General features: G+C 41.5%; 7 protein-coding genes and 1 long non-coding RNA gene across 16 annotated transcripts; 6 read left to right on the top strand and 2 right to left on the bottom strand.

Moving 5' to 3' along the window:
- Window positions 1–5,419: 5,419 nt before the first annotated feature.
- On the top strand, window positions 5,420–14,712 carry gata4 (GATA binding protein 4). The gene is made up of 6 exons (XM_047574321.1): window positions 5,420–6,176; window positions 10,030–10,196; window positions 10,302–10,427; window positions 11,327–11,408; window positions 12,214–12,365; window positions 12,578–14,712. Exons 1-6 carry the CDS (start codon window positions 5,654–5,656, stop codon window positions 12,701–12,703), a joined length of 1,176 nt encoding a protein of 391 aa, XP_047430277.1. The 5' UTR covers window positions 5,420–5,653; the 3' UTR covers window positions 12,704–14,712.
- LOC124999458 lies at window positions 13,144–21,986 on the bottom strand. Its single transcript, XM_047574374.1, has 4 exons — window positions 21,944–21,986; window positions 20,293–20,458; window positions 17,465–17,590; window positions 13,144–15,932 (listed from the first exon to the last, which is right to left on the bottom strand). Exons 1-4 carry the CDS (start codon window positions 21,984–21,986, stop codon window positions 14,789–14,791), a joined length of 1,479 nt encoding a protein of 492 aa, XP_047430330.1. The 3' UTR covers window positions 13,144–14,788.
- Window positions 21,987–22,049: 63 nt separating this feature from the next.
- fdft1 (farnesyl-diphosphate farnesyltransferase 1) lies at window positions 22,050–29,043 on the top strand. 2 transcript variants are annotated; one of them, XM_047574318.1, is made up of 8 exons: window positions 22,050–22,254; window positions 23,692–23,789; window positions 24,822–25,005; window positions 25,090–25,218; window positions 25,501–25,692; window positions 26,075–26,251; window positions 27,083–27,235; window positions 27,347–29,043. In XM_047574318.1, exons 1-8 carry the CDS (start codon window positions 22,156–22,158, stop codon window positions 27,566–27,568), a joined length of 1,254 nt encoding a protein of 417 aa, XP_047430274.1. In that variant the 5' UTR covers window positions 22,050–22,155; the 3' UTR covers window positions 27,569–29,043. The 2 variants fall into 2 exon arrangements, with proteins under 2 accessions (XP_047430274.1, XP_047430273.1); XM_047574317.1 differs by lacking the exon at window positions 22,050–22,254 and having other exon boundaries at window positions 23,080–23,789.
- A 135-nt stretch (window positions 29,044–29,178) lies between these two features.
- Window positions 29,179–32,158, top strand: LOC124999414 (cathepsin B-like). Of its 2 annotated transcripts, none has more exons than XM_047574322.1 (10): window positions 29,179–29,312; window positions 29,750–29,873; window positions 29,960–30,045; window positions 30,153–30,267; window positions 30,378–30,493; window positions 30,845–30,930; window positions 31,001–31,144; window positions 31,226–31,342; window positions 31,628–31,756; window positions 31,921–32,158. In XM_047574322.1, the coding sequence occupies exons 2-10, from the start codon at window positions 29,751–29,753 to the stop codon at window positions 31,995–31,997; spliced, it is 993 nt and encodes a 330-aa protein (XP_047430278.1). In that variant the 5' UTR covers window positions 29,179–29,312; window position 29,750; the 3' UTR covers window positions 31,998–32,158. The 2 variants fall into 2 exon arrangements, with proteins under 2 accessions (XP_047430278.1, XP_047430279.1); XM_047574323.1 differs by having other exon boundaries at window positions 29,190–29,318.
- Window positions 32,159–33,127: 969 nt separating this feature from the next.
- Window positions 33,128–40,906, top strand: LOC124999411 (phospholipase ABHD3-like). Of its 2 annotated transcripts, none has more exons than XM_047574320.1 (9): window positions 33,128–33,306; window positions 35,114–35,274; window positions 36,395–36,577; window positions 36,753–36,798; window positions 37,489–37,601; window positions 37,725–37,898; window positions 37,990–38,038; window positions 38,301–38,466; window positions 39,160–40,906. In XM_047574320.1, the coding sequence occupies exons 1-9, from the start codon at window positions 33,289–33,291 to the stop codon at window positions 39,366–39,368; spliced, it is 1,119 nt and encodes a 372-aa protein (XP_047430276.1). In that variant the 5' UTR covers window positions 33,128–33,288; the 3' UTR covers window positions 39,369–40,906. The 2 variants fall into 2 exon arrangements, with proteins under 2 accessions (XP_047430276.1, XP_047430275.1); XM_047574319.1 differs by having other exon boundaries at window positions 33,136–33,533.
- A 149-nt stretch (window positions 40,907–41,055) lies between these two features.
- Window positions 41,056–54,839, top strand: prkg3 (protein kinase cGMP-dependent 3). Its single transcript, XM_047574316.1, has 22 exons — window positions 41,056–42,817; window positions 44,708–44,797; window positions 46,383–46,445; window positions 46,569–46,695; window positions 46,884–47,050; window positions 47,155–47,268; window positions 48,102–48,207; window positions 48,313–48,376; window positions 48,518–48,595; window positions 48,706–48,794; window positions 49,271–49,336; window positions 49,512–49,559; window positions 49,649–49,693; window positions 49,800–49,911; window positions 50,437–50,573; window positions 50,685–50,774; window positions 50,881–51,022; window positions 51,117–51,280; window positions 51,437–51,553; window positions 53,220–53,282; window positions 53,441–53,516; window positions 53,786–54,839. The coding sequence occupies exons 2-22, from the start codon at window positions 44,710–44,712 to the stop codon at window positions 53,870–53,872; spliced, it is 2,043 nt and encodes a 680-aa protein (XP_047430272.1). The 5' UTR covers window positions 41,056–42,817; window positions 44,708–44,709; the 3' UTR covers window positions 53,873–54,839.
- A 10,239-nt stretch (window positions 54,840–65,078) lies between these two features.
- On the bottom strand, window positions 65,079–95,704 carry LOC124999568 (potassium channel subfamily K member 2-like). Of its 5 annotated transcripts, none has more exons than XR_007111191.1 (7): window positions 92,889–93,975; window positions 83,056–83,173; window positions 78,213–78,391; window positions 75,796–75,991; window positions 73,132–73,274; window positions 69,033–69,787; window positions 65,079–68,938 (listed from the first exon to the last, which is right to left on the bottom strand). XR_007111191.1 is itself a non-coding variant. In XM_047574553.1 (7 exons), coding segments are annotated over exons 1-7 (1,308 nt in total). In that variant the 5' UTR covers window positions 95,312–95,704; the 3' UTR covers window positions 65,079–69,430. The 5 variants fall into 5 exon arrangements, 4 of the variants coding, with proteins under 4 accessions (XP_047430509.1, XP_047430510.1, XP_047430507.1 ...); XM_047574553.1 differs by adding an exon at window positions 95,311–95,704 and having other exon boundaries at window positions 65,079–69,787; window positions 92,889–93,202; XM_047574554.1 differs by adding an exon at window positions 95,311–95,704 and having other exon boundaries at window positions 65,079–69,787; window positions 92,889–93,124.
- Window positions 89,476–93,032, top strand: LOC124999570. 2 transcript variants are annotated; one of them, XR_007111192.1, is made up of 3 exons: window positions 89,476–89,741; window positions 91,187–91,596; window positions 92,898–93,032. It is a non-coding gene; the product is annotated as an uncharacterized LOC124999570 (long non-coding RNA). The 2 variants fall into 2 exon arrangements; XR_007111193.1 differs by having other exon boundaries at window positions 89,476–89,789.
- Window positions 95,705–126,676: the final 30,972 nt, after the last annotated feature.

The raw sequence follows: 126,676 nt of genomic DNA, 5'->3' as shown, positions 1-126,676 counted from the left end.
GCGCTATCAGCCTCCGTCTCCGGCCCCCCAGCACCAGCGGGCCCCCTGACGTCAGCCCCGGCCTGATAACGGGGTCCGCCGCTAGCAGTGGAGGATTGGAGGGATGAGGTGGAAGGAGAGCGGCCGGCAGGGAGGGAGGGAGGGAGGGAGGGAAAGGGGTTACACTAACAGAGCCAGAGGTGGATAAGACCCCCAGACAGATAAGACGGAGCAGAGTGTGGAGCCTCTTTTGTTTTCCAGTGCTCCTCCTGTCTCATGGCATCTCCGACATTCCCTCTCTCTTTCTGCGTCTCCTTTCAACTCCCGCGTTTCAGACATAACCAATTTGTTAAGATTTTCTCGCCCGTCGCTCCTCCTCTCAGAGATATCGTCAGACATGTGCGCCGTGACCACCTCTGGACTGAGGCACATTTTCTCCTCTGGCTTCCTCGTCATGTTTTCTCTCATTATTCCGAGAAACTGCCGGCGTTTTCCACGCGTGGCATCTTTTTTCCTTAACGCCTTTCCTTAACGCACGCTGACACCATTTTAAACGGCCTGAACTCTGGATGAACCCTCCGTCCGCACCAGAAACCATTGTTTCGGTGACGTCACCTCACCTTTACCTGACCTGAATCTTACCCCTAACTTGCCCCTCACGTACAAACAAACAGTTTTCCCTTGGCCTGCAACATCACACTGCAGCTAAAGCCCCATGTATGAGCATATTAAACACTGACTCTCCATGTGTGTGTGTGTGTGTGTGTTCCCTATTTGCTCTTTAGGCCTTTGCTAGCCAGTGGACTTTGGCCACTTCTTATCACAGGGAGAGGTCCTGGGATCCCTTAGTCCTCATGGCTAAAAATACACTCACTCATGCTCCACTCACACAGTCACGGAGCACCCCATTATGACTGGTAATAAATGGCTGCCAGTCAAACATCCTGCCAGCGCGATTGGCCGGTGGTGGACTTTCCACGTGTGAAGGAAGTCGAACCCTCGATTAGTCATTCGCAAGAACTCCATTAAGATTTCCCTCCGGCCTCGCAGTGGGCATTTGAGCAAGCGGCGCCCAGGCGGGGAATTTCAAATATTAGCATTCAAGCATCAAAGAAATATCCAAGCGTTTGTGTGAGCGAGCCGGTTAAGTAGCTTTCCAAACACCGGACACCATCAGGAACAAAAGAGGTTTTAATAATTGAATCCTTATCACCCCGTAATTGAGTGTTGTGCGACGTGTTTGCGCTGCTCTTCAAACTGTGTGAATCGAGAGTCCGACTCAGCACTCGAGCCTGTCACATATGAGAACCTGCAACCGAGGAGTTAATAATTTATTCAAAAACACACTCCGAGTTAATGCTGAGTTAGTGTCTGGGTGTGTGTGTGTGTGTTGGTCTGAGAGAGGGATGACTTGTGTCGCTGAAGCCCAGGTGTCTCGCTGAGAAAAAAGCTGCGTCTCCCCGGAGTGACTGTCTGACCTCACCTGGGCAAACAGGCTAAATCCACAAGCATAACATACAAACACCTTAGAATAACACGCAAATCCACAGACGGTCGTTGCACATTTGCACTCGCGTCCAAGCCTGATTCGACAAGAAAGCTGCACCGACACAAATAAAAATGATTTAATGTCAATGTGGAGCGGCTGTTTATTCCCTTTAGCTATTAGAAACCCAGACAGAAGCATGAGTTACCTATTACTGAAGCTTAAAGTGAAATTTGAATTTGCATAGGACACAGTGTGATATGTACACAGATCAGCCATAACATTAAAACCACGGGCCGGTGAAGTAAATAACATTGACCATCTTGTGACAATTTTTGGACCTGGCATTCATGTGGATGTTACTTAGTCATGTAGCACCCACCTAGGCCAGACCAGGCACTCCCACCCACCCCACCCCCACCCCATAGCAGTGACACTCCTTGATGGCAGCTACCATCCCCAGCAGGACGCAGCCTGATACAGACACGAAAGCCGTCCAAATTCACTAGATCTCAAACTGATCAAGTATCTGTGGGATGGTCCACAGAGGACCCTCCCCTCAACACATAGGACCCAATGACCCCCACTAACAACACTGTGTTGCTGTACAGAACAGGACGCCCTCAGAAAACTGTTCTGGAGGCACAAGGGAGGCCTACACAATGTTAGGAAGGTGGTCATAATGTTATGCCTGGTCGGTATAATGTGGAATAAGTTGATGATGATAACTTGATTGTAAGTCGATGAATAGGGAAATGTCCACATCAAATGTGAGCTTTTACTTATATAGTAAAGGGAGCAAATGGATTTTCTATCACCAGTAAAGTTTTCGTGTCAGTTTGGAGTCAAATAAGTAAAACTAGAATTATAAAAATTTAACTAAATTCATTTAATTGTAAATAAAAGTGGAGAAACAAAGATGATTTTTGTCCAAAGCAGCAATCAAGCAGGTGGAGTGTAAAATAATGATAATAATATAACAAATAAGATCACGTGTTAAAAACTGGAAGTATTTAAAAAACCAAAGGACAGTTGTGAAATTACGTTAAACGGACGAATTACGAAGCTGCCGGATGAAACCTGAGGTCTTCGTGGGCCTGTTTGAGCCGACATTGATTTACACTGTTTCACCTTCATCTCTATCTCGCGAGCTGCACATCAATCTGATGAGATACAACGAGACAAACGGGTGACGTCAGCAGAAGCAGATGCAGAGAAGATGAAAGGCCGCACCAGTGAATACTTTCTGCTTACTCTGCAAAGCGAAAAGACCAACGAGGAATACCGAGCGCTACCAGTGACTGACGAGTGTGTGTGTGTGTGTGTGTGTGTGTGTGTGTGTGTGTGTGTGTCGGCCTCATATCATTCCTCCTTCAGGGTTTTCCTGCTGCTCCATTTGAAGTGCTCTTCCTGGAGCCAGGAGTCTCCTCGCTTCTGTGTGTGCGCGTTTGTGCGCCCGTGTGTGTGAGGAAGAAGGGCCAAAGTAAGTCACCGACCCCAAATGATTGAATCTTTGCCCCAGCCGAGACGGGGACAGTTTTCCTGGTGCCTGGCTCCCACACTACGCACAAACACACACACACACACACACACACACACACACACACACAAACACACACCTTCTTCAGCAACCGTCTGCTGTCCAACACATACCAGCATCTCTATCTAGTCCCTCACCCAGCACCTCCTCATTCATACACACTGACAGCAAACACACACACACACACATACGGTTGCACAGCATCATTGTTGTAAACACACACACACACACAGTTTACTTGGGCTCTGGCCTCTGTCACTGTCAGTGCTACAGCCTGGCATGTACAAACACACAAAAACAAAACCCACACTGTACAATAACAGAAAAGAAAAGGGGCGAAGTTACTGCGTATTTTTCTCAGTATTTTTGGAAACGTTTCACCGCAGCAAAGGCTGCAGACGTATAGAAACTTAACGAAGGGTTACATTTTATTACACACGTGAACCTGACCGCAGCCATAAAAGCACAAAGCCTCTCCGACTTTGACGCGATGCTTCGCTCCTCCTCAGGCCTACACACCTTGATATTATTAGCCAGCAATTGGTGGCCACGTTATCAGCCTGAAGTTACACATTGATGACAGTTCCCCATTTCCACCGAGGCAATACTGTTGGTCTCCACTGCTACGAGAGTGGGTTTGGAGAAAGAAAATGAAGACTAAAACGTAATTTAAATATCACTGATGTTTCATAGATGCATATTTTCATGCACATTAGTCCATATTTGCGGTGACCTTCTTGACGGCACTTGCGTCGTACATGATTCAGAGCCTTATCTGTCAATGTAATTCTGTTTTTATTTTATTGCACCCTATATATTCTGTCCATTTGGCTGCGTCAGATCAAGATAAATAAAGCAGAGTCAAGGTCGGTGTATTTTGTCTCTTTTTTCTCTCTTTTTGTTTTATTTTTAATGTCACCTGAAATATCACCTGTGTCAAAGAATAAGGATTAGTTTAAATTATATTCCATTGTATTCAGCTGGGATGGGCTCCTAATTATATAAACAACATTTTTTTTTTCTGTCCATTTTAACATTTTAATCACTAATTTGGGATGTTTCTTGGCTCGTCAGTTGGAAAAAATAAATGCGTTATCATAATGTATATTATTGAACGTCATCCCTCCACACGCATACGCACACACGCACATTGTTTTAGGCTTCATTAGCCTGCTTCAAACTACATCTACATAATTCAACGCTGTCAGTGGGAAGTGGCGCACAATGAAGTGGCCTCGTGTGTTTATGTCCACTGGTGTCGATGACAGGTATAAATCTGTCCTCATGAGCACAACAGCCGCCGGACACTTCCGACTAAGGCAGCGCCATTTTTCATTGTGTCGTTAAAAAAAGAGGAAAAAGGAGGAAAAAGCGCGAACGTCAAAAACAAAAAAAATCTTTTTTTTTTTAATCAATGAACTGTTTGACCTCACCCCCTTGCGTCACAACTTTTGTGAAGAAAATAATTCTTATAACGTGGCTACACATAGCTGTTTATCCAGTGCATTGGCTTTTCAACAACAATAATATATTGTTAATGGCGGCACTAATCTCATGGGCGCTTTCCACAAAAAAATAAAATAAAATAAATGTCCACAATAGCATATTTTCTTTTGCACTAATACTACTATCTGAGGTTTCAGTTTTATTTTAAAACAGCTAAAATGCCACAAATATTTACGAAACTCGTTTTGCACAAATTGACGTAGTGTAACTTAAAATCCGATGGGAAAAGAGTTCAAAATACAAGAAGCATTTTTTCTTTATTTTTTTGTTTAACAGAGAAAGTGAAAGAAACCATTTAGAACAATAGATTATTGTTCACACTATTTCAAATTAACGAAAATAAAAAAGATCAATTTTTTTTCAATTAACTGATGATTTAAAGAGACTTTTACGCACTTAAAGCTTGATAAAATTACTCTACTGTTCACTGTTCGAAAGCATTTTATACAAATATTCCACATTAGACAAAGATTTAGAAAACTATATGATGTTATTTTATAGGTCCAAACTTTATGTGGTAATTAACAGCCTAACTCTTCATAAAAACGTTTTAACATATTGTATCTGGGCTATATTATATGTAATAGTAATTATTTTCAGATGGAAACAATAACTATTAAATAACTACTTATAAAAAAGAAGAAGAAAATAGTATGTATCAAGACTAATAATACTTAAGGACGTAATAAGTAAGAGAAGAAAGACTTGGCTGCAATTTGCAATAATAAAATCCACGCTTTCCATAAAAATTATATATGACAATCTGCGAAATTATTAACCTCCCTTAAAATGTTCACACTTTTTTTCTGACATTTGGAGAGAGAGAGAGAGAGAGAGAGAGAGAGAGAGAAAGAGAGAGAAAGAGAGAGAGAGATGATAACAGCTGGATCTTGATCACACAGAATACTCTCTCACTCCTCCTCCACCTCTCTCATGTGTCCTCTCTCCTCGCTTGTTTTTAATTTTCTGAATGTTGCGGTCGCTTTGTTCGTCTTAGCAGCAGATTTTGAGGAGAGGCTTTTCTGCCTTATTTTAAGCCGCATGTCTTTGCGGTAACACGCAGTAAAAACCTGTGCGTAACTGCATCCACGCTTTCACTTACCTCTTCGGTCAACGCGGATGTCCAGCGTCAAAGTGAGGATATGTACCAGGGCATAATGACTTCCAACCACGGACCCCCTTCCTATGAGGCCGGATTTCTCCACAACGCCTCGGCGGGCACCTCTCCGGTTTACGTGCCCACCACCCGGGTCGTCACCCCCATGATTCCGGCGCTGCCTTACCTCCAGACGCCCGGTGCGTCGCAGCAGAGCAGCCCCGTGTCGAGCCACTCTGCCTGGGCGCAGGCGGGCGCCGACTCGGTGCCCACATACAACCACTCCCCGGTGTCTCCACGCTTCACCTTCTCCACCAGCCCGCCTCTGTCTTCCGGGGTGGCCACGGTGCGGGAGACGGCAGTTTCTTACACCAGCCCGCTGAACATCTCTGCCAACGGGAGGGAGCACTACGGCGCCAGGGGCCTCAGCGGGTCGTACCACAGCCCCTACCCGGCCTACATGAGCCCAAACGTGGGCGGAACGTGGCCTGCGCCCCCCTTCGACAGCCCGGTCCTCCACGGTCTCCAAACAGGAGCTCCACCATGCGCAACACGGCACCCAAACATAGGTGAGCACCACAAAGATAGGTCACAAATATTTTTGAAATATATATCAGCAGGAATCACGTTGAAAATCTTTCCACACAACCAGCTTCACCGTCACCAAAAAGAGAAAACACACAAATGACTTTGATGGAAAAAAAGAGAACTATGTATGATTAATTTACATGCTAGTGGGGTTTGACACTTATTGCAAATTAATTTTAAAGAATTAGCAGCGAGGCTGAAAACCTAACTTTTCTCCGGAGCAGTCTGCTGCGGGAGAAATCTTAAATTATTAGTCTGCAATACAGGATTATTATATGATGTCTCATCCTGTTAATATTGCTGTTATAGAAAAGGCCCAAATTTTTACAGGAAAACCTCTTTTATAGTAACAACAGGATTAAATTGGCGATTCCTAATTCGGACAGTTGTGAGAAATATTCCTATAAAAACGAATCCATTGGACTTTGCGTGTGAGTTGTGTTTTTAAAGGTTTATTTTGAGAGAGAAATAAAAAATCCCGCTGAGGGAAAATTAACGCCAAGGTGAAAATGAAACGAGATCTGTTGCCTTCTGTTTTTTATTTTATTTTATATATATATTACCCACCAGTCAAATTTAGCCTCATATGTAGCTTGATGTGGCCTAAAATTAAAAATGCACCAGCCTAAACTTCAATAAAGGCGAATGGAGTCGTTTTTTAAATGTCTCACTAAGTGATTTGATGAAATTAATAAGAAAAGATATACGTTACTTGGTAGCTGCTCTAAAAGGGACAAAATAGTTCATTTTTTACTTGTATTATATATATATTTTTTAATTAAATCAAACGAAAATGAAAGAGACAGAGTTACTGTGTGTATAAAAATATGCAAGGTGCAACCGACAGTGACTTGAGATGTATTATCAAGCCAGACTTACAGCTGTTTATTATATTAAATAATCAACACACAACAATTTGCATATATTATGAATCCATGAGATGGTTTCTTGGTGAGGCGGGAATTAATATTTAACAGAAATGATAAGGCAGTTTATGGGGGGGATTGTGATTTATGAGCTGTGTTTGACTGTGGCCTCTTGGATCAGATCTGATTTATTTGACATGAAGAGAGTCTCATTCATACAAGTTTATGAATAGTCTTGTTTTTATTTCGCAGCGAGGAGACGGTGTGTTCTTTTCTGATTGATAATGCAATACAAATATAACCTCGGCGGCCTCCGGCTAAAGCTAAAATCAGACCGGTGGGTCTCCTGCGCCTCTGTGCTGGATGTGAATTTGGCCTGTGGCTGCCGGGCTGCGGTGTACTCTGGACCATGAGGATGATAGAGGTTTCACAACACATTGGTTTTGCTTAGGTTGCCAGATTTTCAGTGACTGCCACATCCACATTGTGTAGTCTACATTACTAATCAGCCTTGTGCCTGTATGACCTGTGTTTCTCCTGTTATCTGCTATATCTGCTGCAGGGTGACGAGGGACCCAAAAGCCTTTTCATTCATCTCCTTTATGTACTTGAACGCGTTTCCTCTCAGTATCACACAGCCCAGAACTTAATCAGCTGGCCTGGGTCACAGTTATTTCAAGTTGACTAATAGCTAATTACTTCCTCATTTCTTAAATATCAGCCACTGCCTCTCGGTCAATAAACAGGCGACCTGTGTGGTGGTTATTTAGGTTTCCATCTATGAGACCAAATCCCTGAACGGTTTGATGAAGGAAGAACACACACACACATACACACACACACACACACACACACACACACACACACACACACACACACACACACACACACAAAGGCGTACAGACAGAATGTGAGATGATTGCATTGATCCAATCTGGCCTCTTCAGATCATTACAGCCGCCTCCAAAAGCTTCTTGATCATTTTTGTTTGCAGTTGTTTTCAGAGTCATTGTTTTGCAATCACACCAAATTAAATCACATTTTGCTGTTTGATTAAGTGGCAACGGTGATTCATTCGGTGAAACCCCATTGTTCTGCGGTTGAATAACAGAAGAAGTGAATCGTTGAACTGAAAGGAAAAGAGGACACTCGTCATATCCAGTATGCTCAGTGCTATTAGCCTAATTTTAGCAAAGAAATCAAATGTGTCATAAAAACGAGGTAGAACGTTTTAGTCAGAGCTTAAAGCAACACTTCAACTATTAACAAATGCATTTATTCTGAAAAAACTAGAAAGTTCCAGTTATTAAAACGTTCAGCTATTAGTATAATTTATATATTCACTGATACCTTAATATAATCACTGTGCTCAGATTTAATTAAGATGATTCAAAGGTACAATTTTCACAGTTTTAATTGTAAATTACCAATAGATAAAAGCCTTTATTTTAGTTTTTATCATTCATCTCTTAGCACTGCAATAAAAAATAAAATGGTTAAGACAAAAAAGACTTAGTTTGATGAGCAACAAGCTGGAAAGCAAAGTCAAAATTTTACTAATTAAAAAAAAATCTAAATATAAAGCATTTCCACATTTTTTTTTATTAGTTGAAATAATTTAATAGATTTCATATTTTTTTATTAGTATTAAATTATTATCACTTGCATTCATTTATTAGCAGCTTTGCACTCCTTCAGATGGATCTAGTTAATACAGCATTTACAAAGCACATATTTATTTATTTATACATTTTTGAATAACAGCATTCTTGTCAAGTGGACAAACTTAAAATTTCCATGAATAAATTTTACTTAATTACCTTTGTGCACAAAATTATTCTTGCTGTGCATTACAGGCGTCACAAGTAATGTAACGTTATTTCTTATGCCATCAAGTTGCATGCACCACATTAAGACAATTGTATTATGTGGAGTCTCTAAATGGCAAAAAAAAAACAAAAAACAAAACATGCAGACATAAACGGAATGAAAGTGAAATATTACTATAAATATTATGAGTAAAACAAAGCCCTTCATTAGCTCTTCCCCTGAGGTGACTGAAAAAAAACACCGCGTTGCAGAGACATGTCACATCCGAATGCTTTTTATATCTCTTTTCACCTTTGTCCTCCTAAAGTGTTTGTGTTTTCAAACCCCGATAAAGACACACACTGACATTTGCGAAAGTGAGGAAAAAAATAAACCCGCGTTCAGACAGACGCCGAAAGGGTTTTCCCTTTGTGTATTGTCTTGTGTTGCTGTCTTGTGTTGGCTACAACCGCCGCCGAGCTCAAGGTTAGCGCGCCCTGCCATCCCCGCTTGGCTCCCAGCCTTGAGGAGGCCTGTGCGCACGGGAGACGGAGCGTCTGGCGTGGCGATGGGGGAACGGACGCGGGCCAGATTTGTGCTATCAGAAGAAGAGTAATTAAGTGTGCGATTAAAAACACATTATGATGTCATTTAGGTATTCTCTGCTCAGATAAACGCTGCAAACTGTGCCGGTGGTACGTGAAGACGAGCTGTCTCATCCGCTCCACAGATGGGTGTCCCGTGTCTTGAGCGGCTAAGTGGGTTTTGGGACACGCTCTGTTATGTGCCACATGAGAGAGTGAGGATTAGATTTATCAGATGCTATCTGAGAGGGAGAAAGAGATGTGATAGACACGGAGTCGGTATTTGAATATGATCTATTCCATCTCTATTTCCAGCCGACTTTTATCTGGAGAGGAGCTGTGAGATAAGGAGGGATTCCAGGCTGCTGGTGCGTGGCCGCAGCCTGCGCCTCCTGCTGGTGTGTGAATGCCACAGCACAGAGTGTGACTGTGCAGCAAAATGTTAAATAACAGAGTGGAAAGTAGGCTGATTTCTCTAAGAATCATAGAACTGTTCCAACCAAGAGCTGATGATAAAGTAAGAGGGACACTTCCCTCAGAAAACTCAGTTTTTGTGTTGTCGTTTCTCTTCTCAGATTTGTTCGACGACTTCGCCGAGGGCCGGGAATGTGTGAACTGCGGGGCGATGTCGACCCCCCTCTGGAGGCGGGATGGCACTGGCCACTACCTGTGTAACGCCTGCGGACTGTACCACAAGATGAACGGCATCAACAGACCTCTCATCAAACCCCAGAGGCGGCTGGTGGGTGACGGCACGAAGAAACACTTTTCTTCTTTATCAAATGAAATGCGGTTTCCCCTCTCTTGCCCTTTCACCGATTGACTGATGCCTTTTATCTGCCTGCAGTCGGCCTCCAGGAGGGTGGGCCTGTCCTGCACCAACTGTCACACCACCACCACCACCTTGTGGCGACGAAACGCAGAGGGGGAGCCGGTCTGCAACGCCTGTGGGCTCTACATGAAGCTCCACGGGGTGAGATAAGAGTGTTCTGACAAATCCATCACAGCCCAGTCCTGATATTAACAAACGATATTTGAGAACCTCTGATTTAAGGCAGGGAGGACAAGGACCCCCAAAGTGACCTACTATATACTACTACTATACTACCTACTATATGTGTTCTATATTAAACTTGGGCTAGTGCTATTTATAAATATACATTATTATCATCATTTTGCACTTATTATTAAGCTATTCAAATAATACACAGGTTCAAATATTCAGAAACATACAGATATACAGTGATATAACTGTATATATAAATCCATTCATCCCTTTACTAAAATATGTTTGATTCATGTTCATTTGTGTTTATAGAAATTTAAATTTGTACAGAAAGATTGTCTAATCAACCAAAGAGTTTGCGACACCCCCTGCAGTACCTCCGCGCACCCCCCGTTGAAGGGTTAGGGTTAACCTCATACTGTAGATCACTTTTTCTTTTACTCACTTAGGTCCGATACTTTGGAATTCATATTTTCATTTAGCAAAAATAGACATCGTTAATTAATTTTCAGACTGAAGTCCTTTGTAATACACCAAGACTCATAATAGCCTCCTTTTATATGTATTATTTTATCGACACTTTTACTCCCAATTTTACCCAAATTATTTGAGTTACACTATCAACTTAACTTTGTTGTTAAGTTGATTTTTATTTTTTTTTATTTTATTGTATTTTATTTCTTTTCTTTTTCTTTCTAAGCCCAGTTTGTTTTGTTGCTTTTGTTTAATTTATTTCTTTTATTTTACCTCTCTAGCACTTTATGTACCTTTTTTAAACCTTTATCTATGTTGTACAAAGTGAAGTAAATGTAGATGTGACACATACACTGATGGCCCTTTCTTTGTTTGTCTTGGTGTCTCAACAGGTCCCTCGGCCTCTGGCTATGAAGAAAGAGGGCATCCAGACCCGCAAACGCAAACCCAAGAACCTCAACAAGTCCCAAACCGGTGAGCTTCACACACACACATACATGTGATTATATAGTGTATATCTGCAGGTATGGATATTACAAAAGCATTTCAAGTATGTGGAAAAATGTTGGCGAGACTTGGATGAATACGCTGATCAGGCAAAACATTATGACCAGTGTTGTAGAAGTAAATAACATGAGCATCTTGTGACAATTCAGTGTTCTGCTGGGAAACTTCTGCACCTGGTATTCATGTGGATAGTACTTAGACATGTACCACCCACCTAGACCAGACAAGGCACCCCCACCCCACAGCAATGACACTCCTTGATGGCAGCAGCCATATCCAGCAGGATGCAGGCTGACACACACAAAACAGTGTGGGTGTAATTCAGAAAACATGGAAAACGGCACAAGGTGTTGACCTGGCCTCTAAATTCACTAGATCCCAAACTGATCAAGTTGGGATGATCCACAGAGGACCCTCCACTCAACCCATAGGACCCAAAGACCCCCACTAGCAACATCCTGTGTCCAGAAACCACAGGACACCATCAAAAGGACCATGTCCATTCTCTGAAGAGTCACAACTGTTTTATAGGCACAAGGGAGACCTACACGATATTAGGCAGGTGGTCATAATGTTATGCTTGATCGGTGTGTTTTAGATCAATTATGTGGGAAAAAAACTAAAATTAAAATGAAAGAATGAATGAAAAATGAAAAAGAAACAAGCAAACTGCAATCCGACTTGAAACTAAATGTATGGTTAAAGTTAAAACAAATGGAAAACACACAACCGTCATAACTTTGGTTCACTGTCGGTACATTTAACCCCACAGGGACTCCAGGCAGTGAGGGGACTCCACTTACACCCAGCAGCACTCCCCGCGCCTCCACCAACACCAGCACCACCACCACAGAGGAGCCTCGCCAGATAAAGACAGAGCCAGAAAACCACAGCTTGTACACACACCACAGCGCGCACACGCAGGTGAGAGGCGCTTCGATCGAGGAATTCCACAGCGCATTCACACTCGCTGATTTATGAGAAGCCGTGGTTTGCGTTGACAGAAGAGCTAGACACTCATAAAGCGATCTGAAAGGGGTGATGACGCCTTTGTTTTACTTTGACGAGACGAATGCAGCTTCACCAGACTGAAGCAAAAGATTCCTGTGCTCATCACCCTTCTCCTGCGTCTCCAGATTTCAGCCCTACCTGCTTACATGACCGCTCAGGGAGGGGCCATCCCCATCAAGATGTCCCCCGGGGGCAACAGCGGGTCCTCTGGCTCCAAACCTGAGCCCTGGAACAACCTAATCCTGGCTTAGACGAGACCACGTCGCCCAACATCTCAGAAAAACTACCTACTGCTCTAAAACTCTCCCGAGAGACCAAGTTTCTACAGCGGACTGCTGCTCGGACGGTTCCACCGTTTCTTTCAGAGATCTGGGACGGAAACGTGGGAGCCACGACAGATAAGATGAGATCTGGACTGCGAGTGCACCCACGGCCACCAGGGACTGAATGACGTTCGCGTCCGAAGTAAGTCTGGAAATAAAAGGACGATTCCTGTCATTCTCTGCTACGACGGCGGCGCAGAGGCGTTAACTGTAACACGGTGACAAGTAACAGTTTTTATATCATACATGGTTTCATCATTGTAATCATTTGCATATGATTGTTGACATTTTGCCAAAGAAATGACACGTTTAGAAAATATATATGAAAAGGAGACTTCATATGAAGGGAAGTGTATTTAAAAGGTCAGTTCACATAAAAAATTAAATATACGTTTAATTTAAAGATACAGCAGCATCCACTTAACAACACATAAAAAAATAAAAGTTTTTTTTTGTGCTCTTAAAAACCTAGTTATATCCCTCCATGAGATATTTCTTTAATCCAGAGGAACTGGCACATCGTTGCTATTGAACGCTTCTGGTATAGTTTTTTATTAAAATTATTTCAGTCCCCTGATTGTTGCAAACTATTTGGGATTTAACCAATTTCGATTTATTTATAATTCAACCGTGATCCTATTTTTATTGCCAGCTGGAGTCACCATGGATGGAAAGCGACTCTTTCAGTGTTGTTGTGTTATTAAGGTGAGACATCACAGGTCAGTAAGGGAAAAATATAACAATTCAACACCCCCTGTTGAATAATTATATTATTATTACATTATTATCTCAAGACAAATAAGTTTGAGGTATTTTCTGGTTCAAATATGTGCTAATTTGCAAACATTAACTTAACAGAAATATGAACATTGGATTTTTTAAAATGATTATTTTCATATTTTTTTATCACTCTACCAGTGTCACAAAACTGTCAGGAGCTGAAATACTGAAATAGACATTTATGGTAGGAGTATAAAGTTTTTAGCCAAATTAAGCTTAAATTCAGGCATAAAAAATAGCTACTTGAGACTAATAGAGATCAGCTGATGATTTACATTCCTGTATAATTCTATGTATTGCAACTCTTGACATTTAATGTTTAAATATCTAAACGAGGTATTATCCTATGGACAAACTGCATTAAAATAAACACCGCCTGCATTCTGCATGCTCTCTTTACCATTACTCCGATAGAAGTCATGTCACTGATGTAGAATCGCCCAAAATCTCACAAACTGACCTGGTGTCTCTCCTTAATTTCATCTGCATTTTTCCTGCTGCGACAAAGGGGGAAAAAAAAAAAAAAAGTATTAATTTTACAGCGAATCTTATTCTAAAAATTAACCATAAACATTAATAGTAAACTCTCTGCAACAAGACACACGTGACCCCTCTACACAGAAAGGTGAACACAATCTTCTGGTTGCTGCAGCGACAGCGGCTCCCCGTTGTCTCTGGATCCGTTTAACTGTTTGCATTTAGATTTCATATCATGCATGAAAACATACGTGTCAGTATTTCAATCTCTTACATTGTATAACACATGATAAACTACCTACGCAGCACGAGTGTTGCGCTTGACGAATGTGACGTGGATGGAGTTTGGCGCCCTCTGCTGACACAAGCGCGTGCTGCTGACATACATCCACTAGACTTATTTTAAAGAAAAAAAAAACATTAAAAAAAAATCCTTCTAGTATTTATTATTAAAGCCCCGACTCCCAACAACATTATCATGTAATTTTCATCTATTGTGTGAGGGCTGTTTGTTAAGCTGTACAGTATGGTAGCAATGTAAATGTGGAAAACCGCCACGTGTAATTACAAAAACACCAACAACTATACGAGCTTATATGTAAAAAGTCCACTCCAGTATAATTGTGATGTATTGCAGGTAAAGACTAATAAAGACATTCTGTCGTAATGTGAATAATATATAATGGTGGTGTCTTTCAGTTTCTTTCAAACACAGGACAAAACATCAAAACACGTCTTACACAGACTGTCTTTGTGTCACTGTGTTTTTTCATCTTTTTCTGGGAACTGCACCTTCCCAATTTGCAGATACTCCTCAGTGAACTCGTGAATATCACTGATAAACAGCCGGACGGTGCACTGGTTGAAGTCTTCGTTCAGTTTCTCCCTGACGAACTCTGCATACTTGTCCTGCACCATCTCCGTCCAGCACTGCTGGAACGTGAGCCTGATCTGATCCTGGTCTCCGTCGCACGCTCGCGAGCCGAGGGTGCGTGCGAACGCCCGTCCGCTTTCCAAATGTTCCTCGTAGTTTTCGGGTTTTCCCGAAAGCAGAACCTCCGCGGCCTCGATGGCGGCGCTCACTTCCTGCGTCAGGGCCTCTTTCTCGTCCTCAGGCCTGCTTTCGAAAGCGGTGTGCACACGTTTGAAGTGGCTCTTCCAGTCCTGCTTCTGCACACTGAAAGGGACGTCTCCCTGTCTCAAGAGACGCTTAGCAGCGCAAAACACGGTTTCACACAAAGTATTAAAATCAGTGCTCTCTTCAGCTGCTTTGACATAGCTCTCGTAGTCCAGGCTTTTACTAATACACAGCAACTGTGTGTAGTTCACATCCCTGAAAAGTGTTTCTTTGCTTCCTTTGAAGCCCCAAGATCTCGCATAACCAATGTGAGTCGTAGCTCCAAACACTCTCCACCACTCATGAGCCTTGTGAACCAGGTTGAGCATGCACGGGTGCGTGTTCCTCGCCAAACACGGGCTGTTCATGGTGAAAACGTACACCTTGCAGACCCCACCGGCACCTCCAGCCTCCAGGAGCTCCTGAGTTTGCCTAATGATGACGTCCTCGCTGTGCTCTCCGCTGTTGTAGTTAGGATAATAAGGCCCGTACATGATGACCTCCTCCGGTTTCTCGATGACCGCCCACGAGTGCTGCCTGTCGTCTTCGCCGCACTCGTCGCTGATGTCCCGGTGGAAGCCCAGGAACTTGTCGTTCGCCGAGTCGCTGAGGAGGAAGTCGTCGGGGCCTGCGTTGAGTTTGAGATGCTCTAAGACTTTCTTCACGGCGCGCTGTGTGTCAGCCCAGGACGACGTCTGCACGCAGAGGCTCGTGAAGTCGTTCGGGTGTCTGGTCTCCCCGTTTGGAAATGCTCCACGTGTGCAGGCATGACCGCAGCTTCTCCTGCGATGCAGAAATATCCCATGTGAACAACGTCTGCCTACCAGTGAGAACTTAAGTACAAACACATTAATCTGGATGAGATCAATAAATAATTGGACTCTTGTTGCCACTATGAGGTGGATTTTCTTACTATTTAACATTTAGTATTAAAAACTGTTAAATCTTTAAACTATTTGTGAGAAAGCTAAGCATATTTATCAAAGTGTGATGACAAAAAGTTTTGTCAAGTCATCCATTGCATCGTTACTTTCAGTGTCACATTTCAAAGGGGCTGTCACTTCCTTCATGTGCTCGGTGCTCATTTCAGTTCCAGTCCAGGCCTGCACCTTGTTACTTGTCAGATGGTCTATGATTTTTTTTTTTTATCAGCCTTCAGCTATTCAGCGAGTTAAAAAAAAAATGTCATTCAACTGAACCCTTACAAACAAGTTCAAAATTAATGAAACGTGAGAGAACAGACTGATCAAAAATGCACAAATACCATCTTACACCTAATAAAACGTTTATTGTTTTTTTTAAAAAAGATCTATTTGAAGATGAGCTTGTTTCACTGTTTCATTAATTGCACAAAAGTGTTGAGAATAAATGAGTTTTGTTGTATGCCTTGACGAGGTCGTTGGAAATGGCACTGAAGACTGTTGAAATAAGGTTTACTGATACCAGGAGAAATGGTAACAGTTGCTCATGCATTCGGAGCCAGAACCGTTCTGACGAGCCACTCATAAAAGGAGGTATGTAAGATGTTAAATTGGGTGGGAGGTCAATACCCCTGTTGGCCTGAAACAATCCAGATATATAACTACATCTTTTTTATTTCAGGTACAATTTCACACCATGCCATGTTTCACTATCGTTTGTTTTACAGACTAAATAATAGTCCAATCCATGCAAATATAACTCACATCAGGAGGAATTTTCAATTGGATCTAGAGCTCTAGTGTAACATTTTGTCTCCCTGAAACAACAAAGCATTACCCTGCCACCTCCATGCTCAATCACTGGTATGATGCTCTTTTTGAACCATTATGTGTTTGGTTTACACCAGATGTAACAAGACCCCGTCTCTCAACCCATCCGCAGAATAATCCCTCTTGTTCAGTCTCAGTAGCTGGTTTCCACCTTGCCACTCTCCAATGGAAGCCAAAGCCTCTAGGGTGTACACTTTCACTGTCTCATGAATGCTTCCGATAATAGTTGTGATTTGTTTGGAGGCGTTCCAAGCGAAATGTGAAGCAAAATGTATTGCACGGAGAAGCGGTGAGAGCTGTGTGCGCTCTTGTTTTCCGTGGGCCTTTTGTGATTTCCTGGCTCAGCTTTGCTCTTGGAGGAATCTTGCCAGCTTCACCCTAATATTTAAAATAATAGTACATTGGCAGTAGTCCTCCTGTGATCAGTTTAGCATCCAGTCTGGTAAGTTTTTATGATTTGTTATCTTAAGGAGTTTTCCACAGAATTCTTGCGTCTTTCTAAGTAACCATAACCTGAGATTGCCCATATTGCCTAAAAACACGCAATTAACATTTGAAACTTACTCGAGCCAAGTGTGTTGTGTAGCTGCGTTGTGTGGTCTGCCCAGCACAGTTGCGACGCTGTCCAGACATTTCTTCGTAGGAGGCTGTTGTTCATAACCATCCAGCTGATGCCGTTTATGGCAAAACCTGAAAGAAAAAACCAAGACGATTTACTGAAGTCATGCCGTCGCCCAGAAGACATCTCAGGAATGGACGTGGCTGAAGGTTTAAAAGAATTTATTAGCCTGCGCAAGAAAAAACAGGCACAGTTGGACATATATAAGTAAAACTGACTTTACTCACATGTGAGAATCCATTCAGTCTCCTCTAAGCTACAATACCCCCACTGCTTTGTCGTGGCCTTCGCAAACACAGGCGACAAGACCTCCTGGATTCGCAGGGCGTTTAATGAGATGCTTCCTTGAGAGTTTGAGACTCTCTGCACTGAGCTCCTCCTCTCCACAATGCTAGAGGCCATGCACAGCCCATAACCAAGCGTCAGTGCATGTGCGTGCCATCGATTGTATTATGTGACATGAAAGTCGCAGTGAGCATTTAAGACTTATGTTGAGATTGGCTGCAGTTCAGAACTGTTGCCCTCAAGGAAAATACACTACTGTGTGACCAGGTGTGGTGATAGCAACAGTAAATTAAACTAAATATCAACCTAGGAAGTTTCTGAAAATAGGTTCGTTCTTTTCCACAACCACCCAGTTGGATAAGGTCTCTATACGTGCAAACATCAGTTTGTCATGTGAATGTGAAAGCGATTCTCTGCTTTGTTCTCTGTCCAAAAGAGTAACACGCCAGACGAGATCTTTGGTTTTATAGCTTTATGACACTTTGGAGTTTCGGATTTCTTATTTTGTTTTTTTTGCATGTTTGCCCTAAAGCGACGCTCATAGCAGGCAGACAGGAATAGTAGGAAAGTGAGCTCACCTGACCGCTACTGGTTTTCACCTTTACAACTTTGCTGGAAAAAAATGCCTTTGTAAAAAAAAAAAAAAAAAAAAATGAAAACAAATGTGACAGAGAGCAGGCGCAAGAAAGCCAGGGAAAGAGGGGGAGAGAGGGACAAAGGCTCCTTTTTGTTTTTCTTGAACTGCACTGATAAGACTGGTACGCACAGAGCTGCCAGGCTCAAGCTTTTTCTGCTTCCCTTAAACCAACATTTTTCAGGCCAATGACCCGTAAACTGATGAAGAGACTGAGACCCCCCCCTACCTATTATGCACTCACTTGCCACTTCATTAGGTACACCTGTTCAATTGCTTGTTAACACAAATAACTAATCAGCCAATCACATGACTGCAATTCAATGCATTTAGGCATGTAGAGATGATCAAGACAAGTTGCTTAAGTTCAAACCGAGCAGCAGAATGGCAAAGAAAGGAGATTTAGGTGACTTTGAACGTGGTATGGTTGTTGGTGGTCTGGGTATTTCAGAAACTGCTGATCTACTGGGATTTTCACACACAACCATCTCGTTTACAGAGAATGGTCTGAAAAAGAGAAAATATCCAGTGAGCAGCAGTTGTGTGGACAAAAACATCCTGTTGATATGAGAGGTCAGATGAAAATGGTCAGACTGGTTGGAGATGATAGAAAGTCAACAGTAACCCAAATAACCACTCGTTAAAACCAAGGAATGCAGAATACCATCTCTGAACGTACAACACATTCCAGCCTTGAAGAAGATGAGCTACAGCAGCAGAAGACCACACCATGTACCACTCCTGTCAGCTAAGAACAGGAAACTGAGACTACAGTTCACACAGGTTCACCAACACTGGACAATAGAAGATTGGAAAAACGCTGCCTGGTCTGACGAGTCTCTATTTCAGCTGCGACATTCAGATGGCAGGGTCAGAATTTGGTGTAAACAACATGAAAGCATGGATCCATCCTGCCTTGTATCAACGGTTCAGGCTGGTGGTGCAGGTGTAATGATGTGGGGGATATTTTATTGGCACCTTAACACAAACTGAGCATGGTATAAATGCCACAGCCTACCTGAGTATTGTTGCTGACCATGTCCATCCCTTTATGACCACAGTGGACCATCTTCTGACGGCTACTTCCAGCATGATAATGCTCCATGTCATAAAGCTCATATCATCTCAAACTGGTTTCTTGAACATGACAATGAGTTCACTGTACTCCAATGGCCTCCACAGTCACCAGATCTCAGTCCAATAGAGGAACCTTTGGGATGTGGTGAAACAGGAGATTCACATCATAGATGTGCAGCCAACAAATCTGCAACTTCGTGATGTTATCATGTCAATATGAACCAAAATCTCTGAGGAATGTCATGCCACTAAGAATAAAGGCAGTTCTGAAGACAAAAGGAGGTCCAACCTTTTACTAGCAAGGTGTACCTAATAAGGTGGACGGTGAGTGTATGTGTTCTATGTTAAACTCGGCCTAGTGCTATTTATAAACACCAACAAATGTACATCGCTTTACTAAAATATCTTGGATTCATGCTGATGTGTATTTAAATAAGGTTAAATTTGTGAGAGAATTATTATTATTATTATAATTTCTAATCAACCAAACATATTGCGACCCCCCTGCCTCTGTGGACCCCCTAGGGGTCACGGCCCTCTATTGAAGATCTATTCCAATAAACTTTAGAGCAATTTACCTTAATCTAGGTACATCTTTAAAACCCAAAACATGATATTTGTGACCTTCATGTACAGTCACCTCATGGTTATTACACATCCTGCCCCGTGTTAATGGTTGTGCAGTGGCAGGACGTCCACATATTATAGTTCTGTGACATTGTGAAATCAACATGAGTAAAATAGGAGTTGGAGGATTGTCTGTCAAGTTCGGCGTACCTGTGTCTGGTTGTTTTTCTGTCGTGCCCAGCAGAGTGTAGGACCTGGAACAGGTGAAGTTCAGGGTGTGATGTGCATAAGTCCTGGATGAAGGGCAGGTTGGCACCAAGGATCTTTTTGGCAGTCCCGACAGCCTGTTGCAGTCTGTTCTTGCAGTGTTTGGTGACTGATCCAATTCAGATGGTGATGGAAACACAGAGAACAAACTGGATTATTGTCATTATCTTTGTAACTGATCCATACGGTTTTGTGTCATCACACAAAGTGCTGCTCAAAAAGCTTTTCACCCTTTTACATTTCTTCAAATAAATGATTTTTCAAGTTCTGAAAGTAGACAAAGAGAACCCAGGCAAACAAATATTAATGCACTGGCTTTATACAGCCCCGTATTATAGACACTCGAAGCGCTTTACAGTTGTATGAATTATTCATTCACTCACACAGTCACACCCTGGTGGTGGTAAGCTACCTCATTAGTCACAGCGGCCCTGGGGCAGACTGACGGAGACGTGACTGTGTGGCTAAAGGAGTTCACTCGGAGCAAGATGGGTCAAGTGTCAACAACGGACTTTGGACAGGGTGGAATCCAACCACTGACCTTTCGGTTACTGGACGTCGGCTCTGCCTCCTGAGCTAGAAATACCTGAATACCTAAATTTGTTAAATAAAACAAGGAATGAAGTCCCATTTCAGTGGTAGGAAGCACTACTGAGCATATGGTCTATAATTTCTCCTTGACACACTTATTCCTTACTTACTGCACATACTTTTGTGCCTCACCGATATGTAATACTGGCTAAGTTTCTTGACTAAACAAATACACATAAGTATAATATTTCCGTCTCATTTGTTGGATGTCTCTTCGTCTACTTTCAGGAAATCTGATGATGTGAATGACTGGATTCATTTTTATGTTGAAATACAGAATATTCTGAAGAGTCATGTTGTAGTGAAATACCCCTAGGTTGGAGTATTTCATATATCCATATGGTAGACTGCACATAAAGAGGTGACAGTGGAGAGAAAACCGGGAGCTAAGAATACTCTCTATACTTGGATTGTGGAACTTTATGTCCTCTATTGACCTGTCGATGGGAGACTTGGCAATGAAGCAGCTCAGCAAAGCTCAGACACAACAAGATTTACTCCACATGTAGTTGAGACCTACTGCAACCTTATTTGACTCTCAAATGAAATGCATATTGAACAAGAAATTTTTCATTCCATCTTTCTTGTCCTTAATTCTTGATGATTTTCTTAACTGTCTTATGAACATATGATTTTTGCTGAGGTATATCTACCTTTTTTTTCTTATTGCTATGCCCTGTGTAAGTAAGTTTGTTGATTTAGAAATTGACCAGTACTGACATAAACTATTCATACAATTTGATTAAAATAAACCCAACAACAACGGATATAGTCGTTATTTAACTTCAAAATGTTTTCCACTGACAATAATATAGGTAAGGAGTTTTCATTTCTCTATATTTCAGACTAAAATTTGATATAAATTGCTCTAGAAGACGGCAGGTATCGGTCTTTGCTGGGGTTATGGTAATTATATTGAACAAGTATGTTTTACTTTGGCCTAACTGGCGGACCAATCAGAAGCCGCGGTCAGCTGACAGCCTGTTTGGGCGGGGCATCACACCAGACGCTCTGGCCGCTGATTGGACGCTGCGCTCTAAGCCCATGATGCGCCAACCAATCAGAGACGCCCGGTCGATCTGACGACGTTCTGGGGGAAAACTGTCTCCTCTCCATGGAGCTGCTGCATCTCAGCGGCGGCGTGCGTTGATGGAGAGCACCTCTTCACGTTTACACACCTGTTTGTCAGACTGACAGCCGACCAACGCAAGCAACATGGACATCCTGAAGTCTCTGGGACACCCGGAGGAGATATTCAACCTGTTTAAGTTTAAGATGGGGGGATGTAAAGCCGTCATGCCAAAGTTGGATTATGTGAGTAAAATATATCTCTCAGAATACTGATGATGAAAAAACGCTGATGATTTTCAATGATTGTGTGCGGCTGGATCTTTATTTCACGTATCAAGTGTTCACGCAAGTGTTCACGCACGGCGCTGACCTTTTTTTTTTCTTTTTTGAGCGTCGGATTTGTTTCATTGTTGCAACGCGGAAGATAGACACACGCAGCACTGTATTGCAATGGATTGACTTGTAGGCTTCGCTGTTTTGTTGCTAAATGATCCTGTGGGAACACAGCTGCTTAGACTGTGTCAAATTAGATCGGTGTGCTCTCAACCTGAGTTGGCTCACGTACAACATGACCATTGACTCGGGATTTAGGTTACATAATGAGCTTGGAGGGTTCACCGGTGGGGAGAGAGATGCCGTGCGCATGTCCCTCGGCTAATTCCAATGTTTTAACACCACCGTGACCCGTAAAGAGACAGAGCCTGCACATACTACACCATGTAGTCTCTCCTGGGCCTTTATTTTGACAGGCAGTAGCATTAAATCTGTGATAAAATGTTGTAGATAGATTTGTATGAAAAAGACGCTGCTGTCATTCTCCCTGTCTACCACCAGGGGTCAGAAAAACGCACAACTATCGCGGCACACTTCCTTACACAACTTGATTTACTTCTGCATTTTAACAACTATTATTTGACGTTCTGTGTTAATCCGCAAGGAGATTATACATAGCATTTTTTAAGATGCATGTGCTCTCATGTGTATGAATCACACCCAATGAAGGAGGTTGTGTGAGTGCGCTAATCCCCAAGAGACAACATTAGCGAGCTGCATACGCACATTCGGTATTTTAGTATCGTGCACCCTGCTGTGCAATGACACTTCTAGTGCGTTATAAGTCCTTGGCAGTTTAATGTGTAGACTCGTGGGGCCGTTGTGGGGCTGTGCAGCCAGGAAACGGACTGGGAAAGTGCAGCTGGCGTTGTTTTGGTCGGAGGTGGGAGGAGTGTGAGTGTTCGGTAACAGCAGATCTACAAACACTTTGCACTCACCCGACGCATACAAACACCGAGGTTATGTTGTTTGAAGGTCAGCGGGGCGCTTGATTTAACTCTCCTCGACGTCCTCCATAAAGATTTTTCACCTAGCGTGTCCTCTACATGGACTTCGCGTTTCCAACTTCCCCACCAGCCGTGGCGTCGACATGGACACAGTCGCTTGGTAGTTGCAGGGCCAGGTTTTCGCATGGCCGGAGCTTGCTGCAAGTGTCCAGTCTCTCTCTCCGTGTTCAAGCGCTCTCTGTCAGTGGCCGCCCCGCGGGGCTGCGGCTCCGCTCCTCGGTCCCTCCTGCAGGGCTGGAGGCTCGGGGAGCGGGGCCTGCACGAGGCCGCCCGACCCTCCAGCGCCCTCAGACCCGCAGGCTTCCACCGACAAACCGTCTTCCTCTGTCTCTCTTGCCAGGAGTCCATGAGCGTGAGTCTTAGGACCTGTTACCTATACCTGAACCAGACCAGCCGCAGCTTTGCAGCCGTGATCCAGGCTCTGGACGGAGAGCTGAGGTGAGTAAATCTGTGGTCTGAGTGCATGTGGCTAAGGTGAGGAGGGGTGTGTCTGCAGTCTGCAGGCATGTTTTCTCTGGTGAAGCACAGGAATAAGGGGCGTTGGTTGGCGTGCTCTATTTCCAGCAGTTTGTTAGAAATTTCCAGTGGAATTTGGAACTTTCACACACACACAAACAAAAAACAAACCAACAAAAAAAACTAACAGAAGCTTGGATTCAATCCACAACCTTTTTGTAGCGTTTGCGGCGATTTGCGTCACTCTAAAATGAGCACACACTGTCCTTTATTGTACATAACCTTTGTACAAATAAACAAAAGTTATTTTATTTGGGAAATAAAGAAGAATTAATGTCATCTAAATGACACAAATTACGTTAATTTGCACCATATTAAGAGTTTTAGGATTTGTTTTTCAGTCAGTGCTAAGAATCTGTACAGATAAAGTGTGCCATAAAACATTATCAAGGCTATAATTAAACATTGATGAAATTTTATTATTGATTTGGCACATTTACAAACGGACAAAGTATCTGCTCCAAAAGGAAGATTTCCATGTTTTTCAATTTGTCTCCAGTCAGGATGCCTCAAAACATAAATTCACAGTGACAAAGCAGAGTAGCAGCTGGAAATGTTTTGGCTGTGGCAGTGACTTTTTGCACACTGATGTTATTTTTTTTTTTTTTTATCTCCTCTTAAATAATTAACTAATGGATGGAATTTCATTTACTACGAAGAAGCGGGCATGTAGGAGGGTGTCATATGTGTCAGTGATTTGATGATGTGCAGCAGGAATTAAACCACTAATGTTACCGTGACAACACGCAGCTGCTGCTGTCAAGTTTAGACTCAATATTCAGGTCTGAACTGTCAGTAAAGAAACTCTGTATAAACATCCATCTTTATATATCAGCCGTCAAGAATAACCTGATCTGCTTGCAAAGTGAATAGGTGACAACTTTTCATTCATCTTTCTATACGTGAAAGATTCTTCAGTCGTCTCGTCTCCTTTTTGCTGTCTTTGCGATTCAGACACGCCGTTTGTATTTTCTACCTGGTGCTCCGCGCGCTGGACACAGTGGAGGACGACATGACCATCCCCCTGGACAAGAAGGTGCCCATGCTGAACGACTTCCACACCTACCTTTATCAGGACGACTGGTGCTTCACCGAGAGCCATGAAAAAGATCGCCAGGTCTTGGAGGATTTCCCCACAGTGAGTAGCGCCGCATGACGACACCCGACGAGCCATTGCGTCAACGGATTGATAATAAATTCAGTTGCTACAATTTGAATGCAGATATCACTGGAATTCAGAAACCTCGCTCAGGAATACAGAGACGTCATCTCGGATATCTGCCACCGGATGGGAGTGGGGATGGCTGAGTTCCTGGAGAAGAAAGTGGGATCTATGAAGGAGTGGGACAAGGTAAAGACAACAAAATAGAAGACCTCAGTGCTCTACAGAAAAATAGGTGCTCATTTTGACTTTTGGTGTGGGCAGTTTTAAGGACAGGACAACAAAAAGAGATGAAAAGTCAGCCCATAGTTTAAGCAGGTCACAGAAGGTTGTGTAAATGTTTAATTAAGGAAGTCTATTGACAAATTAACAGCCCCTCAGGATATGCCAGGGGCTGTGTGTGTGTGTGTGTGTGTGTGATGGTGAACCAGTATTTTGTCCCACACGTAACGGCTGCCTTCCTCTGTGCAGTACTGCCACTTTGTCGCTGGTCTAGTCGGCATCGGCCTGTCACAGCTCTTCTCGGCGTCCCAGTTGGAGGATCCTGAAGTGGGCCGAGACACCGAGCTGGCGAACTCCATGGGCCTGTTCCTCCAGAAAACCAACATCATCCGGGATTATCTAGAGGACACGCAGGAGGGACGTCACTTCTGGCCACAAGAGGTAGAGATTTGGTTCGTTTTTTCGTCTGCGTGTTTGTGTGCCCGACCTCAGCTCAGAGTTATGCAGCGCTGTGGGGCTCATTTTGTTTCCAGTGCGTGTTGAGCAATTCACGCTTGTACAAATGGTGTTTTTACTGCAAAATGAACCCACTGAAACTTAAATATTAGTTTATTTGATAAGGTATGAAGACATTTAATCAGAAGAATGCACTGATTTTCTAGATTCTGTTCATATTATGTGCCTCTGGTGTGTAATAATGTAATGCATGCAACAAGTCATTTAATAACGAGTTGTTGCATGTGTTGCTAGAGCTCTGACTAAGAAACCCTGTCCCTCCTGTGATGATGTTTTACTATGTAGCGTTTGATGTGTCCCTGTGCAGGCCTGGAGTAAGTTCGCTGGTCGTCTGGAGGATTTTGCCCAGCCCGAGAAGCTGGAGTGTGCTCTGTCCTGTCTCAACCTGCTGGTCACTGATGCTCTACGACACGTCCCAGATGTGATCACCTACCTGTCTCGGCTGCGCAACCAGAGCGTCTTCAATTTCTGTGCAATTCCACAGGTGGGAAACCTTCCAACAGTTACTCCACAAAGCAATCGCAGCGATATTTGAACTGTGCCACAAGCACCTCCGGTTAAAGTTTAGCCCTGTGGTTCCAGCGTGGTTCTGCGTCAGCGGTGCAGAGAGCTTTGCTACATGTCGTAGCTGTCTGCTGCCACCTAGTGGTACTGACATCAAATACGTGGAACAGCTTGAAAATGTAGATTGCTCTTGTCTTTATTTGTTCTATTGTAGATTTTCTCCGCATGTGGAAAATACTGGACAAAGAAGTTCTTTGTATTAGAGCGAACCCCAGTTAGAGTTAACTCTTTCAAACCAATCGGCACTTACCTACACCTACACATAGTGGATACATAATTAGCAACGTGGATCTGTAGAGTCTTCATCTAATATTATTAAATCTAGATCTGCAACTTGGAATTATATGAAATAGGGATAAATGTGTTGAATATTTTCTATATGAATTATTTGTGTGAAATGGCGAAAAATGCCAATGCGGGATCTCTGAGCTCTGCAGATTCTTTCGTCAAAAGGCCAGAGATATTCCATGCACAAGTATATACGTACACTGATCAGGCATAACATTATGACCGCTGGCAGAAGTTTAGAAGTAAATAACTTTGACTATCTTGTGACAATACACTGTTTAGCTGTGTAGCTAGAAAGGTGGTTATAATGTTATGCCTGACAGGTGTAAGATAACATATCAAATGTTTTGCATTTGTTGCTTTTTAAAAATGATGCAACTGTGAACTTTTCTTAGGCGATTTGGTAGATTGTTTCAGCACACCTCTTTATTTATGGACAAGATGTCGTTCCTCTGTTGACCAGGTGATGGCAATAGCTACACTCTCTGCGTGCTACAACAACCCCATGGTGTTCCAGGGAGTGGTGAAGATCAGAAAGGGGCAGGCCGTCACCCTCATGATGGAAGCCACCAACATGGGGGCAGTGCAGACCATCATCACCCAGTACAGCCAGGAGGTGGGCGTAGTGTTGCATTTAAATGCCTGTGTGCTATGTTCTCAAAATGACAAAAAAGATTCTTGATTCTATGTTCTCCGGCACTGAGCTGTCTTCTCTTTTTCCCTGCAGATTTTACAGAAGGTCACCATCACTGACCCGTCACGGGACAAGACCCTGCACATCCTGACTATAATCCTAGAGAAGTCCGCCCTGTCAAAGTCCAGCCTCGCCACCAGGACACACCACCTGTCTCCCATGTACCTGTCTGCTGCCATGCTGCTCGCCGCTCTCAGCTGGCAGTACCTCAGCACCACAGCGGCACAGACGCAAGGAGCCGGCGAGGGACAGTGAACCCATTCACCTTCACCTTTCCCGGGATATATAAACTAAAGTCGCCCCTGTGTACACTGTGGAGTTCCAGTTCTCCTATGACTTTGGGAATCTGAAGCATTTTTTTCCCCCCACTTTGCTGTTTGATTGTGGCTGTTTTACAGAACCACGGACACACCTAGACTATGGTGGGGGTTCTGGTAGCACACTGTCATTAGCTTAAATTGTGGTAGTCCATCCTGTGTCCGGTTAAACTGTTTACACACAGTTTTGTGTGGTAATATTCACCAGCATAAATGGAAAATCGAAGTAATTCAGGGTGTTTTTTTTTGTGTCATTCAATATTTATGTTTCTTTTTTTTTCTTCTTTTTGTTTGATTAGTTTACAACTATTAGAGTTATTATTTGGATTGATTACATTTCAGTTGTTCAACATTTTTATTTTTCTGGTTTAAGTTGAGTGAAATGTTGAAAGGCCCAAGACATGACAATGCCAATTTTTTTTTGGGATTTTGGGGAACACGGTAACCTAACTTCATTAAGCTTTTTGTTTAATTCAGTCTCAGATGTTAGTTTTCTTATTTCTCGTGTCGTGTTGCTATGTCTGTAAGGGAGAAACACTTGAAGGGGTAGGTCGGTCAGTGTATCATGTACCACAGTGTGGAGATGCAGGGAGGAGCCCAAAGGTTCATTAGATTAAAACAAGGCCCAGCTAAAAATGATAATACTAAGAATAACATATGTTACGTATGATATGTACCGTATCATATCAGAAGATGATCGATGCTTCACTGCCAGATATTCAAGCAGGAAACTGAAGTGTTTATGTCAACATATGCTCTTTTCAGATCTACCAAACTCCATTGGCGCTTGACAATTATCTTACCTTAGAGTACACAGATGTTGCTGCTATAGACAAATAGATAAAAATCTATATATATTATACATATAATATTCCATATAAAAGAATATAGTATGTACATATATATATGATATGAAAATATGGGATATATGAATTTGGTATTTAAAAAAATGTTGTGTGCTAACATAACAAAGTCTGTGTAGCTTGGCGGCTTTGAAGAGAGTGTTATAGCTGTTTATTTGGATTACTTCACACATCCCCACTACAAAAAAAAAAAAAAAAAGAGTTACACCAGTGCAGCGTGTCAGCACAGACGTCGAGAACGACTTCAACTCACCGTAGAGCTTCGTTTCTGCACTTTTAAGTTTGAATTTCGGTCAAAGGATGTGCAATACCAATGTGGACTGTTGAGAAGACAAATATATTGGAAGAACATTCGATACATGTATGTATTCTCCATTCGGAAACAGCACTTCGCGTATTGCTAGCTAAGTGTCCTTATCACAGCTTTGGTGAGTAGAAAGGCTAGCGCAGAGTAACCTTGTACAGAGCCAAAGGAGAGCTACAAACATTGCTATGTAATGTGACATTGATTTGTACATATTTGAACTAATAAAGAGGCGAAAAAATTGAATCGGTGTGAAGACTAGACTTTTTGTGATTAACAGCAGAGGTTCAGTGTTCGCACAACGTGCCGCGGTTTGGCTTTTTGTTTCATGGGAAGTACTAAAATAAAGTAGGGCACCTGTCCACCTTGTTGGTCACATGAGATGATACATTTATTGCTCAGGCATGTGATTCTATGAACGCAGGCTTTAAAAGAAGAAAACAAAAGCCAGTGAAAGATTCAGTGAAAGAAAAGAAGTGAGCCAAAGAAGAGAGTCTACTGAAGCAGCAACACAGGTAAAGGTCAGGACTTCCTGCTATAATGTATTTAACATTTGAAATACTTAATGTCTGTATGTATGCTGATGGAGTACATGTGTTACAGTGATTGGATATCAACAGATATTAGAACTACTGCTAATAATAATACCTTCTTGATTAGTTGAGACTAATTTTCCACTTCTTTATTTATTTATACATGGTAACCATCATACATTATATATGTGATTTCAGATCTGGAATATGAAAAGTTAGTTGCTAATAAAGCAGATCCCTTATGTATAGCTGCGGTATAAACTTGCTCTGTGGGATTGCAGCTTCTTTTAACTTATTAAGTTTTGCCTTGAATCGCACTTTCATTGACGTGTGAAATGAAACAAACTTCTTCTTTTGAGTTTTTACTGCGCGTGTCTGTGCATATGCGTCATGGTCTGTGCTCACTGGCTGTTTTGCAGGATGCGTGCACTGTTCCTCCTCAGTGTGGCGGTGGCGGTCTCCGTCACCTCGGCATACCGCCACTACTCTGTCATCTCCTCAGAGATGGCCGGCTTCGTCAACAAGGCCAACACCACCTGGACTGTGAGACCGTTAACTTCCTTGCTTTTTGGACCACGTCCATATGTGCTGATAGAAAATCCTAAATTTAACTTTTCCCTTTGCTCCAGGCCACGAAGAACTTCCATGACGTCGATGTGAGCTACCTGAAAGGACTGTGTGGGACCATACTGAATGGACCCAAGCTGCCAGAGGTGTAAGTTTGTGTGTGTGTGTGTGCGTTCAGCTCACATGTTCAACCAGGTGACAGTCAGCAGGCTCTTCTTATCTGCATCATTACATTGACTATCCTCTGCGGTTTAGGGCTCATGACGTCGAAGGCATAAATCTTCCAGACAACTTCGACTCACGTCAGCAGTGGCCCAACTGTCCCACAATCAAACAGATCAGAGACCAGGGCTCCTGTGGTTCCTGCTGGGTAAAACAAACTAAAGAAGGACAAATAAATAAATAATAATAAAAAAAGACAGTCAAGACTCTGTAAAGGTGAATCAAAAGATTAACGTGTCCTTTGTGTGATTTGCACAGGCCTTTGGGGCAGCTGAGGCTATATCGGACAGGATATGCATCCACACTGGTGGTAAGGTCTCAGTGGAGATCTCCGCTGAAGATCTACTCACCTGCTGCGATGAGTGTGGGATGGGGTGAGTTCCATTAAATCAGGCCAAGGACCCCAAACTAAAGGAGAGATTAAAGTAGGGACCCCCTACCTTCTACAGTTGCTCCATATTAAACTAGTGCTATTTAAAAATACACATTTGTATTATCATTTTATCCTTGAGACTAAACCTTTGAACAGGAAAGCAGCATTATTTTGTTAAAAGCTGGGGACATGTGGTTTTGAAATGGGTGGATATGAATAAGACAAGAACGTCACTTGTGAACTATACCATACTTTGGAAAACTTTTGGAAACATTCTCCCAATGAAACCTTAAATTACTTCCTTTTAAACGCTACTGAGTTGTTTGTGCATCCACTATGTGTGTTGCTGTAGCTGTTTCGGTGGCTACCCCTCCGCCGCTTGGGATTTCTGGGCACAGAAAGGACTTGTGACGGGCGGCTTGTATGGCTCTAAAGTCGGTAAGTTCATCACACACTCGAGCAGCTTTCAGCTTCGCTCCGGTGGCTCAGCGGTGACCGTTTCTTCCAGGCTGCAGGCCCTACACCATCGCCCCCTGTGAGCATCACGTGAATGGAACTCGTCCTCCTTGTCAGGGAGAACAGGACACCCCCAAGTGCGTGCTGCAGTGCATTGACGGATACTCGCTGTCGTATCCGAAGGACAAACACTTGGGTACGTATGGACGCGCAAAGCGGCTTTTCCGTCTCCGCTCGCCTTGTTTCTATTGCTGATTTTTTTCCCCCTCCTCCTCAGGCAAACACACCTACAACGTGCCGTCCAAGCAGGAGCAGATCATGACCGAGCTGTACAAGAACGGGCCTGTGGAGGCGGCTTTCTCCGTCTATGAGGATTTTCTGCTGTATAAGACCGGTGAGACTTTCACTCAGAGCCCTCCTCTACTTATACAAATGTGCAAACACATACCTGCATTGTTTACATTGTCACGGCACGTACTTTGCATTAGTGCTGACCTATTTCCAAGTATTAGTGTATGTTGAAATAAGTATTCAGTTCATTCAGTCATATAAAGTTTGAAGTTTTTGGCAACTGACCAATCTAATGTCTCAGTTTAGGCTTTAAAACATCTGCTGTAAATGGGTTAAATAAGAGAAAACTGTGCTGTTTAATGTAGCAAGTCCTGTCTCAATGTACCAGGTGTGTATCAGCATGTGACGGGTTCCATGCTGGGCGGTCATGCCATCAAGATCCTGGGCTGGGGGGAGGAGAACGGGACGCCATACTGGCTGGTTGCAAACTCCTGGAACAGTGACTGGGGAGACAAAGGTACGACATAACCAGAGGTCAAGAGTTGAGAATGTGGAGTTTTAAGGTCACATATTCTGTGTCGAATGCACAGAACAGACCAACTTTAAGTGGTGTTTATGCTCATTTGGCTACTTAATATATGGTAACGTTGTCCACCTGCCTCTTTTGTCTTCCAATTTCAGGCTTCTTCAAGATCAAGCGTGGAAGCAATGAGTGTGGCATCGAGTCAGAGGTGGTTGCAGGGATCCCACTCAACTAGATAAAATGAATCCTTGCTGCACGCAATTAATCAACAATTAAATTTTGCAGCCTTCACTCCAAGTCCCCACTTAAAGGAAAATACGCCAAGATTTAATGAAGTGGACAGAAAACATATCATTGTGTTGACCACTGTTCTAAATAAATCATGCTGATCTCCAAGTTTCTTTGTTTCAAGCTAATTATTCATTATATCGACAGCTTCATTAGCTTATTTAACAAGGTAAAGATGTTTTCAAAATCAGGCTGTATTTTTGTATATCGTTAGCCTAATAGCATAATTGCCTAATCCATATTTGAATGTTAACAAGAACAGTCCATTAGCAAGTCCATTATATTTTTATTGATATCGTAACAGTACGTCAGAATGCAATAATGCTATTAGGCTAACGATATATAACGTCAAAATGTTCACATATGACAATAGGGGGTGCTGTTGTATAAATGTTATTTTGCATAAGCATTTGTTACTAATGATTAATTATTAATGAATATATTTACCTTACAATATTGACTCAGCTTTATTCAAGAGTTGTTAAAAACAACACAGTTGGCCAAAGTGCTGTAAACAGACATGAGAACAAATAAATCACATAAAAGAGTCAAAACGCATGAAATATTTTACAAAGAAAAAAAAACTATTTAACAATAAAACAATAACAACCAACATCTCAAATTGAGTTTAACACTATACATTTATGCCCTGCTCTGTAAAAAGAATTGGCAAGTACCTGATAACTGACTATTTATAGCATTATAGCATTATTAGAACTTTTGAGCCTACCTTTCCTGTGTATATACAGCTTTTCACCTTTCTTCCATCAGACAATAACAGTAACAACTGCTTGTACAACGGTGCGTCCTGTTATCGCAGCATAATGTGTGACGCCAATAATACATGCGCAAAAACAAAATAACAACAATGTACAACAATTTCAAACAGTTGTAAGACTCTTCAAGTAACATGTAATGTATGTGAACAGCTTGTGAATTAAGCTGTTCATACATGCAGTTTCAAGCGGGAGCCACTATGCGAAATATGGCGCTAATGCGCACTTTAAGCTGTAAGCAAGTTTATAAGCATAAAGGAAGAGTCGTGCGCATGCGTAGCTGTGAGCCTCCATATTTGTAGTGAACAATAAGCATCCGTCAACCAGGAAGCGGAAAGGTCCTGGACGCGATGCTCCTGGATAAAACACCGGTGACTTAAAGCCGACAGGTGGATACCGGCCTCTGACCACCAGCGTGGAAGTCGATGGGTCGTAAGACGTCTTGAAAGTTAGCTGTTGGTGATGAAGGCGGGTTGTCGGGTAAACTAATTCACGTCTTTCTATCACTTCAGTGTGCCGGTATAAGTCGTCCGCGTACCGTCGGCTACCAGGTTAGCGCTCGGCTGTAAGATAGATAAATTAGCGCGATGTTTTTAACGTATGTGGAGCTGTGGAGAACATACTGGGAGTGTGTGTCCAGACCTTACACGGTGCTCATCTGCTCCCTCTCGGCTGCTCTTTACTATCTGTGGGGCCGCAAGTGTCAGGTCAGTCAAGGTTATGGGTAATGACTCCAACACTCTCTCTGCTTGTAGCACACTCTTTTAATTAACCCTCTCATCTCACTTTATTTAGCCTTTCTGCTCAGCATTCCACCTTTTTTATTTATTTTTTTATTTTTTTTCTCATTTTATTTACATTGTTCTTCTCCGCAATAATGCATGTACACTAACACCTTCAACATTTATTCTTTCATTTTTCATCTCATTTCATTTCATTTTTCTTAGCTCTATTGTAACTGCTTTCAATGTAGATATTTTTTTAATTAATTTCTCAGTTTTACTTTCTATTATGTCCTAGTGTGACTTTTAACTTTTAAAAACGTAATAAAAGAATAACTTGTGTTATTTTACACATTAGTTAATGGTATTCATTCATTTATTTATTTATTTTACACCCACTACAGACAAGGGTAGCATAAGGAATGACAATCAATCAATTTTATTCCCAAATATAATTAAACAAATCATAGACCCACCATGAACATCCTCACAGCCAGCTTCACATTTGTCATTAACCGGGCAAGGGTAAGTACAGAAAGGCAAATAAAAACAAACAAACAAAAGAAAAGGGGAAAAAAAGAAAACTAGTCTGCCCAAAGGGCAGCCGCTACCGGCCCACTCGCCGCGGTGGACTATGTAAAGGAAAAAACCCAAAGTAAACCAAAATAAACCTCCACTGCAGGGGCTGAAAATGACCCCCTCGCCCTCCGATACTCTGCATGGAATCAAATGTTCATCTTAAAATGCTTTATTACAGCAATTAAAATACACACTGATTAGATATTAAAAACTACACCTGTACCTAGTATGTCGGAAGATTATGTCCTACCGACTATCAGCTGCTCTCAGGCCAGCAGGGACATAGGTCTAAAACGCACAAAACAGTAATTGTCACGCACATTTAACAATATAAAACACAAAACGACTTCAGCCAACCGATATTGCTGTTCTCGTTTTGTGTCAAATGTTTCACTCCACCGGCCTGAACCGAGAGTTGACAAAAGACCGTTCCTCCTTCCAGCAGCACCACCTGCCACATTTAATTATAAGATGTATTCATTTATTTATTTAGTATATTTGTTTTTATTAAATTGTATCTCTCTCTCTTTTATTTTCCCTTTTTGAGTGGGTTTAGTGAATGCAGACGTAGTATATAGCCCAGTGTCTTAAGATTCTAAACTTTCTACTTAGTTTTACTTTTATGTTGCATACAAGTAAAAATATGAACTGTAATAAAAATGTATAGAAATAATTTTATTTACATTATTACATCTAATACTTACTTAATCCATGAGACAATTTGGCTAGGATTTCACAAGTATATTAACGACTGGCGTAGTGCTGCATCAGCTGTACAAACAGGTAAGTACTTGATAAAGAATATCTGAATATCTATTATGAGATAGATTTTCTCAGTAAGTATATGTTACCTTAGTCCCACAAAATTACCAACGTGCACCCACACCCACCTCTTGTCGACTCTCTCATCTGCCACAGCTCTGACTTGTCCATCTTGTTTTACATTCCTGTGTCACAGGTGTTCATTTTTGTTCCTCTGTTTTCAGACACCAGCCCTTATTTGCGGCGAGGGCTTCAGTGCATTCCTCCACAAGCACTGTCCTGCTGTAGCGGAGACATTCAGTCCCACTCCCTGGTGCTGGGGGGGCCGGCTTCAGACCCTGGTCTGTGCCCTCCTCAAGTCCAGACCATCCGTTAATTATCGCAAGTAGGAAGAAACTCCTTTTCCTTCTCCAGCTGGTCATCTTATGTATACATGAGTGTTTTCTGGTCCTTTTTGTTCTTAATTTATCTAAACTACACAAGGTGACACTCACATTTAAAGAAAGCTTGTATTACAGGCAGGGCTTCATTTCTATTGTACTGTGTGTCATATTTTAGCACATCTTAGTACCTTTTGAGGTGCTGTGTTTGCCCTGTTGAATGTACGACAAACTCAGCCTGTAACCCTTTCAGATTAAATAGTGTTTCAGTAGGTAGAAAGAATTAATTTCCTAACAGCGCTTTTATTGTGAAACATTTGCTTGCAAACCCTTATCCAGCAACGACAGTTGTTTGCAACAATTTGCAATGAAGCTTTGGTGACAAAGTAAATTCCCTCGTGCATCATTAAAGTCTGTCTAAGTCTAAGTCTATGTCTAAGTCTAAGTCAATTACTCCCACTGGGAATGTAATAAGACAATACTACTTTAGAATAGCTTGGTTATATTGTTGAATTTATTAAATGAGAACAGTGGAAATGTACTTTATGCTTTACTGCATAGGTGTCAAACTCATTTTAGTCCATGGGCCACATTCAGCCTAATTTGATCTCAAGGGGCCCGGATCAGTAACACAACAGCATATTAATATATAAATAACGACAACTCCAAATGTTTTGTTTTAGTGCAAATTAGAACATTATGTAAGTGTTTAAATTTTATCAACTGCACTATTACTAAACATGTAATGAACAACCGGACGTTTCTTAAGACGAAAATTGTACAATGTCTGTGTAGTTCTGAGTCTCAGTGTTGTGTTATGTCCACAGCTCTCACTAAAATGAACCCTTGGAATAGTTATCAATAGTTATCAATTGCAGTTAATGCCTTCAATGTCATTTTTGCACTTTGCACAGACGTCCTGGGCCAGATTAGAGTGGCCCGCCAGAAGGTCTAATCTGACCTGGATGTGTTTCCACTAAAAACCAGGTTTCACATAATGGGACCTGACTTTCAATGGACTACTTGAGGAAATAATTTAAATAAGTCTTTGATCTAAACCTGCAATAAAAGTGTATTTTGTTTTGCTAACATACTAATTTCCTGTTCTTTCCATTCACCTCCTAGTGAGCTGATCCGTACAGTGGATGGTGGTCAGATCTCTCTGGATTGGGTGGACAATCGAGCCAGTGTTACCTACCCAGAGTCGTCCACTCGGCCCACGGTGCTGATCCTCCCAGGCCTGACAGGGAACAGCCAGCAGTCCTATGTTCTTCATGCCATTCACCAGGCCACGCGTCGCGGGTACAGGTCAGTTGTGCTCCGCCTACATTTTTTTTTTTTGGACAAAACAGTTTTCTAATGAGTAATTAGTTCATTATATCATTTATCTTGAAAGAGAAACAGAGAAGTCTGAATTAAAGTCAGCAGAAAGCATGTGTCCAGTTGTCGCTGAAGATGTTTTCATAGATATTTGTTTTCCTAGATGCGTGGTCTTTAACAACAGAGGTCTTGGAGGAGAAGAGCTGTTGGTCAGTGCAATCTATTATTCAAGTTTCATTCTAAAACTTTCCTATCCTCATCATTTCACTAAACTTTGAACACATTTTAGAGCCATTCATTTAAGTTGATTAGCCATTTCTCAAAGTGTAAATGAATGAATGAAGGAGAAGCGTTCTCAAAGTTGATCAGGTGCACTTTTACATATCATTTTTTTTCTGTCTCTTTAAGGACTAGTGTCTTAGGATTTAGTGAGATCAAATAACCAAAACAGTTATAGTGTTCAGAATTTGGTTTTCATTCCTATGTAATCACCTGTAATTGTAACTGTAACCAAATGATTCCTTTGTATCCATGTGGGGAGAGAGTCCCTGGAGTACACCATGTTCTTGACCAACATTGCACGGCGTACCTAGAACACTACGTGTTTTCACCTGCAGCCAAAAATAGTCCCAGACGAATGCAGTATTTAGTTCTGCTTGAGTAACCGACAGTAAGATAAGTAAGATTAACCTCAGTGGAGGGAACACATTGTTTGTTTCTCTTTTAAATGCACCGGAAAAACTTGGCAATTAGAAAACACAATGGGGTCAAAGAAGCCTTTGTTAGGTTTGGGTGTTGTTTCTGACAGCGTGTATTAGTATGTAATTACATCCACTATATTATAGCAGCACTTTAGCACTGCATGTAATGGTCCTCCTTTGTCCCTCTGCTCACCGAAGACGCCGGTCACCTACTGTGCAGCCAGTATCTCAGATCTTGACCGTGTGGTTTGCCATGTCAAAGGGCTCTACCCCCATGCTCCTGTGCTTGGTGCTGGTGTATCTATGGGAGGGTGAGTTGGTGTACAGGGTTTCCCCTCGCATGCCGTTTCCAAGTTTATTGTTCTCTTTCTCTATGTTTCCTTTAAGTATCCTTCTTGTCCGACGTCTTTTTCTGGTTCTTTGCTACTCTGCAGCATGATATTGTTAAACTACCTGGGCCGTAAGCGCACAGAGTCGGGGCTGGTGGCAGGCATCACCATCTCTACCGCCTGGGATGCAATGAAGTCCTCTGACTCATTGGAAGAACCTCTCAACTGGTTGCTCTTCAACAAATACCTAACGAATGGCCTGTGTCGATCTGTGACCAGGTCAGATCACACGTGGTTCCATAAGTTCTTGAATTTACTTGACCAAATTGTGTTTGTTGAACCAGTTCAAAAATCAATGTGTTTCTCACAGGCACAGGAAGATTCTGGAAAAAGTGGTGGATGTTGAACACGTCCTGAAGGTATGACTTGTCGTGATGCTTATTCATCATAACGTAAAACTTACGTCAATATGAAGCTGATTCCTGACACACCTGTCACTATGTGATGGGTGTGACATAATGACTCATCAGCCTCCAACAATGTCGAGAAGCACTTAGCCAGTGTTTCAACTTTGAATCTGTCCATACTTGGGAATCCTATAACATTTGTCACTCCAAGTGTGAACACAGTTTTAATTTCCCTACATCATGCACTGTCATCTAATTCCAACCTCTGCTCTAGGCGCAGACCGTCCGCGAGTTTGACGAACGCTTCACGACTCTGCTGTTTGGTTATAAGTCTTGTGTAGAATATTATCGCGACGCCAGCCCGGCCAAAAAACTCCCCACTACAACAGTACCTATCCTGTGTCTCAACGCCACTGATGATCCCTTCTCTCCGCAAAGAGGTGAATACATTGTTTTGGGCTTTTAGTTGCATGTGTGGCAGACGGTGTGTGCATCAGATCCTCAATGTACGTTAGCTGAGACATAAGTGTGACGTTAAATGTCAGATTTCATGAGGGACGGTACCTTCACTGCCTCTGTGTAATGAGGACTGCTATAGATTCAGCTTAGATTGTCTATAAAAGATGGCCACAATGTTGTGACCCTTTGGTTTGTTGGCTCCCAGTTTGAAGCATCAAGTTTGACTTTTTTTAAATTATTTTTTTATTTTTTAAGTTTCGTAAGTATCACCATTACGCACAAGACACTAAATGAATATGAGTAATTACAATGACTTGGACTTGACTTGAAGATGTTTTGGATATATTATGTGTACATATTTTATGTACAGTTTATGGATGGAAATCCAATTTGAAGACATTAACATCTTTCAGATTACTGAGGTCAGGTATGATGTGACAAAGAAGTGTTTCAATGATTATACAGACGTAGCGACACAGTTGAAATTTTCAGTATGTTTTCGTTCCTTTATAATTTGCTAATCATTGTTGATGAAGTTTGGTATATTGAATATTTGACATATTTCATGGCTACAAAAATTATGTAAATGGTGTAAATGATGTAAATTTTTGTGTAATGAGACATTCGTTCACGTTAAATATGACTATGGTGTAATGTATTCTCTGTTCTCGCAGCCTTCCCTGTGTCCATAGTCCAGGGTCTGCCAAACGTTGCACTGCTGTTGACTGCCCACGGCGGACACATCGCCTTCCTGCAGGGTTTGTTTCCGCGAGGTGAGGGCTACATGGAGCGCCTGTTGGGCCAGTTTGTTGAAGCAGTCTTCGAAAACCCGACAGACATCAAGGAGGCCTGTGGCCTCAACGAAGATGAGCAGAGTGAATAACCGCCAGGTGCGAAGAATATGACGCCACTAGCATTAAAGCAGCTTAGCAACTGTCCACATGAATGCATTGCCTAGATCTGCATGCGGTTACACTATCACAGAAATGTTGTGTCTTCGTCACGCTTGCAGTTGGGTGACCAGCAGTATAGTAAAGCGCAACTTGAGTGCAACTCTGTTAACCTACCTCCTCGTCACCTCAGATTCACAACCACAAGCAGCCAGACTAGCTTTAAAGAGAAAAAGGAACAAAAAAACAAAACAAAAAGAAAATAAAATCAAGCTGTGGAAACCGCTTTTTTAAATATCGACAAAATTTTGGAGCATTTTACAAGTTTAGAATTAGTTTAGAATTAACTTAATTAACTTGAACATTATGAAGGTAAGGGAACTACTTGCAATCAAATGTTTTTTCTTCATCAGTCAGACTCCGTCCAGTCTACACAGAACTGTGCTGGTGTACAGTGTTGGAACCACGATGCAAACATGTGTGGAGTTCCTTTTCAGTGATGCTATTCAATGAAGTAATGGATAGAATGTAAAACTAGAAATGAAGTGTTGTAAATATCCTCTTGATATTTATCTATTTAGTGCTTTAGTTTTGGAAAACTTGTTTACCGTGAGGTGAACGTTTGTACTGCAGTACAGTTTGGTTTTTAACAGTTTGTCAGAAGTAACTGAGCCATAGGTGTAAAAAAAAAAAAAAAGTGAGATATTCTTCTTATTATTATTATTTAATTCACATATGATGTGTCTTTTGTTTGTCATTGGTGCATATTGTTAATTGAATAGACGAAGTTTAATTTTGTCAAGATTTTAGCTGCCTTTGGTCTTTCAGTCATGTGACAATTATTTAATGTGTTTGCAGGAATTTTTTCTTGAAGTTAATAACTCTTTGTTTTACAAAGACGAGGTCAGTGTACTGAATGTCATTTTAAGACCACTTGCGAATATACAGATGTTATGTTTGTAATGCCACACACCTCGCTTGATTGTGCTCACACCAATGTATTTATGAAGTTAATACACACACAAGTTCACTGCTTTACTTGACTCTTAACGGGAACTCAAGATCTTTCAGGAACATGAAGATATTAGGATTATGACCACTAAAGCTGCCAATTATTTATTTTTATTTTTTATTATTATTAGTATTATTATTATTCTTTTTTGTAGAACGCTTAGCCTGTTAGTCAGCCGAACTTCCCCTGACCACAACATTTTTGTGAGGAAAATTGGGCTGATGTATTTACCGGTTAAATGGATCTAATTGGTTGTAGGACTATCCAGTTGCGTTCAGAGGCTTTTTTTTTCTGTATTAGTTGAAAATGCCACACATTAAAATCACATTTTAGAAAGAAATATATCTTTTCATTAATTTAAATTAGTGAATTAATCTGCCGTTTGAATATGTTTACCACGTTCACTCGCCTTTAATCTGTATGTTTAATCTGTGAGTTGTGTTTTTTTGTCTTTAGTTGTTGTATCATCAGTTTGTTTGTATTTTATTTAATCACTTGAATTAAAGGATTCCAAGAATACAGGTCTTAATTTCAGCTGCTGTTTTTATATTCACTTTACTGAAGTGACTGGAAGGTTTGAATATCTTAGTACTTTCTTTATATAATGCATTTATTGAATTGGGATAATCCCCATTAATCAACACTGATGCATTGAGCACAAATGCTAAATTTCAGTCGTAATCTTGAGGCAGCTACTTACACACCACAAACACAGTAGACTTTAGGACATAGGTCTTCAACAGGGGGTCTCAAAATCTTTGTTTGATTAGACATTTTTATATATTTTTTTTTTAAATTTCCCATCTTAATATTAAATGCAAAATGATAGTAATACTGTATATTTATAAAAGGCTCTAGGCCGAGTTTAATATATAACACATATAGTAGGTAGAGGGTCCCTACTCTCCATCAGTTTGGGGCCTTGGCCTGAAAAACGTTTAAGACCCCTGGGTTAGGACCTCACAACTACAAATCATACAACAGACAATTACAAAACCAGACATAGGCAGACAATATTAAAACAAGCAATATCATAACAAAACATTTTGACCCACAAAAACATGAACCGAGAACCCGAGAATGGGCATCAGTTTAATAACAGTATTGACGCTATATGAGTACGTCTGATTTATTTTTAACCGATATTTGTTTTTGTTTTGTTTTTTTTTAAAGTTAGTAGTTGTCACAGTTTCTGTTGTATGGTGTTCCAGGAATGTGTTACTCTTGCGCGACCATTTGAGAGAGGCCTTTTTACGATCTTAGTCAGAACTCAACTGTGACGTGTTGTGTTTGTTTTCATTAACAGATATCACGTCGTATTGGTTTACATGGAAAAGTGTCACAACACAGGCACACTGCCCGTCAGCCACTTCCCTCTGGTCATTAATGTCGTTGATTAACCAGGAAGACATCAATAATTAACTGCGAACAATAAAGGCCCACGCCTTTTGTCGCAATGTTAACCCTCCAACCTAATTTAGATTCATTCGCGGCCTGGAAAAACACATCCAGTGACATTAACTCGTGGAAAAAACAGAAACCTCGACACTTTCCGACTCTGGCAGATGTAATCTGTGACTTTCTCTGAGTTGTGACGATTCCCTACGGACTCCACATGTTAAGTGAATGCAAAACGCGGAGAAGATTTTCATTAGTTTGCAAACAAATCTAAAAGAATATATGAAGTTTATCCTCATGCTGTCGTTACTTCCCCTTCCTATCAAGTTTTACAATGACTTTTTTTATTACTTTACTTTCTCCTGTACGAGTTATCTAGGTCAGTGCGATAATGTATCACCACTTAATGTCACAGAAATGACACGCTGTATGTACGCTTATTAAAACTGTAAATATTATTCCCCTGTAATTTCTGTTTTTTGTATAAATAAAATGCCACTACATGACACCGAGCATGGCTATTAAAGCCTCCACTTCTGCTTTCCCTCATGTTCATCCTCCTCTTCCTCCTCCTTCCTGTACTCCTCTACCTGGTGTGATGGGAGGGGCCTGGGGGTATAGTTAATGATTCTAGTAGAGCTGCTGAGATTGACAGATACAGAAAAAGAAGGAAAGAGGAAAGATAGAGAGAGAGACAGAAGGGGGAGAGAGCTGGAGAGGAGTAAAAATAGTAGAGCTGAAGTGCAGACAGAGCAATGTAAGCTGAGGAAGTGTGCATCTGGGGGGGGAAATAAGACGAAGAAGTAGTAATGCTAGAGAGATCGCGCGTTCTGCGTCCTCTCAGGTGTATCCGGTCTGTAGACCGTCCTCAGGTCAAACAGGTCACAGGAACTGCTCCAAGTGAAAACTTCTCTACAGCTCAGAGTGGATACCGTGAGCGGTCCGGCGTGATTGTTTGGCTCCTATGATCCATGCGGCCTGTGTAGGCTGGACAGGGACTCGTCTTCTCTCCTGATCGCACATCGCCTGCAGGTGAGTGTGACATGCAATCCAGAAAAACCTCACCCCGTCATGACTGTGTTACTCGGTGTGTTTGTGTGTGAGGCTTTTTTTTGTCTACAGGTATTCCATTAACATTACAGATCTGTTGGAGTACCAAAACAGCAATAATAATAATAACAAGGACAGGGTCCATCTTAAACAGACCAGTCTAAACACGTGTTCTCTCCAGGTTTCTATTACAGTGCGCCTTATGAGATTTCAGCTGTAGATACACATGGCCATGAATTAATGATGAAGCAGTACGAAGTGTACAGTGTGCCGGCTGTGTGAGTGTAATGGCAGCTAGAATCATGTTTCACCTTGTGCAGCTGCAAAGCACACCTCTATTATTTCTCCTTCTCCGAGTTATGCCTTTTTTTTTTTTTTTTTACGTCTCTAATATCTTTTGTAGCCGCTGCAAGACATAAATGACAAAATAAATGAATACACAACCAGCACCTGCTTTGTGTCGTACCCCCAGGCAAACACATGGAGTTTCTCCCTTCATTAAATGTTGACCAGCGAGCACCAAAGGTCATCGCGGCAATCTTGACCCAGTCGCCTTTCTTTATAGCTGCGAGTTCCTAGAAAGCTTACCAATTGGGTTTGTCCACAGCATCGTCTGTGTTTGCTTCGGTTACGGGTTAATAAAACGCCCCCGAGGTAAACCTGACTTCCCAGTAAGTTGCAACTCGTAGGGACACATTTTTTTGTTACAATAATGCCCCCTGTAAACTTTTAACGACTGTTAAGCTTTGCCTTTCCCTCGACGCAGGGTTTATAATGGACACTTGGCATAGCAGTTGCATTGTTTTCCGTACTACCTTATCGCATTCACGTCTCCTTGGATGTCGAATCACTGCTGTAATAGAAAGAAAATCTAATTTTGGTGGCTGGGAATGCTATAAAGGGGTTTTCTTATCCAACTCCTTGTCACCTTTCATGCAGACTTACATTAAAAGAACCGTCTTCTCGTAGAACAGGAGCCTCTTTTTTTTTATTCTCCTCTCGGCATGTTGGTATATTGCTTAGTGACTTTATGATTTACTTTAACATGTCGTCTAATCTCGGAGCCGTCCAATGTTCAGGGTGAGGTGGCAGTAACTTGGGGTCACGTGACGCGCACAGTGATCGCGGGCAAACAGCTCATCCATCTTGGGTTATAGTGGAGCGAATGTGTGTGTTTAGTGAATTGGCAGGGTAACCATTGGCCTAGTGTTTGTATTGATTGTAATGTTTAGCCTGTCAACAGAGGCATAAACAGTTGTCCAATGAGAGCGAAACACAAATAGGGAACAAAACCCTCCGTAAACACATCAGTGATATAGGATCAGGCATGCGGTTAAACACAATGAGGATAAAGCCATAGCAGAGTTGATAATGTATTGTAATTGTCTTATTGCAGCAGCACTTGAGCAGAAACAGTAAGATAAAAATAAGACCACCATCTGCAAAACACCACACATATAAATGAAGGTTTCTTTTATGCTACTTTCTCTGAAAGTTATGTTTTCTCCATTATCAGTCATAGGAGCAGTAATGGATCTTTAGCAGAAGCCGGCAGGGTGTGACAGTATTCAGAGGGCCCCCTGTTGACTGTCCATCATTAGTCTGCATTATTCAGCAGCACTCCTGCTGTGTGCAGGCTGTGGAGTCCTCATGAATAAGGCACCAGCACAGCTGAAGTTTAAATATCAGTTTACATATCTAGGCCTTTTCTTTACATGCAAGCGTTCACTCAAATCCACATGTTTGGTATTGTAATTTAATTTATTTTAATTTAAACCTGACACATTATTCTTCTTACTATCTTGTCCCGTAGTAGGCTATATCTGGATTGTGTATTTTTTATTTATTTATTTATTTATTTTGCTCCTGTAGCCATGGAGAAGCAAATAGAGGAGCTGAAGCAGCAGCTGGAAAAGCAATGTTTGATCAACCAGGAGCTGCAGAGGCAAAATAAGGACCTGGGTGAGTACAGCAATGTCACCTCAAAGAGCAACTACACACACAACATGTTGAGTGAGGGAAAGATGCAACAGACCCTTTCATGTCCTACGTCACTGTGACGTCAGGATGTCAACTGGAGGCCAAACAGAAAGAAGCTTGAGGCGAACTGTCACTTTCAACCATGAAAATGTCTCTTGCTGTGAAAAACACTAACATGAAGTTTTATCACATACCAGCCACTATCAGTTTCAGTCTGGAAAACATTATGGGTTAGAATAAAGCAGGACTCAAATTACGTTAAGTAAATGCTTATTTGGTCGATTCTTGTTATACGTTAATGCTAATGCTAACCGCGAGCTAACGCAACGTTACTTGCATGTTCCAGGGTGTCCAAGCAGAATTTGCATTTCCTACCCTCCACAGTGTTTACACTTACTTCTTGTAATATCTTTGTTGGAGAGGCTTTTCTTGAAAAAGACAGACCAGACTCCGTCCCCTCTGTGTCCTCCTTTGGTCAAAACGTCCATCAAAGTGTCGGGGTGGGTGAATGTAGTCCCATCTACAGAAGCCCTAAAGGGTCATACATTTTATTCCAACGTATGTATGCTAAACGTATTTGGCTTATGGGATGGTTATTTGTGTCCACTTTCTCCAGAGTTAGAGGAGCAGACGCAAATGAACTATCTCGTTACAACGAGAAAACAGGGGAAATTATCTCGTTATCACGAGAAAACAGGTGGAATAAAATGTATGTATGTATGTATGTATGTATGACCCTTCAGGGCTTCCGTACCCTCAACTTTTTAAAATCAGGGAGTGAGTGTATTAGTATATTCTGTGTTTAATTCTATGCATAATATATGTTTTCCTCATACATTCTTGCCAAAACTGTCCATTGAAATAGTGAAACGGTGTTTGAGATATTTGGCATTCAGTTAAGTCCCGCCCATCAAAAAAAGTCACATTGTTTACAAACCTTGACGGGGCCTATTATATGAGACCACTGACTTTACTCTATGTGCCGATTACAGCAATAAATTACAGGAATAATTGCACAATATAATACATGCTGATGTACATCTGAAAGTTGTTCTCGATGCATAGAACGATTTTAGAGTCACATTGTGTGTTGGGTTGACAAAGACACACAACAGTAAATAAATAAATGCAACCTAAATGCAATCTAAAAATCTGATTATTAGCAGTTGAAATATTCAAAGTAATGTTAGATAAACAGTGAATGTGATATAAAACAATAGATAAATAAGAAAATTTGAGTTACATCTAACAAAAAGCTAGATCAGTGTTGCACATTAAGTCAGACAGACCCTTACTTCCTGTTGCCATAGAGTTATCAGCATGACACCAAATGAAAAAAAAATGTATTGCTATTTAAAGCACTAATGAAAGCCAGAGGTTGTTTATTATTATTTATTATACTATTTTTAAGTTAATGCATATCTTGGTCACATTTTCAGCAATAGAGGTTCAGAGAGGAATATTGAGCATGGTTAGAGTTACAGTAATGATGTGCTCACTGTGTTTTTTTTGTTTTTGTTTTGTTTTTTGTTACATGAAATATGCATCTCTGCTTTTGCCTCCACAGAACAACGACTGCAGGAGAAAGAAAAACTTTTGCAAGAGCTGCACAGTCAATATCATGATCTGGGTAAGAGGGCAACATGGGGCCAGAGGGGCAGTGACTCACCCACACACCTCCGTGGTACATCGGTACATGTGATCTTTAACACAGTTCTCTAACCCTCTGGTTTTGTTTGTTTTCTCGTCCCAGAATTTCCCACCCAGGGCGGTAATGAGATTGAAGAGGAGGTCAGGAAGAGCCGCGCGGCCGTCATAGCCCCTGAACCACTTCCAGAGAACCTGGAGATTACACGCAACAGGGTCAAGAAAACTGTCAGGTTAGTAGACAATGCTGCTGATGAGAGGATATCCTGAGTCTTTCCATACTATTGTGCCACAAAGTTAAACTAATTGCCTCCTCTGAACACGTCAAACGCCTAAATAAAGCATTACAGCTATGCATGTTCCCTGGACGCTCCCCTAGAATTCAGTGACCTTACATCAACAATTTTCTTTCCATCACCAGCGAGACGAGTCTGATCGTCAAAGCTATTCAGAAGAACGACTTCCTGAGCCGCCTCGACGATGAGCAAATAGCCATGATGGTGGATCTCTTAATGGTATCTCACTTCAAACCTGGCGAGGAAGTCATTAAAGAGGGCTCTGAAGGAGATAGCATGTACATAGTAGCAGGTAGGGACAATGGTGTGGATTGGTTTTAGATACCATGATTACAAAAGTCAACCTTTATGGAAAAATTACATTTCTTTTTTAACAGTAAGTGTTTCTTCTCATAGCTGGAGAGCTCGTCGTCACCCAAGCAGGACGGAACCTCCGAACTCTAAACAAAGGAGATGTTTTCGGGGAGTTGGCCATTCTGTACAACTGTAAACGGACAGCAACAGTGAAAGGTTAGACATAGATACAGGGATGTAGTTCCACCTCCATTACATGATTTTTGTGGTGATTTAAGGTCTTATATCTGTACTGTTTGGGAGGCACATATTACTCAATTATCTCAAAGGAGACGCTCAAGATTATGTCATCACAGAAACTACTTTTCATACATGTTTCCGCCCAGTGTTCATTACTTACACTCATCCCTTTTCTCCAGCCTCTTTATGACATGACCAACTCACCTGTAATATAATTACTATTGACACTGATATAGTTTGAAGCACCCGTGCTTTTAACTTTGTGAGCACAGTGTGTACCGCTCTACCAAAGTCCATTATCAGTCTCCCATATATCGTGGATGGCCTAGTATCTAGTAATAAAACTCTACTTTGTATCATGCATATAACCTACATGTATGCTTTAACCATATGCTTATATGAATTCATGAGTTTGCCAACCTTTCTTTTGTCTCTCTACCACCCCATATCAGCTGGGTTCTGTTGGGATGGATTAAATTGAATAGAATTGAATTCAAAAGTTGCACATTTTCTATTGAAACTAAAATAGTTCCACTTCAAACCAGTTATACCATAACCACACACCACAGGATACATACGATCAGAATATGAAAGACGCGACACCTTAAACAAAGGAAACATTCATTCATGAAGCATATTTATGTGAATTACCTGAGCCCCATAGTTCTGCTGGCTGTTGCTAATTTTTAGTAGCTAAATTACTGTCGCCTTTAAAATGCTGCAAGGTTTATTACGTGTTATTCAGTGATCAGAGCTCAGCCACTGCATTCCATTATAATTGGGTTATGATTTTATGTCTTTTACTGCAGCAAATACAGCGGTGCAGCTGTGGTGCATGGAGCGACAGACCTACAGGACAATCATAGCCAACAAGTCCAAGAAGAAACGGGAGCAGCTCATGGGCTTCCTGAAGACGTGAGTTCAGGAGAAACTCAGTATATTCATCTATGTCGCCATGAGTCTGTGTTTTATTTCACATAAAACTTATTTCTAACTCAGTTGCTGAATGTGAATTTACAGGTCTCGAACTCTGAAGGACCTGAATGACATCCAGTTGTCTAAAATCATTGACTCCATGGAGGAGGTGCGTGCCTTGCCTTTTTTTATAAGAAAGCCAAGATGTAACGGATGAATACATTACAGATGAAAATTTCAAATGCATGATAACTCTGTGTAAATTCACCCTTGTAATTGTGTAGTAATTTTTTTGTTTCGTGTCCTCCAGGTGAAGTACCAGGACAAAGAAGTTATAGTTCGAGAGGGAGCAGAAGCAAACTCATTCTATATCATCCTCAAAGGAGAGGTATAGCACGACGTAAATATAATATAGTAAAATATGTGCACAGACCCATCTTTAAAGGCGGTGTTAATGCATTTATCCGTCTCTTCTTTGTCTCCCTCCTCCTCCCCCAGGTCTTGGTAACTAAGAACGTGAACGGGCACCAGAAGCAGATTCGCAGGATGGGGAAGGGGGAGCATTTCGGGGAACAGGCCCTCATACGGTAACCATAGAAACACACCACATGCCTGAGGACATTTGTTGAGGCTCTTGTGCAACATCCACCGCACTGTACACCACCACTGGCTGCAGTCATCTTCAGACCAGCTAAATGTCTTAAAGTGTCTTAAAATAATAACAAAATCTTCGACATTTCTTTGAACATTAATGTTGGAACGCAAATAAATAAATGTTAAGCTGGTAACTCATCAGTGCGGGCGTCGACACAAATACTAGGATAGGACATTTAATCGATGGTGGGATGACAGACTTGTTGTTTGATTGTTAAGGGGTGGCCAGTGTTGTGTATCTCTGCATATGCTGTATTCCTGTTGTAGCCTAACTACTTATTGCACAGAACATGATTTAAGGGCTAAAAATAGACGCATTCTGCTAAATTCATACTTACAGTAATGACATACGGTTTATTACAGGGTTAAACATTAGATTTTGCACTTTTTCTTTTTTTTTTTGTTGCAGCGAAGTTTTGAGAACTGCCACCTGCACAGCCGACGGCCCTGTTACCTGCTTCGCCATTGACAAGGAGTAAGTCTGACTTGACACTGAATTGTGACTGTAATAGAGGGAGATGATAGTCAGGATCTGCAGTGGCAGGTGTTCCTTGAGAAATACGATCCTCCTGTCTTTTAATTGTGTGCCATCGCCCTTTACTGTGTTTGCCGACCGACGCACAGGTAGACTAACGATGTCTTTAACACAGGGTATTCGAAGAGACGATTCCTGTCGAGCACCTGGAGCTGTTTGACGAGTAAGTACCGTGTGTGGTGAGGAAATGAAATGCACTGCTCCATTTACATTTACTGCTCACTTTTTTCTCTTTTTTTTTCCCACTTCCAGCTCCAAAGTGATGCAGGAGGCACAAGCTCCGGAGGTCAAATCAAGGTAAGCGGCAGCACGCGAAAATGTATAACACAATCGTATACAGATAATGCGAATGAGCTCATCAATATGAAATGCTTACCGATAAAATGTCCTCTACCGTTCTCAGTCCCGGCTCCACTCTGAGGTTTAAGGATCTGGTTCCTGTTTTATATCAGGAGGGTCGCTATCATGGGGATCCCGTCACTCTTGGAGTTGGAGGATTTGGCCGTGTGGAGCTGGTGAGTTGTGCGTCTTTACTGCTTCACTATTTGCTGGAATTCAAAAGGCCTTAGTCCTGTTGTACACCGATCAGGCATAACAATATGACCACCTTCCTAATATTGTGTAGATCTCCCTTGTGCTCAGTTGTGGTTCATCAGAGAATGGACATGGTCCTTCTGACGGTTGTTAGTTGGTGTTTTTCATGTTTTTTTGAGTTGTTCCTAAACTGTTGTGTGTGGCAGCCTGTGTCAGGCTGCATACATGTCTGAGTAACATCCACATGAATGAAAGCCAGAACCAAAAGTTTCCCAGCAGAACACAGAATTGTCACAAGATGGTCAATGTTATTCACTTCTCCTGCCAGTGATCATAATGTTATGCCTGGTCGATGTATATAAATATTACTCCATCTCCTTTTCTGGGAAAATCCCGCAAAAAAACACGAAAAAATCAAATCTCCTTTCAACCATAACAGAGCCTGTGTCAGTATATATATTTAGTACAAATTATTTCCCAGTGATCGTTATTTTTGTTTTTCTAAGATGACCACAATCAATCATGGGAAATATTACGCCATGAAGCGAGTCAGTAAGAAGCACATTGTCGCCAAAAGACAAGAGGAGCACATGCTGTTTGAGAAGAAGATCCTGAAAGCCACCCAGTGCGACTTCATCGTCAGGTACCCCGCAAATCACAGTCGCTGCCACCTTTCAATGATTTTTTTTTGAGGGTGTCGTGTGAACGCACAGAGAAGCGTGAAAGTCTTTGCTGCTCTCACCGTTTCCTCCAGGCTTCATGCAGCCTTCAAAGACTCGCGCTACATCTACATGGTCATGGAGTTCTGCAGCGGAGGGGAGATCTGGACCAAACTCAAAGAAGTGTGAGGAAAAAAGTTTCTATGTTTTATTTGGTTCTAGCAGGATGTTGCGGCGGGCTGTAGCAATAGTTCAGACCTTGTGTGTCTCTTTTGTTGTTGTTGTTGTTAGCGGGCGTTTCGATGAGACTATCGCTGTGTTCTGCACCGCCTGCGTGGTGGAGGCCTACGCCTACCTCCACAAGAAGAACATCATGTACAGAGACCTGAAGCCCGAGAACCTGATGCTGGATGTGAAGGGCTACGTCAAACTGGTGAGTTCTTATGTGAAGAGGTGCTTGCTCATTTCTGCCCAAATGAGAACATGGCAACTTACGTGTGGTTGTGCGGGTGTCAATCTTTGTGTAGGTTGACTTTGGCTTTGCCAAGGAGTTGGTGCGTGGTGAGAAGACCTACTCTTTTGTTGGCACCCCTGAGTACATGGCCCCGGAAATCATCAAGAACCAGGGGCATGACTTTGCAGTTGATTTCTGGTCCCTTGGCATCCTGATCTTTGAACTGCTAGTGGGAAGGTAATACTTATACTATTACTAATACTAATACTAATGTTAGCCAGCAGATGGCAGCAGGGAAGTATCTGAAGGCGCTCAGTGACATGTTGACTGACTGCTTGACTTCTGAGTTGGCTATGACTTGAGTACCTACACTTTCTTGTCCTTGTTTTTCAGCCCTCCCTTTTCAAGCTCAGAGCCCCAGAAAATTTATTCCAAAATTCTGGACGGGGTGCTCAAGTACCCACCATACATGAGTGAGGCATCCAAATCCATCATCAGTAAACTATGCAGGTAAAAAGAAAAGTCCACTTTTTTATTATTATTACGATTTCTCTTTTCTTTTAATCTCGAAGTTGCACCAATACGCTCTCAGCGTGTTGCCTGAAAGAGCTGGGGGAATCATCATGTGTAAACGTCTAAATCATTCAAATCTAATAGTTAATTGAATACAAAGGCAACAAAAACAAAAAAAGCAGAGACTGAGACATTGTTTTTTGAAACAGCAAAACACAAGAACAATTGGTACAGGGGCAACAAAAGACTTGAAAAGATGCCAGAAAACATCCGGTAGAAAATTTCACAGCCAAGTATGTTCGTTGGCAACGGGTAATCCCAGAGAGTGTCTTCAGAAGCAAAGAAGCAAAGGAGTGCACTGCTCTGCGAAACTACTGTGTAGCTGCAGCTAAAGAATAATGTTTCTCAATGTGATATTGTGAATAGGGTGCAGTATACGGTCAAAAACTTCCAGAGAATCCAGAGGTATCTCTCTACAGAAGGTTGGAAACGAATATTGCATGATCTTCAGGGCCTCAGGCAACGCTGCCTCAGTAACATCAAAAACACCAGAGATCACAGGGGGAGCGCCAAAACTTGTCTGATCTACGCTCACCATCGGTTTTCACCTGTTTCACCAGTTTTTAACCAGAGTTGCGTGTGTCTCCCTACATGTACGACGCAGGGCTTAAAGGATTCCAAGTCAGATCTCCGGCGTGTAGCGTTCGATTAAAAATAAAAAACATTCAATCTTTAGAAAAAAAAAAAACTTGTTGATGCGGGATATTGTCCAGTTGGAGCAGTCAATTGAGTTTGTTTACCAATGGAATGAGAGTGACGCAGCTTTTCCTCTCCAAACTAACATCACTAGCCAATCAGAAGTAGGGTGGGTCTTGGGAAACTTGGTTGAGATGCTTTTCTTAGATACAAGTAGGGGGGCTCTAAGGAAAAAAGTTAAATAAAGTTTGGGAACCACTGTGCTAGAACACTTCCAAAAACACAGTCCATGGCCAGTTAAAATTCTGCCAAGCAAAAAAATCTTCAACCTGAACATGCACGTCAATGAGTTTCCCACAACACCGCCCGGCACATGTTTCACAATAAGACCATTATTAAGAAATCAGTGGTGCACAACCACTGAAACAGTAGGGGCCTCAAAATTTGAAATGGATGCAGATTGTGTTAAGTGTGCATTAACTGTGTCGTGCAGTAATTTGAACAATGCAACCCGGGAGTGAGAGCTCTTAATAAAATACGGTAAATTACACTTGTGAAACAGATGTAATTAGAGGGAAAGATCCTGTTACCCTCTGTAGTTTAGGTAGATAAAGGTCTCAGTCACATTTGGGTAAAAAATCCTATTTCTATAAATGTCATATGTTCTTTTTTAAAGGATTTTATTTTCTCCTTGCAATTATACCGTGGACCACTAGGGGGTCCACGGACCCCCAGTTGAGAATCACTGCATTAGAGCAGAGGGCAGGGGTAACTCACACACCCGTGACCATCAATGTGAAACGACATGAGGTTCTGCATATATTACAACAGCACGTCTCCGTAGTGAACCACTCAGGGGGCTAAACTTATTAAACTAATTGAACGTGTCTGTGAATCAAAGCCTGAGAAATAGAAGCTCATTATGATTGAAAGACTGAACTGTGTCTGAATGATGCTGCCTTTGCAGACCTCGGCCGGGCCAGAGGTTAGGAAACACCAAGAATGGAATCAAAGATGTCCGGCACCACAGGTAACCATGGCAACATGTCTTCCACAATGTACATGGTCTGTTACAGACACATTTGTAAGTGGTCGTGTTTTTTTATTGTCAGTTAACAGAGTAGCAGTGTTTGCTATTTCTCACGCTAGACAGTTTGACCTTAAGCTTCCCTCCTCTCTTCCCCTCAGGTGGTTCAGCAGCATGAACTGGCACAAGCTGCGTATGTGTCAGCTGGATGCTCCTACGGTGCGACTCATCCGCAAGGCAAGTCAAACGTTTTTCATATCACACGTAGAGATGCGTCTATTGAAATCTCTGGTATATTTCAAAATTGCATAAATATTCATTAAATGTGCAGGTTAAATATTTAATTATAGGGAATTTGAGACTATGGTTCACAGGAATATCTCATCAAATAAAATGAACTTTCAGAACATTCAAACTTTTGCAGGTTTTGTACCTTTAAAGAATTAAAACAGACTAAATTAATTAATGTTAAATCACTTACCTGGCTCTACTTTGTCTCACTTCAGGGCCCCTGCTACATCAACTTTGATCGTTTCCCTCTTGACCAGACGAAGGCAGAAGAAGAGTTTTCTGGTTGGGACCGTGACTTCTGATTCTGATGTCTGTGTTAAAAGGATCAAATGCCAAAAAAAGGGGGCCGATACGGCGCAAACATGGAGCCAGATGAGGATAATCACAGCCGGCCTTGGCAACTCCAGCTGGGGCCAAACCAGAGTTAATGCCACACGATGATGGTAGAAGGAGAAAAAAAATAAACATTACATACAAATTTGATTATCAAATCTTACTGGAACTGCAGGAGAACAGCCAAAATCTGCACCTCTTTTGCATTGAGAAACACTCCAGATGGATATAGAGCAGAAATATTATATAAAGGTGTTTAGACAACACATTAGGACATTCTGTTTCCAATTTGATGCCCGAGAAGAAGCGTTAATAACGTCATCCATTCACTGGTTATGATAGCAGCAGCTATCCAAATGTTCGGCTGACAACTGTGGAACACAATTTCTGTCAGTGTTATGGGGGGAAAAAAATATATCACATAATTACTTGGTGCCTCAAAATAATCCAAAAAATGCTTAAATAACCATTTTCTCAAAAAAGGAGATTTGTTTCTCGACATAATGAGAAACATTCCTCAAAATAAGAGGCAGTTTCTAAAAATACTGTTCATATCTCAGAATAATAAGAAACAAAATAAAGAGATTTTTTTTTACCTTCACAATAATGACAAACGTGTGTTAGTGTCTCCAAACAAGGAGAGATCTACATTGAAACTGCATCAGCTGACGCAAGATTATGAAATGGTTTTACATCTTCTTTTTTTTCGAACTCTTTCTTTTAAGAGGCCACGGTAATACTTTTTCATCACTTTGGCAGAAATGGTCTCACACTGAGAATAAATACCAAACCTGAAAATAAAATCAACGCAGATTTCATGCAATGTACATTCATGTTTATTGTTCTTGTAACGCTGTAGCTTTAGTCGAAATATCCTCATCTGCTTGTAGCGAACCTGTCTCATGCTTTAATATTGATAAAGTTGTTTACTATGAACTGCCCACGTCTTTCTTGCGGTGTTATTTCTGGATGAAAAGCTCATCCTGATTGCAAGTGTTCATATGAATTGACTTTAGGGAACAGAAGCCCCTTTGACGACTTGTAGAAGTCACAGTGAATCACATCCCATGCGTGAAATGTTGCACATTTTTTTTTGCTGCTGCGGTAAAAGATCACACACAAGATTACATCTGTTATAGGGATCAATCCGTAAGGGAAATGCGGAGCTTACAGCGACGTTATCAGGGAGGAAAATAGCCTGCTCCAGAGAAAGGGGTACACAGGTTTATCTAACGTACCCAACAAAGCGTGCAGCTGATTGTTTGGCTCCGAACGGGCACAGCTGTTTGGCATGACAGCAGGTTTTAAGGCAGGAGGAAGGAGTCATCCTGTTCCCTCCTGTTGATGCGTCTTGTGTGCCTGCTGAGACTTCAGCTTTCCACATCCAAGAGCGAACTTCACATGAAAGCAGCCGTTAGCTTCCTCTTGGAAAAAGATACATAGACAGATGTTTCCTTCCTGCAGAAAGACAACAAAGACTTTAATACACTGACAGCAATGACAGCAGAGGCCCAGAGGATGTACAGTATCGGGCAAATGTTCGCAGCAGCGAGCTGTGATTTCCTGTTCCCCCAAATGTGGGACACAGATTTATTTAACCAAAATGTTTTCTTGTTGCCACGAAAATCAACGAACAACAAACGAAATCTTGACTACCCACTGACTTCCACTGTCTTTCTCGGTCAGGGTTAACGGAGCATGGACGATTAGTCAAGTCCGTGAACATGTCCGCTGGAAGAAGGTGTGGAGGATGACAATACAGCAATAAAGCAAAGCAATATGGAAGATCAGGAGTAAGATATCTTTTGTGAAAATCTATATCTAGTTGAATCAAATCTAACTGGGACATTGTGCCTTGAAGTCAAATTGTTTCAGTACTCAGCCCAAGATTATTTGCAAAACACCACCGGTGAAAGACAGTTACTAAAAATAGCTTTTGTGCAAAATTTTGAGTTCCCAACTCTATGAGGAGTCTTAAAATGCAGATTTAAATGCCTTCATGAGAGGTCAACAGTTTTGAGTTCTGCCTGTGAATCTTGCAGGGCTTTCACTTTGTAGGAAATACTGAGTGTGTTCTCAATTTAAAAGACGTTTCTGCTCTTTTCCTGAGTCACTCTGTGTCCTTTCTCGCCGAGTTTTCCTCTGCGGTGCTGCCTTCAGTTAATTAGACTCGGTGCCAACACCTGCGTTGATTAATTATAGTTTGCACCTGTGTTCGGTCCACTCGAGCGGCTGCTTCTGTTTGGTCCCTTATGCTTGAGTGGTCTGAGTGGGCGTCTGTCTCCGCGTAAGGTGCCTCGGTGAGTGACGGTCTACCCCGCAGATCCGAGTGCGCATCCTTGACCTTTTTTTTTTTTTTTTTGTTTTGGTCGAGACAGACAACAACACTGACAAATCGCTTTAACCCCCATTCACGTTTCCTGCGACCTTCCCGGAGGTCTCGTTTTAGTCAGATGCACAATTTATCGGTCAGTCTCCGGCTCTGCGTCTCGGTGCCATTTGACAAAGTGCAGCGGAGCTGATGCTCAAGTGTGTGAGCGCTTATGTAACCGCTCCAGCAAACGGTCTGAATATGAAATCGCCACACAAGCGTTACGCTGTTTGTATTTTCCTTTCAAGTGGTGGGAGACTGTGGGCGAAATGAGGATCCGTGACTTATGAACACTTCAAAATTCGCAGGGAAAAAAAAGCAACCATTACTGCTCAAAGCAATCAAAATAATTTTTAAGGAAAGGAGAGCAAAACACTGACACATCTTCACACTGTTATTTTGGTAAAGTGTCAGAGCAATATTACTCGCTTCTGGCATTCATCTCCTTTCCTTACGACTATAATCCATAGCTATATCCTCTCCTGCTGCAACATGCTAACAAAACCTACACAGTGGACGAAGTTAGCAGTTTGATCTTGTCCCCTTTCCCTTTTAGAAGACACTGAACCCTGAAGCTCACAGTGTTTGAACCTGTGTGCAACGCTTTGAATGAATGAGCGGGAAAACGTGACTCTGAAGCGCTCCATCTACAAATGGAAGGCCATTTATCAAGTGGCAAACATTGCACGTATAGTCAATTAAATCATGTGACTGCAAGGCCTGGCAGGCTCGTGGAACCGAATAATGTGTCGGACAACGCACAAGTCAAATATTAACGCTCCTTTGGTCTCTTGCAACAAAAGTCTGACTGTTTAGCTGCTACAGATCACAGCGTTGTTGCTAACTGGTGCTGTACAGAAAGCACGCAGTGGATTTATTTCTGACAGAAAGTGAAATTACGCCTATAAGAGCAATGAAACCGAGCCATCAAAGTTTCAAACTTAAATTACCCCCGAGGCCAGAGTTAGAATTATTCTCATGTGCGTTTGCATTACGACTTCCTTGTGCATCGAAATAACAATAAGATTTATGATCGGTACGGGGCAGTATGGGGATGAGATACTTACACAATGAGTCTGCAATCACTGCAATTTGCATCATCGTTGCTGCAGAATAACACATATAGTTGTTAAAACAGCTGATGACAAATTAACATCTGTTTTGGAAGTCCATGTTGAAAGCCTTCAAAAAACCATGTTAACAAGCTTGAAGCTGTTCCGTCGAGATAGATTAAGACTTAGGCAGACTTTAATGATTCACAAGGGAAATTAATAGGTCAGAGTAGCTTAACTGTTACAAAAAGATGAGCTGTTTTAGGGCTTGATAGAGTTTTGTATAAAAGACGCTCTGTAGCGTTCGCTGTGGCAGCGGAGCCGAATCAGTCCGCTGCTTCATTGTAAAACAAGATATGATGACCTTGTCTTTATTTTTAACACTTTTTAATGCATGTCTTATTTTTAACAGTGGGGAAACAGGCGATGTGAGGGCAGCCCAAAATGAGCGGCAAGTCCTCATTTAAAGGAAAAAGGTGGCAGAACAAAAATAGAACTTGAAAGCTTGTTTCTCTCCTGCGACGGGACACTCGTTCCTGTTTACAGACTCTCATTTCGTGTCAATTCGTGCGTGGGATTTCCTTCCCAGTCTGTTTTTATACATACACACATATATATATATATTTCCTATCTATCACGTGCCTCCCTCCTGTGTGTCTTGAGTTAATATGGCTGAGAGACTTGGCAACTATTATTTAATTACATACACACACACACCTGTTGCAGTGGGCCATAAATAGCGTGTCTTTGCTTTGATATGAAATTCTGGATCCTGCTAGATGTGTTGCCTGTATTCCTGTTTGGTAGTCCGGCTGTTTCCCAGCAGATTATAACTTGGTGTGTGGAGCCACAGTTTGCTTACACTGCATGTAGCTTCTTGAAGCATACATTGAAAGTATAGCTGTAAATGTGGACCTTAGCTCACAGCGTGTATTATTTTCCTGCCAGCAGTCATTGTATAACTGTAGTTATATGACAGTATAATTGAGAGAGTCATTCTAGAATTAATTGTAGTCTTAAATTATGTGATTTTGTTTGTGTCTCTGAAGAAAAATGGCTAATTAAATCTCTTCAGACACAGATCACGACGGCGGAATAGCTCATTTTTGTGTTCCTCTTGACCTTTCGCAAAGGTGCTCATCTCTCAAGGAAGCTCTGCTCGTTCACAGCAGTGAGAATGGTGACGAGCGCAATTTAATTGCTGAAAATTATTTGAGTTGCGTAACAGGTTACATCACAGATTTCTTCTGCTTTCTTCTCCAGCCTTCACCCGCTCCTTGCCATGTCTTAGTGCATGGGAAAATCACTTGAAAATTTAGCGCGGCAGTGAGAGCTGAGCATTTATTCAGCTAAAAGGCTTTGTTTGTTGCGGTTCCCAACAGTTGTGTCACATTTCCCAACAGGCCGAGCCTTTAAAGCGCAGAAATCAAAGTTCATCCATGCTTGAATTTTCTGTGTAGATGAATTTAAAGCTGCCTCCTCATTTGGCCTCGGTGATGGATTTCTCTTGTGCATGAACGCACTTGACTCCCTCTGGAGCATCTGCACTTTACGGGGACCTGCAACGTCTCATTTCTATTCCTCGGCATAAACTGGTTATAAATACAGAGATGAGTGGGTGTAACTGTGGCTGCTGCACATTTCTGTAGTGAATAAAGGGTAAAGGTAAAAAAGCAGAATACAAGGAGTTTTTCACTCAAGTTGCACCTTGTTACATGCACGACATGATCACAGTCTGTTCATAATAAGATGTGACAAGTCATCCTCGGAAAGCCCAGGCCTGTATTTAACAACATTAACAATACATGGGCTAAGGTGTTGTGCTTAATGGGAAAAACACCTATTTTCTGTCTGACAAGTCAAGAAATCTAACAAATAAATCTTATAAAATGACTATCACTTCACTTCAGAGTTTTGGATGACAACATCGGTGGTTCTGAAACTGCAACTGGGAGAGACGAGCCTTGACACTTTAGTCACTGAGACACACAGCTATTAAAATGCAGAATGAAAGTCTCACCTCAGGTTTTCACAGAAGAACTGACATCCATAACCGTTTTTTTTTATCTACACTCGCTCCCTGATCTGGTACGATAGTCTGAGTAATATCCTGTAGCGCTGATCTATAATCTTCACATCACGAGGCTAGAGGGTACACATCTGAAAGTAATCGTGTAAGTTTCTCCTTAACCCTTTTTTTTATTTTTTTTATGTTTTTTTTTTAATTGATTTTAAAACTCTTATAGCCTGACTCCAGCTTAGGGAGCGCGTCTGTGTGGATGGATGGGCCAGCAAAACATTATTTGTTTCTCTTAACTCTATAGCCACCTTAGCTCTATAACCACCAAAGATGTCCTCAGTGGTGTGAGGTTACCAGGCAACAAATGCAAAGGAAAGTTAGGGTCATGGGGAAGTTTTTTCCGAGAAGCTTCATCACAGCACTGTCACATCGTTTATTTTGTTCTCGGTATTCTAAGTATTAGAGGACAGGACCTAACGACCTAACAACATCATTTAGGGTTTGGCCGAGTTCATTTGGGAGTTACATCCTGTAAACACGTTTCTCACTTTGAACTGAATGGGGTCAACTGTTAGTCTCTCACATGAAGTCTTCTTTAGCGGATCACGTCCCAGCTCCAGACTTTCTTTCTTTTTTTTTTCTAAACAAATATGTGTATGTGTTATGAGCTGTTGTTTGCTCTAACATAAAGTCTGGAAGCACGGGAACGCGGCTCGACTGGCAAAGTTCAGCTACATGCCAGCTAGAATCTCCTATAATTAACACCACGCGTCTCATTTGTCTGTTTTCTGTGTTGCAACTTTCAGGCAAAGGTCCGGGTTATTGCTGTGAGGTTGCCAGGCAACTCTAAATTAATGAGAACCTTTTTGTTTTTTACGCCTGCAGACACTTTGGAGTTTGAATATATTTGGGGTTGGGAGGAAAAGAAAGACAAAGTGCAGTAAATGAATAAAGCAGGTGCGGGACTTTTTTCTTCGTCTTATTTCACTTTTACAGGGGACGGGAGAACGTGCTGTGCAGCCACTGTAGCAGAACTATACAGTCTGTTTTTACCAAAGGGTCCCGGCCTATTCCTGATGAATGAACTATCATGTGGCCTTCTCTTCCAGATGCAATAAATTTCCTTTCATTTTCTTTCTCTTCAGTGCCAATTGACGAATGATGCAATTATAACCCAGTGGCAGGAAGTAGCGGGCCAGTGTCAGAAATAGAGACACAGAGAGATTAAAGGGAGCCAGAATCCATGGATGAACACGGGCATTAATACTGCACCTTTCAAATAAAGAGCATCCGTTCAACTTACACAGGTTAGCTAATACGGAGGATGAAAGGCGTTTTAAAAAAGATATGAGCTGTGACATCTGTTGTGACTCCACAGTGATCTACGCGTCGTCTCCTGTGAATAATAGAGCCTGATCTAAACGCTTGTCTGACTTTAGGGAAAAAAATAAAACTGACTACCCGCTGGTTTGCCATCGCTACTGGCACCTTACTACCATCCTTGAGTATGAAAGTAGTGTCGCAGAGTACTGCAGAGTCTTTAGTTCAAAGGGCATCAGGTTTGTCATTCTTCATGATCATGATTGACAGGTTTACAAAAATACAGGGACTCAGGAGAACCCTAACATCTGCACTGTGCTGTCAAAGCAAAAACAGGTCTAATGGAGTAGACGTTAATGCCTTGGGCGAAGTCTATCTGCTGTGTAGCCTATCAGACATGCTTCAACTTCTTGGAGACATCTCCATTAGAGAAAATAAAGTAACCCTTTTCTTTTAAATTCCTGTTTTTGGATCACAGCGTTTTCCCATCTTATCTTGGAGCAGGTCAGCTACGCACTAAAGATCATTTTCGTGGTGCAATATGTTAAAAGCGACACCAGTGGGTTGCTGTCATTTCCATCTATCAAGGACACCTTCTCTAACTACATGTATTCATGTTCCGCGGGGAGCATTGGAGCAGTAAAGGTCAGGATGTCATTTATCCTCCCACCGTGAGAGGATATCCTATCTGCAACACCCTGGACACAACAGGAAAATGCAGGGAAAGGTCAGAGTTTAAATAGTGCTCCCTCCACCTTAAAGAGCTGGACTTGCGACTGAAAAGGTAAATGAAGGACTGGAAGTTTTGTTCTTTTTATTATCAAAATAATAACATTTCTATAATGTACATTATAGTATATCATAGAAGGATATTAGGTGCTTATTAGTTTCAAAACTCCTTGTGTCCAGCTGTTAACCAGGGAGAATACAGCCTCATAACGCACCCTCTACGCAGACATATTTGAGGAGTTGTGGCTTTAAGAATTAGAGAAGGAGTGGCTAACTAGTCTGACTGAAGGATAGCCAGAGAAAGGGACGTGTGAGTGGGAGAGGATCAACGGGGCTTTCCCCCCATCCCCCCTCTCTCAGTGTCCACTGCTGTAGTGCCCTTGAGAGAGTCTACTAACCTTGCATCTACCCAGGAGCTTCACTTGGATACCCGCCGCTCTAGTGTGCGCGCTCACCGTTCATAAATAAGCTGAACGCAAGAGGTCCAGTTTCTTGAATGTAAAACGTGTGTTGCCTTCAAAGGGAGGCCATGAGCTCAAGGTTATGACATGGGAAGTCGTGCACACAAAAAGCTTGACCCACAAGTCCTGATACGTAGCTGTCAGAAGCAAGATGCAAAGGGTAAATGAAAGGGATGAGGCCCTTGAACTTATCAAAACGTGACATTTCAGATTGCAAATGGTCAGCAAGACTTTCATAATGTACTGTTTCATACATATTTAATCATCTAGAGTAGACCATAGGTCTTCAACAGGGAGCCCGTGACCCCTAGGGGGTCTGCAGAGGTACTGCAGGGGGGCTGCAAAATCTTTGGTTGATAAGACATTTTTATATATATATATATATATACATACATACACATATATATATATTCTTAATTTTGCTCCACAAACACCCTACCAAACACATGTTTGAAATAAAATTTTTTTACATTTGAACCTGTATTTGAATAGCTTAATACTGAATGCAAAATTATAATAATAATGTGTATTTATAAATAACAACACATATAGTAGATAGAGCGTTCCTACTTGATCTCTCCATCAGTTTGAGGGTCCTTGGCCTGAAAAACGTCGAAAACCCCTGACCTAGACAAGACATTTTGGACATATTGAACATTTTCAGCTGAGATGGGAGCTATACAGTGGTTGTTTCTGCTAACAATTCTCCACTCCAACAGTACTCTCCTATGTTCAGTCTGAATTTGTAGTCATCTCTCCTTGATCTGTGCACAGAAACTAAATCTAAAAAAAAAATAAAGGGGTAAAGAAAAACATCACAAGGTCAATTATAAGCTCAATGAAACTGTAGAATGGGACCGTCTGCAAAGGACCTGTCACGTAAAGTCATTACTCACACACAAGTCAGTCACCCACACACATTTCCAGCCCGCTCTCTGTAAGTGCTGGGTAACCTCCCCGCTGCTCTCCGTGTACTTCTCCAACCAAAGACGGTCGTGGTCGGCGGCTGAGTCATCGCTTGACTCTGATGTCACCGCAGAGAGAATCGCTAATGAACCAAGCAATTTCCACCCAGGCTGGCTCTGTGGGCTCCTCTCAGTAAGCTAAAGCATATCATGAGTAGCATTTCAAGTGCTTTGAGTGTCTGCAACAACTCACATGTACAGTAACAGAAGCTCTGCGCTCAGAGTAAATCAGAGAAAGTGTAAAATTTGTGGACTGTGGCTGCTTAAACACTCAAAGAATGGCTCCAGGACCAACAGAGGGCTCAAATCAATTGTTTACTGCGTCTATATAAAGCACGTCTGCAATCCCAGACCTGTGAATCATATCACAGTAGCCCTCATCGAGTCGTGAGCTGTGTCCGGCCTGGTCTAACGCAGCATCTGAGGGTGTGCTAATGGCTCACTGACAGGGACGGGGCTGGAAGGTGACGCACAATGTCACTCTCCATCTTCAGAGTCATTAAGTAACATGTCACTGTTCATTAAGAGGAACCGCCATCGGCTTCAGTCAGAGTGTCTTCTCTCCATTTGTCGTTGATTGCTTGTTGTATTTCTGTATTTGTTTTGCAAGAAAGTCGGGGATGGCCTAAGGCAGGGATCTTCAAAGTTTTTCAAACCAAGAACCCCCAAACTTTGGGCGAGAGTAAATAGGGACCCCCTATATGTGTTCTATATTAAACTTGGCATAGTTCTTATAAATATATAGTATAATTTTGCATTAAATATTAAGCTATTCAAATAATACACAGGTTCAAATGTTATTATTTTATTTCAAACATGTGCAGTAGAGTAGGGTGGCTGTACAACTGCTGTAAACATAAACACACCTAACTGGTAGCAAACATAGCTAAATGTAGTAGCTATGTAGTGTACCATGCGGCCTTGTGATTGGCTCAGTGATAGGGGCGGGGCCTACTGTGCACAGGAGGCTTTGACTGACAGGTCTGGGCAAGGGTGGCACTCTGTGTGAAACGATGCGCTGTTGAGACAGCTCCCGTTTTGTGAGCCCCTGTTGAAGACCTGCGGACTAAGGGAAAGTTGCCCCGTCCACAGAGAAAACAGAAACTCTCTTAGTACAACATGTGTGAGATAAAGGCATACAAATTAAGGTGCAAATGCGGTGACTCATGAGCGGTAGCCTTCTCAGTCCACGCTGTGCCTGTGAGCCATGAGGAACATTTTGTAACTTGTGACTCAGATCGGTTCTTCAACCCTAATCCGTTATCAAGGCAGTGTCTGTCATTGTGTTCCTGACATTACATCACTGTGGTGTCCTTTAGTGTTGGATATTTATTAAAATATAGGAATGCAATACGCCAATAAAAACAACAGGAATATTAAAGTAGCTTGTTCTGTAGATGTAATTTACACTTTTCAGATTTTCTCTTTTTTTTTGGAAGTGATGATAAAAGAACAAGGTCAGTTTTTTCTTATTGTGAAGAAACTCAAAAGACTGAAGCACATGGCTAAATCTTTTTTTGTCACATTGTTGCAATAAGCGACTATGTTCCTTCACGTCTGTAGACATGTCATTGACATTTCAAGTTTAACACAGTTGAATTCATAATAAGAACTACCTGCTTGTTAAAATTACTAAACCTTTTAAATCTAAGGCGTCGTTTCCACCCTGAGAACTTTTCTCCTGCAGGTTGTTTTGCTCGGGAGCGAGAACACACGTCACACATGGACTGATACAGCTTTCTATTTATAAGCTTGTAATTATATAACGAAGCAGTTCATAAATGACATGGAATAGGTCGTTGCATGCCTCCAGAGCACATCTTCTCGTTTTCGCAAGTGTCTGGCAGCAGTGCTCCTCCTCAGCATACACATTAAACCATTGATTTCTATGCGTAGCCTAGATACTTGCTCAAACTGTGCATGTTTATATACAGAACGTTGGCACACAAACCACAGAGAAGCAGTAAATGCCGGTTCCCTCACTTGCATTTGATTTTCTGATACCTGAAACCTTGTTTCCCTGCAAAATTACAACCTTCTGCAGAACAGTTTGTAGTGTAGAGCCTGAGCTTTGTTTTGATTGTCCTGAACCAAATCAAGGCTAAATTGCTACAATCTTGTCATCCTGCAAAAGCTACTGCAGAGAGAAACAGACAACCTGCCCCTTTGGTCTTTTCGTAGGATTTTTTTCTCAATGAAGAGCTGGGGCTTAAATTTAAAAAACAAAAAACAAAAAAAAAAACAACCGACGACAATATGTTGCATATAAAAGATTTTATTCTAAACTGTCAGAAAAGTGTGCCATGATTGGAAACAGACATACCAACATTAAGATACTAGAAACATATGATGATATATTATTTTAAACAAAGCAAAGCCCGGCTTAAGAAGACACATTTGATCTATAAACATTTTTTAAAGTAGCATGCAACACTTGCTGAAATCATGAAATCATCATGAGAAAAAAGGACGTGTGTACATGACCCCTCACGTTTATACTAGTAAACCTTTCAAATGGTGAATTTAGATTCTCATGCATGCGTTTTAGGTAAAAGACCAAATCCAGTCCAGAACGTTTATGAAAAATGGTTGTGGCGCTACTCGTACTACACTCCTAATGTTCACAAACCATGAGATAACACTGTTATCTACTTTAATGATCACCATGATTACAAATGCTTTATGGCACCCCAGAGCTTTAAAAGAAAGCCTGTTGTTTGGACACAAAATGCTCCGAGCTATTTCAACTCATTTCGCGCAACGTGAAATGATGAATGTGCTTACATTCGTAATGAGGCTCATCTCTGCCCTCGTGAATGGGAAGATACATTCAACATGCTTGAGTCGGGGGTTTTTCGATGCGAGCCGCAGACTTAATTAAAAACTGTCACCTTGGGAGAAGAAGGGGATGTGAAAATGCTCCTGTGGGTGGAAATGAAATGAGCTTCCTCAAACCCCCCCCGCGTCCACACCCCACATCGCACGTGCAGTCGCACATTCATTCATGTAGGCGCACGCGCTGTCAAAGCAGTGCACGCGTGTGGCCGTACGTGCGCAGTCTGACATGTTACGCAACACTTCGTCGGCAAGTCTCTCTGTTGCACTGACAAGCTGTCAATCACATGGCTGACTGAGAGGAAGCAGTTCAGCGGCGTTCAGGGGGCTTTGCTTTCGAGAAGCTACACTAAGGCTGGGATGGCTTTTCTCAGACAGCTCAGCAATTGTATAGACGATAGTGATTGCTTTTTGTTTTTGACAGCACGAGAAGATGAGCGTAATGAAACGTCTTATCTTTAGTTTTACCTCACTTGCTTGATAATGGCTTAGTGACTCCCCATTGACTTGATAACACATGACAGCTCGTGACCCTTCACTACACTCACACAGGCAGCATCGAACAAGCAGGAGTAAGTGCTCATGCTTACGTCAACCTTTCAAAAAAATAAAAAATAAAAAATAACATGAGAGGCAGTACAGAAAAACGGAGTAGTCACGGACTGTGTTGAACCATGCGGTGGTAAATCCACTGTATTTTCTTTATAGCTGCATCTGGAGCCAGTTTAACACTTCAGGCATTTGTTGCCTCGTAAAGGCTCAGTAATGTGTCAATTATTTATAAAAGGAATATACATTCATACATTTTCAATCTTTAGTAATTACTTTTTTTATTGTTATTTTGTTTTATTCAAAAATCAATACACGGAGAAAACAAATTGCAGACTAGTAGTTCATTTATAGGCTGGAACGTTTCTGACGAGCCACTTCCTGATCAGAATTCAGTTTTGCTAGTAGATTGAAACACTTTCAAATAATTGGGATAAAACTTAATTCATGCTCAACTGTACTGGCGTAATATTTTTGGTCTGAGGTATGTATTTTTTGTGAAATGTGACTTAAAGAGATGGTTCAGTTTTTTGAAAGCGGGGTGGTGTGAGTTAGATGATAGTCTGCACGCCAACGAGACAACATCTGAAGCTAAGTAATGAACCGTTGTGGACGGGGTCAGGATGGTAAAAGGTTCTTTATTTTTATTTTTATTAGTTTTAAATTTTATTGCTTTGTTTTGCTGCCAGGTGACCTTTTCCGATAGAGACCTCATGGATTTACGTTGTCTTCTTCCAAGCCACCAGATTCCATTGACAAAACCATCGATTTTACCTCGTGAAGTTTCTGCTCTACTGTTTTGTGACTTGTTGGTGTTTTGACATGATAATTTGGGTATGAAATAACGTAGCAAAACCAAAGTCACATAATTGCTGTGTTTAACTTGCCAATCACAGCAACCCAAGCGTTCTGCGAGGTAAAATTACCATCTCCATGCTCTCACTAATCTCAAATTATGTGTGAACCACCATCTGCTCGATGTGACACACTCTGGAAACCTCATACCTCACCTTAAGTACCTCATATAAACCCACTTCAAAGAAACCTCTGCCTATGCAATCTTTGTATGGTGTTGTTTTTAGTCTTTTTATTGGGTTATAAAGTAGCAAACTCAGTTTTAATTACTTTAGTTGACTCTGCAACAATTACACCAGGCAGTTTCTGGGCGTTATTTTCTGTAACAACTAATCTTTCAACTAATCCTCTCTCGCCTTTTATGATCTCTAAATCTCTTAATAAGCACTTACGTTATAAATAAGCCAGGTTTTCAACTGGCTGGTGCAAATGGTTCAGCTATAAAGTTAAGGAATACAATTCTGTATAGTTTAACTCATAAATGATCATGCGTATATTTGGCGTGATGGAGTAGTGTAAGACACACTGTATTATAAATGTTATTTTTTCATTTATAAAAATGTAAATAGCACTATGAAATGTATTGAGCATATTACGGCACAAACGGACAAACTGCAGTGAATCAAACAATAAGATGCACAGTCCAAGCCGTTCAACTGGGAGACACCAAAGCCTGAAATATCCCTGCATGATTGCATCAGGTGCAATCCATCCTTGCAGAAATCCTACCATAAATAATAAAAAAAAAGGCCTCACTTAAAATGAGACGCCAACATTTTTACTCTGTATTGTGATTCAAAGGGAGATATAAACTGTGGCTGAATGCCGCTAGAACCAGTTTAATTATTTTTAATCTACACTACAGCAACCATGAGAGGCAATCATTTGAATCAGTTCTATTTCTATGAGATGCAATTCCTCTAAAGCCTCTATAATTGATCCACTACAGCGATGCACAAAAAAAAACAAAAAAAAAACATACATTCAGTATTGGCAAGCAATAACAGGCTGCATCTTAATCTGCAGAAGGAAAAGGTTCTATCATCAAAAGTAGGAAGGTAGAGATTCATTTCGTGGCCTCAGACGTTTCTTTGCTACAGTACCATACATGCCAAGAGTTCTTCAGAAAGAGAGAGCGTTGATGAACAAAGGTCTGTGTTTCAGTTTCATGAAAAAAAAAAAGAAAAAAAAGAACATAAAAGTTTGTTCAATTTTATGAAACCCTGCAGGAGAGGATTGAGACACAACATAAAAGACCCCCGATCCTTTGATCAGACTGAACACCAATCTTATTCCTCTGTCAGAAAACAGCAGGATCATTACTTTGGTATAGGGGGAGTGGGGTTTGATCAGCAAGCCTGGCACTGTCTGGTTAATGGAACGATCACAACACACTGAGATGGGTATTAAATACCTAAATAGTTTTCAGCTTTTTCCGCTAATATTTTATGTTAAACTCTTTTTTTCCCCACTCATTTGCCATGCATACTATAGATTCCTGTTAAAATCAGTTAAACAACGTCTTGGTTTCCAACATACATCCTAAATATATAACTGCTGTGCTCAAATATGATGCTTATGAGTCTTTCCTGCTCATCATCCTCCGTGTGGATTTCATTAAGGCACAAGTGGATTATTCCTTAGGATGAAGAGTTGACTGTCAGTCATGAAGCAACTAAAATGTCAACATTCGACTCTCTAGCGAGGGTAGGCTGACCGGCGATGATAACGTCATACTTTAAGAAGTGTAAACCAAAAGAAAAAGCAACATTCCTTTACGTTAGCAGTGGCAGCTGGTGCCCCGTGGAGAACCAGTGTTGATGGTGCAGTGTTTTTAGCATTGAGGATCCTCTTCATCTGATGCAGATTTCAGGGCCCCTGGAAATTCAGCAAGAGATGAGCACAGATTCTATTGCTTCCTAAGTTTGATGACTGAAATATTTTGAGAAAAGGACGTCCAGTGTGGTGCTACCTCAGTAAGAGCTTTCATTTCCTTCCTGTTCATGAGAGAAGTTCTTTGAGCTCTTGTTTCTGACAAAGACGTGAATCCCATTCTGGAGCTTGCTTTTGATTCGGCTCAATCACTAGCACAGCGGTCGATCACAGCAGGGACATAACGGAAGTCTGACTCCTTCGAAAGAATAAATGCAAGTTGTGAGTTTTCTCTTGTTAGAGTTCAACACACATGCCAAAGGTACACAGCTCGACGATTGATCTGTGTTTAAGTCCCTGCCACAGCTGTAGATCAATGACTGGAACACAATCTAGTTAATGAATGCGGATGGGTACCTCATCAGTCACTTAGCACAAGAGTGTCTATGTATTTGTAATCTCGGTCCATTTAGTATAGTGGTATTTAAATGCTGCTCCTCATTTGAGGTTTTCGATGATGGCGATCTCCCGTCGGTCGGCGTAGTCTGGACTGAGGCCGTTCAGATAGAGGCTGCCGTTCCGGGACAGGGCCCCTGAAACAGGACTGAGGGAGAGAGTCAAGTTGGGGTAAGCCTCTCTGTCTTCGCACAGGTTGACGGACAGCGTCCTCTTGCCAGGGGTCATTTCTTGGCTGAGGGACGGGTTAATTCCCAGCTCAGATGACAGCTTGCGCTTGATGGATGCAGCACGCTGAAACTTGTCATAGATATCGACGCTGAGCCGCCTGCGGGTCTCTTTGAACTCTGCGGACACGTTCGCTGTCCACTCGGCCGCATGTGCACGAAACTCGCCGACCTGCAGAAACAAAATAAAGACTGATGTCAGCAGGCGGCCACACAAACCCTGGTCCTCCCTATCCATGTGTTGCATCTACTGCTAAGAAATTCTGGTTTCGGTAATTGTTATTATTAAGTCCAAATCAGCAGAAACTGTCTGCACCTTATCACATGTTACAAGAGCACTCTCATCTGAATTTAACCTCACATCTGCTTTTGGCCTTTACGATGGATGAACCTTTACTGCAAATAATAGATGAAGGTTATAAAGGTTCTTTCATGTGCATCGCTAATTGTAGCAAGGCATGTGGAGGAACGCTCGAGGGAAGAGCTGCTAAACAACTGCCAGAACACATTAATGGAAATGGCATTTATTATCACAACTCCATTCACTGTGGGTCAGCTGTTCATATTTAGAAGGTCATTTCTATTAACCCGCTATCTGACACAAAATACACAGGAAAATAAAAGCAAGGCTTTTATAGCTCATGATTTTCTTTTAATAAACCATGTTCCACGTTGTATTTGTTGGATGTTGCAGTCTTAAATTACAAAGCACACATTTTAAAATAGATTTCGACAGAAGTGGACATTGAAAAGCAGATTATTCATCCACAGTATGACGTGTAAATAACACACAAAACCCCTGACGTGGTTTCTTAACGCACATGCTAAGGAAGCACAAATAACAGTTACAATACATTAGATTACATAACCCAACCCTAACCCCATACACCTGACTACGACCGAACTTGCTGTTGTTGTCGGAAGTAGAGAAGGTAGTGTATTTTATTGAGCTTACTATCTAGTGGGAAGACAGAGTTGAGGAGGCTAATGAGCGCAAGAGAGCTAGATATGCAGAGATGGGTGGAGCACCTGTTTGTGGCTGGTGGAGGTGGATTGCCATGGATTTGTGGCAAAATTCACCATTGCTCTCCTGTGCGAGCCTGGCATTCGCGGGGGAAATGACAGGATTGCAGTAAACAACTTAACAAAACATTGGTGAAGGGAGGTGCCCACTTGAAAACGCCAAAAAACTGCCTATTGCTGTTGGCTTGGCTATTAAGTTGGTGTCTTCTTGTTGGTTGCTAGTTGGTAACTGGCAGCTAGCCTGTTGGTCAGTTTTTCAGTTGGGCTGGGCAACTAAATGTGTCTTGGCCGAGATCTTCACACAAAGGCGAATGGTTTATTGAAATGTAATGCATATCCCATTACTTCTTCTTACTTCTTTTCTGTCTTAATCTGTGTAATAATGAATGGGAACCAAAAAGCATGGAGAGGCAGCCTTTTGGTTATGGCCCTAAGCTCTGGAACAGTGTAGCTGAGGGTCATAGGAGCTCTGAATCTGTTGAAACCCGAAACAAAATCTTAAGAAACACCTTTTTACCATTGGTTTCGCTTGATTTGTTTTTGTGTAGTTTTGGGTGTTTTTATTAGGCTTTTTATTATTCATGCTTTGGTTTTGTTTATTTTTAATAGGCATTTTATATACATGTTTTCTTTTATTATTTCTAACAAATATCAAATAAAAGCAATATATCTGAAGAAGAAGTGATTTTAAAAGGTTTCTTTTATAATCCACTTCAATTCAACTATAAGGCAGCGATTGCTGTTGTTCACTTGTCAGAAGGTGCAGTCCACACAGCTCTTCCACAGTTATCTCTTTCCCATAGAGACTTTCTCAACCCTAAGAAAAGTTTAGTCCTGAAGCAGCAAGCAACAAATAAGAAATAACATTTTTACGCCTGAGCTGTGCTGTGTGAGACCCAACAACACAGGCTTTTGAGGTATATATACTGTATCTAATAGCCACAAAGTTTATGGCTCTTGAAAGGTGAAGCAAACACATCATTGATCCCACCTTTACAACACGTTAACACCCATTGCCCTGGACCATTAATTTATTTATTAGGCTCTGAGGTGCGCCTGCTTAAAGTACTTGGATGAAAATTTATGAAGCATCTCCGTAAGTGTGTGCATGGAAAAACAAGACGGCCTTTCCCCTCCGTGTTCTCACTTTTCCATCTTGCTCATCTTCTTCCCTCCCCCTCCTCCCATCCCTTCCCTTAACCTCCCGCTAAAACCTCAGTAATATAACTCTCTGGAGAGATCACAGCCTCGACAGATGTTCCCCCAATTATGCCTATGGAAAATGTCTTATTGCAGACTTTTTATATTCCGTAGAATAAATAATAAGATAAGGATGTTTGCTTTACGCGGGAGTGTGCCTGTACGTGTGGACGTGCAGCTCTCTCCTGCTCGTAAATAATGAGCCTGCCAGCACAGCGAGGTGTCTTATTACTCAACACACACCCTTTGCAAACACACCAAATATTTAATCCAACTCTTGTTTGAGATGTTATTTACTCCACAGGGCAAAGCCGACATATGGGATTCATCACTTAAGATTTATGTTGTGGAGAACGAACTGGAAAACAGTGCTGACATATTACTCTGCCACTGTGTGCAGATGGTTGTGGGCAAAAGACACAATGCTGCAAAAGTAATGCTGCGTATTTCCTTTTAAACATGGATTATGAAAACTGTCCATCAGGCTTCTGTCCACATTGAAGACTTCGCTCCTAAAAGCATTTTGACAGAACAGAATTTATATGCAGCTACTGAGTAGGTGAGAACGTGAGGCTGGATATGAATCTTTGTTCCCTCTCCTAACAGCTTTCACTGCCAAGCGAGATCAGACAGTTCAAAAGTGGGAGGTGTTGTTCCCACTTGTGTGTTTCATCACATCAGGACAATGAAGTCTGGATTAGGATGGATCACAATTGGACAAATGCCTCGAGGCGGACACACAAGTCTGCACCGTAAAACATTGATTTGGGGGCGGTCTGTCTGGTTACGTGAGCTTCTCACTATGTTTAAAATTCAAATGACTGATTTTACCACCTTTGGCAAAGTCTGGTGTTTGCACTGAGCGTGCATAAAAGTTAATCTTGCTGTGTACAGAGAGAGACCAGGGAGGCGGAGACATGTATAATTTCAAGCACACTTTACTTAAGCACCTGTGTGTCAAGATTTAAAAAGGAACATTGCCCGTACGGCTTCACAGCACCATCTTTAGCATTATTGCAGTTACATCACAGCCAGCCATGAGATTGATGTGACTCAGTGTCTGAGTACAAAAAATACCCTCTGCTCTGATCTTCATATTCACGAACTGCAACAAATGAGTAGGCTGAAAGGAGTTGGGGTTTTTTTTTGACTTTAAACGTCTGGATGTTTGAAAATGAGCCTCCAGCAGCTTAAAGCATCTAGCAGCTTTTTGTGAAAAAGCATTTTTTTTCTCCTTTAGCCACCGGTGTCACCCTATTAGTGCGACAAAACTCTCAGCACGTCGCCACTTACCTCTACTTTCGTTTTCTTGGAGATGACTCGGAACCAGTCTCCTATCATACTGAGCACTGCGGCAAAGTACGCCAAGCCCACCAGGATCCAGAACCATACCACGGGTTTGTAGTAGTCGAGGTACTCCGGACTCTCCGATCCACCTGCAGAACAAAACACACAGTCATTGCGTTACAATTGTCTGCTGCAGTTCGTTCGTGCGTGTAAGTCTGATGCAGGGAGTTAAATGAAGTGGTTCTTCTAACTTTTATGCCTGTATCATTTAATGAGCCTCGTTATTCCTGTTCTAGACAGCGGTGTTTTTCTGCAGAAGCGTGACCTTTAATTGCCTCTGGGCTTTTGACTCGGTTCTGACGAAGGCTCCTTCGCGACAATTTATAGAATACAGAAAGGGAAAGTGGGACTAATAAGTAGGAATGAAACTGCTCAGCATCTCGTACGGAAAAGAATATCCAGGACCTGTTATGGTTTCCTGTAAAACCATTTGTGTGATCTTGGCGCCCTAATTATATGCACTGCACATATACATATGACCACCACTACTACTCAACATACATGACAAACTGATCAAATTCCCTGTTACTATTCAGTAAAGTAATGGCCAGTTAGTTGAATCTGGCCTGAATCTGGACGTAAATGAATTACACAATTATAGATTTGGTAAAAAATAAGTGATCTATTCAAACAAAGGTTCTGATTTGGTCCTTCTAACTCAAAGGTTACTATACACCCATCAGCCCCTGACAGCAGAAGTTAATAACATTGACCACCTTGACACAATTCAGTGTTCTGCTGGGTAACTTTTGGACCTGACATTCATTCATGTGGATGTAGCACCCACCCTATAGCAATGACACTAAATGACGGCAGCAGCCATCCCCAGCAGGATGCAGCACTGACACAGACATACATACAAAAACGCTTTAGGATAAACTAAACAAGGACTAGTCAAAAAACCCTGGTCATAATGTTATGCCTGATTGGTGCATATGCAATAGCTGAAATTAAGCAAGTAGAGAAAAATAATTACATAAAGGGATAAGACAACTGCTACTATGTATGTGGATCAAGTTCCCCGGAGTGAATTTGATTTTACAGTATGTTGACATGTTGTCATGTCGCATCAGCTGCTACTCATTCTACCGTATCCTAACGCTGTACATTAAGTCCTGTTCATGCACAGATGCTGCAGTTTCACCTCACACCATCAGCCTGTGCCTCTCAGTGAGCGCTTAAAATATCAGCTGGGATGAAGCGGTGTATCCAGCCTGCTCGCTGTGCTCTTAGATAACCGCCCATTACGGCACCTGTTCTACTGACAGGGGTCCAGGCTGATTAGTTTACTGTAACTGCCGGGGTTGGCACAGGTGGTGTAATCTAATCTATAATCATTAGGCCTGCTCAGGGAAGTTTAATCTAGCAGCTAAGTGTTTGTTATTTTTCCCATCTGCTTCTCCCTTGTTATCTGCCAAGCAGGTCAAATCAAGCTAATACCACCTGCCACATACACACACACAGACACACACAACGCACACATGCGTGTCCAAATGTGTCCATTTCTGTGTGGTTTGCATTTTCTCTCTCACATGCACACTGTTACCGTGCAAGTTAATTCTCCGTGTGTGATTTATTGTCTCTTGTTAAGGATTTGACTTGCAGTGGTGGCAGACATTAAATTAATAGTTTGGCATTTTGAAAATGAATGGATGGAGAGTTAAATGTCATGATCAATAGCACGCATCGATATGGAAACACGTTGATTTACTGCCAGCAGTCAGTCAGGCACAAAGTCACGACTCCACGACTGAATGGGTTTTTAAACAACAGTTAGATTACAGTTTTCAGTTTTATACAACATTCAGGGCTGAAAAATTAAGACACATGGAAGTGTAAAAAACAAACAAACCTGCAGTTCATTGAATGGCCACTAGAGGCTGGTCCCAGAAGTGAGTCATTATAACATGTTAAGAGCCTGGTTTACTGATTTGGTCTTTAAAGCTATTTTTTCCATCCCTGATAAGCATACATGGGGAAAAAGTCGTCTGGTTTAATTAAAAAAGTTATGCATAATCAAGACGAGATGAGTGACAAGTCAGAGCAATCAGCTGCCCACCTCAGCTACACTCAAGCTGCACGTCTTAATCATTTTTAGATTAGCCAGGTACTGCCAGGGTGACGGCGGCAGAAAGACTCGGATGGTTAGGGCTAACCCTAAAACTGCGTGGGTGGGAGAGCTCCGCGCTGGGCTCCAGACTAGGGCGACGCTGTGTTAACAAATCATTAAAGTGACATCAGATCTGTGAAATAGAATAACAACCACTTCCTTAAGTCTAATTAACTCTGAACCATCGGGTGAACCACTTACTGCTCACTTAATTAGATAACCATCAATTTTATGGCTCTCTCTTGTGCAATTATCAGTAAGGAACTAATTAGAAATTCCACTAAATACCTACCTCAGTTTTCTACGATGATATTTAACTAAGATGATATTTAACATAATGTAAGAATAATCATGATGGTAGTGAGGAGCTACTTCATCACTGCTGAGGACATCTTCCGATTCACGCCAGCTGAGGAATCATTCAGCCGGCTCCAAACACAAAGGGTGCCCGACATGAAAATGAAACACAGCCTGTAAACACGAAATTAAAATTGAGTGACCTTTCTCTCCGGCGACAAAATCTCCAAAGCCGATGGTGGTGAGGGTGATGACAACAAAGTAGATGGACTCGAGCGTGCTCCAGCCCTCGATGTTCTTGAAGATGACGGCCGGCAGGGCCACGAAGATGAGGCACCCGAACAGGATGAAGAGCAGCGTGGAGATGACGCGGATCTTCGTCTGGCTGACCTTCCACTTCTGGAAGAGGAATCGTATCATAAATAGCGTCCGCGCACACAGAAAGTCCACACAGTAATCAGTGGGAGCGACAGGGGAACACTTGAAAGAAAAAGTTTACACACTGTGAATGATGAGCGTATAATATTTATAGGTTTAATATTATCATGCCCTTTGTTTTGTGGCATGGGAGACTTGTTGGAATATATTTAATTGCCAACTCTTCGCTCAGAGGTTTGTTTGTTTGTAGCTCAAACCCTTTACGAAAATGACTGTGGAGAAAATTAACAGTGAAATGAACTAGAAAACAAGCTGCGTGATTTCCCCCAGGCTTTTTTTTTTTTTTATTCATTCACTTATTTATTTATTTATTTCCGTCTGTAACATTATGATGACTCACTTCCTTCCTTCCGCGTCCTTCTAGGAATAGATTTTACGCTCTCTAACGTCCCAAATGTCACACTGCCAAGTTCATGTGACATAACAACCACTGTCAGATGGTACGCCCACCCAAAGATGCGATGGGGGCTGCACGTGATTTGACACGCGCGCTCCAAAACCAAACGTTTCCATCACAGTGGCTGACGTCCTAATGGACTCATTGCAGTCGTAGCGTGCGCTGTCAACTTTAAATTTACCAACTAACTTTAAATTTCCTTACAGCACATTACAGCGTATTCTGCCTGCTGTTGTTGTATGTGTGGCCTTTCCACTTGAGGTGCCGACTTTCAGCTGCTACCCTGCGTATCATGCCCTTTTCCTTTCTGGTTACGTAAGAGCGCAAGAGCACAGCGCCTCTGAGGGGAGGCGGAAAGAGCAGGAAGACCTCAGATCACTGGGTCTCTGATGCCTTGTCCTTGCTGCACTGTGTAGGGCAGTCCACCGCTGTGCACTAATACAGAGTCTGGAGAGATCTACAGGGAACCAAATTAGTTACACATTAAACATTATTGTGGGCACATGATACTGAGGTTGTTTATCAGCGTCCTTACTACGCAGCAGCAGGTACAAGACATCTTCCCCAGAGCCAGCAATGAATCAACATCTTAACCTGTTCCTGGAGAGTAGCTGTACCTTGAAGAATTGTTGCTGTCAGCGCCTTTATTCCAAAATAGTTTTAGGGGGCTATTATTATCATTTTATGTCGCTCTTTACCAAAGTGGATAAACATATGTTCCCTCTGCTGTGGCTTTAAGTGAAGCATATCTCAGCTCTGAGAAAGAGCTGATAGCAGGCTTTGTTTCTTTTCAAACAGAGAGCGGTGAAGGAAAGACATTATTATGCATTATACATTATTATGTTCTGCCCCTTTTCACCCAGAAACACACACATATACATATACACACACAAGGATTACTATAGCAACCAGAGTCAAAGCAGTTATCGATAAGCGGATTGATCAACATGTGGACTTGAAGCAGAAGATGCTATGCGTTAACTTGATAGCATTATGTGTTAACTTGATAGCATTCCCTGACTGACCCATGTGGACCTTGGTTTAACTGTAAGAAAATGAGTCTAATTCTTATGATGCTGAGATGAAAACTCCTCGCTGTGCAGATGTAACCGTTGCTGACTGAGCGGCTAATTTAATCGACGTGGTGGACATTTCAGCTTCCAACCAACTTCAATGACTAACAATGAACCGGACTGACCCGCGCAGTCCACTTATATTCACCACGTCTGTGCGCTTCTGCTGTATGGGCTCGTATACAAGCACAGAAGTCGGTGTGTGACCGGCAGCGTAGTAAACAGGTCTTCTATATTCATAGGGCCGCCATCTGTGTGTGCAGCTGCAAGATTCATCTGCCTTAAACATGATGCAGGCAGCTCAGTACAACAAAAACAATTCTCTTCAAAAAAAAAAAAAAAAAAAGAAAAAAAAGGACATTTAATTGACTGGGTTTATCTTTCATTACTGAAACAAAGCGCATTTTAGATTGCTGTCCGGGAGTCTGTTGACATGGCAACCCCAAATGTGTATCCACACACAGTGGCTGCTGGGGTCTGATGCACAAACAAGTGCTACTGCAGTGCTCCGCGTTATAGCAACAGCAATTTAATTTTACAGCTGCCTCCATAGTACATCGGTAATTAAGTTGTCAGGCAGCTTCTTGTGCGCAGGTAAATACACAATAAAAATAAACAAATAATTCAGACTGTGACTTCCCTCCATCAAAAAATCACACACGACACTCTTTCAACACTTTTTTTTGTTGTTGTCACTGATGAAGAAACTCACATGTACAAAGGACCTCACCACAATCATCTTCTCTACTTTGGCGATGCCCTTTCCGAAAATGGTCCCCAGCTGGTCCCCGACTCCGGCCAATAGGAATCCGAACAGAGGGATCCCCAGCAGAGCGTAGAGTATGCAGAAGATCCGCCCTCCTTCTGTGTGAGGAGAAATATTCCCGAATCCTGAGAGAAAAGGAGACAAAAGATAGAAAAAAAAAGCTGCTTTATTTCTTTCCTATGTTCGCGTAAATGTTCACATTGTATGAGAGCAGATAGACATAGCTCGTCCTATCTCTCTATTTACACTGCGTGTGTCTTTGGGTTGTCCATACTTGTTGTGCCGGTGCATCCTTGTGAACATATACACATATGTGAACAATATTTCAGGAAATTGACAAAATGTTACCAAATTTAATTTATAACTCTAACTTGGACTCAAACATAAACCGATTAGAGTTAATTAGAGGAGAATCAGAGGTCCCAGGTCAAATGTAGGACCTCGGAAAGCACCTCTATCGCCTTAATTCATCGTGTTGCAGTTAGACACATAGAAGTATTTTAACGTATTTGAGCTGCAGGTGTATTTACTTTCACAAACAGATCAGTTAAAAGCTGAATTTGTGTGCTGCTGCCTAGCTCCTATCTGCACGGTGGAGGCTTCTTGCTGCTGCACGTGGTTACGCTGTATTTTTTATATATTTATTTATTTTTTGAGAAATAACTTTTGATTGGTTACGTGAATAAGTGTTTCTTTGCTGTGGACCTTGGTTGTCGTGATGAAGGCGTTTGTAAGTGAACGCTTCAGGCGCTGGCGCTCCACTGGCTCCAAATGTCGTGACGGATTGTAAAGTTGTGAAGCATCATAAGAGAATTTGAGAACAAAACAGTCTCTGCAGCGCTCCTACATTGTGCCCTCCATAAAACTAAAGTTAGCAGAGAAAACTTTTCCTTCGCAAATCCTGACTCCGCTATAAAACGACTGCTGATAGGCACAAAAACTGATTTAAGACATTCCAGTAGCGAGAGACGAAGCTGAGTAAAGACTTTTGCTGGGAGGAGATGCTATTCACCCTGTTCCTCTGCTCTCAAGCAACTCTGACGGGAAGGAAAAATGAACAGTGAGCTGCACATAGGCCTTTGTCTGTGCACTTGCACTTGCAGAGAAACATAAATAGGACTCCATCCCGGGTTCTCTGCCTTTTATCTCATCTCCAAACCCTTCATCACCAGGCGGTAAACAAAAAAAAAAAACAAAAAGACCTGTGCCGTGAACTTGCTTCCATCTGTTCCACATACACAACTTTCCCATTCACCCGTGTCTCATAAGGCGTCTGCATAATGAACTACATCCACTTTTCTTTTATTAATGCAGTCGTCCGTCTCTAGATAGGAGCCGCACGGCGCTGAACTCATAATGACCTTCCAGGCTCTCACTGGAGAACGGTAACACCCGACAGGACAAAAAAAAAAAATGTCAACCAGCATCTCAGCATTTTCCTGATGAGTCCATTGGGAGAAGGATGCTGGATCAGTTTTTAACACTTCTGTGTGGCCGTGCAGAGAAGATAGATGGATAAGCTTAAAACGGCTTAGCTAGACTTTGCTATTAAATCCCTTTTTTTTTCTTAATATATATTTATATAATCTGCTCAACTTTTTCTTAAAGGAACCAGTTCACTTGCTTTCACCAAAACACTCCCTCCCTGAATAAATCCTTCACCTCATTTTCAACACTATTGACTAGGTCATGTAACAAACACATGGTTACGGTGAAGGGGTGAAGACTGTCGCGGTGGACAATGAATGCTTTAAGACTTCCTCTTAAGCTCATTAAGCGATGCTAGGAGAGAAAAACTGCTGCGAAACATTCAAACATGTGACTTCATTAGCTCCAGTCAGGGGTCACGGTGTGTTTGGTTCAATGTATGTGTTGTTTGCAATGAAGCCCCGTCATGGTGCTGGTTTGTTAAACGTAGCGCTTTTGTCGCCGCTTTGGTGTTCAGGGGATATTAATCTGCGTAACTGGAATGACAAAATGAAAAGAAAACACCACAGGATGCCTTTCCCACCAGGAGCCATCAATCTCTCCCATCTGTGCAGGATGGAAAGCTAAATTATGTCTTATTTTTAGCGCTATTCATCCAGAACAAAAAAATGATATTTTCCACCGTTTCATTGTTTTCATTCTTGAGAGGGTTTATTGATTTCCTTTGGGGTGATTAAAGTTTCGCTTTGTTCCACAGACACTGCAAAAAATGTGACTTTCTGCAGGAGTGGGGACTTAACTAAAGAATCCCACCTAGAGGAAGCACTGTGAGATCAATTATTTCTGGACTTCTTTTAATCCCAAGAGAGGGGAGGAAGGAGGCGAGAGAAGGAAGAGATATTACAGTCATAGCGGCCCATTACCTCCAAGGGTATAGCTGGAAACGAGAAGGCGAGGAGCTCCTTATAACGTGCGTCAGTTTAACACAAATCAATCTGCTTGTATAACAGTTTTCTCAACCACGTGTTCCTTACCCAAATACAGCTGTTAGAATATACAAATTGTTTCCATCCCATTTACTGTAGTTAATAAACAGGTCACTGACAAAGCTTCTCTAAAATATGATGCCTTTGCTTGAAAGGCTGCAGAACATCTTGTACCAATCAGGCAAAATTATGATGATTGCCAACAGACAGCACGGCAATTACATGCTGTTTACAGGAATGAGCGATGTCGAAGATAATACACACAAAACACCACCTGCAAGGGAGGTTTTTCGCAGCGAAGTCACAACTTAAACGCCCGCCACGTACCCACAAAACACAGAGGTTCATCCCAGATCACATTTTTAAATTATTTCTCAACACCTCGTGGCCACAAACAAAGCCACAGAGCTTTCCTGTCTGTCCGCATCAGAAGTCAAACTGTCGCAGTTCGCTGAATGAGAAAACCTCAATATGTTCCAGTCAGGTCTCCATCTGTAAAGAGTACGCTCAGAGTCTGTAATCACTGGGGTGACGGGAGTGAAAAGGAAAAAACATGCGGTAAACATGCGTAATCTCACGTGAGCAGATGGAAGACCCACGACGGCTCGTACTTTTTTTTGCCCACACACGACTACGGAAGGCAAACAGATTTTACAACCAGATGGACAAACATATTTACAGCAATGCAAAGCAACTGCAATGCAACATTTCTTTCAGCTCTGGGAGCTCTGACAGAATCTCAGAGACATGAAATGAAGCCCACCTAAAAGAAAAGCTGACATGTTTAAGGTCTGCTTGCATGAACCGTACAAGATTAATTTGTGTGTGTGTGTGTTGTTGTCTGTGTTTATTGAGAAGAAGCAATAAATATCTAGAAATACGGAAACAATGCGATGCCATAACGTTCATCAAGATCACACTCTGCCTACACAGGATGGACAAAAATCAGAAAAAGAAGCTTGTTAATTTTCTAACAACCAATTACAATTTATTTTTTCTGCTGGTCTGATGTGAGGATGAGCTCTGACAGGGTGCCGGGGAACAGCCCACTGAACAGACACAGCGATCTGTCAAGGTCTACTTGTAAGAGCCAGATGAGCTGTCAGACTAGCTGTATGTGTGTGTGTGTGTGTCCTGATTAGTAAGCTCTTACAGCTGGAGGTGACAGGGAGAGTGCAGATGGTGTAAAAGAGATGATGGAGAAGCTAAGAGTGTGAAAGTTTTAGGCTATAGCTTTTTGATACAGAGGAGCGCGCCATCGTTCACATTTAACTCGGACGCTTAATTTCTGTTCTTGTGCAGAGGCCACAACCTCGACGGCGACTGAAAAGGATTTACTGAGAAACGGTTTAGTGAAGACCCTCCAATCTCTAACCCTTTTATATGTGTCCTGTATTGAACTTGGCCTAGTGCTATTTATAAATATACATTATTATTAGCATTTTGCATTCAATATCAAGCTATCCCTTATCCCTTTACTAAAATATGTTGGATTCGTGTTAATGTGTATTTAAAGAAATTTTAATTTGTGGGGGAAAATTAAAAAATATATAAAACATGTCTAATCAACCAAAGATTTTTCAACCCCCTCTGCAATACCTCCACAGACACCCTAGGGGTTGTAGACCCCCTGTTGAAGATCTATGTTTTAAACCAACTTAAACTTGAAATTCACTAAAAATTTTAAAGCATGACATTTCCAACAGCTTTATCTGTTCATAATGCTTTTACATTACGGGATAAATAAAGAATTAGCTTAGCTTAGCTTTCTATCTGTTAGCCTCAGTGGTTTCTTGATGGCAACAGTTGCAACAGTTGCAGTAATCAGTCAACTTTCATCTCATGTTACCATATGAAGGCCAAGACAGTCCACGACTTCCCATGTCTTAACCACTACCTCAGAAGTGTCACTTGAAAGCCACATAAGCCCTTTTCCACAATTATGAGCCGATACAACTTAAGGCACTTTAATATTTCAAAAATGTGATCTCTGTTAAAATAATGAGTGAATGTTTTTCCTTTTTTTTTTGCTGTTTTTTTGTTGTAAATACACCAGCCTCTGTTTTTAAGTTAGGAAGTGTAGTGGAAAGTGCAAAGTGAGTGGGACTGACTAATATTTGCAGGCTGGTTGACTGTGCAGTCCTGCTGTAATAAAGCATTGCCTTAGAAGCTGAGTCAGCTTCTGATTTAGTTTAATTTCGCTATGTGAGTGCAGCTTCAAGCCAAATGGTCAATGTGCCCATACCTGTTTTATGCATATAGAACAACACTAAAAGCATGCTCTGATGTTCGACAAAAAAAGCATTTTGTTTGCATGTTTGAAGCACTGCACGCAACCGGTGACTCAGAAGTGCGTAAGAAACCACTCTCCTTACCGATGGTGGTGATAACAGTCCCAGCAAAGAAAAAGGAGGAACTGAGGTCCCAGAGGCTCGTCTGATTGGATGAGTTTCCTGATGGGTTCACACCCGCACGAACTGCTGCAACCACTTTCTGGAGCGGAAAGGAAAGAAAAAAATAGGGTCCCTCAGTGGTTGTGGCGTGGGCTGAGAAACATAAGAAAATTAGTGGCGTGTAACAGCTTTCAACGGGAATAGGAGGAGGTGATAGCCGAGGTAAACATTCAACCAAAACCAATTAAGAGTTGTGAGAATACAAGATGAGCATCTGTCACCTTAGTGGAATGCACGAGTTTGACATTCAAACATTCACAGAAGAACAAAACCTGCCAGTGTTACTTCAGATGCAATGTTCTTCACATCTAGATGCAAAGTCCTATTTATACTGTAGAAGGTCTTTACCTGTGCAGCTAATGCTTATTTTCTAATTGCTACCTGACTTCCCTTCTGACTGAACAAACTGTTACTGGAAGTCACAATAGGTGTATGACTAGTTATAATTTAGCAAGATGCTAAGATGAAGACATGTTGCTCTTTAAAAGTTTTGAAAGCATTTCAACAACAGGTTAATGGTGACAAAAAGCAGTGGATCAGGGGAGCCATAACATTCCACGTGAAAGTTATTTAACTGTGGTGTAACCGGCAGTACCATATGCTTATGGTTTAAGCCCATACGCATACCGTGGTTTAAAGGTCTTCAACTTTTTTCTAGTAGGACTTTTTTTCTCAAAGTGCATGATGAAACAAAATCTACCTCCTCTATTTTTTTTTCTCATGGGTGGCCCTAACACTCTTCCATATATTTGCTTTATCAACACTCTGTTAAACCAATGGCCCAAGTCATTTTCTCAAGTTTTTCAGAAAACACAAAAAAACTGAACCAAATATTGTATATGTGATATTTATTATTAAAAATAATTTAGTCAAAGAAATGACTTAGGGCATTATTTTAGGATTAGGGACAAATCCAACATCAACAACTCAACTGTTCCCGCACCAAAATTGTCAGTGCCTGCCAATTTCCAGAGCCGAGAACTCAGTCATTCCAACACAACATGAATGCACAAAGGTGTGCAAAAGAGGTAGTTGCTGGCGAGATATAATAAAAATAAAAAAAAATGCCATGTGAACCTACCTCTGTAAAGTCAACCATGAATTTCAAGTGGTAACTCTGGACCCTGTAGTGACTGTAAACTGCATAGTGTGTGATGTGTCTGAATGGAAAACCTGACTGAAAGTGACCACCAGCAAATGTCTCTGAGTTCTCGATTAACCTGATGTCACCTGAGAACTAGCGCCGGCCAATACGGCTCAACGGTGCGATTTACCACTGCAAGACAAAAAGCTTCTTGGCCCATGTGGCGCCTGAAACCCTCAACAGAATCATTACTGAGAAAAATGAAAGAGAAAAGATTTGAGACACCAGGGGAGCAGCAGGCACTGCTACAGAGCTGCTTCTAATAAACTGTAGAGACATGGTGTGTGAGCGAGTGAGTGTAAAATTCCAGCCTAAAAGATTTTGTTTCTGTGTGATTTGCCTTAATAAATATAAGATTTGTATCAGTGGGTAGTAGCTGCTTTTGATGCTCTCCATTATTTGTTAACGATCTGGAACCAAACTGTAATACTACAATGATGACGTTCACACACTGTATGACAGTCTGCACCTGCTCACTCTCACACACACTCAAACACACACATACAGTTTAGGGTCACTGCAATGTCAGGGCGTTGTCTGATCATCATTCTGAAACTGAAAGCGTTTCCATGAACGAACAAATGTTGAGCGTGATGGGGCAGCAAAGACTAAGTGTGTTAAGGTTGAAACAACTGCATGTTGGGTTGTTAACTGAGTAGACAGGAGCTAATGTAACGGCATATGTTAAAGTAACGAGTAATAAGTAACAAGACAGGTCAGGGCTGGTGTTGTGGAGCATTGTTGTAACATAATCTGAACCTTATAGACCCCTTCATGGGCTAAGTCACTGAGACGTCACGATGTTAACTGGAGGCAAAACAGAGGGAAGCCTGAGGTGAATGCTGTCACTTTCAACCATGAAAATGTCGTCTTGCTGTACCTTTGGAGGCCAAAACCGAAAAAATCAATAACACTCACTACCAAGTTTTATCACATGCCAGCCACTGCCAGTCATAGACAACTTTGGTTTGGCTTTTAAAAGAAATTATTGGAGTAAGACACTTCATATCAGATCAGATTAATATGTAAGAAATTAATATGTAATTAGGTTAAAATAAATCGTGCCTGAAATTACGTTGAGTTAATGCTTATTTAGGGGATTCTTGATGATGCTAATGCTAACCGCGAGCTAACGCGGGGGTGTCCAAGCAGAAGTTGCATTTACGACTTTACCCTCCACAACGTTTCCACGGAGCAAGAACATTGATCAAGGACGTTCACTTTTTCTACGCTAACTGCCTCAGAATAGCGGCAACTAGTCACTCATTAGTGAACGAGCGAGAGCTACACAACAACTGAATGACAATGAATGCTGCACCACACTCACGGTTGTAACATCAGACAACCAAAAAACGCTGAACTCCCACAGTGCATTGCAGCACATTTACTAGTTGCTATCGAGTAATTGATTCAAATGTATTTTTATTTTAGTGCGTTAGTTTTTTAAATATAATTCTAAATTTGAATTGATGATGATCTTTTATCATTAAAATAAAATGTATTTAATTTTTTGTCGCTCAAAATATACGTCACAACTGCCGATGTGCGACACACGCCTGCAAGCCCTGCCCGCTATTTGTTGGACTTTTCGTCCCCAGGTAAGACAACCGTGGATAAATCCCTGTTATGTTACATAAATGCAATTTCGTTTTCTCTGTAGCAGTTATTTCATGTCATAAATGCAACACACTATAGGCCTAGCATAGAGGTAAAAACGATATATGCAGTGTTATCTTCATTTTAGATGTCAAAGGGGTTTTGTGGCTCCGAGTGTTTTCTTTTCTGTGGGAAACGGATCCAAATGGCTCTTTGAGTGTTGAAGGTTGCCGACCCCTGGACTACACCAGTGCTTCATAACATTAAAACCACTGACGGGAGAATTAAAAAACATTGACCATCTTGTAACAATTCAATGTTTTCATTGACCTGGCTAAATTCCAGATCCCAAACTGATCAAGGTTGTGTGGCATGATCCACAGAGGCCCCTCCACTTAACCCACAGGACCCAAATACCCTCAATAACAACATTGTTAGTGAGGCTCTTTGGGTCCATTCTCTGATGAGTTACAACTAATTTGGAAGCACAATATTAGGAAGGTGGTCATAATGTTATGTAAACAGATTATTGGATCAACAGACAACCAATTAACATTTTGACCAGAAATAGATTGATGAGTGTTCCTGGACTAAACCCGCAAAGACAAAAAGCAGCAGAGATACATCTGAGATGTAGCCACATTCTTGGTTGGAGCGTTTAACTGCCGAATATGTTGGTTCATTACAGTGTGATTGTGTCTCCCAAGCATAACTGGAGCGTGAAGTGAAACTGAATTGGCTCTCTGTCGGCTGAAAAGCACCAGTAGTTTGACTGTTCTGTCAAACTCTGTGTGTTTTAGCAGAACTTATGGTGCAATAATTTAACAAGCCTCACTGTTTTATGAGTAAAGGCGAATGAGGTGGAGGACAGAGCTGATTTACACACAGTCAAAAGGCATGAATGCATTCAGGATGAACCAATAATAATTTACAAAGGTGAAGTCATTATTAGTTCAGTATTTTCATCTGCTCAGTGCCTAACAATGTACAAATGAAACAGGAGAGGGTTCAAATTAAAGCCCTATGCTGGGCTTCTAAAATGATCATTTAACAAACCACACAATCAGAAGGGGCTTGGCTCAGTCTGCCTCTTTGTTTCCCAGCCAAGTGGGCTTATTAAATCACTGCTCTGTGGCACTCAGCTATATGCAAACCAACATGAGATAAGAACGGGATAATGCGAAGACTGCGCTGGCCGCCTCTGAGCTGAGCCACGCTGCCAGGAGAGATGGAATCGTCTGAGCTTTTTGACATCACTCACTTTTTTTAATTACTCCCAAAGAGAGCGCACCTCTCCTCAATCCTCTGCTGACTGGCGTTTGATCAACGAGAGAGAGCGCAATGGATCACATCATGTGTGTGAGTGCCTGCGTGCGTTTCTGTACATAATTAACTGAACGTAGGGGGCGTGCACCTGAGTTGGAGCTGCGTATAAATAAATCATCATAAGAGAAATGCCTGCTTGGAAGCCTGCTGAACTCATTGAGATATTCGGTGATGGATGAGGAGCAGAGCTGTTTGGGTGGACCAAGATAAATCCCAAGATTTAGGTTAGGTCGATGCTGATCCACATCATAATCAACCTGATAGCACTGATAGTAAGTGATTTTAAATGCCTCCCTGAGGGAAAAGTCCCCAGTTTCCTTAGGCTTAAGTTCTTGAGCCAATAATTATTCAGTCCATTTGAGTTTTGTTTCCAGGGTGCAGGACAATACCCTGCATATAAACACTTAGTTTCTGGAAACTAAAATGAGCACAAATGGAAAAGCCAGTGACACAACGTGTCATGTGTCTATTTAATACAAATGTTGAGTGGAATGACAGCACCCAGAGTGACAGATGATATTTTCTCTGAGCCCGTGAGAGGCAGTTTGAATCACTACGAATAATGATAACACAGAACAGAAGGTAAGATCAGAGGTAAAGAATAAAATCTTAAACCACTGCTGGCAGGTACCAGACTGACATAGTATGATAAGAGGTGGATGGATTGAGATTTTATATTCCCTAAAGAGTGACAGAAATTGACTATTGATCTGCTGGGCTAAGATTTTTTCTTTATCTGTACATACAACTCTAGCAGATGCTGTCAATGTGCACATTAGAAAAGTACTTTCCTATCTCTACTGACCAGGCATAACATTATGACCCCTGACAGGTGAAGTGAATGACATTGAACATCTCGGGACAATTCAGCGTTCTGCTGAGAAACTTCTGGACCTGGCACTTATTAATGTGGATGTTACTTAGACATGTACCACCCACCTAGACCAGACCAGGCACCCCCACCCCATAGTAATGACACTCCTTGATGGCAGCATCCATCCCCAGCAGGATGAAGCCTGACACACACAAACTTCACCAGATTCCGAACTGAATCACAAAACATTAGGAAGGTGGTCATAATGTTATGCCTGATCGATGTACGTCAACAACGCAAGATGCTAAAACCAAAAAGTAGCTTAAGGCTTAGAAAATCAGTGTATTTGTACTAGATGAAAACAGTCTTTGGTTCTTAAAGAAAGTGATGTGTTTACAAAAGAGGCTGTTCAGGAATAAAAACTTCAGTGGAGTGCTAGACCAAAAATAAATGGTACCCAGTCCCAAATTTCAAAATCCAGGACAAATTTTCACTTTTATTTCATTCGATGTACGTCAGAAAACACAGGTTTTGGCAGCAAGCCTTCCACTTGCTTCATTTTATACAGATTTCATTTAGTTTTATATACTAGTAAGAAGACTTAATTTAAAAAAGGACATCACCTAACGTCAAACTAATCAACCTAAGTGTAGCATGCCCTTCAGTATTAGGAGTCGTGTCGTTTACAAATAAGCCGCTGCTTGGGTTCATCACTTAACATGTATTTGAAGAATAATGGTCTTTCCAGTGAAGCAGCTTAATTGCATCATATATAAAAAAGTGTGTTTCCGGTAACATAAATAAAAAGGCTGAGGCCTCACTGTGACGGGAGATCATCATCTCACAGTCATTCTGAAAGAGTGATGATCTGAGGACAGAGACCGCCGTCACCACCTTTAAAAATAAGCTCGGCATCTTAAAGGCAGCCATTTGTCACACGACGCTCTGTCGAAAATAACCTCATTATATAGAGTAGGTGGGAGATCGACATTTTTCAGTTATAGATTCTCGACAGCGGAGGTCAGTTTTAATGCAATCAGGGCCTGTATGTAAATCTGTGCGGTGCATTTATTTAAATATAACTCACGCTCACCACAGCTACAAAGGCTTTTGATGTAAGGATCACCATTTTATGTATTTGTAATCTGCTTCATATTCCCCATGGACACATTTTACAGACAGTCTCACCCAAAAGTAAATACTGCTCTTTTACTCATTGATATGAAACCCATAAAATGGAGAGTAACTCATAAGTTTATACTGGTATTGCATGATTTCCAGGACAGCTGATCTGAATAAAACTACACTTCAAGAAACTGGACCAGTGTTTACCAGATCATGTTAAGTCACGAGATTTTTCTCCGTAAAACCGTGAAGAATTGTCTAAGGCATTGCTTTATGTAGTAGCCTTGCTTGCTCAAGATAAAAAAAAAATATGCATGTGTTGTTTATTTCATCTTCTGCATCCCTTTTATCTAACACTGACATTTAAAAACTTTTCTTTTACCGTTATTGACAGACTTGCAGCTGCGTGGGCCACGACTGGACATGGTAGACAAATCAGTTTTCCACTGAGATTTAAAGACCTTTCTACTCTCACACATTAGAAAAGTAATCATCATCCACAAGTGCAATATGCCAGCCTGATTCCCCGAGAGGAAACGCTTTTCATCGACCCTGACGAGTGTGACGCTGAGATGGACCGATCCATAAGGAGTCACGATGCCAGTGGGTGTCTTTTACCAGAGGGATGTTCAATCAATACGGATACTTGCGGTATATTGGCGTTGTGCATTTGCAGTTGAAATTAATGATTAACGTTTTGGCCTTAAATTTAGTATGAGTGCAGACTGCCAACCTCAACGACGTTATTAACATGTCTTAGTAGAAATCCATTTATCGTCAGGTTCACATAAATTTTTTTTATTCAGTAGTTGGCTCTTCTGCTGATATTGCAGAGTGCTTCTGGATTTCACGTGGGGACTGAATAGGCTCTCAGCCCATTGCGTTGAAGCTGACAGAGTCAGAGTGTAGAGTGTAATATGCAGTTGGCTCAGTGACGATGGGGGCGGGGTCTATTGTTTACAGGAGGCATAGATTGACAGCTCCTGTGTCGCTGAATGAGTGCAGTGCTGACTGAAAGATAAAGTCTTCTGCCTCCATTTATGAAATATGTTGGATTCATGTTAATGTGTATTTAAAGATATATAAAATTTCTTAGGGAAAATAAAATAAAAAATACATTTAACAATATATAATTTTTTTATATATATATATACATATAAAAAATGTTTAATCAATCAAAGATTTTGCTCCCGCCCCCTCACCCCCTTTTGAAGACCTATGCTTTTGGTTTTGGAGTCCAAACTGATACAGCATTTAATCAGTAGTAATGCAACAGTTTATACTTATTACTTTATGGCTGATACCTGTGTAACATCCATATTTGATTGATAAAGCACTAGTTTGAATCCCAGCAGCTTTTGATTATTTGATGTTTGTCACCTGTCCAGTTTGGAACCAGGCCCCTCAAAGACTTTATTTTTTTGACATTGACCATGACTTGTGTGATGAACCAGTAGGTAGCAAGCCAGATAAAAGCCTCACCCGATCACGTTTCCTTTCATTGTTGATTGCTCCTGTGGCTCTCGATAGCCGCTTGGTTTAGTATATCTTGTACTTGTTTCAAGTATCACATTGGAGTCCAAACATTAAACTCACCTAAACACTGCGTGGCAGCTTCCTGCCTCCTACTTTGTGTCTGGAGTAAAAGCACTGGCCAGGACGAGTTCAAGAACAGAGACAGCAGCACGTGAACAACGTGTCAATCAAAGCTGTCAATCAACACCAGCGCTTTCTATAAGCCTTCAAGTCTTACTGACAAAACAATCATTTCATTCGGTATTTATAGACAGGTTAATGCTTCCTGAATGAGAATCAGCATCCAACAAGCAGTGGACATAGTTTTTCACTGGCTTCAGGCTCAAGGAGTGTTCTGTTCCCCCTCCTTGAGGTTTCTCTGGCAGCTAATCCCTGGGCGGCTCCTTCTATCTGTCCCCTGGTTGATTAACTCGCCTGCATTCATCTATCTACTCATCAAGCAAAGGAAAATGTTTCTTGTTCTTGCCACTTACTTAACTTTTTTGACGCCTTGTTTTATTCTTTGTCCCCAGTTCGCTTGGGTGAGCTTCACCAGCCTCGGCATTCAGTCTCTCCGGTCGACACAACAGCTACCGCCTGCCTACAGCTGCCTAGGGATTCTTCCATCTTCACCATTTTCCACTTTGTGATTTTCCTCCCTCTTTATTAAGCTGTTCTTGTGCCTGGCTTTGTCGTACTGTCTGCTTTTGGATCCATTTTGAGGAGAGTTGATTCCTATGATGTTTTATATAATATACACAAAGGAGAAATTGGGTACAGAGCTGATTTCTGATGTTACACAACTATGTGTGTGGAGACGCTTTTGTTAAGGCACATACCAAAACATGGTTTCATTTAGATGTACACGTTTGCCTTCAGAACTATCAGAAGATGGGTACACTGTGGTCATACAGGGATGGACACGGTCAGCAACAATACTCAGGTAGGCTGTGGCATTTAATGCTCAAATATCCCCCACACCATTAGACCGCAAACACCAGCCTGAACCATTGATACAGTGCAGGATGGATCCATGCTTTCATGTTGTTTATGCCAAATTCTGACCCTGTCATCCAAATGTCGCAGCTGAAATCGAGACATGTCAGACCAGGCAACGTTTTTCCAATCTTCTATTTTCCAATTTTTTGGTGAGCCTGTGTGAACTTTAGTATCAGTTTCCTGTTCTTAGCTGACAGGAGTGGTACCCAGTTTGGTCTTCTGCTGCCGTAGCCCATCTTCTTCAAGGTTGGACGTGTTGTGCGTTCAGAGATGGTATTCTGCATTCCTTGGTTGTAATGAGCGGTTATTTGAGTTACTTTTGCCTTTCTATCGTCTCCAACCAGTCTGCCCAGTTTCGTCTGACCTCTCACATCAACAAGGTATTTTTGTCCAAACAACTGCTGCTCACTGGATATTTTCTCTTTTTCGGACCATTCTCTGTAAACCCTAGAGATGGGTGTGTGTGAAAATCCCAGTAGATCAGCAGTTTCTGAAATATTCAGACCAGCCCGTCTGGTACCAACAACCATACCACTTTCAAAGTCACTTAAATCCCCTTTCTTTACCATTCTGATGCTCTGTTTGGATTTCAGTAAGTGGTCTTGATCAACTCTACATTCCTAAATACATTGAATTGCAGCCATGTGATTGGCTGATTAGCTATTTATGTTAACAAGCAGTTGAACAGGTGTACCTGATAAAGTGGCAAGTGAGTATATATCATAGTTTGGGTTAAATTCAGTAGTCTGTAAAGCCTTCATCTTCTTTTCCACCTGTAATATCAATCTTGGATCGGGGCCATGCTTAAAAGATAAAGCAGGAGCAATGTTGCCTTTTGGCTGGAAACAAAACGTAACAAACTGCTGTTGTTCATGTTGGATTTCAAGGTACATTGTCTCATAATCCAGCAGGATGTAAGATCTATGGAAAATATTTAAATTAGCTGAAATAAATCCACCACCAGCGGCTAAGGAGGCGAAAGCTCTGGCACTGTTTGCTCAAATTCACTGTTTGCACCGCAAGACGCAAATCTCCCGAAGTTACAGAAATAAAGAATGGCTGTCAGATACTGGTATTGATCTTAACATGTTATGTTGTTCCCTCTTTGTACACGGCTTTGTGGCTTTGTTTAAAAAAAAAAAAAAAAACCTGTAGAGCAGCGTGCGTTTCGTCGGGTGCTGCAGCAGAAAGGAAAAGATCTGAATTATTAATGCGATGCTGATGTCTGCGCCTTACCTTGACCAGATCTTCCAGCTCAGAGGAGTTCACGCAGGCGTGCGTGGCCAAGAAGTCCAGTTTTTCGACAAGAATGGCCAGTTTCTGGGAGCTCTCGTGGGGCTGCTCCAGCGCCCGGAACACGGTGGCCCCGATGATGAGGTACAGCACCACCAGGAAGAAGATGGCTGACACGGTTTTCCACCTCATGACTGTAGTCCGGGTGTCGCACTCATCCTCTGGGGTGTTCAGCACAACTGGTTTTGCCGAGAACGAAAGGCGAGGTTTAGAGTTGTGGGCGGCAGACTTTGGGTCAAGAAGGTCAGGTGCGGCCACTGCAAAGACGGAACCCATTAATGTGTGTGCAGTCGTCTCAATGTCTGTCTAAGCTGCCTAATAGTTGGTGATACAGTGACGATCTCGAGAAAAAAAGGAAACTTTATAATTAATAACTTAATTAGTCTCTATTCTTCACTATGCTCCCATTGGATTATTCATTAAACTCATATAAATGTTCCGAGACAGAATGCTGCAGAATATTCTTCATTGTCCCGCCCGTCCTTAAAATGTAAATGAATGCAAATGGTTTTCGGTCGTATGTGAAATATGTGACAGTGCTGCTAACAGACATTTCTGAAAGACACGGTCAGCACAACTGCGGTAAATGTGAACTAAACCGTGGCCCATTCTTCATTCCTCTGACGCAGCGCGCATCCAGCGACCGTTTGATTCAAACCGCAGACTCGGCAAAGGCACAAACTTAATATTTATATTGCATTTTGTGCATCAGACTTCAATTTGCTGTTTTCCGCTACATCGACCAAGAAATGGAATTAAGAATGTAAGAGATCCTTAATGAGAGGTGGCCTCTCTGTCTCTCTCTCTCTGAAGAGTTTGTAAAATCGTTTGTGGTCAGAGAGACGTTTGCATTTACAGCCCACTTTAAGATAATGTTTCCTTTCCCTCCGCTTAAGTGTCCATTCTTCAAACCTCTAGAGTCCATTTCCGTGAGGAAATGGAGACTTTAAAACCAGCTACGAGATTCGAATGTCCATCTTGGACACAGTGGACGGTCAATGAGAGTCGAGGAGAGACCGAGCATGCTAAAAAGATCGATTCCCAGGTGCATCGAGGAGAGGACAGAAGTTGACATCAACAACAACTGGCTGAGTCCAAAAAACTCTCTGCTGTACTGCCCTGTGTCGCTATGCAACATATATGCAATATGTATAAGGAATATTTTGCATTAGCTGAATTAAAGTTTTATTGCGTGCAGTCTTGACTGATTCATAGTCCTGCACAATCCTACAACATGCACCATTGATTTATTGTTTTTGCTTTTTCTTTATGCCTTAAAAAAATCAAAAGACAATACTGACAGAGAGTATTGTTCAGCCTGTTATTGCTATGCTGAATTTCGTGGTGTTTGTAGTGCCTGGTTACATTCTAGTCTGATGCTGAGGCGTGGAGCGTCTTGCTTGCATCGGCGCATGTTGTAATAAGTAGAGGAGGCATGTGAAGATCTCTGAAGACATGGACTCACAACAAAGACACTGCGCGCCTTTATTGCATAGTGAGGCTTTCTTATTATACTTCCTTAACAGAAGAAAGCAGTAGGATGGGGGTCGCTTCACTCTCACTGGCATGTAATAATTTTCCCAACATCAGCAACATCTGGACTACATGTATATATCTGTAAATGGAGCTGGATGTAATCATGAACTCATTCATCTCATTAAAGCCCCGTCATATTAGTAAAACGTTTCAGTGTAATAAGAATAAATAAAGGACAGCATCCTGGTATATAACACCTACAACCTACAGTATGTGCTCTATAGCAGCAGTGGGGCATGCTGCACGTCCCCCTATAGGACGTGAAGTAGCCCACCATTGATTTTTTTTTTGTTCCACTGTACAAATCCAACCACTGAATGGAAGCTCATTAAAATTTAAACACTTTATATCACAATCCTCGTTCTCCTAACAGCTTGCTACAGTAAATGCAATTACATAACCACTCGGAGAGGTCCCACCGGCTAGCATTTTACTGTAAACAACTCATGGATAGGATTATTTCTCAGTAATAAGCCGAGCCAATCCGATAGAAATGCACATTCTTTTCTATAGCTTTCGAGATTATTGCATGTGCAGGGCAGCACCTTTGTCATTAAAACCATCATCTCCCACACAATTACCACATCGCACTTGTACGGGCTAGTGGAAGCTGTAAGAGTAGAATAAGATGAGCTGTATGCATGGTTTTAAGAAAGAGAAATAAAAAAGATAATTTAATTGAAGCACCATTAGAAATGAAAAATAAATATATTTTCCAAACATTTTCAGTCCCCGAAGATCAAACTTAACAGCTGGATATTTCACGGAGAATATTTCTAACCATCACCAGTCTAGTGTTCAATTTGCAACTTGTTGTGTGCGCACTTACTTCTCTACCATCTCTTCTCTCGTTGTTTCTTCATGGACGGATCTTTATTTTTATTTATTTGTTTGTTTTTTTGTTTTTCTCCGAAATAACGCTTTCCTTACAAGAATCGCCCTTTGCCTCCGGTGCTCCCTCCCAGGGACCTGTCCGCTCCCCACATGGTCTCGGCGAATTGCGCTCTCCTCCACTTTACAGTCTCCGGAAAAAATACATCCAGAACATCGCGTTCCCACCAAAAGGCGCGCTACGATGGGGCGTGAAAGGTGCGAGGGGACCAGATTGCCGCCACCGATTCCGTCCAGGTGTTTGGAGACATTGTGCGTGCGCTCCGAGCGGTGGGACGCGGGGGTCTGGATCGTGCTGGTCGGAGGAGGAGGAGGAGGAGGGGGAGGAGACACTCTCTGGACGCGCTGCACTCTCACTGCGCTGGTGTGGACCGTGTGCGCTCACGGTGAAAGAGAGAGACAGAAAGATAGAGAGAGACAGAGAGGGGGGATCTGATTTCTGCTCAGCACTTCAGATGCTTTTTGTGCTGCAGCATATTTCACATGACAATGGGTGAACATAAATATGCTTCCTCCCGTGAAGCATGAAAAAAGGATGCAGCTCAGGATCAGGGTATCTCCATTTGTACAGCGTGGTTGTATATGATGAAATGCCACCACTCTTGGTGTTTCTAACAAAACTCCTCAAAACGCTTCTATCTTTGTCAACCAGTGATTCTCCTTGGTAGCCTCACAACAGTTTCACCAATCAGGCATAACATTATGTGTGTCTGCACAAGGACTGACAGGCATTGGGGGGTGTCCTGTGGCCTTTGGGTCCTACGGGTTGAGGGGAGGGTCCTCTGTGGATCAGACTTGTTCCAGTGCATCCCTCAGATGCTTGAGTATGAGTTTGTTTGATCTAGTGAATTTGGAGACCAGGCCAGTACCTCATGCTGTTTTGTTTTTTGGAGCTGCTCCCAAATAGTTTTTGTCAGAGCACCTGTGTCAGACTGCATGCTGCTGGGGTTGGCTGCTGCCTTCAAGGAATCAAGGAGTGTCATTGCTATGGGGTGGGGGTGTCCGGTCTGGTCTAGGTGGGTGGTACAAGTCTAACCCTTTGACTTCCGCACTAAGAAATACAATTAAATATCATTCCTTTTTAATCTATATTGTGCACTGCATAATGATTATTTTATATCATTATTAAAACGTTCACATGATTGTACAGATTCATAAAATTTAAATGCTGAAGCTGAATGATGTATATTTTCAAGCTATGGTCATCTGTTCAAAAGTGATACATCCCAAAATATATAAAAGCCACAGTTTAGATACTTGTATATATAATGTGTTAACGCAAGAGCAAATGTGCACATCTTACAAAGTGAATGACTAGCAATGGTTAGAAACTGAAAAATTGGGCACAAAATGAACAGTTAAGCATTTTATTGTCTACTACTACTACAAAAAAGATCAACTGTGTGGTTACAATGCCAGTTAAAGGTCTAAGTCACATGCACATGAATGCAAGGTCCAAAAACTTCCCAGCAGAACAGTGAATTATTTACTTTTGTTGGTTTTAATGTTGTGGCTGATTGTTATAGATAGCAAAGTACTTTTCTCAAGTACACTGGCAGAATCTGCTAGAGTTGCCCTTTTTTGCATCATTTGTTTTCGCTCAAAGTCACCTTGTACTTTCACAATTAATCACAGGTTTGCGTACCCTTCGCTTCCTCTGTGTCCAGTGTCTTTCTCAAGGACATTTTTGTTCCATTTTCGGGGTAGGAAATAAAGAGCGTCGCCTTTTGCTGAACCAATGATTTACACCAGTGGCTCCGAAGTCACAAGGCCCACGTCCCACCTCCGGGCGTCAGGCGGCTTATCAGTGAGACGAAACAGACCTCAGGTTTTTAACGCGTTAATTAAATTCATGTGAATTACCGAGGCTGTCAGTGAGGTTTACGTCTCTGGTCGTTCTTGCTTTTCACCTTGGCATGCATCTGTGACCTCGACGTGGACGCGCGTAACCAAAGGCTGAGAGGGATTTTCTGTGATTTGATGGTCGGATGCTGTTCAGCTTCTTTTTCTGTCCTTGTGTGCGTTTGTGTGGAGATAAATAGACAGACAGAGAGAGGGGGGGATGAATGTGTGCAGATGTGCCCACAGTATTGATCACATTTGCATGATCCACTGCTGCTAATTGAATTTAGGGAGCTGGTGCAACAGTGCTGCTTTTCTTCGGGTGCTCTGACACACGCCGAAGTTCGTTGCCAGCGCTGGATTGATTCATTTAACAAGGAGGTTATCTTTGGAGCCGCAAAGTGATTTAATAATTGCTTCTCCAGTTTCCATTCTGTCTGTCACTTAATCCCTGCGTGTCTGTGGCAGAGTTAGCCCTCCGTTTCAGTGAAACTTATTGAACTGTAAGAATAATAAGCTACAGCAAGGCATTACAGTCTTGCGGCAGCTGAGTTGGCTGAGAGAGGGGGGAATAGAGAGGGAAAAAAAAGCATCTACTGCGAAAAAGAAATTAATGCAAAATGGAAAAATGTAGACACTGGAGTTTGCATCATGTCTGTTGAAAGGCTTTCAGACGGCGCTTCCTCCTTTTCTTCTGACAATCTCTTCATTTCTGGCAGATGAGCTTTAAGTCAGTTCACCCCTCATCTCCGTCTGCTGCCGCTGACAGCAAAGGTGTTTGATGGCTTCGGCCCATTAGTCGGAGAGATGCCTCCATCAGTCAGATAAAAGGACTGTCTGTCGCTGGTTAAAATGTGACTACGTTTGGGGTTTTGCACCACCTGCCCTTTGATGCAATACTTGTATAACAATGCCGAGTTATTTCTTCAACCCAGGCGGCCGAAGTGTTTCGAGAGCTGGATTTTTGGCGTTAGTTGTGCCAATTCGATGGACAAATATTTTAATTCAAGCCTTCATCTCCATCATGTATGAGGTCTGTCTTAATAGTCAGAGAAGCAGCTTCTCCACTGGCTTCTGCTGATAACAAAATCCTTAAACAGCTTCAATGCAGCAAGGCCGTGCATCACTGAAGGACAGTGTGGTGTTGGTGCAGTCGACCACAGAGCAAGGCGAGGTAGAGAGCGAGAAAAGAAACTGGAAATTTCTCAAATCTGTCGAAAGAGACACTAAACCAGACACACGCTGGCTTTGAGTTTGTTTAGGTCGTGTATTTACATGTATAACAGTAATGTTGTGAATTTCTATTCAGCCACTTCTTTTCGGCACAAAGGAAATGCAGCCAATTACACGTATAATATTGCACATGTGCTCCTGGAATGCACTTAAAAAAGACATGCTTTATCAACAGAACTACTTGTGCCAACAGAAAGAGCTTGTGCTGTGCGACTTTGACGGCCTGTAAATCTTTATGACTTCACTTTAAAGCATTTGGTTCTAACTTTAGCTTACTTACGTCCACTCCATTTATCGGTTTTCTGCCTCTCTTGAGATGAAGTATCTCCTCTTTTTTAAAACACATTTGTGCTATCTGATGTGCAAAGATGCTTCAATTTCTTCTCAATTTTTTATTTTCTGCTCTTTTGATTATTTTAGACCTTGAAATCAATTAGAGCAGGCACATTGATTTAGAGCAGGGGTGTCACACGTACAACCTGAGGGCCAAAGAGTTCAGTGTCACTCGTGGGATGAATTTGCAAAGTGAGAAAATGGCATAGAAGACATTAACTGCAATTTTTGGTAACACTTTCTATGACGGTTGTATTTATAATGCCCTATGAATGCACTCATAATATTTTATAAAGCATTATAATGGTCATTATTACCATCTATACATATTCACAAGTCGTCATAACCAACTTCATGATGCATTATGACAACTGGTTATGAATGATTATAATTTTAATCTGAATAGTGCATTATAAATATGTCAATATCTGCCTAGTCACTTGTTAATTTTATGATGCATCATAACTACTGTGCTTTGCTAAATGTGTATAGTGATGCATAATAAGTTTTGACTTCTACTATAATCCTTTATATCTGTAGCTATAAGTATATGTAATAAAGTTATAATAATGTATACATCTCCCTACAGCACAGTTATAAACAGCTATGCAATATCATAAGTGCTATTTGTCAGCTCTAAGTAAAGTGACAAGAATATGACACTATTATTAACAGATATAAGTTATTATGAGTAATTAAAAGGTGCAATGAACTAAGTCTTGAGTCTGGCATCTTTACCCCATATACACAATATTATAAATAACTGTTAATGTCATAGGTGTTATTTGTCAGCTTTAGGTAAAGTAGTGCAAATGAGGTGTTGTTATAAATAGATATAAGATTATTATAAACAAATATGAGGCACAATGAAATGAGAGCCTGGACAGTAAAGACAATTTATTTTCATTTAAACCAACACTCATAATCAGAATGATCATCAATGCTCTGAGCACATCACACAAACACATGAAACACGTGAAACAGGCCACAAAAGTGGCACGGCGTGGTCCTATACTATGTCGTGGTGGTTATCATTGGAACAAAACTCACAATGCCACTGAAATCTATCTTGGGTCATTATGAAATTTTCCATATGCATGCCAGTCTTGCAAATGATGTGATGCAGGCATAAAACCTGCATGAAGTCACATAACAGTAAATAGGTCAATAGCCCAACAGTAGCCACCAAGCGACCTAATTATTGAAATTTGTAAAACACCCAACTTCCCCTTAATCAAAAATATACCTACTCAGCCTCATGTACATTATATTTTCTTATATCAAGCATGTGTGACCCATAATTTCTAGCAAGCCAGTACTCCCACTCTATAACTTTCAGGTGTTGCCATGATGCCGCCAAACATCCACTTTAAAGGTCTGCCATGCAGCCTCCCAGCATTATTACACACTGACAGACACACTACAAGACAGTAATAAAGACAAAATATTAAGACAGACACACACACACACACGGACAGACAGATGGACAGACAGATGGATAGAAAGACGGATAGAAAGATAGAGATGTGGCTCTTAAAAGTGCCTTTGGGTTGGTGAGGTGATTCAGGGTCAAAGGTCAGGAGATGGTTTGACAGCAACTACAAGAAGAACAGAGGCAAATCTTTAGTGCTCTAGCTGGGTTTGTTTTTATGCAGAAAGGTTTGATTGAAAACAAATAAACAGATCACGTTTTTTTTAAAATCAATACAGAAGGTTTAAAGCAGCCTAATGAGCCATTATGTTACCGCATATCATGCAGGCAGCGCAGATTACCCGTAGGTGGCTTAACCTAGCTACACGAAAGTTACAAGACACGGCTAGTTTTTCCTTACAAGTTAGATCGTTTTCATATTCTTGCGTTTAATGATTGAAACCATTCGAAATCATTGCTTTATTTTAACCATGTGCCTCATGTAAGCAAACTAAGGCATTAGCTCACAAAACATTAGCAGGACAGAGACACATCCTACCTGTCCTGGAGAGGGCTCAGCGGAGAAAGGACAGAAAAGCCGCTTTCCGACCAGTATACAGTCAATGCTTTCTGACAGTGGGTGGAGCTGGGGAGGGAGGTGGGTGGTTGGGGTCAAAGGTCAGTGGTCTTGAACTATGGGTAATCTGCGCTGCCTGCATGATTTCTGACGTTTTAATCATTAAACGCAAGAATATGAAAACGATCTAACTTGTAAGGGAAAACTAGCCGTGTCTTGTAACTTTCGTGTAACTAGCTTAAGCCACCTAGAGGTAATCTGCGGAGCCTGCATGATATGCGGTAACATAATGTCTCATTAGGCTGCTTTAAACCTTCTGTATTGATTTAGAAAAAAACGTGATCTGCTTATGTGTTTTCAATCAAACCTTTCTGCATAAAAACAAACCCAGCTATAGCACTAAAGATTTGCCTCTGTTCTTCTTGTAGTTGCTGTCAAACCATCTCCTGACCTTTGACCCTGAATCACCTCAACAACCCAAAGGCACTTTTAGGAGCCACATCTCTATCTTTCTATCCGTCTTTCTATCCATCTGTCTGTCCATCTGTCTGTCTGTGTGTGTGTGTGTCTGTCTTAATATTTTGTCTTTATTACTGTCTTGTAGTGTGTCTGTCAGTGTGTAATAATGCTGGGAGGCTGCATGGCAGACCTTTAAAGTGGATGTTTGGCGGCATCATGGCAACACCTGAAAGTTATAGAGTGGGAGTACTGGCTTGCTAGAAATCATCGGTCACACATGCTTGATATAAGAAAATATAATGTACATGAGGCTGAGTAGGTATATTTTTGATTAAGGGGAAGTTGGGTGTTTTACAAATTTCAATAATTAGGTCGCTTGGTGGCTACTGTTGGGCTATTGACCTATTTACTGTTATGTGACTTCATGCAGGTTTTATGCCTGCATCACATCATTTGCAAGACTGGCATGCATATGGAAAATTTCATAATGACCCAAGATAGATTTCAGTGGCATTGTGAGTTTTGTTCCAATGATAACCACCACGACATAGTATAGGACCACGCCGTGCCACTTTTGTGGCCTGTTTCACGTGTTTCATGTGTTTGTGTGATGTGCTCAGAGCATTGATGATCATTCTGATTATGAGTGTTGGTTTAAATGAAAATAAATTGTCTTTACTGTCCAGGCTCTCATTTCATTGTGCCTCATATTTGTTTATAATAATCTTATATCTATTTATAACAACACCTCATTTGCACTACTTTACCTAAAGCTGACAAATAACATCTATGACATTAACATAGTCATTTATAATATTGTGTATATGGGGTAAAGATGCCAGACTCAGGACTTAGTTCATTGCACCTTTTAATTACTCATAGTAACTTATATCTGTTAATAATAGTGTCATATTCTTGTCACTTTACTTAGAGCTGACAAATAGCACTTATGATATTGCATAGCTGTTTATAACTGTGCTGTAGGGAGATGTATACATTATTATAACATTATTTCATACACTTATAGCTGCAGATATAAAGGATTATTGTAGAAGTCAAAACTCATTATGCATCACTATACACATTTAGCAAAGCAAATAGTTATGATGCATCATAAAATTAACAAGTGACTAGGCAGATATTGACATATTTATAATGCACTATTCAGATTAAAATTATAATCATTCATAACCAGTTGTCATAATGCATCATGAAGTTGGTTACTTGTGAATATGTATAGATGGTAATAATGAACTTTATAGTGCTTTATAGACATAAAGCATATATTATATTATGAGTGCATTCATAGGGTATTATAAATACAACCTTCATAGGTTGTATTTCAAATTTTCAATGAAAGTAGCTGCTATTCCCAATTTCGCCACAAGGTGATTTCACTTTTTTTAGTAAAATTTGCAGACATGACACGAAACTTGAAACTTTGACCCAGAACTAAACTGTAGATGGCACCAATGTGCCTTAAGAAATTTGAAGTTGTTGAAAAACTGTTTTGTAAAGGTTTATTATGGACCCTGAACTAAAATGAGTTTGATACCCCAGATTATTTAGAGTTATATGTGAGCTAATACTCCCTGGTCATGGAAAGTATTAAGGAGATCTATTTATTGACAGAACGTCTCCTGATTCAGCTCTTATTCAGCCCTCATTAAGAGTCTCCTCATACCACGTATACCCTCATACCTCAGCATGTGTGGTCCTAAATCGCTGGCTGCTTCTCTCACACGGGGCGGCAACTGTTGCGGGAACACATGGCTTTCGTTAGATGACACTAATCTTGACAGTAATTTTATTACGAGTGACATTGTTGCATTTATGGGCCATATTATCATAGTTATCTCTCCCAGTGGCACAGCAGAAATTATACAGGGGCGGAACGCCATTTTAGAGTTACAAAAAGTACTTACAAATAGTTTTCTTACAGATCTTTCATGGTAATTGTAATTTTTATTCATGGGTTTTACTGTTTGTGGTTAACAGTACGTTAAATATCCGGTCATTTTGCCTCCTTTCGCTTTAATTAATCTGAACGTTTTGTGGCCGTTGTTACGGAGTGTGGCATTTAGTGGTTATTATCCACAGTGGGCAGTGATGGACAAGATACAAAAAAGAATCCTTAACTTTCGGAACACATATTTGAAAGTAAGTTTTGCTTGTTAGTTATAAGTTTGCTTCCATTCCCAACCTTATTACCTGCATGCTTATCACGCAAAAAAGAGTGCACAGTTCCAGCTCAGAGTCTGACAGCAGTAGTGCTGGAAAAGGGTCGGGAAACAGATGATCCGCAACATCAGCAGATAAAAAAGTGCTTTGAGTTTCACATATTAAATGTACACACAGTGTTAGGTACGTTATGGCCTCGTCTGCAAGCTTGCATTGTAAAAACTCAGAGGGGTTGATGTTGAGCCAGTGAACAACGTCTCCGGTCTCGATCCTGCTGAATCCACCTGAAACGTCCCTCCTGAGTTGCACTTTCCTCGTGCCGCAGTGAGTTTTCAGCAGTTTATCATTAGCAGGGGAAAGTCGTTGAACATGAATTGATTGCGTTTAAATCCTTTGTGTACGAGTCTGTGCGCAGGATTAAAGCAGTGATACAGTTCTGCGTCTTCTGGGGGACTAAAAGTCATAAAAAAGTAAATGTTTCTGTAGTGCAGGTGTAATAAAGCCTTATTTAAAGACACTTATAGCATAAGCCCATATGGAGATGCACAGCACAGGACAAAGTTTTCACATCCTCCAGCCTTCAGCAAATCCAGTTAATTGCATTTTCCGGTTCCATATGAGTGACTCTGATTGGGACGATGTGTGGGTAGATAATACATAGTTTGATACACAAATAGCACTCACATGTCCCTATAACCGATGCTGGCCTCAACACTGTGTTGAATGTTCATCATCACGTCAGGCTGGTGTAATCACTGGCACTTAGATGGCAGATTTCCCAAGAAATATTAGAGCAGACTGAACTCTTTCATCTCCTGCGAGAATCAATCATCGCGTACGCTTGAGCAAATTTAACGTGCACGTGCAGAAGAATAAAAGCGTGGAGAGCAGGGGAGGAGAATGTGAAGTCTGCAAACAGCCCCTGCTGCTACAGTAATTATCTAACCTGAATAGGTGTTTGTCAGGGAGTCGAGGGAACCCTTCCGAACGCGATAAAAATGTAAATAAAAATGTAATTAAGACCAACAGTCCATTCCGCAGCTCAGATGAATACATTTTGCTCTGTTAGACTATAACCTCTGGATAAATGCTCGGGTTTAATGCTAATCTGCTCAATTCAACTGTAACTGAAGCAAAACCATAATTTTACTCGATGTCTGTACTCATTCGGACATGTCCTGTCTGGCCTACTGCGTGCACTAAAGTCTGGGGCTTCATTATGAATATACAAAACATCTCTTCCATCCCTGACTATCAATTTCAAGAGTTATCACTTTCAAGAGAAGGAATTAAGAATAATTTTATATAAGTGTCACACAGTCTGGTCATTGCTATTGTATAAAAATTCCAATAAATTCATGCACACAGACTCCTGCATTAATATTAAAAGAGGTGAAACGGCCGCCACGCTTGCGGAATAAAGCATAAAAGACTGTCAGTCAGACGAGACATTAAAAACAAAAGGTTTAAAGATTTGTTGGATAAAGTATTTGACACATTAGAGCTCGGTTTAGAAATCTACACCGTAGCCTGCGCCAGTGTGAGTGTTCATAATTGTGGGCTGATGTGTCGTTTTGAAGCTAGTTGGCTGCTAGTCAGCAGTGTTGATTTTTTTTTTCTGTGTTCTTCAAACAATAGGGCTTGGAACTGAGCTGCTAAAAAAAAAAAAAAAAAAAAATCTAGTGCTAAAATCACTGCAATGCAGGAAAGAGAGAAGACCATCGAGTAGATTGTGTGTAGGAGGCGGAACGAGGAGGGGTTTTCAGACCAGCCACAGCTGTACCAAAGCTGTAGCTGGAGGAAAAGTTGAATCACATTAAAAATACTTCACACGAGGAGTCACTTTCCATCAGAGCCCTTTATCGACAGTTGGAGGGGGGAGTGATGCCATGAGCTGCGCGCGAATGACCCTGCTCCCCACATATGGAGTCCAGACACTGGTGGATAAGAGCTGAAGAAACGACGCTGCCGATCTTGATGGATGTTAGACGCGCCACCAATACTGATGAGCTCAGTGGAGAGGCGGCGGCCCTGATGGAACCTGGGGGCGAAAAGGGTGCAGGACGGTTGCATGCATCTGAAACTGAAACTGAGTAGTATGAGCATGAGAGAAAATAGGGCAAATGCAAAAATATACACTCACCGGCCACTTTATTAGGCCTGCCTTAATCCTTTGTGGGACACTTTCAACAAGGTGTTGGAAACATTCCTCAGAGATTTTGGTCCATGACAGCATCACACAGTTGCTGTAGATTTGTCGGCTGCACATCTATGATGTGAATCTCCTGTTCCACCACATCCCAAAGGTGCTTTGTTGGATTGAGATCTGGTGACTGTGGAGGCCATTGGAGTACAGTGAACTCATTGTCATGTTCAAAAAAATAGTCTGAGATGAAATGAGCTTTGTGACATGGTGCATTATCCTGCTGGAAGTAGCCGTCAGAAGATGGTACACTGTGGCCATAATGGGATGGACATGGTCAGCATCAATACTCAGGTATCCTGTGGCATTGCCCATGCTCAATCTGTGCTAAGTGGCCCAAAGTGTGCCAAGGTAATATCCCCCACACCATTACACCACCACAACCAGCCTGAACCGTTGATACAAAGCAGGATGGATCCATGCTTTCATGTTGTTTACACCAATTCTGATCCTGACATCTGAATGCAGCTGAAATCGAGACTCATCAGTGTGAACTCTAGTCTCATCTGCTACCATCAGTTGATATGGGGTAGGGGCGTCTGCTATGGACTAGGTGTTTGGCACATATTTAAGTATGAATGCCAGGTCCAAAGGTTTCCCAGCAGGACAGTGAATCGCCACAAGTTGGTCAACATTATTTCCTTCTGCTGCAAGTGGTTTAAATGTTGTGGCTGAATTGTGCATGACTTAATATGACGTTCAGTCATGGATGAGTTTGATATTTGCTTATGTGAGAGAAGCAAGTAACAGAAGTACCTTACGATGAGTAATGAGGGAGAAGTACTATTAGTAATAGTGTCAGTAGTAGTAAGATTCTTCTAGTGCTGCAAGAAAATGTAGTGAAAATAGAGATAAATGACACCTACAGCTCCATTCATTATCATACTCTACATTAAATTATTAAAGTTTTACTTCTTTGGGCCATGAAAACTGAACTAAAACTAATAAAAGAAGAGTGAAAAGTATCTTTATTGGAATAACTCTTAGAGATAAGAAATGTACCAAGGACTCCCAAGTAGACTCTGGGTCACAACCCAAGAGAACACACAACCACAGGTTTAATCATTAGTATCATTTGTATTTTTCGTTTTAATTGCCTTCAGCTTCCCTCATAATTGTGCATGAAGCACAGTATTCAAGTGGACGTTGCACAGTGGCTACATTCCTCCACTGCTAATGAGGGATGTGGGTGAGATGTTTACTCTAATTACAAAAGGTACATTAACTGCTCTATGTTCACAGACACAGTGTTCATAAACAGAAAGAGGTAAAAACATTTCCTTTAATAAACCAACCCTTAATGGTGGTAAAGAGGCAAAACTAAACATAGAATTCCAAAGATCTTTCCACATCCACGGTGACTACTTGTTCCATTTAGGTATTGTGTTTTTCCAGGATGCAGTTTCACTCAGGCAGTAATTACATAAGTCTCAGACAAAAACATCACAGGAGACTCTAAGAATATCCAGGGCATTAGACGTGAGACGGAGAAGAGCTGAAAACTGCACGGACGTCACATCCAAAACAAACAAACAACTGGAATTGTTGAGTTCTGAGAAGACGTTTCACCACAAGGGATGAAATTTCACAGAGCACGAGTCGTTTTTTTCAGTTTTCGAATTGAATTGATCATTTCGGATCAATAAAGATGGGAGACGTCGAGGTAAGGTTGACTGAGGAGTTTCGGAAAAAAACAACCATTTGTGTGACTCGGCTTTGGAGAAATTTCTTCAGTTGAAAGTGAAGCAGGAAGTGGAAACATGAGCAGGTTAATAAAAGTATTTAAGTATACTTCACTGTGGATTAGTTTTGATGTAAGCGTGGCCAGCAAACATAGTGTTTTTTTTTCACTCTGCATGTTAAAGATATCACCAATTCATCTCTCAGCTTTACATTTTTCAGAAGAGCATTATATTAGATAAAGCCAAGATAAAGAATTCATTCAATCCCCCCCAAAAAATGACCAAAAAAAAAAGGATCTTCACAAAAGTAACACCCATGCTTGTATGTGCGGCTCTATTCACACTGATAATAGGCAGTAGAGGCGCATCCTATTTTTAACAATGACGCTGCTCTTTTCAGGCCTTTTCTTCCTACCGCAGGATCCAAGATTATCTCGGGATCGGTGCCACATCCTGTCATGAAGAAAATAAGAAACTTTTCCTCTGGGGTGGTATGTTTGACAAGATGCATGCGCTCTCGTGCACGCGTGCGCTGTGACAAATAACACACGAGGGAAGCTTGTGAAACAACAGTACTCTGTGTGGGAGAATAACATCCTCCTCTAGCGGCTTGGATCTTGCTGCTGGCATCAGATTGATTCATCAATTAGGAAGGTGGGCTTTCGGAGAGAGATGGTTTTAATAATCGCTCGATTTCCCCCGGATTCTGTTGCTCCTGTCCTGCTGTCTTTCTAGTAACCTGTTGTTTATCGGCTGGATGCACACGCACACACACACACACACACACTTGGGAATATGCTCTTTCTCTTTAGTGCATCCACTTGAGCAGCTGCCACTGTCCTCGCAGACAAGTGACAGGCAGCTGTTGGAGGTAATCACAGCCCAATCAATACATGTCTGAGAGCTGAATGCGGGGAATCCACACGAGGGAATTGAGCATATTTAACTCCCACCTCTTCCCTTCCTGTTTACGGGAACACTGAACAACACAAACCACCACATAAGATTTCCAGTTGCTTAACAAAGATGATGTTGCTGTAAATGCAAATATCAAACTTCTGTTGGAAAAGTTCATGCTTTGAGACATCTGGAACACGTCTGAGTGTGAGTCCGCTGGAGCATGGGTGACTTGGGCTTTTGCACCTTGTATAATAAGCTCTTGCCCAAGGATATTATAATGTGGTGTTGCTTTGATAAGGAAGTCCTCCCCCTCTTCCTATCACAATGACTTTGTGCTTACCCAATTCCCTTTGGTGGCTTCAACACACAGCAGCCCAACAGCTCATTATCTGTTGAATAACAGTCCTCTAAGTGGCATATACTATACTTGGAAAGCACTTTGTGCACTAATATGAAAGTTGCCTAGCAATGCTTCTGTAAAAACTTTATAACTGGACAAATAATTGAAAACTGAACGGTGAATGCTCTTCATTCCCACTGCCAAGACATTTTTATAGCTGCCTTTTAAAAACACTCTTCAAATGCTCATCGAGCCGCACATCAGATGGAGAGATGGTGTTAGATCCCTGCCATGTAGGTCACAGCAGACACAGGATCATACACGCACACACCGAACAGTGAAATCATGTGTGTTTTGCAGTTCATCTCCAGGTGCCTCCGCTAATCTCACCATGCACACCAGGGAGCGTGTGCCATCTGGGTGGAAATTAAACAGGCAGCAAACAGGCACGGGCTAACCAGATGTTAATCCATGGTTTCCTGTTTACCTGCAACACACTTGGATGGCGAGTGAATCAACAATTATCTCCTCCCTGATTGTGTTGCCGCGGTGACACGTGTAGCTGCTCGTGATATAAATTACAACCTGGCGAATACTGTTGCTGTCGGCGAGCCCCGAAGAAATGAAGACTGATTGCAAAATATGGTTCAGGGATGCTTAAAACTACACAGGCCAGCTGTTTCTGGAAAAGTTCTGATTATAGGGAGCACGTTTTATTTAACAAGTGACAGAAAACGATTAGCACAAGAGGTTTATGGGCTAATTGCTGCGTTTTATAAGTTGCAGTTCAGTCTCTGCAAAATAACAAACAAAACTGATGCTAGCAAAAAGATGCCATATAAATATTGCAGTCTCGACTTTATTTCCTCAGAGCCATTATTTTGTTTTCTGTTGTAAATGCAATCTGGTTGTAATAGGGAACTGGTTGAGGAGGACTCAAATGACTCAGGACAAAGGGAGTGGATAGAAAGTCCTAATTTAAAAAGCAGACAAACACAAAGTCCAAAGAAAAACCATGAAGAACAGTAAAGGAAAAGCACAAAGCACACTAGGAACCCAATACAACATTTCTGACATGGAGCGGGAAGGAAACACTAAATACGGGGGAACAATGAGTCATCGGTGAGAGACGTGAGGGCGGGGCTAACAAACAGGGAGAGCGACCACACAGGGAGTGAAGACATCTGAAATGACAGAGATATATTTGATCATGACCATGTGCAGCAGAGCTGTATGTGACATTGGTCTCCATGCCCAGATACATGGGGTCACAGGCTGTGATCATTGCTGTGCCGCTGAATTTCAAATAGTACGAGCATCTGTCAGTGTGATGTAGTTGTGGTGTAAAGTACTATGCAAGAACAACTCCAACACCACGACGTCTTTAGCAGGAATGTTCAGTATATCTCTCTCTGAGAGGACTAGAAACTGTAAAATGTAAAAAAGAAAAAAAAATTAATTTACATTGAACAAAGAAGAGTTTACATATTATTTTCTACGATATGATTTCCATATTTGCTTCACGTTAGATGCTGATTCAAAATACATAGGCAATGGTGTGTTTATACTCTGACTTAAGCCCTTTCCGCACATAAAGGGATTTGCTTGTCGCCCATCGCTTTTAGATTTGATCGCTAGAGGACGTTGCAGGATTGGAGCTAGGTCAGCGTTCCCAAACCACCAGGCCTTGGACCGCTTGTCTTTTGGAACCGGGCCACACTGAGAGAATTAAGTCTTTCTTTTAATCTGTTATTTTATTCACTAAGAGAGTCTACTTGGTGTCTTATGCTACCCTTGACTTCAAAAAAGCCAACGTCTCTACAGAGCTAATAATGAGACAGCAACAAAAAGTAAGTCCTGTTCATGTAGGCTTCAAAACTGATTCCCCACATTGAGACAAAACACAATGCACAAAAAAGACAAACCTTTAGACGTAATATAGTAGAGTAGTAGAGTAATCAAAGACATTCTCTGTATTTATTTTTTCTATGATTACAGTCCATGGTGCAAAAAAGGTCGGAGAACGCTGGCCCACGTAATGATCACAAACATATTTTATGGATGAAGCTAGCTCTTCCTGACATCAGTTCCCTCTCGTATACCATAAACAACACCACTACATCTGGGTTCATCCGATGCTCCAGGCCTGCTACCAGTGTTGTGAATTTGTTGGTAGGAACCAAAGTATTGGACAGTGTTTCCCTGCAGTAAACACTTGGGGAATTCTGTGTTTGCTCTCGATGGTCATCACATCAATGGTGTTGCCTCAAAACTGAGATCGGTTCATTACCCACATCTGCTTACATAGGCACAACTAACCTCTCCTTGCCCGTTTGGCCCTCTCTGTTCTTTCTTCCCCTTTAGGATCTCATTTAAGGAACTGGGAACTGGGAATGTGGACAAGAAGAAAGCAGAAATTCTCTTGTTGCTTTTTTGAAAAAAAGCTTTCAGTAGAACTGTCATGCCATAAATTGCTTTCACATTTTAAGGAGGTTACTTGATGGTGCACAAATATCCTTTTGAGGCATAAAAGCAGTTAGACTCAAAATGTTGTAAACCTCGGAATACCTCAGAATATAGCACGTCCCACATCCTCCTTACTCAGGAGATCATCGTTCGCTGCTGGCGGCATCCTCCTGGGGCCCATTTTCGTCCTTCTCACTACTGCAATACAAAACAAAAAAAGGCCCCCCTTTTTTTTTTTCTGAGCAAGCACCATTCGCAGTAATGACGGACAGCTCGCTCCCACGATATCCTCGCACCGCTGTGTAAGTGCTGCAGGCTGTTCATTCTTTCCAAGTGTAGCTGTCAGCCTGCAGAGCAGCCAGCAACCAAACGGCTACAGCAACAGCTATCACAGAGCCAGATCAACTTGGTAAATTCACAGAAGAGCTTATTTTCGTACCTCAGGTGTTAAATGACGAGGTGCTGGACAAAATGTTTTCTAGAGGAGACAGCGGGATCATCCCTATGTTCTCCGCTTTGTATGTGACCGGGGAACATAGGACCCTTTTTTTTTTTTTTTTTTTAAAAAAGGGGTTAGGGTTAGGGTTTGGGACAGGGCTAGGGATCCGGGGAACATAGGTATGCTCGTCCCTGCAGCTAATGTAGCCGTCTGTACAACAGCCAAAGTAAATTTCCTGGGAAGAGCTTTGCAAATGTTTTTCTCATAGAAACTGACGGCATCTTGAGCTGTATTAGATGAGTCGGCTCGTAATGTGAGGTTGAACAGTAACAATACTGTGAGGGAGCTATAAGACTCCTGGCTCTGGAAAATGACTACTCTCATTTACATCAATTGACGCCCATAAGCAGCCATTAAATATAAGTTATCTGCTCATTTAAGTCATTATTTTCCTGTTTTAATGATGCAGATTATTTGATAATTAATGTAATTGGATGTGAATAGGGTTTTGACTTCAGTGTTGCCAGCTAAGAAGTTGAGTATTTTATTTTTGGCAGCTTATACGACAAGAGGACGAAAACCAACAAAGAACTGACACATTAGTAAGTGTTGGCCCTGCAGCCTCAGGAAACCATAGACTTCCGCATTGTCCAGCTGCTAATGAAAACACATTACTGAGCAATGCATGAGACTGACGTCATGCATGATCTTCCCCTCCGGCTTTTTTTTTTTTTTTTTTTGTTTTCTTTATTTTTGGCAGACTGTTGTACAGAGCTGTGAGAGAATGCTGCCAAACATCACATCAAAAGCTCCAAGGTCACATCTCAAAAAAGCAGGTGTTGTAAAGTCAGTTCTGAAACAAGGCTCCTTCACAGATTTTTTAAGATAAATTTTCTTCACGGTTTGTAAACAATGTGATTTATTTTGAGGAGTGGGGCTCAACTGGATGCAAAACTTGTCAAACACTAAAGCCTGTAAACGGCGGTAAACATGTGTCACTGGAAGAATATACCAATACACTCACTTCCCACTAAAAAGTTGATTCTGACTGATGGGAGTACATTCACCGACCCCCTACACTCTCACTAACTGGATGAAACACGCAGCTAACGTTGCGTTACCTAGCAGTTAGCATTAGCATTAACATGTAACAAGAATCCCGTAAATAATGATCAGTTTAACGTGATTTCAGTCACAATTTCAAAACTTCAAGTTAGTATTTTTGATTTTTGGGTTTTGCCACAGCAAAATACAACAAGACGACATTTTCGTGGTTGAAAGTGACAGCGTTCAATCGAATGCACCGGGAGTACAGTGACAAAATTTGAAATTCGTGTTGGACAAATGCTGTAAAAAGAGTGCTGCAGTCATGAATAAATCAAGCTCAAATATAAAATAATATCTACAGAGATGTGATTTTTTTAAGACATTTGAAACATTATGTAAGTTATCCAAACTTAGTTCCAGACCTGAAAAAGTTTCAACATCTCAAAACATATTTTGCAATTTCAAATTATGGCATTATCGTAACACCATATCATGCATAGCAACCTCTTTTTATCACAAACATGTGCTTGCAGTTTATTGCTGAAATTTGTCTCCAGGAATACCCAGTGTTGCTATTCAAACTCTTGTTTCGGTACTATTGACAAAAGAATAAGTTGTCCTGCTCTATAAGTTACTTGTATTAAATGTCAATATTTTTGTATAATGCACTTATGCTTTCAATAGGAAACACAGAAGTAGTTTTGGTCTTCCAAATAAAACAATGGGAAATTACTTTAACTTTTTTCATTTTATATTTTGTTGCTACTTTATGTAATGCACAAGGATGATTTTCAAATTAATAGAGAATAATAATAGCAATCTAATAGATTATAGTCTATGTCAAGCTGACTTGCCAACAAACCATCTCTTTTAAAATTCAAAATCAATGTCTATCTATAATCCAGATCCCCGGTCGTATTGCGTTGGATGCTCATTTCGAATTCAACCTTGAATACCCTGAAATGTCCAATGCAAAATTCATCAAACATATCAATAATTCATGCATGTGTTGAAACTCTGGCTTCAGGATTATTTGTGAACCACAAAAATAAGAAAATTAAAGCGGTGGAAGAAAATTCACAACCTCCTACATCTTTCAGCTCTGCAATTTGTCAGCCGCAGAGAGGCGAAGTGCTTTCACCAATATACAGCCTATAATTAGACAAACTCCCCAGCGAAACAGATACCAGTACCTCCATAAAAAAAGATGGAGTTTAATGAGAAATTAAATGTTTTTACTATGTGTTTATTTGAGGGGAAAAAAAGGGTATCAGTGTCTAGGATTACGTAAAAACATGCTGAAGCAGCACTAAGCGCTGCATTCAGCATGTCACTTTATGTGTTACGTAATAGTTCCCTAGTCACAAACACGGCTTTCATGACCACAATTGCAGCACAGGAGAGACCACTCACACCAACAGTAAAAACAACAACACTGCCACTAAGAAGCTCATCCTGCAATAAAGCATTTGATCTGTTACTTGAACCTCTGTCACTCTGGTAAACACATGAGAGATGAGAGGCTCATCCAGAGTGGATGCTCCTTTATTTGTTACCACGAATGACCCGCCTGAATTTCAAGAAATTGAATTACCCTTCTCATCTGGCTGAAATATAAATCCTTGATTTAATTCAAGAATGCAATTTTCATTATCTTTGTCTCATGCCTGAAAGCGGTGGCACTGGTCCTCTGGCTTTCAGACAGGGAGGGAGACTCATAGAATTTCGGGGAAGGCAAAATGAGCATGAACTTAACTGACTGACAACACGGATTATGTGGATCCCTGGCTCCTCAGTGACCTTTGGTCCCTTACATTCTGACCGCAGTCTAGACGTTTAATGCTGCCACTGTGTTAAAACTGCTCTGATATCGTGTCTTTACACGTACAGCAACTGGCGCAAAGTGCTTCCAAGTGATCACATAGAGTAGTTGCATCATAACCCAATGATCCATGAACAATAAATGAATAATGATGTCTCTGAATAACACATTTATCTGTCTATTATGTATTACATATCAGAGTTTCATACTTAAACAGTTTTGAAAATGACAACACGTTGAGCTCGATGAGTAAAACCGCATCGATTTTGGAGACAGGAAGTGACTGTATGGCCAGAGCTCAGACTTTAAATAAGGAGTAGCCATTGAGAACAATTTGGAGTTAATGTCCTTGAATGGGACAGAATTAATGACTACATTTTCGTCCACAGAAATTCGTAGAGATTCCAGACAATTGGTTTCTCTTAACCCACTTTTAAAACCTAAAATTGAGACCATTGCTTTAATTTTGCTAATGCTTTGGAAACAAAATAAGTCCGATCCCAGCTGAGTGCTCACACAAGCCTTTGTGCTCTGGTATCCATGGTGCCAGAGGATGAAAACAATGACTGCCTGATGATTAAAAATGATTTTCATATATCTGGACCCGCACAAACCTTTGGGTTGCCAGGTCATGTATTACATGTGAAGTCCGTCGTCGTCGTAAGCTTGCGTGTTGTTTGGGTGAAATGTTTTTTAATTTTCCACATACTGTATGGTTTCCATAAAATCTTCATGGTACACGTCATATATTGGATGATTTGTAATAACTTTGGTCATCCCAAAATGTGTGCTTTAGTGTATAGCTACAAACAGTACAGTTAACACACTGCAAAAAAAATAATTACAAATCAAACACTGAACTGGTGAATATCATCATTCATCATATTCATCAACAGCATTGTAACTGTGAGCATTTTAAAGCGACACACTCCATCCCTCTGGAGGTTGTAGTTGGGCGCTAGTGATTTTTTCACTAGGGTTTGATAGAACATACTTTCCAAGTTACAAAGAAATGTTGAATTGCAGACAGTGTTTATTCATTTTTTTTTTTTCTCATGGCCCTATGGGACTGCTTCACAATGTCTTAATGATGTCAAGATGTGTACTCTGGTTTTAATTTGCCCCAAGTCCCATCCACTAACACAGAAGGGGTGGAGCTTATGACCTATACCGCAGCCAGTCACCAGGGGGAGCTCTACTTGCTTTGGCTTCACTTTTGAGGAGCTGTCCTGCAGTCAACTCTCTACAGTCAATGAGTGACTCAAGCAGAACATGAAAATGTTTACTGGAATACCTTTATCAGTCGCTCCCATTGGTCGTTGCCTCAATCACATCACGTCAAAGATGTTCATCTTGGAACGTGCCACTTTGTGTCACCAAAGTTTTTGACTCATCAATGATCTCATATAACCACATTGCTACCTGTCTTTTCCTCTGTGTGCACGTCCCTTTAACCCTTTCCTGTTAAATCTGTATTAAAAGAAAAATAATAATCTGGCAACATTGTTATTTATTGATTCTGATGCTGTTTTATTATTTGATGATACAATAAAATGTGAGTTATTTATTCTAGGATTACCAGCATTCATGCAGAATTAGTCTCTTGCAACAGGAATGGGGATTCCCACAACAAAGCTGCATACTGGCCCTACACATCAGAGGCAGCAGAATCTTTTAATTACATATCGCCGGGCGGTGGAATGGCCAAACACTCTGGCGCGCGCACACTCGCAAACCCTCCTCTTGTCATTATCCTCATGCAAATGAAAAAGAAAGCATGTCTCTCTGATTAGCACTCAAAGTGGGCAGAGAGAGAAAGAGCAGTAAGTTAAAAAAAATGCAACGTGGGTGGATGGAGTTATGCTTTGACATGGAGTCTGGGGGATTATGGCAATTCATTACTCACTGTCAGTCAGGAAAACGGAAACACAGCCGCAGAACGTGGTTTCCATGAATCTGTAGTCTGATGCACACGTCCACACAACCGGGTCTCTCTTTTTCTCTGTATCGCGAACCCTTTATTTATTTATTTTTTTCACTCTGTGCTCTCAGCAAATGACCATGCATGAGCTGTTGCCATAGTTACCAGGTCATGACAGGCAACATGTGATTTTGTGGCTGCGTTTATGAACTCGGAGCATATGGTCTTCGCAGAAATACTTGTCAGCCGACGTCTTGATGAATTTTGCCTCTCTGTATATACATGAATCACTGTCTTGTTTCGAGCGGATCACACTGTTCTGTATCGAAAGCAAATCAGATTTCTGTCTAAGATTAAACACCAAAGGCTGAACAGAACAAAAGTGAACTGAGTCTGAACTGCTGGTCCGTCTCATGATGCTGCATCTGACGCTATTGGCAGAGGTGAAACACAGGTCCAATTCGAATAACAGCTGAGGTTAGTGTGTTAGAAATATTCTGTAGAAATTCATTATTTGTTTCTCTGCTGCAAGACTACCTATCAATAGCAACCGCTTTGTATGAAAGTTTTATGACATTTACTCTCCGTGCTGTAGAAAAGGCAATGTTGCTTGAGCTGGTCTCACTTTATGTTTCGTAGCATTACAGATTTAATAATTCTTGTCTTACACAGACTGCTGACAGTCAGTATCCCCCAAGGACTCTTATGTGCAAGTCAGCGTAGAAGACGTTGTTGCAGGCCTGAGAATGAAGGACACTTTACACTGTAGATGTGGTAGTGAAATAAAAGCAGAAGGAAGCTGGTGCTACATTGACTGTATACATACAGTGTAGTAAGAATGCTTTCAAAAATGGAAGTGTTAATAGTTTATTGTCATCATGCATGAACAGAAGAGAAATCTAAATCAAAAGAGTATTTCGTGTGACCACTCGTCGCCTTCAAGTTAGCATCAGTTCTTCTAAGCTCTTGCACACAGTTTTTGAGGGAACTCGTCTGGTAGGTTGTTCCAAAAATCTTGGAGAACTAACCACAGATCTTCTGTGGATGTAGGCTTCCTCAAATCCTTCTGTCTCTTCACGTAATCCCAGACACTCTCCATGATGTTGAGATCAGGGCTTCTTGTTCTTCTTTACGCTGAAGACAGATCTTAATGACCTTGTCTGCATGATTGGGGTTCTTGTCATGCTGCAGAATAAATTTGGGGGCAATCATACGCCTCCCTGATGGTCCTGCATGATGGATAAGTATCTGCCTGTATTTCTCAGCACTGAGGACCCCATTAATCCTGACCAAATCCCCATCTACATGTACAGAAGGCTGGACGTGTATCTGGTAGGGAGTTGGAGACGTTTGTCTAGGTGAGGGATCATGGACAATTCATCTCATCCACTACAACGAACACTAGAGGAGAAGAGGAGCTCATTCTCCAGTAGTAGCAGAATTTATTTTATACTAAACTCTATCCAACAGATCATCTCTTTGTAACAACTAAGCTCCTACGCCCAACCAGTTTGCCTTGCGGATCATTAAAATATGTCTAAGTCTAAAAGATCTTTACAGTAAAATAATGTTACAGGATTATTCATGGCCGTTTGGTCCTTCTCACTCAGTGTTGGTCTTTCTTTATGCCTTTCAGAGTTGTTTGATTTGTTTTCTAGATCCTGCCTGCTACTTGACCTGTTTAACCTGTGTCTCTTGTGCTTTTATTTTTATTTTTTTTATTAAACTGTTCAATGGCCTGTCTCTCTATGTGTCAGTGTCTGCATTTGGATCCAGTTTTGAGTTAAAGGAACCCCAGCAGTGTAGCGACGTTTACAACTTTTCACCATGTCATGCTCAGTGCTTCTGTTTAGGTGCACTACACAGTGCGAGCGCACTCCTGTGTCCCAACGTAACTATAATGCAGCCCCTTTCACAATCATATCTCGTGACAACTAAGCAGCATATTAATTCAAAATTAGTTTGGATAACATGACTGTATTTTTCAGTACAGACCATCTGTTTACCCTGACCCTTTTTTTTATTTAAGGACCTTCAGGATAAACAAGGGCAGAGAGAGGATGCAGCTGCCAGCAGCAATGTGTTTTATCAATGACCGGCAGTTATCACCGGAGTTATCACTGTATGCCTGTAACTAAAATCTGCATCTGCTTCACAGTTGTGTTGCTGCTTTTGCCATTTAGTAAAGAGTGTAAAGTCAATGTGCTGTAAAAATACATGAACATGTGTCAACGAATACTAAAACTGGAGAAGCAACTACTAAAAAAAAAAAGGGAGTTTTTTTCATTGTAATAAAAAAATGATTCATGTCTGTATGATAACAACAGCAGCAGCAGCAAACTCTTAGTGATTTGTTTTCCTTACATACATCATATTTATTGTTTCATTCAATTCATTTTCCTCGTTTATGCGCTTCCTGCCCTGCAGTTCAAGATGCAGTGATTTATTATGAAGCCTGTTAAAGAGAAGAGAGATGACTCTTGTCAGGTACATTTCTGCTCTTAACGGTTGTTGTTGTTGTTGTTGCTCTGTTCTCACCACGGAGGACCTGTCAAAGGTTAATCATCAGCACTGGAGACACCAGAGCCCCTGTTTGCTTCTGTCTCCAGACGTCTTTGTGTTTAGGCTTTTGGTTTGTTCCTTTGTTCTTACAACATCCATGCGGCAAATTAGTTATTGACCATGCAGGTTCCAGGATGTACATGTCCTTATTTTTTAGGACATGTACACATATTTTGTCTCTCAGTATACCCTCGTTTTCAGTTTCTCCAGTCACACTGTCAATTTATATTGTTCAGGTCAGACTGTATTCACAACCAGACTCAACCAGTATTTCATTTTTAATCACGTAGAGTATAAAAAATCCAGTAAGGCACTCCTTTTAAGTGCAACCTGTTAAAGAGCAGTGCCGAATCCAATTAAAATTCATAGAGCTATTGACAGAGTTAGGCATGCTACAGTATATGCAAGTATAAATGATAATAATATAAAAAGAGTCCTGCAGATCCAGACTACAAATGTATTCAATTTTCCCACACAAATTTAAATTTCTTTAAATACACATTGACATAAATCCAACACAAAAGAGAGAGGGGAGGCTAACACTGCAGCTCACTCCCATCAGCTAACTACCGAGGCCAAAATGACTGGTGTCCCTACTACATACTTAGTCTCATCATCAGTTTGTGGGTCCTTGGCCTGAAAAACGTTGAAGACCCCTGCATTAAGAGAAGTCACATCAGTTCCACATTCACTGAAGTTAAATGGCTGATTTTTAGTGATCACATTTGAAAGCTCAAACCTCCAATTTTATTAGTATTCTTAGCGCTTTAGGTGAGGCTGTCTAGATTGCCTAGGTGAGCTGCAGTGAAAACCGACAACAGCCGTCAGTTCAGCACAGTCTGCAAAGAACAAAGGAATACGTGCTGATGGATGTGAAGCCAGGAGGGATCATGACCTCGTTGATGTACTGACAGCATTTACTGGTTGGTATGGGCACCTATGGGATATAGTGTGAAGCCATGCACAAGCTCTGTGCGTCTACAAGAGGCTGTCGACTCTAAAGGTGTTCTTTTCATCTTAGCAATGTTGTATTACCCAAAGCGAGAATATATCTCTTTGATGCTTTGAAAAATTAAAACAGAATAAATAACGCTGCACACCGGTCAGCCTGAGTGTCCTCCGGTCTCCAAAGCGGCGTCCAAAGAGTGACACAAAGTTACATACAACATCATGCTAATTAGCAGGATATTCAGTGCTCCGCCGAGAGCCTGCGAATGATCCGCCGCGACTAATGCAGCTGCTGTGATTCAGCGTGAAAAACAGTGAAGTGTGATTAAGCGTTTTAATTCGCAATGCATACGATTACTTGACACTCGCGTTACATAAAACCCTTCGAGTGTGAGTCACCGCCGTGGTCTACTGCGGTTCAAGAGCATAACGAGGAGTGGGCAAAACACTCCACAAACGCAGTTAATTGATTTCACTCAAGCAATCAAACAAACGCAGGACAAAGTCGGTGGGGCGAGCGTGACACCTGAGAGGGACGTCTGCACAGAGAGGAGCGGATGAATGATGACTTCCTTTTCAAACAGCTGGTAGCGCCGGAACTGGTGATCACATTTTCATTCGAAGCTTTAAAAGATTGCATAATTGATTCAGAATAAAGTCATGTGGAGAGCAGACACGCTCGCTGGGTTAAAGATCCCAGTTGTCTGTGGACATTGAAGTCAGTGTTGCTGCCTTTATCCTTTTTTTCCACTCACCATCTGTGAATTTGTGCGTTTCTTCGGGGCCTTATCTTCGCCCAACAATCAGGAGAAGCGTGAGCAGGCAGCAGGAGTCAGTATGGATAATGCAATTGACGGCAAACCACTAGTCCCATTTTACGTCATCAGCAGGGGAGAGAGGAGAGAGAGCAGAGCGGCAAAGAGGCCCCACATTCATAAAACATTCAGTCAGCACTCTATTCTGCTTCACATGCTGACTAAGATGTCAAATACGATATTATGTCTGTGCACATTAGTTAGTTCTGGTTTAGACGTAACCGCATCAAATTATTCATGTGTTTGGAGTTTTTGGAAACACACCACTAACGCTGCTCCCACTCACCACATCAACCGTTCTTATTACTGTGGTTGAGGAGTCTGGGGTCTCACATAACCTCAACAATTATCAATTATCAGTCTTTGCAACTGAGGGCACAAACCATGAAAGCCCTTTTAGTCACCGACAGCAGACACTGTGTGCGCGTGGCCCTCATTTCACGTTGTTCGATCTTTAAGTGTACCCATCCCGCAGGTTGCCAAGGGGTATGTGCACACATGGGGGACAATAAAAACAACGTAATTTATTCAATCAGCCGCCTTCAGCAAATGTAAGATAATATGTTAAGAAATAGCCTGAGTTCCAAAGAAACAACTTCTAGGAATTAAGGAACACGGTGTGGCTGTTAGATCCTATCTGTGCTGTGGTGTGTTGCATATGTCGCTGCTAATCGAGATGGAAATATCCAAACAAGTATTAAATAAAAGGCAATCGCTATGAAACTCTGCACAGATTCCATGAACATTCCTGTTCCATGAGGTGATTTATTATTACAGCTGAAACCTCTCAACTATTGGATCAGCCTGCAAAACTGATCCAATAAAATAAATACAGGAAGAGAGAGTGATGTGGCAATGAGAGATCATGGAATGTTAATGGAGGCAACAGGGGGAAAAAAATGGTAACATGAAGTGCGCAGGTACCGAGTTGAAATAATCTAAACTTTACTGACATGTGATACAAACACAGAAGCACAACTTTAGCTCCTACCACCAAATTCATTACCCTGGATGTAGGCTTGGAGAGTGTTCTGCTAGTCTCACTTGAAAACCGTTCTGAAAGGGAAATGCCAGACCAGGCAACGTTTTTCCAATCTTCTATTGTCCAGTGTTGGTGAGCCCGTAAGAACTGTAGTCTCAGTTTCCTGTTCTTAGCTGACAGGACTGGCACCTGGTGTGGTCTTCTGCTATTGTAGCCCATCTTCTTCAAGGTTGGACGTGTTGTGCGTTCAGAGATGGTATTCTGGTTGTAACCAGTAGTTATTTGAGTTACTGTTGCCTTTCTATCATCTCCAACCAGTCTGCCCATTCTCCTCTGACCTCTCGCATCAACAAGGCATTTTCGTCTCGATGCTCACTGGATATTTTCTTTGTCAGACCATTCTGTATAAACCCTAGAGATGGCTGAGCGTGAAAACCCCAGTAGATCAGCAGTTTCTGAAATACTCAGACCACCAACAATACCATACCACGTTCAAAGTCACTTAAATCCCCTTTCTTCCCCATTAAGATGCTCCATCACCTCTACATAAATGCATTGAGTTGCAGCCATATGATTGGCTGATCAGCTATTTGCTATTAGTTAATAAAGTGGCAAGTGAGTATACAACACAGTTACCCAGGCAGCAAAGAAGGACATGGGCGACTACAGCATTGATTTCATGGAGAGGGGGCTTACACCTATGGCTAATGTTTCTAAAGGCCTGCGTTAGAATACCTGAACTTTATAATGAAATGGTCTCAAATTCCGCTGCTATGCTGATGACGTTCAACACGCACTCTCCACCCTCTAAGTCTGCCTCTCTGAAATAGAAACATGGATGCAAACAAACTACCTCCAACTAAACTGTGAAAAATCTGACCTCATAATCATTGGCCCCAAACCCCTCACGCAGTCCACCCAACACTTCTCTCTCACCGTTCATCCCTGACACCCACAACCTCGGATTCATCTTCGACACCCACCTCACCCATGAACAGCACATCAAAGGTGCCAAAACCCCGCCGCCCGTCTCCTCACCTACACCCGCTGACCATTTGGTGTCTGTAAAGTGCCTTTGAGTTCTTGAATAGCGCTATATAAATAAAATGTATCATTATTATTATTATTATATCCAGGATATCCTGCTTTGAGCCAGCTTTTCAGAAGTCTGACCAGCAATGGAGACGTAAGAAATTAGTTGCACTTGAGAGATGGCATCTACAACCGGAGAGTTTACACCACCACCGCGGCTCTCACTAAAGTTTTCACTTGACGAATGGGATATGTTGGCTCGCTTGCAGACAGGGTAGTCCGTCTCTTTTTGTCTCTGCATGGATGGTTTTTTTGCCCAAATCTGTGAATACTGCTCAGACCACAAATAGACATCTATCCTAGACAAATCTTCTGGTCCCTCTCGCAGGGATTCCGTGTATTAATATGCAGATATCTGTTAATCGAGATTGCCTTGCCAACTGGTACAGATATTCGGAGCCAAATAGCTAGTTAAGCTAATAACATAATTGTGTGCCTTGAGTGCAGCCTCACAGAGCTGCGAACATGGGCTCTCAATCTTGCCTTTTTCCTCTGTGACCTGCTGCTTCATACGAGTGTGTTAAATTATATTTCCCCTCCTGCTGCTTGTGCGCTTGGGCGCCTTATCCGGAGATGCCCAAGAAAAGAACAACAATCACAAGTTATTGAGGCTATTCCCGTCACTGCAGCATCTGCTGAATGAAACAAAATGTATCCTGACGTGTTTTTCTCTCTTCATTTTATGCTTTGATGCATGTAACAACAAAGTGAAAGAAATTAAATTGATGGGAAAAAAAAGAAAAAAAGAAATGCGGTGGACATCTGGTACAAAGGTTTAAAAACAGCTGGACAAGTAAGTTTCAACTCAACACGAATCAGTTTTGCTTATTCACTGAACACGTGAGAATAAACTGATTTGAAATGCTACAACTTCAGTTAAAAAAAAAAAAAAATATATATATATATATATATATATATATATATAGATATACATGGAATATGAGTTGACATCACTCCCTCTCGGACTTTAATCCGTTCCTAGCTTCAAAGTCAAATTTTAACAAATAAAATCCCACCATGAGAGCAAACACCTTTAAATAGACAAGGCCTCTCATTTGTTCATCTCATCGGTAGGTTATTTGTTTTCACCTCTCAAACATTTCAAGACCGTTTGTCAAAGTTGTCGCAGATTATAATGCTGACAGTGACACTCAATATACCTTGAGGACCTGTTTGTTATTAACAAGGGTTCGATCCTCCTGTTGGTTTCACTTTGACTCGTACATCGTACAACTCGTACAAATATATTTTGTACCGTTCCCGATTCATTCATAGAAGGTTTGTATTTGTACAACATGTCCCCCGCGTTCTTCTGTGCTCTGTGTCCTCAGCGAGTCAAAAGGAAGCTTTCTCAGTAATTAGAGGATAATGTCAAGGTGACTGTACCTGCACAGAGTAAAACTGCTTGTCCCCTCAGGTACAGTAACACACATTTTGTCATAATTGTCTTTTGCCACATTTCTATCCTTCTCCCGGACGCGCACACACGCGCACGTGCACGTGATCTGATGCGCTGCCACATGTGTGAAATGCTTCTCCTTCGCTGTGCAGAGGAGGTCAGGTCAGGTGTGTGCTTTGGAGACACATGCAGCACCGGGGGAGAGAGAGCGATGGGGAGGGGGGCTGAAGCAGGATGGATTTTATGTCAGCTTGACATTAAATACAACATGTCGTCTTTAACCTCTCGGTGACACACACACACACCAGCAATAAGGAACCACAAAGGAAATCGACAGTGTTGGCAGCTATTGAAAACAATTCATCTGTCCATGATGTTCTGACCTTTTATGTATTAATGCTTTTTAACAGTATTCCAGCATTGATCAGAGAATAAAGGTCAGTATATCCAGTAAATGTATGTTCGATATATACAGTGTTTACTCCTATTCACAAAAGCACATGTCCTCTCTGTTGCTTATGAGAACCTTGTCATTATTTTTTTTTTTTTTTTTTTTTTTTTTAAGAAAATATCACCTCTTCAACCACAGCTCTGATCCTGGTCTTTAATATTCATCTATCTCATCTATGCTGAATGAACCAGCAGTTTATTTCTGGAGCTGCCTTGATGGTGATAATGATTCATTTAATGTTTAAAGGAAGATCATTCTTATTCTCAGAAATACGTTGGTCAAAATACGCCAGCTTCTCATGTGCAATTTTAGTTAAGCTGTCAGTCAGTAGCAGCTTCTGTCAAGTCTCTCAGGGAGGACTATTGCTCCCCCACCCGACAGCAATGACACTGCTTGATGGAAGCTGACGTCCCACAAAAACGCTTTAGGAACAACTAAAAAACAAACAAACAAAAAAAAACAAAACATGTAAAACAGCACAAGGTGTTGACCTGGCCTCCAGATTCACTAGGTCCCAAACTGATTAAGTATCTGTGGGATGATCCACAGAGCCCCCCGCGCCCACAATTGTGTTTCCAGACGCATCAGGACACCGTCAGAAGTCCCGTTTCCATTCTCTGACGAGTCACAGCTATTTTGCATTCATAAGGGACCTACACAACACTAGGAAGGTGGTCATATTGTTATGCCTGATTGGTGTACACTGAAATTTTGTTTGCCTCTTTATCTATGCACGACTGTCTTGACTGATGGTGAGCTGGCTCCCCCTAGCGGTAGGAAACCATTCAAATTGCATTGCAGCATCTAGTCTATGAGAGCAACAGTTCGCACCTGTTGCAGAAGATGACCCCTTTCTTAATCCCTTGGGCAGGGTGTATTTCCAGTATTATACATAAAACACAAGCAAAGCCCTTTTTACATCCCTTTGCACATCTCTTTCTTCTCTACTTTCATTTTCCCAATTTTATTTATAGAGAACTTTTAAAAGGTACTCAAAGACACTTTACATTTACAAAAATCATAGTAGAAAACAGCAGAGACAGTATAAAAAACACAGAAGAACAGTATAGAACAGGCTGCTGTGAGGTCGAGGAGGATAAGGATGGTGTGGTGTCCGGTCGTTGGTGACTTTCAGGAGGGCTGTCTCGGTGCTGTGTTTTGGGCAAGATGGGAGATGGGAGGGAGCCTGGAGGTGTTAAATGAGGCCACTTTGAGGTGATGTTGCTTTGTGGGGGGCTGTGAGGACCGGTGAAGTGGACGCAGATTGACCAGATCCATATTTTTCTTGTGCTCAGTGGACGGGGGTGTCTTCATCTGGTGATTGTCTGAATGTTAAAGGTTACAGGTTTTAGGTGTAATGATTGATGTGGCCAGGGGGAGGCGCTGTAGGCCATATGTGAGCTGTGTAACGCCAGTGAAGTTTTGGGCGTAGGGGATGAGTGAACTGGGCGAAAAATGCAGCCCTGGCATTTTCTTGAGTCATCGCTGTTAGAAGAGGACGCGGAATGAAGACAGACCAGGTTGGCAGCGGGACAGGGATTTCCCGGGGGCTGAGCGCAGCCAGGAGCTTTTGACGGGGTGCGTGAGTGAAGGAAGCTGGGTTTGATGACGGAGGAGAGTGGTCATTTTTAAGTGGGTGAAAATTATCCTCATCCAGGATGGAGAACCTATTGGACAATTTGGGGGCCGAAGATACAGGTGTGCTTTTCTGGAGAGTATTTATGGGGTGCCGTTTGTAAAACCGCTCACGCTGAAAATAAAAACAACATTTTGTCACATTTAGCTTCAAACTATGTTTAAAAAACTGGTGTGAATTTTTGAGTCACTTTTTTGCACATTTACAACAATATTTGTCAACTTAGAGATATTTTTAATAGTTAAATCCAAATATTAAATGTTACACCTAAATGCTAAATCTAAATGTTAAATATAAATCTAAATGTTAAATATAGATCTAAACCTAAATGTAATTGTTGCATTTATTTTTTGTATAAGTCTATCATTTGTTAACATTTTCAAAGATAATTGTCTAATTAGAATTCATTTAAGTTGCATTTGTTTTCTACCATTTCATTTAGTACACGTGATGGTGCATTTATTTCGGAATCTAAAAGGTCTCGTTTGACTGCTCTCGCGTGTGTCTGACAGCGTGTGACTAACAGCTTCGGTAGGAGCAATTAAGCTAATCAAGGACTTTTG

The sequence above is a fragment of the Mugil cephalus genome, chromosome 21 (genome assembly GCF_022458985.1).
Source record: "Mugil cephalus isolate CIBA_MC_2020 chromosome 21, CIBA_Mcephalus_1.1, whole genome shotgun sequence".
In the NCBI taxonomy this organism is placed as follows: domain Eukaryota; kingdom Metazoa; phylum Chordata; class Actinopteri; order Mugiliformes; family Mugilidae; genus Mugil; species Mugil cephalus.
Note: the sequence above shows the minus strand (reverse complement) of the source record. Positions and strands in the feature narration are given on the sequence as shown.

Excerpts from the sequence above, each read along its gene's own strand:
- prkg3 (XM_047574316.1), top strand. The coding sequence starts at position 44,710 with ATGGAGAAGCAAATAGAGGAGCTGAAGCAGCAGCTGGAAAAGCAATGT. Across the intron at positions 47,051-47,154 it reads TAGCATGTACATAGTAGCAG|CTGGAGAGCTCGTCGTCACC; the intron begins GTAGGGACAATG and ends TTCTTCTCATAG. Across the intron at positions 48,596-48,705 it reads ATATCATCCTCAAAGGAGAG|GTCTTGGTAACTAAGAACGT; the intron begins GTATAGCACGAC and ends CTCCTCCCCCAG.
- LOC124999568 (XM_047574551.1), bottom strand. The coding sequence starts at position 93,221 with ATGGGTTCCGTCTTTGCAGTGGCCGCACCTGACCTTCTTGACCCAAAG. Across the intron at positions 78,392-83,055 it reads GACTGTTATCACCACCATCG|GATTCGGGAATATTTCTCCT; the intron begins GTAAGGAGAGTG and ends CTTTTCTCTCAG. Across the intron at positions 69,788-73,131 it reads CCAAGAAAACGAAAGTAGAG|GTCGGCGAGTTTCGTGCACA; the intron begins GTAAGTGGCGAC and ends TTGTTTCTGCAG.
- LOC124999458 (XM_047574374.1), bottom strand. The coding sequence starts at position 21,986 with ATGGGCTTAGAGCGCAGCGTCCAATCAGCGGCCAGAGCGTCTG. Across the intron at positions 20,459-21,943 it reads ATCAGCGGCCAGAGCGTCTG|TCACCAAACACTGCAAGAAC; the intron begins GTGTGATGCCCC and ends GAATTGGATCAG. Across the intron at positions 17,591-20,292 it reads AGAAAAACAACCAGACACAG|GTTTTGCCATAAACGGCATC; the intron begins GTACGCCGAACT and ends TTTTTCTTTCAG.
- LOC124999411 (XM_047574319.1), top strand. The coding sequence starts at position 33,414 with ATGTTTTTAACGTATGTGGAGCTGTGGAGAACATACTGGGAGTGTGTG. Across the intron at positions 36,799-37,488 it reads TTGGAGGAGAAGAGCTGTTG|ACGCCGGTCACCTACTGTGC; the intron begins GTCAGTGCAATC and ends TGCTCACCGAAG. Across the intron at positions 37,899-37,989 it reads CTGTGTCGATCTGTGACCAG|GCACAGGAAGATTCTGGAAA; the intron begins GTCAGATCACAC and ends TGTTTCTCACAG.
- gata4 (XM_047574321.1), top strand. The coding sequence starts at position 5,654 with ATGTACCAGGGCATAATGACTTCCAACCACGGACCCCCTTCCTATGAG. Across the intron at positions 11,409-12,213 it reads CCTCAACAAGTCCCAAACCG|GGACTCCAGGCAGTGAGGGG; the intron begins GTGAGCTTCACA and ends TTAACCCCACAG. Across the intron at positions 12,366-12,577 it reads ACCACAGCGCGCACACGCAG|ATTTCAGCCCTACCTGCTTA; the intron begins GTGAGAGGCGCT and ends CTGCGTCTCCAG.
- fdft1 (XM_047574317.1), top strand. The coding sequence starts at position 23,476 with ATGGCCGGAGCTTGCTGCAAGTGTCCAGTCTCTCTCTCCGTGTTCAAG. Across the intron at positions 23,790-24,821 it reads GCTCTGGACGGAGAGCTGAG|ACACGCCGTTTGTATTTTCT; the intron begins GTGAGTAAATCT and ends TTTGCGATTCAG. Across the intron at positions 25,006-25,089 it reads TCTTGGAGGATTTCCCCACA|ATATCACTGGAATTCAGAAA; the intron begins GTGAGTAGCGCC and ends ATTTGAATGCAG.
- LOC124999414 (XM_047574322.1), top strand. The coding sequence starts at position 29,751 with ATGCGTGCACTGTTCCTCCTCAGTGTGGCGGTGGCGGTCTCCGTCACC. Across the intron at positions 30,268-30,377 it reads GCTCCTGTGGTTCCTGCTGG|GCCTTTGGGGCAGCTGAGGC; the intron begins GTAAAACAAACT and ends TGATTTGCACAG. Across the intron at positions 31,145-31,225 it reads TCCGAAGGACAAACACTTGG|GCAAACACACCTACAACGTG; the intron begins GTACGTATGGAC and ends CCTCCTCCTCAG.